Source organism: Spermophilus citellus (genome assembly GCF_964194105.1).
Source record: "Spermophilus citellus genome assembly, chromosome: 3".
Classification (NCBI taxonomy): domain Eukaryota; kingdom Metazoa; phylum Chordata; class Mammalia; order Rodentia; family Sciuridae; genus Spermophilus; species Spermophilus citellus.
This window is the reverse complement of record NC_138184.1, coordinates 134,619,122-134,763,300: the sequence shown is the minus strand read 5'-3', so window position 1 is coordinate 134,763,300 and position 144,179 is coordinate 134,619,122. Positions and strand designations below refer to the sequence as shown.

The 144,179-nt window shown below is 36.4% G+C and overlaps 1 protein-coding gene and 1 gene segment (V, D, J or C); one reads left to right on the top strand and one right to left on the bottom strand.

Annotated features, from left to right (window-relative positions):
• Positions 1-37,635: 37,635 nt before the first annotated feature.
• Positions 37,636-89,271, top strand: STARD3NL (STARD3 N-terminal like). 2 transcript variants are annotated; one of them, XM_081283769.1, is made up of 9 exons: positions 37,636-37,847; positions 66,837-67,116; positions 70,836-70,913; positions 71,463-71,540; positions 73,374-73,427; positions 73,541-73,658; positions 75,626-75,721; positions 84,222-84,297; positions 88,908-89,271. In XM_081283769.1, the coding sequence occupies exons 2-8, from the start codon at positions 66,895-66,897 to the stop codon at positions 84,278-84,280; spliced, it is 705 nt and encodes a 234-aa protein (XP_081139895.1). In that variant the 5' UTR covers positions 37,636-37,847; positions 66,837-66,894; the 3' UTR covers positions 84,281-84,297; positions 88,908-89,271. The 2 variants fall into 2 exon arrangements, with proteins under 2 accessions (XP_081139895.1, XP_081139894.1); XM_081283768.1 differs by lacking the exon at positions 88,908-89,271 and adding an exon at positions 85,291-85,950.
• Positions 89,272-92,819: 3,548 nt separating this feature from the next.
• On the bottom strand, positions 92,820-134,374 carry LOC308645491 (T-cell receptor gamma chain C region C10.5-like). The segment is given in 6 exons: positions 134,250-134,374; positions 99,386-99,715; positions 96,945-96,992; positions 95,282-95,329; positions 94,670-94,705; positions 92,820-93,509 (listed from the first exon to the last, which is right to left on the bottom strand).
• Between the last annotated feature and the right edge of the window lie 9,805 nt (positions 134,375-144,179).

The following is a 144,179-nucleotide window of genomic DNA, read 5'->3' as shown; positions in this document are numbered from 1 at the left end:
AATAATTACCTAAGTGAGCAAATACAGGCAAAAATTTGATCACTCCAACAATGAGACAAGAGCAAATACAGGTAGCAAAAGATTACTTCAAGAGAGAGAGAGTCTGAAAAAAAACAGAAATCCTTGAAATGAAGGATACAATAAATCAATTAAAAACTCAATAGAAACCATAACCAGTAGACTAGATCACTTGGAAGAAAGAATGTCAGATAATGAAGACAAAGTCTACAATCTAGAAAATAAAGTGGATCATACAGTGAAGATAGTAAGAAACCATGAACAGAACATCCAAGAATTACGGGACAGCATCAAAAGACCAAATCTAAGAGTTATTGGGATAGAGGAAGGCACAGAGTTTCAAACCAAAGGAATGCACAATCTCTTCAATGAGATAATATCAGAAAATTTCCCAAGCATGAAGAATGAATTGGAAAAACAAATACAAGAGGCTTACAGGACACAAAATGTACAAAATTACAACAGATCTACACCAATGCACATTATAATGAAAATGCCTATCATACAGAATAAGGTAGAATCTTAAAAGCTGCAAGAGAAAGGAATAAGATCACATATAGGGGGAGACCAATTCGTATCTCAGCAAATTTTTCAACCCAGACCCTCAAAGCCAGGAGATCGTGGAACAACAATACCAAGCTCTGAAAGAAAATGGATGCCAACCAATAATCTTATATCCAGCAAAACTAAGTTTTAAATTTGATGATGAAATAAAAACCTTCCATGAAAAACAAAAGTTAAACGAATTTACAACTAGAAAGCTTGCACTACGGAACATCCTCAGCAAAATATTCCAAGAAAAGGAAATGAAAAACAATGATGAAAATCAGCAGAAGGAGGAATTACACTGAAGAAAAATCTAATCAAAGGAGAAACCAAGTCACATTAAATACCAAAAATAAACAAAAATGGCTGGGAATGCAAATCATGTCTCAATAATAACCCTGAATGTTATTGGCTTAAACTCACCAATCAAAATACATAGACTAACAGATTGGATTAAAAAAGAGAGAGACCCAACAATATGCTGCCTCCAAGAGACTCATCTCATAGGAAAGACATTCACCATGAAGGTGAAGGGTTGGGAAAAAACAATACCACTCACATGGACTGCAGAAGCAAGCAGGGGTTTCCATCCTCATATCAAATAAAGTAAACTTCAAACTAAAGTCAATCAAAAAGGATAAAGAAGGACACTACATACTGTTCAAGGGAACCATATACTAACAAGACTTAACAATTATAAATATATATGCCACAAACAATAGAGCATCTACGTTCATCAAATGAACTCTTCTCAAGTTCGAGAGTCAAATAGACAAGAACACAATAATTTTGGGTGATTTAATGCACCTCTTTCATCACTAGATAGATCTTCCAAACAAAAGCTCAACAAAGAAACTATAGAAATCAGTAATACAATCAATAATTTAGACTTAACTGACAGATACAGAATATTTCATCCTTCAATGAGAGAATACACTTTCTTCTCAGCAGCACATGGATCCTTCTCTGAAATAGACCATATATTATGCCACAAAGCAACTCTTAGCAAATATAAAAAAGTAGAGATATTACCCTGCATTCTATCAGATCATAATGGAATGAAATTAGAAATCAATGATAAAATAAAAAAATAAATTCACTCCAACACCGGAGACTAAATAATATTCTACTGAATGAACAATGGGTTGCAGAAGACATCAAGGAGGGGATTAAAAAATGTTTAGAGGTGAATGAGAACACAGATACAACATATTTAAATCTCTGGGACACTATAAAAGCTTTCTAAGAGGAAAGTTCATTGCATAGAGTTCATTCCTTAAAAGAAGAAAAAGTAAAAAAATAAATGACTTAATATTATACCACAAAGCCCTAGAAAAACAAGAACAAATCAACACCAAAAGCAGCAGAAGACAGGAAATAATTAAAATCAGAGCTGAAATGAATGAAATTGAAACAAAAGAAAAAACTGAAAAAATTGACAGAACAAAAAGTTGGTTATTTAAAAAATTAATAAAATTGACAGACTGTTAGCCATGCTAACAGAGACAAGATGAGAGAAAACTCAAATCACTAATATACATAATGAAAAAGGAAATATCACAACAGACACTACAGAAATACAGAAGATAAATGGAAATTATTTTGAGAACTTGTATTCCAATAAAATAGAAAATATTGAAGGCATCAACACATTTCAGAGTCATATAATTTTCCCAAATTGAATTAGGATAATATACACAATTTAAAGAGATCAATTTCAAATGATGAAATAGAAGACACCATCAAAATCTACCAACCAAGAAAAGCCCAGGTCTGGATGGATACACAGCTGAGTTCTACAAAACCTTTAAAGAAGAACTAATACCAGTATTCAATTTATTTCAGGAAATAGAAAAAGAGACAGCACTTCCAAACTCATTCTATCATGCCAATATCACTCTGATTCCAAAACCAGGCAAAGACACATAAAAAAAGAAAAAGAAAACTTCAGACCAATATCTCTATGAACATAGATGCAAAAATTCTCAACAAAATTCTGTCTAATCAAATACAAAACATATCAAAAAGATCGTGCACCACAATCAAGTGGAATTCATCCCAGGGATGCAAGGTTGGTCTAACATACAGAAATCAATAAATGTACTTCATCACATCAATAGACTTAAAGATAAGAATCATACGATCATCTCAACAGATGCAGAAAAAGCATTTGACAAAATACAGCACCCCTTTATGTTCAAAACACTACAAAAATTAGGGATAACAGGAACATATCTCAACATCATTAAGGCTATCTATGCTAAGCCTCAGGCCAACATCATTCTAAATGGAGAAAAATTGAAGGAATTCCCTCTAAAAAATAGAACAAGACAGGGATGCCCTCTTTCACCACTTCTACTTAACATAGTTCTTGAAACACTGGCCAGAGCAATTAGACAGATGAAAGAAATTAAAAAGGGATACATATAGGAAAAGAAGAACTCAAATTGGCACTATTTGCTGATGATATATTCTATACCTAGAAGACCCTAAAAGTTCCACTAGAGAATTTCTAGAACTAGTAAATAAATTCAGCAAAGTAGCAGGATATAAAATCAACACCCATTAATCAAAGGCATTTCTGTATATCAGTGTAAATCCACAGAAAGGAAAACCACCCCGTTTTCAATAGCCTCAAAAAAAAAAACCCAAACAAACAACAAAAAAAAAAAACCTTGGGAATCAAATTAACGAAACAGGTGAAAGGTCTATATAATGAAAATTACAGAACCCTAAAGAAAGAAATCAAAGACCTTAGAAAATGGATAGGCAGAATTAATATTATCAAAATGACCATACTCTAAAAGCACTATACAGATTTAATGCAATTCCGATCAAAATTCCAATGACATTCCTCATAGAAATAGAAAAAGCAATCATGAAATTCATCTGGAAAAATAAGAGACCCAGAAGAGCTAAAGCAATCCTTAGCAAGAAGAGGGAAGCATGTGGCATCACTATACCAGACCTCAAGCTATAGTACACAGGAATAGTAACAAAAAAAGCATGGTATTGGCACCAAAACAGACTGGTATACAAATGGTACAGAATAGAGGACACAGAGACTAACCCACAAAATTAAAATTATTTTATATTAGACAAAGGTGCCAAAAACATGCATTGGAGAAAAGATAGCTACTTCAACAAATGGTCCTGGGAAAACTGGAAATCCAAATGCAACAAAATGAGATTAAACCCCTATCTCTCACCAAGCATAAAACTCAACTCAAAATGGATCAAGGACTTAGGAATACAACCAGAGACCCTGCATCTAATAGAAAAAAAAGTAGGCCCTAATTTTCATCATGTGGGATTAGGCCCCAACTTCATTCATAAGACTCCTGTGGCACAAGAATTAAAATCAAGAATTAATAAATGGGATGGACTCAAGATAAAAATTTCTTTTCAGCAAAAAAAAAAAAAAAATTGTGAGGTGAATAGAGAGCCTACATATTGGGAGCAAATTTTTACCCCTCACACATCAAAACTACTCTAAGATTTCATCTCATCCCAGTCAGAATGACAGCTATTATGAAGACAAAGAACAATAAGTGTTGGCAAGGATGTGGGGACAAAGGTACATTCATACACTGCTGGTGGGACTGAACATTGGTGCAGCCAATATGGAAAGCAGTATGGAGAGTTCTTGGAAAATTGGGAATGGAACCATCATTTGACCCAGCTATCCATCTCCTTCGTATATACCCAAAGGACTTAAAAACAGCATACTTCAGGAACACAGCCACATGAATGTTTATAGCAGCACAATTCACAATAGCTAAACTGTGGAACCAACCTAGATGCCCTTCAATAGATGAATGGATAAAAAAATGTGGCATATATACAAAATGGAATATTACTCAGCATTAAAAAAGAACAAAATCATGGCATTTTCAGGTAAATGGATGGCATTGGAGAAGATAATGCAAAGTGAAGTTAACCAATCCCAAAAAACCAAGTGCTGAATGTTTTCTTTGATATTAGGAGGCTGATTCATAGTGGGATAGGGAGAGGAAGCATGGAAGGAATAGATGAACTCTAGGGGGGCAGAGAGGTTGCAGGGGAAGGGAGGGGGAATAGGGTTATAAATGATGGTGGAATCTGATGATCATTATTATCCAAAGTACATGTATGAAGACATGAATTCGTGTGAATATACTTTGTAAACAACCAGAGATATGAAAAATTGTGCTCTATATTGTGTAATAAGAATTGTAATGCATTCCGCTGTCATATATGAATAAAAAAGAAAGTTAAGAAATAAAGCCAAAAATAACCCCAACTTCCATATATGGGTGAGAATGGGTAGACAATTTTTAATTATATTCATTCTGTTTTAAGTATACTCAGCAATAAAAAGGAATGAGTTACTGATCCGTGTAGGAAGAACACAGATGAGTCTCAATTATCCTGAATGAGATAGACAAATTATTTTAAAACATCATTTTGTAAAATGTTTAAAAATTGTCAGTATCAAAAGTTTACAAGGATATGAAACAACTAAACTCCCAGACATCACTGGGGGGAATGCAAAATGGCACATCCACTTTGTATGAATTGCATTAAAACCATTTTGTAGTTTTTAATAAACACATAGTTACTACATACAAAAAAAAATAGCAAGTGAAAAGTTAGTCTTTTTCTGAGATGTCTGGTAAGGTCCATATCTGTCGGTACTTATGGGAAGGTGCTAGAAGCCACAAGGAGCAAAGAGCTAAAAGATTTCTGAGAAACTTCTGAAGAAAAACACCCCTTCCAAGGATAAGTGATGGAGATTAAGACAGTAGCACTTCCTGTTACTTTCTGTTTTCTGATGGCCCACTTCCTTGTGGCCACATTGTGAATTACTAGCATTGGACAGATTAGGAAATTAGGAGCCAATTCAGAAAGTGGCAATGAGAAGAGGTTGGGTGGTGTCTGTATGTGTTTCTTTGAATTGGGTCTAAAATGTTATGGGAAGCTGGTGTCACCTGAGGTGGGGCTCATTTGGACATGTTATTTATTGTGCTTGTGAAGTCAGGTAACTGCCAAAAAGGATTTGCTTTAAGCTTCTCTTGTGTCTAATTGGGACCATGACTCCAAAAGTGTAACATCTTTTTCCTGACATTTTCTATCTCCTGTGCTATATCAGATGCTACTTGACCTCTATCTCACCTCTGATTTCAGCCACAGCTATGAGAAACAGTTCTATGAGGGCTGCCTCATGTCATACTGACCTAACTACACTTTAAATGCCTCTGCTTGGTGTTTCTCATTTCTGCAGCATAAGACAGAAAACACCCCTCCATATGAATGCATCTGTAGCCCAGAAGCTAAGGAGCTTTAGCAAGCTGAAAGAAAACCCTCAATCTATGGGGAGTCAGGAATTGATGAATAGTTGCTTCTTTCTGTTGATCCTCAGAAAGTTAATTCTGGGAGACAATACTCCACTTTCCTTAGGGAGCTAGCCCTAGTAACTCATGGGTGTGACATGCCATTTGATTAGGAAGCAGTACTTTCTGTAGTACAGAAAGAGTAGGTGAGGACTGCTGCTAAGAATAAGATTGGTACTTTGTTACCACAACACAAGAAGAATGGGGGGAATCTCACATATAAGAAACTAGTCACTAGCCACTCCATCTGTTAGCATCCCTTCCACATAAGTGAAAGAGGAAGATTTCAGTAAAAACACACTGTTTCCACAGGGAGCCGGCAGGGAGATGCACAGAAAGATGAGCACGCAACCAGTAACTCCAACACACTTTAGAAAAAAAAAATCATAAGGGAACAGAGGCTCCATTTCTTTTTAAGTGGAAGAACTAGCTATGGAGTAAATGGAACTAATAGAATTAAAGGAAATTTTAGAAAATGTATAAATGGAGAACTTTCCTCCCTACCCACAAAAAAGTTCAGGAAAATTTTATATATTGATAAAAGACTCAAATAAAGGTCTCAAAATTTTAAAATTAATGGCTAAATTAGGAAATTGAGGTGAGATAAACAGCAGAATGAACAAAACTGAAAACCAAATAGTGAGCTGAAAGATTAAGATAAGGAATTCTTCCTAAATGAAGCCCAAAGAAATCAAGTGGCAGAACATATGGAAGAAAGAAACAAGAGAAGCAGCCATAGATCTTCAGAAGTTTCAAAGGCAGTCCCAGAGGAAGACAGGGAATAAGGAGAGTAGGAAGGAAACAAAAAAGAAGGAAATGTCCTAGAACTGAAAAGGCTGTGCATACGATTATGAGGCTCTGCTTACTTGCTAAACAGTGTAAATTAAAAAGAAATGACAAAGAGAGCTCCAAGTTTAGTACACATAGGAGCAAAACATTGGAACACAAGACCAAAATATATAATGTTACTTATAATAAGTTGTAACTTTCCTTGTGGCTAATAGGAGATTGACTTTATTCTTTGGAAATGAATCCCATGGGTAGAATCTAAAAGAAGGATTATCAAGCAAAAATGGCTAAATTCTTATCTAGGTGGCAGTTCTGAGGGTGTTTCCTGGACCATTCATTCAACTTTCATATTTGAACACTTTCCTACTGTAAACTTGTAGGGGAAATTCTCAGGCTCTCGTAGACCATTAATTATTAATCCTAAATTACCTATAAACTAAAAAGTTATCTGCTAAGTGTTGAGAAAAGTATTTTTATTTTTCCCCCTTCTCTCATGGCCCACCTTCTTTAAGTGCTCCCTCTCCTCTCCTCCCCTCCCCTCCCCTCCCCTCCCCTCCCCTCTCCTCTCCTCTCCTCTCCTCTCCTCTCCTCTCCTCTCCTCTCCTCTCCTCTCCTCTCCTCTCCTCTTGACATGTAAATGTAAAGACAAACTAAAGTACTTGGTGAAAAAGGGAGACAGTGTATGAAAAGTGATATTTCCCTTGTCAGGATGGGAAGGTATTCGGAATAGGAAACACAGGAACAGAAGATAGTGAGGCTGAGGCACAAGGAAAATAGTAGTTTCATGTACTGTCTCCCTTTTTGACCTTTATATAAAGGAAAGGTATTAACTGAATTTAAAAAAGCCAATGGAATCACTCTAGGTAACAAATATGTTTGTTTCTGAAATTTGAGAGTTGTAGCATTCAAGTTCTCAAACATAAAAAAAAAAAAGGCAGGAAAGGAAATGTTAGCAAACTGCAACTCATATGCCAAATTCAACTTACAAACATGTTTTCATACAGTCTAAGAAATAGGGAGGTTTCTTTTTTGGGGGGGGGTATTGGTTTTCTGGGCTTTAAACAAAATAAAACAAAAGAATATGACAGAAGCGACATACAGCCAGCAAAGCCCAGAATATCTACTGAGCTTGCTGACCACTCATACTGAGCATCACGATGAAAATTATAAGTTATCCTTTACTAATACTCTCTTCCAGAGCAGTAAGGGATCAAAAGATCATAACCTGAGAAATGGAGGTATCTCAAACACATGGAAAAGTTGGACAAATTTTGCCAAGTGAGATATTATAAACACAGAGTTCTAGTTCAAGTAATTTTGGGCTTGAGCCACTTACATTAATCTTAGGAATTCACCCAGAGTTGTAAGATACCAAGGAGCAATGTTAAGGGCTGGAACTGTGAAACACATGCTTAATTAGGCATTCACACTCTAGACACCAAGTATGCTGTGCAGACAAACCAGCACATCCCTTTTGTACAAATGTGTATGATTTATACCAAAATCATTGCATATTGAAAAATATCTTGCTCTAGAATTCACTACTTCCTTGACTTGATTTTATAATTTCTTTTTTTTAAACCTGAGCACCTCAATTTTGCCTTTGTTGAGACAATCTCCTCTGTCTGCTCATGTTTGTGATTTCTTGGTTTAGTAGATTTCAGGCTAAGTAACTTTATGAAATGTGATAGAAAACATTAATTTTAAGATGAAAGGAAAAGGTGCTTACTGGCTGAAGACTATAAAGGCCAATTTCCAAGATGTTCCCCCATGAATCCACACCTCCCAATATTGATAGCCTTTACCTTGGTGAAGGCTGGACCTAAGGACTTTCTTCTAATGAGGAGAAAATCTCCACTCATTATGTTACCAAAAATAAACAGATATATAGATAGATAAAAGACTTCTATCTTGCCAGATTTGAAAACATAGCTGAGAATACCTACAGGAAAAAAAAAACTGGGCAAACAGAGGAACTGATGTTTCAGCACAAAAGGCAGTGAGAAACTGAGTCCTCCAACATCTGCTGAATAGGCTGATAAGCAGGCCCTGCCTAAAGTTTCCTGGAAATGTACAGTCAATAATTTGGTTGTCGCCTTGTGAAAAATTCCAAAACAGCTAAGCTGGGCCAAAACTTTCTGAAGCACCCAAACTGCAAGATATAAACGTGTGCTGTTTGAAAACTTTATTTCTGAACCAAGTTCTTAGGTTCAGTTCAGCTATATGTGGTGCTAATGTACCCAGATGACTATATTTCTCATTACTATAACAAAGTATCTAATTTTTTTAAAAAGTCAATTCTAGTTTTAGTGAATATTCATTTGCCTTTCTGAGACATATGTTTAGTATCTTGCCAGACACTAATAATAATTACCAGATTCCTGCCGGATAATACAAGATTTAGCAATAACTGTAAAAAAAGTCATTTTAGAACATTTTATAACTTTTTGAATGAAAAAGGAGTATTACTGAATAATGTTTACAGAAAATACTTTAAGATTGGGGGTATTCAGTAGTAGAGAACCGGCTTAGCATGCATGAGACTCTGGATTTGAATCCCAGTACTACAAAAATTAATATTGAAAAATATTAATAATCTTTATTATTTTTGCAATAATAATTGGGTGCTTGATAAGAAATACTTGACAACACTTTGAGCTTTTCTGCAAAAAATTTACATCATTCTCTTTCTTTTCTTTTGAAGATTAAAATTTACAATGAGATTTCTCATGTAATTTGCTCTTAGATCATACTTATGCCAGATTAGGGCCTCCTAAAATGGATTAAATTATTGATACTGTATTATTTAATAGGATCAAAGTTGATTATTTTGTGACATAAAATCTTCAATTTGCATTAAAATAATGTGTGTGGGTACAGGAAAGAAAAGAATGGATTAAGGGAACACAGTTAAAAAGATTGACCATGAGTTGATGGTTGTTCAACTTGATGATGAGTTCATTATACTACTCCTTCTACTTACATATACATTATAATTTTTCACATGTTCCTATGGTGATGTTCTTGTATATAAATATTTCATCTCTTCTAAGGATCTTACTACAGTATTATAATTTTTAAATGAAATCACATACTACTCTCATGTTACTTGCTACACCAGTCAGCAAAACAAATATATTTAATATTTCCTATCCTCAGTAAGACTGCACATTTTGTAGAAATACTATAGAGACAATTATAATGACTTTCAGTAATGACTACATTTTATTGGAGAATTACAGTGGAGCAGACATTATACAGTGTGCTTTGTACGCATTATCTCAATCTAATCCCTACAGGGTTAGTTTTATGACAGGGGTGAAAGATCACCTGTATAATTTGCCTCAATGTTAACTGTATAACTTACACATGATACACTATGAGTATGAGTCAGACTCTCTAGGAAAGTGAAGCATAAATTCCATAGCACTATATAATTCACTGTGACATTATTTCCTCATATTGTGATGCTTCTTTAGAAAGTTTTCTGACATGTATGCATCTTCTTTATAATTATGTGATATATTGTCTGTAACAAAATACTTCCTGACACAGATGCTTTTAGATGCTTTTTATCTTTGTGGGACAAATAACATATACAAGTTAGTAACTATGTTTAATCGAATGATCTTGCTTAGAATGGTATTAGAAAATTGCAAAACTGAGAGATGCTAACATGGCGGCCGGCGAGGAGGCAGCATTTTCAATGCCTCCGCAGTAACGGGATCAGAGAGACCCATTAATACACCTACATGCGAAACTTCTAGCAAAATTCCGCTGAAAGGAGACCTGCCGAGAAATAGTAAGTCTATTGGAGGGGTCAGTTTGTCCCAGAGGAGTGAATCTCCCCATCACGGAGCAGGGGCACAATCCCGCCGGCCGCCGACGAACTGCCGCTGCCCAAGGGGCGCAGGGAATGTGCGGACGGGCTGCTGCCTGCCTGGCTCCGCCGACCTGGCTCTGTGAACTGCCTCTGGCGGATTGGCACTGCAAACAACCACCCCCCCACCCACCCACCGGTTCGGTGCTGCAAATGACGACCCCCGCGCTCCTGTGAATAACTCCCGCCTGCCGTGCTCTGCGAAAGGCCCTGCCCACAAGGCAAACGGCCCTGACCACAGGGCTCTTCCAACGGTCCTGCCTGCACGGGGAATCAGGAGTGGCACGGAACTCCCGGCCACCGCTCCCACCAGTGCTGACAACTGAGGTCTCTTGCACCAGCTTCCAGGGGCGTGGCTACCAGAGGGCAAACAAATTCGCTGGGAGTTCTTAGCCCCAAGCTCTACAAACTTAGGGTCCGAGGGAATGGCAAACAGGGAGAGTGTGCCCAGACGTTCATGAATACAGGGCTCACAGGAGCAGCAGAACTGGCGTGTAGCCAGTATTGTGGTGAGCGTCACCAGTAAGCTGGGCCTGGCTAGAGGAAAAGTGGGGAAGTGACTAGACACAAGAGGAGGCCCTAGGCACTCAGGATTGGAGACCCGCCCAGTCCGGGAGGAAGAGCTGCTGCACAGTGACAGGCTCCCGCCTACTGAGAGTAGAAGCTTAGCCCGGTGGGCACAGCTCCACCTACTGGAAGAATAGTGAATCAAACTCTAAGCCTGCATTTATTAATTTTTGTTTGTTTGTTTGTTGTTGTTGTTGTTGTTGTTCTTAAAAAATTTTTTTTAAAATTCATTTTATTTTATTTTATTTTTTAATTTTAATTCTCATTTTTATTATTACCATTATTATTTTTTAAAATCTTTTTAATTTTCTATTTTTTTCTCTTTCTTCTTTTCTTCTGTCTTTTCATTTCTTTTCAAATCTCTTATTCCCCCTTCCTTGAATTCTACCTGCTTACTCTCATTCTCTTTGGTGACTTCTTCCCTTCCCTGATAACACCTTTCCTCCCAAGCATCAAATAAATTTATAGGAGTAAACAGTAACTCAGCAGTCAAACAGAACAAGAAGCAACATGAGCAGTATGAAAAAACAAGGAAGAAAAGGAGTACAAACAATGGAGGACAGCCTAAATATTCAGGAGGACCTAGAGTCATCAGAAAAATGGTCATTTAAAGAACTCAAGGAACACCTTAGACAGATGGAATGGAACCTTAAAGAGGATACGAGACAGCAAATTCAAGCAGCGAAAGAACACATTGAGAATGAATTACATAGACAGATAAAAGAAGAAGTTAAGCATCTTTATCAGGAGATAGCAATTATAAAAAAGAATCAAACAATAATCTTAGAAATGAAGGAAATTATAAACCAGATTAAAATCTCAAATGAGAGTATCACTAATAGAGAGGAGCAAGTAGAAGCCAGAACATCAGATAATGAAGACAAAATATATCATCTTGAAAAGAGTCTAGCCAACTCAGATAGGCTGGTTAAAAATCACGAGAGAAACATCCAAGAGATATGTGATAACATACAAAAAACAAATTTAAGAGTCATCGGGATAGAGGAAGGGATAGAGATTCAAGCCAAGAGAATGAGTAACCTACTAAATGAAATAAATACAGAAAACTTTTCAGAAATAAAAAAAGGAAACAGATATACAAATTGTAGATGCATACAGGACACCGAGCATACAAAATCACAGTAGACCAACGCCAAGACACATTGTTATGAAGTTATCCAATATACAGAACAAAGAGAAAATATTAAAAGCTACAAGAGAAAAGAGGCAGATTACATTCAGGGGTAAACCAATAAGGTTAACAACGTATTTTTTATCACAGACACTGAAAGCGAGAAGATCCTGGAACAACGTATTTCAAACACTGAAAGACAATGGATGCCAACCAAGAATTCTGTATCCAGCAAAATTAAGCTTCAGGTACGACAACGAAATAAAAATATTTTATGATAAACAAAAGCTAAAAGAATTTGTAGCCAGAAAACCAGCATTGCAAAGCATCTTGAGCAAAACACTACACGAGGACGAAATGAGGAACAATAACCAAAGCCAACAGTGGGAAGTACCTCAGTAAAGACAGACGGAGGAGGGAAAAGCTAATCATGGAGAAGCAAACTAAATTAAAAAAAAAAGAGATAAATAATCAAACATGGATGGAAGTGCAAACCATATATCAATAGTAACTCTAAACGTTAATGGTTTAAACACTCCAATAAAGCGACATAGGCTGGTAACATGGATTAAAAAAACAAATCCAACAATATGCTGCCTCCAGGAGACACATCTAACTGGAAAAGACATACACAGGCTGAAGGTGAAAGGTTGGGAAAAAATATAACACGCACACGGTCCTCGCAAGCAAGCAGGGGTGGCCATCCTCATATCGAATAAAATCGACTTCAAGACTAAGTTAATCCAAAGGGATAAGGAAGGACATTATATACTGTTAAAAGGAACCATTCAACAACAAGACATAACAATTATCAATATTTATGCACCAAATAATGGTGCTGCGAAGTTCATAAAACAAATTCTCCTCAAGTTCAAGAATCAAATAGACCACAACACAATAATCATGGGTGACTTCAACACACCTCTCTCACCAATGGACAGATCCTCCAAACAAAAGTTGAATAAAGAAACTATAGAACTCAATATCACAATCAATAACCTAGACTTAACTGACATATATAGAATATATCAACCAACATCAAGTGGCTATACTTTTTTCTCAGCAGCACATGGATTCTTCTCAAAAATAGACCATATATTATGCCATAGGGCAACCCTCAGTAAATATAAAGGGGTGGAGATAATACCATGCATTTTATCTGATCATAATGGAATGAAACTAGAAATCAATGATAAAAGAAGGAAGGGAAAATCCAATATCACATGGAAAATGAACAATATGTTACTGAATGATCAAGGGGTTACAGAAGACATAAAGGAGGAAATCAAAAAATTCTTAGAGATAAATGAAAATACAGACACAACTTATCGGAATCTATGGGACACAATGAAAGCAGTTTTAAGAGGGAAATTCATCGCCTGGAGGTCATTCCTCAAAAAAAGGAAAAACCAGCAAATAAATGAGCTCACACTTCATCTCAAAGCCCTAGAAAAGGAAGAGCAAAACAACAGCAAATGCAGCAGAAGGCAAGAAAATATTAAAATCAGAGTGGAAATCAACGAAATTGAAACAAAAGAAACTATTGAAAAAATCAACAAAACTAAAAGTTGGTTCTTCGAAAAAATAAACAAGATTGACAGACCCTTAGCCATGCTAACGAAGAGAAGAAGAGAGAGAACTCAAATTACTAACATACGGGATGAAAAAGGCAATATCACAGCAGATGCTACAGAAATACAGAAGACAATTAGAAATTATTTTGAAAACCTATATTCCAATAAAATAGAAGATAGTGAAGATATCGATAAATTTCTTAAGACATATGATTTGCCCAGACTGAGTCAGGAGGATACACACAATCTGAACAGACCAATATCAATGGATGAAATTGAAGAAGCAATCAAAAGACTACCAACCAAGAAAAGCCCAGGACCGGATGGGTATACAGTGGAGTTTTACAAACCATTTAAAGAAGAATTAATACCAATACTTTTCAAGTTATTTCAGGAAATAGAAAAAGAGGGAGCGCTTCCAAATTCATTCTATGAGGCCAACATCACATTGATTCTGAAATCAGACAAACACACCTCAAAGAAAGAAAACTACAGACCAGTATCTCTGATGAACCTAGATGCAAAAATCCTCAATAAAATTCTGGCGAATCGGATACAAAAGCACATCAAAAAAATTGTGCACCATGATCAAGTAGGATTCATCCCTGGGATGCAAGGATGGTTCAATATATGTAAATCAATAAATGTTATTCACCACATCAATAGACTTAAAGATAAGAACCATATGATCATCTCGATAGACGCAGAAAAAGCATTCGACAAAGTACAGCATCCCTTTATGTTCAAAACATTAGAAAAACTAGGGATAACAGGAACTTACCTTGACATTGTGAAAGCTATCTATGCTATACCTCAGGCTAGCATCATTCTGAATGGAGAAAAATTGAAGGCATTCCCTCTAAAATCTGGAACAAGACAGGGATGCCCTCTATCACCACTTCTATTCAATATAGTTCTCAAAACACTGGCCAGAGCAATCAGACAGACGAAAGAAATTAAAGGCATAAAAATAGGAAAAGAAGAACTTAAATTATCACTATTTACGGATGACATGATTCTATACCTAGAAGACCCAAAAGGGTCTACAAAAAAACTACTAGAACTAATAAATGAATTCAGCAAAGTGGCAGGATATAAAATCAACACACATAAATCAAAGGCATTTCTGTATATAAGCGACAAAACTTCTGAATCGGAAATGAGTAAAAACACCCCATTCACAATATCCTCAAAAAAAATAAAATACTTGGGAATCAACCTAACAAAAGAGGTGAAAGATTTATACAATGAAAACTACAGAACCCTAAAGAGAGAAATAGAAGAAGATCTTAAAAGATGGAAAAATATACCCTGTTCATGGATAGGCAGAACTAACATCATTAAAATGGCGATATTACCAAAAGTTCTCTATAGGTTTAATGCAATGCCAATCAAAATCCCAATGGCATTGCTTGTAGAAATAGATAAAGCAATCATGAAATTCATATGGAAAAATAAAAGACCTAGAATAGCAAAAGCAATTCTAAGCAGGAAGTGTGAATCAGGCGGTATAGCGATACCAGATTTCAAACTATATTACAGAGCAATAGTAACAAAAACAGCATGGTACTGGTACCAAATCAGGCGGGTGGACCAATGGTACAGAATAGAGGATACAGAGACTAATCCACAAAGCTACAACTATCTTATATTTGATAAAGGGGCTAAAAGCATGCAATGGAGGAAGGATAGCATCTTCAACAAATGGTGTTGGGAAAACTGGAAATCCACATGCAACAAAATGAAACTGAATCCCCTCCTCTCACCATGCACAAAGGTTAACTCAAAATGGATCAAGGACCTTGATATCAAATCAGAGATTCTGCGTCTGATAGAAGAAAAAGTTGGCTCTGATCTACATATTGTGTGGTCTGGCTCCAAATTCCTTAATAGGACACCCATAGCACAAGAGTTAATAGCAAGAATCAACAAATGGGACTTACTTAAACTAAAAAGTTTTTTCACAGCAAGAGAAACAATAAGAGAGGTAAATAGGGAGCCTACATCATGGGAACAAATTTTTACTCCTCACACTTCAGATAGAGCCCTAATATCCAGAGTATACAAAGATCTCAAAAAATTAGACAATAAGACAACAAATAACCCAATCAACAAATGGGCCAAGGACCTGAACAGACACTTCTCAGAGGAGGACATACAATCAATCAACAAGTACATGAAAAAATTCTCACCATCTCTAGCAGTCAGAGAAATGCAAATCAAAACCACCCTAAGATACCATCTCACTCCAGTAAGATTGGCAGCCATTATGAAGTCAAACAACAACAAGTGCTGGCGAGGATGTGGGGAAAAGGGTACTCTTCTACATTGCTGGTGGGACTGCAAATTGGTTTGGCCAATTTGGAAAGCAGTATGGAGATTCCTGGGAAAGCTGGGAATGGAACCACCATTTGACCCAGCTATTGCCCTTCTCGGACTATTCCCTGAAGACCTTAAAAGAGCGTACTACAGGGATACTGCCACATCAATGTTCACAGCAGCACAATTCACAATAGCTAGACTGTGGAACCAACCCAGATGCCCTTCAATGGATGAATGGATTAAAAAAATGTGGCAACTATACACCATGGAGTATTATGCAGCACTAAAAAATGACAAAATCATGGAATTCACAGGGAAATGGATGGCACTAGAGCAGATTATGCTTAGTGAAGCTAGCCAATCCCTAAAAAAACAAATACCAAATGTCTTCTTTGATATAATGAGAGCAACTAAGAATAGAGAAGGGAGGAAGAGCAAGAAGAAAAGATTAACATTAAGCAGAGACATGAGGTGGGAGGCGAAGGGAGAGAAAAGGGTAATTGCATGGAAATGGAGAGAGACCCTTACTGTTATACAAAATTACATATAAGAGGTTGTGAGGGGAATTGGAAAATAAACAAGGAGAGAAATGAATTACAGTAGATGGGATAGAAAGAGAAGATGGGAGGGGAGGGGAGGGGGGATAGTAGAGGATAGGAAAGGTAGCAGAATACAACAGTTACTAATATCGCATTATGTAAAAATGTGGATGTGTAACCGATGTGATTTTGCAATCTGTATTTGGGGTAATAATGGGAGTTCATAACTTACTTGTAGCTAATGCATGAAATATGATGTGTCAAGAGCTTTGTAAGGTTTTGAACAACCAATAAAAAATATAAAAAAAAAGAAAATTGCAAAACTGAGTAAATTACATTGGTTGAAATCTTAGTCAAACAAGAGGATCTAAATTTCAAAACAGTCAAAAATTGAATGAGAATTGATAGGAGAATCTGAAGAGTTAGAAACAAATTCTAGGGAGCTAGCTACTGAGAAAAGGTAAAGAATAGAGTTCTATTATACTCATTCTATATTATAACATTAAAATGGGTTTGTTTTTCAAGACATTTATGGTTTGCTTTTGCATAACTGAAGACATTGTCATTTGTTTTACTTGCTTTTGTGGGAAGTGGTGTGGATTCATTATTTGTTTGCTACAGTTAATTACATTTACTCATCACCCTTGTAGAATTCAATCCATTGTCTTTAACTGCACGGATCTTGATATAATCAACACAATTACCAAAATAAGAACAATATAGTATCTCTTGGAGTCAAAATAAACACTTGTGAGATTTTTCCTTCTTGCAGAGATTACAGCAGATTTTATTTTAAAAACACAAAATGAATTCTCAACCTTTTCATCTTCACTTTAGTACTTGATTTCATCATCCTAGGACATTATCTGGGTTTGGATCCTGGCCACAATCTATTCCAAGGCCGTGGGTAGCCTTGATTTCCAAGTCTGTTCTGTGACCAGTACAATGCTAAGCTTTTCTCTGCTTTCAAGATAGTCACAGGATATAGTGGCATAAGATGCACAATTATTCAAAAATAGATTTATTCCCTTTATATAAAGAGTCAGGTTAGTTTTCCTTTTCTTTCTATATCCCACCTTTTTTCTTACCCAAATAAAAGTGTTTTACAAGTAATTACTTATTCTTGTTAAATTAAAGATGCTATTATTGCAGAAACTGAGGCAAGAGGAAAGTTCAGGCATGTGAATATGAAAACTCATTATCCTCAAACTCAGGAAAAGATTCAAGAAATCAGTTGGGTACCTCTTAATTTTAGAAATGTGTTCAGCTAATTGGAGAGCTATTTTGAAATACACATTACATCATTTATAAATTGAGTGCTTTATCATAATATTCCCTCTCAGAAATATTTCCCCATGTTTTCTCAAACTTGTCTGATTTTGAGGTTCTTCTAAGGAATTCTTAAAGATGTCCAGGCCCCTTCCTTGCAGAAGCTAATGCATTAGTACTGGGGCAGACATCTGTACTTCAATTGCTGCCCCAGGTGGTTCTTATGATCTGGCAAGTATAGGAAAGAGTGCATCAGCTGATCTGCCCATTTTGCTGATTGGGGGAAAGTGCATATATGCAAGTCAACCACTAAAATTACATTTTTCTTAAGTCACAGCATGCCTAAATTCAATAATTGTTCCCTCAGAGTTAGCAGTGGGTTGGAGCCTGCACGGCTGAAAAGTTAATTACAGTGAAGGTAATTTGGCCACACAGCCATCTGTGGAAGGATTATATTTCTGGGTTAATCTGTGTGTTTTCCAAGTAATTGCTTCCCTCACTATTTCTCACTAGTGCACTGAGTGCCTCTTCTCCCGGCCTTCCACCCCTTCCCAACACTCCATCCAGCCAACACCAAAGCAGACACAAAAGAAAGACGTCTCTGACTTTAAAGTCAGACAATAAGGTTGAAAGACATGCTTGCCAAGCTCAGACTGGCAGAGAGGGAAGAGAGAAGACAAAACCCAAAAGGGGTACAGGAGGAAGAAGTGGCAGGTTGGGGGCCACTGAATAAGAAGGCAGAAGGCAGGTGGGGCTTCTATCTCAGGACTAGGAAGTAGAGGAAAAGAAACAGCACAGACTTGAAGCACAGACTATCTCACTGATCAGCTGTCCAATAGTTCTGACACTTAGAAGGAGAGATGACATCAACATCTTGTGCAGAGATGAAGCTGTGGAAAAAAGGCTATCACTCCTTGATTTTCATGGGCTGTAAAAAAATGTGAACTGAAGAATACAGGTGAAATATAAGTTTGGGAAAATGAACTCTTACCTTTTGACAGGACCTTTTCCTTTAGGTGTTTGATAGTACCTTCCTAGTCATTGGGATATGTAGCCTTTTCTCTTCTTTCTAAGGTCTGACACTAAACACACACACACACACACACATACACACATAATTCTAAAAGTTTTGAATCTTTTGATTTTCATTTCTAGAGAAAAATGATGGATATTACAGTTGCATTAATGAAAACAGGCAAAATGCCAAGAAACAATCTTAATGTCTCTGTGATTTACCTCAGTACAGGTTTATGTCTTGCTTGTAAGGCTCTGGCTACTAGATTTGCAGTTTTTCTTGTTGCATGTATAATATTTTTGGAAAGTGTCCCAGTATTTCGTTCTTAGGGTCCTTATGATCAATAGGCCACTGCCAAATATCTCATGTCAAAATGTCTCATTAGCACTTTATTCCAGTGGCCCGTCATGGTCTTTGACAGCTAAGCATGTCCATGTGACTTTTGCCTCTCTTAGCATTATCTCCACTGAAATTAGGAAGTCTGTTGAGCTGTGACTCCTGGGAAATGGATTCAGGATCCCTACAGGTGGAAGAAGATGTGAGGCATAGTTGAGATAGTAGACATGCTTTATTTGGAGGTGGCAGCAGCCTCCAGCCCTTCCCCCTGAGTCTTTCCATAGGCCATTTTTTAGATACAGACCAAACAAAGAAGGCACAGTTCCAACAGGCTCCATAAGTGAGCACATGCTCACAGGCAGGTATTTATGACCTTGAGTACATATGTTGAATCAAGATGTCTATGACCTTGGTTACATATTAAAAACTTAGTGTACCAGAAACCTTTGCAGGGGAGCCTAATTATAGCCATGTTGGGCCTGCCCTACAAAGCCCATCTTGGTGGTGGTATATCTTGCTGTTGTATCCAGACACAATGAAGAGTTCTAAGGAAAAGACTGGTGTTCATCTCACCAGTGAAAGTATAATGCCTAAGAGGAGACAGCATCCTCCGGAGAACTGTTAAAAGGGAAAATATCTCAGGCCAACTATGTTACATAGAGTTTACTTGAGCCAAGAATAAGATAAAGCAAAAAAAAAAAAAAAGACACGATTCATGAATCAAGTCTGTTGTGAGACTGAAGGCCAACATGCGCAACAGTATGAGTAGAACAGAGGTATTCCAAGAAAACACCTTAATTGGCCCTTCTGCAACCAACCAAAGTCAGTTACTGTCATTAAACTCTTCATTAGTTTGGGTCCAAATTCATGACCTCCCACAAATTTTATGCAACAGAGTACACATTTCACACACATGGAATCCACCCTAACATTCTCATATTGCTGAACTTTTAGAATAATTCCTCTTACTAGGGTAGATATGGCATCACAGCCTGTTGAAGTCAGTCACAGCTGAGTCTGAGGTTCATGAACACTTTTGAAAGCACTCTGCCTGCACAAGCTCTTGCATTCAATTCAGAATCTTCAGCAAATATACATATTTTAATAAATTCAATTACAGTATTCTATATCACATTTCTCTATAGTCTCAGATGTATACCAAAATTTATGCTAAATTACTAAAATTTTACTTATCTTTAGAATATAAGCTACTCTTTTTTTCCCAACATATTCATAGAATTGACCCTTGAAATATGGTGAAATATAATCCAAGTTATGGGTTTACAGGGTACCAATTGTGGTTGGGGTGGGATTTGAGGAAAATAATTCTCTATTTATAAGGCAACTGCCCCAGGTTAAACTATTAAATGGCTTAACAAGGAGCCTTTGAGAAGCAGAAAATTATGGTGTGTAGAGGGTCAGTCTTAGTATCAGAAAGGAGAGTAGAAAGAGCAGGTTTGTACCTGGAGACTATAACAGTTTATTAACCAGTCAATGGTTGGGAGAGTGAACCTCTCTTCCCTAGCTTCTAGATACCTCCTGAAAACAGTAATGCATCTTGCTCTACTATTTTGAAAAGTGAGCACAAATAAACAACAACAACAAAAAAAAAAACATGTAATGAACTTACATTGGTAACAGTTCTATGTTTTAAAAATTGAAGTACTTCTTTCGTGAAGGAATCATTTTGGCAGAGACAAGATCATGTCTGGATGAAGAATGTAACGTCAGGCATATTTGTGGAATGAATAGGTTAGATTTTTACTTTGGGACAATGGGAAACCCATCTGCATCTGACAGAGGTGTGAATTAGGTAAAGAACCCAACTACAATCTCTAGGCACTGTGGATAAGCCTAATCCTTCCTTAAGTCTGTTTCATTTTTTCAGTGAGACTTTCTCATATTCTCCATGTCAAATTCAACTTATCATTCTTCTCCATTCAGTGGCATGTTTATGTAATATTTGTTGTCCTGTGTCAGTTACACTGGTATTTAAATGCTATAGGTGTGTCTTAACAAAGTACTAGAAAGTCCTAACGGGCACTGCATCTGTCATCATTGTATCTATCTTCTCAGCAAAGGATTTGACATGTAAAAGATGATTTTATACTTGGGTAAACTTGAAAGGGCTATACAAAGAGATTCACATAATCTAATGTGAGATAAAGATATCATTGGCTAACTGTGCCTCTCTAACTTCCAGTTTCTACAATCCCAACTCTCCACTTGACCCCAATATTATTGCTGTAAAAGAAATGCCAACTTGACCACAGTTTTCTTTCCCTTTTGTTTATAGTCTCCTTGGTCATTGTGGTCCTTGAAATCACTTTAGTTCTGACCTTTGGCCCTAATTTTAATAGCTTGATTTCTGTCTCATTCTTTGTTCTCTGGAACACTTCTATGTAACCCGATCTCTCTCCAGTACCTCTAGAAACCAGGTTTAGCTTTTTTACAAATGATACTGGTACAATTGCATATTCATAGGCAAAAGCAGAAAGCAAAACATCAAATTTCACACCTTGTACAAAAGAAAGTTGAAATAGATCATGGGCTTAAATATAAATAGAAAACTATAAAATTGTAGAAAAAAGTCATAAAAGAAAAGCTTCAGGATCTAGAGATAACAAAGAATTCTTAACTTGACTACAATGAGCACATTTCATCAGAAGACAAATTGACAAATTGGAGCTCATTAAGATGAAAAGCATTTGCTCTAAGTCCTGTTAAAAGATAAAACCATAAGCTTAGAGTAGAAAAACAATACTTGAAAACTATATATATTAAAGTGACTAGTTTCTAGACTATATAAAGGATTCTTTCAACAGTTAGAACATTAAGCCAAACAATCCAATTAGAAAATGGGCAAAAGAGATAAACAGATATTTCACTGGAAAGAATATACAAGAAAATACTAACATAAAAAATAAAATATGTTCAACTTTGTTAGCCATTAGGGATATGAAAGTTAAAACCACAGGAAGATTTCACTACGTACCTATTAGAATAAATAAAATAAGGGCTGGGGATGTAGCTTAGTGGCACAGTGCTTTTCCAGTATGTGCCAAGCCCTGGGTTTAATCCCCAGTATCAATCAATCAATCATGTAATAAACCCTGAAAGAATAAGTAAAATAAAATAATGACAACATCAAATGCAGGTGAGGAAGTAGAGAAACCAGATCAGTCATACATTACAGGTGGTGATGCAAAATAGGATATAGCCTATCTGGACAATTCGACAGTTACTTTAAAAAATAATTAGTCACATAAATACCCTACAACCTAGCAATTGCACTCCTGGGCATTTATTATTTCAAAGAAATGAATATATTTTTACACAAAAACCTGTATGCCAATCTGCATGTCAATATTACTCACAATAACTTTTAATTGGAAACAACTTAGATGTCCTTCATAGGTCAGTGGTCAAACATAGTGAAGTACATTCCCATCATGGAATACTATTTTGCAATATAAAGAACGAGACTATGGACACAGTTGATAACTTGAATGAATCTCCAGAGATTGAGAGAAAACATAATATTTTATGTAGTATGTGAGTATTGCTGTGCCTGCTTATATTCATGGAGACAGTACCCTGAGTGATCATGGAACAGAAAAGTCAATGTTGTTAAGGTATCGTGTTCCATGTGTACAGATTCACATGTGTAGATTCAAATGAGATTCTAAACATAAGTCTAGTAAGCTTGTTTATTTTGAAATTTTTGATAAGCTGATTATGCTGCCTATGTAGAAATACCAGGAGGGTAGACTAAACAAAACAATTTTGAAAATGAGTAGTAAATTTAAAGTATGTTATTTCCAAATACAACTTCTAGTTTCAAGCTGTTATATAAGTTATAAACTAAAGAAGTTGGACAGTGTTATTTGTATAAAAATAGACATGGATCAACAGAGTAGAATGTAGTTTTCAAAAATAGTTCCAAATATGTTACAGGCAATTAATTTTCAACATGGAACAAAAAAATTCAATGTGAAGAGAATAATATTTTCACTGGATGGTGTTGGGTACTTTTATATTTTTATACAAAAATATAAAAACCTTCATCTATATAATTTTTTGAGGAAGAATTAGGAGAAAATCATGATCTAGGGTTAGGCAAAGATTTCTTAAATAGGAATACAAAATGTAAAAACTGTAAAAGAAATATAGATAAAGTGAACTTCATGAAATTAAAAAAGTTGATTTTCGGGCTGGGGATGTGGCTCAAGTGGTAGGGCGTTCGCCTGGCATGCGTGCGGCCCGGGTTTGATCCTCAGCACCACATACCAACAAAGATGTTGTGTCCACCGAGAACTAAAAAATAAATATTAAAAATTCTCTCTCTCTCTCTCTCTCTCTCTCTCTCTCTCTCTCCTCTCTCACTCTCTCTTTAAAAAAAAAAAGTTGATTTTCAAGTATATCATAAGAAATGAAAAGATAAACCACAAAAGAGGAGAAATTATTTACAAAACTTATATTTGACAAAGGATTTATATCTAGAATATATGTAGGACACTTAAAACTCACTAACATTTCCTAAGTTTGTCAGATGAGCAGCTTAATATCATGACAATATCAGCTCTCCCAAAGAGATATACAGATTCACTTAATTCTACACAGAATTCCACCAGCGTTTTTAAAAAATATATTTTGATAAGCTGAATCTAGGATAGTTATGGAAATGCAAATTGACAAGAATAGACAAACTCTAGATAGAGCAGAGGGGCTGGAGGGGAAGGAAGGGGGCATAGGGTTAGAAATGATGGTGAAATGTGATGGTCATTATTATCCAAAATACATGTATGAAGACATGAATTGGTGTGAATATACTTTGTATACAACTAGAGATATGAAAAATTGTACTCTATATGTGTAATAAGAATTGTAATGCATTCTGCTGTCATATATAAATAAATAAATAAGAAAAAAGGAAACTCTCTGCTTCTTATAATAAGAAAAGGTATAATTTCTAGGTGACACACAGACTAGAAGAACAGAACACAGAGTTCAAAACAAACATACATATATGCAGAATCTATACTTATGACAGATATTACTGCAGATCAGTAGGAAAAGAATTGGGTTTTTAGTAAATAGTGCCAGGCTGATTGCTTATCTACATAAAAATGGATCTCTGCCTGTGCCTTAATTCAAAATTGATTTAATTCTAAGTCAATTCAAAATGATGTGTAAAAGGAGTAACCTGACACCTATTAAATTCAGCACAGAAAGATAACTTTATAGGCTGAGGTAGGAAAGGATTTTCTGAAACAAGAAACAAAAAGCATAAATCATAAAGGAAAGAATCAATAAATTTGACCACATTAAAATGAGTGATAGTGAAACAATCACAGAAAAAATGAATAAAAGAAATGCATCAATCTGTAAGAAAATTGGGAAACATGTAACCAGAGTTGTGTCCAACATATATAACAACTGAAAATGAGCAACAATAAACAAGCTGTTGGGCAGGAAAACTTGCCCCAAAATAAATTATTCAAAAAATATGAATAAAAATTTCACAAAAGTAATACAGGTGCTCATCAGTTATCAGAGAAATGCAAAACAGGACCACAACAATACTAATTTCCATCCATAAAATTATAAAAAATAAAAGTTGCATAATAGAATGTGAAGCAACTTGAGCCCTTGTCCACAACTGATGAAGGAACGTATTATAACAACTATTTTGAAGATCAGTTTGACCTAGCCTAAAATGTTGCCCTATAATCCAGCATTGTGTACTTTACAAAAATTCCTGCCTGTGTGCACTGGGAGACATATATACCAGCTTCTATAGCAGACATGTTCATAATATCAGACCCTAATGAGCAACAATAAAATGAATAAAAAATGTCTAGTAATTAAATAAAGTAAGGGTATATTCATAAAATGGACACCTATAAAGGATCAATGAAATAGTGTTACATTCCTCAATAAGAATGAATCTTAAGCATCATCTTGAGTAAAAAATAGCAAACCAGAGAGGAAAAAGCAGTTCATTGACATTGTACTATATTCAAAAACACATAAAACATAGAGTTTTGTTAATAGACCCAAAGTAAGTAGAAATAACACAATAAAGGAAAGAAATAAAGGGTTGTAAGATGATTACAAAGAGGGAGAATTACCGATGAGGGCCCATAAGTAAATCCTGGGGTGGAATGATCTTCTTGTTGGTCTTGAGTTGGTAGAAGTGTACATCTCATGGTTAGTTGTTCTTTAAATGGAGAGAATATATTCTAATAAACTACATTATAAAAATGCTATATTTCTCCATACTTTAGAAAGGTTAATGATAGCCACTAAAATAACTGAAAGACAATCTATAGATTTGAAAGTAAGAAAGTGGGGAATACACTATACAAATTTTATTAACCCAATGCAAGGGAAGATAAATTACAAAAAGACATAATTTGAAAATGCAGTAATTGTTTTCTGAACCAGAAACTAAAAGAAAATGTAACGTGGCCTGCAGATTTAAACCCACAGGCCTGCTGAGCTCTGTGACTGGAATCCAGGTCAGGGGTTTGCAATTAAGTGAGGTCAAGAGGTCATAAAGATATCCATTCAAGACAAGGAATCAGAGAGCCAGACTCATGACTTCATGCCAAGGAATTAGGTTGAGTTGCTTTGGTCATTAAAGGACAATAGAGGGAGAAAATACCCAACAAACAGTGACTGACCAAAAAAGCATGTGGCTACAGCTTTTAAGAAGCTATGGGTGAAAGGAAATGGGAAGCCATAGAAACAGCATTATAAACAAGAATGGAAATCAGCTGCCTGCAGTCTCAGGTCTGAATCTGCAGTGTGTTTCTCTTACAGAAGAACTTGAGCACTAATCCCCATCATATTATGCAAATCTAATTTTGGATTGGGAGGTTATGTGGCCCCATTGGAGGGAATCTCAAACCTGAGTCTAAGAGAGGGGACTGACAGAGAGAGAGAGATGGAGAGAACAAGAGGACAATTTCACCCCCAAAGCGTCTGCAAAGTAAGTTCAATACCTAGGAAATATCCAAAAAAATCAACAAGCAGAATTTTTTGACAAAAGTTTTAAAATCAGTGGAATCAAATCTATAAGAAAAACATAATTACATCTATAGAAACAAATAAAAATGATGAAACAAAAGAAGTCACAAGAAACTGAAAAGGTGATTTTTCAATACATCTGAAGATTTTAGAAGAGCAAAGTAATGTCAATGAGAATAATGGTGGCCATATAAATGAGAAAAATGAAAGATGGTACTGAGATGTCCCACAGTGCAATATAGAAATAAATAATATTTTCAAATGAAAAAGTAATAAGATATAGGAGGGAAAGAGAAATTTCAAAACATATATGACAGGTATTACAAAAGAGAAGATGGAAGGGAATGACAGAGACAATTTACATATTTAAAAACATGCAATGTTTAATAGAAGTGAGTGCATAAGAAATAATAATACAACTCTGCTTGTTTTCTCATTGTTGAGTTGTAAAGTTTCTTTTAAGATATTATCCTTTATCAGATAAACAAGTTGAGGAGATTCATCACCCTTAGAACTACCACAAAAGAAATGCTAAAGGAGTCCCTTCAAGATGAAATGAAAGGTGCTATACAACAACAAGGAAGCACATGACAATGTAAAGTTCATTTGTAAGGGGAAATATATAGGAATACAGAATACCCTCATATTGCAATCACTTTTAATTATGGCATAGAATTTAAATGACAAAAATATAAAACTAATTATAAACATATGTTAATGGATACAAGGTATAAAAAAGGTATTTATGACAGAAAGTCAAACAGGAACAGCGATGTAAAGAAATAGTCTTTGGTCCAGCATAGTGGGACATGATGAGGCATGCCTGTAATCCCAGCAACTCAGGAGGCTGAGATGGGAGGATCACAATTTCAAGACCAGCTTCAGTAATTTAGTGAGGCCCTATCTCAATATTTTTTAAAAAAAAAAAAAAAAGGCTGAGGATGTGGCACAGTGGTAAAGCACCCCTGGGTTCAATTCCCCAGTACCAAAAAAACAAAAACAAAGAAATTGGGTTTTATATGCTATTGAAGCTAAATAGATAGCAGTTTATAATAAATTGTTAGAACTTTAAAATGTTTTAGGTGATCCTATGTCAATAACAGGAAAGTTTCTATTGATGATACACAAAAAGAAATGAGAGAATAATCAAGTTATATCAATTAAAAAATTAACAAAACACAAAAGTGGCAGCAAGAGAGGGAAAAAAGCCAAACACAGCTACAGAACTGTTTAGTCAGCTTTTGTTGCCCCTGTGACCAAAAGACCTGACAAGAGCAATTTTAGAGGAGGAAAAGATTATTTGGAGCTCATGGTTTCAGAGGTCCCAGTCCATAGATGGCCAATTCCATTGCTCTGGGACCAAGGTGAGGCAGTACAACATAGTAGAAGTGTGTGGAGGACAAAAGCAGCTCAGGACAAGGCAATCAGGAAGCTGAGAGAGCTCCTCTCACTAGGGACAAAATACAAACCCCAAAGGCACACCCCTCGTGACCTATCTCATCCAGCCACACTCTACCCTCCTGAAGTTACCACCCAATTCATCCTTTTGCAAGCTTAATTCATAAAATTCCAGAAGAAATTATAAGCAAAAACTTCATATAGCTCTCATAATCTAATAATTTCATCTCTGAACTTTCTTGCATTGTCTTACCTGTGAGCTTCTGGTGGAACACCTCATATTTAAATCACAACAAATACATAGAGAAAACTGTTACCAAAAGGCCAGAGTAAGCCTTTTACCTCAGTATTTTTTTTTAAATTTAAATGAATTATAACACCAATCAAGAGACATTGAGTACCTGAGTGAACAACCACAAAATATCGCCACTATGTGCTGTCTATAAGAGACTCTCTCTAGACTCAAGAACACTTACAGATTGAAAATGAAAGCATAAAAGAGGATATTCCATGCAAATAGTAACCATTAGAGATCAGAAGTGGCTGTACTTATGTTAGACAAAATAGACTTTAAGTAAAAAACCTGCCTGAGTGACAAACAAAAGGACATTTTATAACAATAAGAGTCAATTCACCAGAAAACTATCAAAATGACAAATAAATGTACACTCAAAATCAGAGTTCCAACATAAACAAGGCAAACACTGACATAATTGAGAAACAGAAATAATATAAGAGTCTTCAAAACTCTGCTTTCAATAGTGTATAGAACAACCAGACACAAGGTCAATAAGGAAACAGAGGACTTGAAGAGCACTGCAGCCACTAGACCTAATGGACACATAGATAATGCTCTTCCCAATGACAGCAGTATACATATTCTACTCAAATGCACATGGAACATTCTTCGGGACAAGCCATATGTTAGGCCAGAAGACAAGTCTTAACAAATTTACAAAGATTGAATCATACCACGTATCAGTTACAACCACAGTGGAATGAAATTAAAAAACAATAGCAAAAGGAAAGTTGGAAACTTTACAAATACGCAGAAATTAAACAACACACTCCTAAACAAGTAAGGTCAAAGAAGAAATCAGAAGGGAATTTAGAAAGTATCTTGAGAAAAATGAAAATGAAAAGACAAAGTTAAAAAATGTATGAGATACTGAGATAGGAGTACTCAGAGGAATGTCTCTCATTAAAAAGAAAAAATGAATCTCAAATCAACAACTGAAGTTTACAACTCAAAGAACTAGAAAAGAATAAACTAAATCAAAGAGAGAGGAAAGTAAAAACATCAGATAAGAAATAAACAAAATAGGTAATAGAAAACAAATGAATGAAATTGACAAGCCTTTACCAAGACCAAGAATAAAAGAAAGCAAATAAGAGAGAAAATATTACAACTACTTATAAAGAAATAAACAGAACTATTAGAGACTACTTATAAACAACTATACAAAAATTGCATTACCTAGAATTGGATAAATTCCTAGAAACATTCTACCTACAAAGACTGAATCATGAAGGAATAAACACAGATCTATAACCAGTAAAAAGATTGAGTCAGTAATAAAAAATATCTTCCTTCCAAATTCTGTAACCAGAGGATTTCAGTACGGAATTCTATAATACACTTAAAGGAGAATTAACACTAAAACTTCTTAAACTCTTCCAGAATATTGAAGAAGAGGGAGCATTTGCAAGCTCAATTCATGAAGTTAATGCTACGCTGATAAATATGCTGTGTATGAAAACAGATTAAAGCTAGAATAAAGAACAAAATGTAAGACCCCAAACTGTAAAATTCCCCAAGAAATTATAAGCAAAAACTTCATGACACTGAATTTTCCGATGATTTCAACAGAGTGAATAGGTACCTACAGAGTAGAATAAAATATTTGCAAATCAAATACCTGATAAGGATTTATTATCAAAATATATGATGAACTACAACTTGACAACAACCAAATAAACCTTAACCTGATTACAAATGGGCAAGCATGAAAGCTGTAGAAAGCTGTAGCAGGAGAATAACAAGTTCTAGGCAAGCCTCTGCAAAACAAAAACAAAAAGTGGGGGGGGGGGGCTTGGATGTAGCTTAGTGGTAGGGTGTTACTGGGTTCCATCCCTGTAAAACACACATGTGCACACACACATACACACACGAATAAAGAAAGAAAAGGGGAAAAAGCAAAGAACTTTAATAGACATTTATACAATTAAAATATATAAAGGGCTAACAAGCATATGGAAAAGTTACTAATGTCATTAATCATTAGAGAAATGCAAATCGAAACCACAACGAGATAAAAAAAATGTAGATATTGGTAAGAGCTGGAGAACGAGAATCTTTGTGCACTGTTGGTATGAATATAAAATTGTGCAACTGTTATGGGAAAAAGTATAGAGGTTTCTTTTAAAATTTAAAATAAAATACTATATGATCCATATACCCACAAAAAGATTGAAAGCAGGATGTTAAAGAAATATTTGCATACCCACGTTCATTGCAGCATAATTCATAACACTAAGAGGTGGAAACAACCCAAAATATCCATTAAAGGATGAAAGAATATATGTATATGTGTGGGTGTATACACACACACTATATATATATATATATATATATATATATATATACACACACAAACATACACACATACACATTGTATGCATATGTGTGTATATATACATACATTATATGCATATATGTGTATGTGTATGTATATTTATATATATACAAGGAACATTATTCAATCTCAGAAAAGAAAGAAGTCCTGCTACATGATACAATGTAGATGAGCCATGGCATCATGACATAAGTGAAATAAGCCAATAAAAAATAGAAAAATAATATATGACTCCATTTATAAATGGTATTTAAAGTCATGGAAGAGAAACTAGAATGGTGATTGCCTGGGGTTGGGGGAAATGGGAAAATTGGAGTTGTTCAGTAGGTAGAGTTTGAATTTACAAGAGGAAAAAAGTCTAGAGATCAGCTTACCACAATGTGAATACAGTTAACACTGCTTAGTTATAAAACTTAACAGTGGTAAAGATGATAGCTTTTATGTTTTCTTATAAAATTAAAACTAAACAAAACAAACATACTGAACAAGAGACCACAGAGCCTTCGTATAAAATTATATTCAGGTTGACACTTTTCCTACCTGCCTTCCATTCCATTGCTCTTTTTTCTACATTCTCTCCCCTTGAGCTCTATATCCAGGAGTCAAAAATCACTGCCAGAGTTGGGAAGGGGGCTACAAGGGGGCTATGTAGAAAGAAGAAAGAAAGAAATAGCACCATTCATCTGGCAGTAAATTTTCCACATGCAATGGGCCCTGCACTGAGAAGGAGGGTGGCTTTCTCTTGAGAGAAGATTCAAGTGCTGATCAGTACACACGACTAGTCTTTCTAATTTCTAGTACAGGACTGTAGTACTAGAAATTAGATAAGTTGTTTATATAATTTAGAATTAAGTAGCAATGAACAGAAGAATCAATAGACATGACCACTTTTAATCCAGTAGCCAAGAAAGAATTTCATAATGATTATGTTTAAGGAGATAATGGGAAACAAAGAGGTTTTCAAATGTGTTTTAATCTGTCAAGTGTACTGGTTTCAAATTTTAATGGATATACTTCAAAATGGAAAAAAAATGGAAAGGCTGTACACTTAATGGTCAGCAGTAATCATCTTTGGGGAGGGATAAAAAAGAGAACATTTGAAAAGATCTTTATACTCTACATTCATTATACATCTATATTATTTGAATTCATATATCATTTATGTAAGTAATGTGATTTTTAAGTTAAAAGTTAAAATTAATATGCCATGCTATTATGTCTTATAGGTAATGGGTATGCCTAAGTGCTGTCTTCTTGGTTATTATCAGATATTAGTGAATCTCTCCAGAAAGACAAATTTTCTTTGAAATTGTTGGGACCTAGCATTGATGATAGCATCAGATATGAATACTGTGTTTTCTAGATTTTTCTTTTTTTTTTAGTAGCAAAATGAGAAGAAAGGAATGGAGGAATAGAGAGAAAGAGGAAGATGGGTTCAATCTTTTTTCCTAAAATTTTAAACAGACTAATTTTGTAAACACAAATATTTCAATAACTTATCATTTCCTCCTTATAATGAATGAGTTCAGCAAAAACAAATGCTGAGCACAAAAGTGTTGTTTACTTATTTTTTAAAAACAACTTTTATTTTTAAAACAACTTTATGGATAGTATAATTTTATAGAAAAACTTTCACATCAGCACAATGCCATCAGAAGTTAAGAGTTACTAACAATGGTTTTACTTGAATTCTTTTTTTAATACAGCAAGAACCTCAGTTTACAGATGCCTACAAAAAAACTAAGAAAACCCCCAATAAGTTAAAAAAGCAATGTGGATAATTTTCTTTGAAAATAATTCATGATAATGGTAAACATTGCTTTCCTGGATATTCTGCCATTATTTTAGCCCGTCCTCAATCATTGCCACTAGAATCTTTAGGAGCTCCCTACTGCCAACATAAACATTGTGTGAAAACTTTACAAACATAGCTGGGAAGAACAGACCAATGACCTCTGTATGACTTGTTGGTAGCTTTGCAAGAAAAAAGGCCTAATTTGACATGTGGAATTGGTGGTTTGACCAGCCTTGGTTAACGCTGGGTCCACATGTAAGGGAGATGAAGTGGCTTCTTCCCAGGGTCACCAGCTCAGTCTCATGCGTGATGAGTCACAGTGGCAGAAGGGTGCCTTCTTCCTGGCTGTCTTGACTCACTCAGTGTGAAGCAGGAGAGGATTCTCATCGGAGCTGTGGTCCTGAGTTACATGAGAGACCGCAGTGAGCTAAATGGCTTCACCAAAATGCAACCAAATCCCTCAAGTAAGGAGAGAACAGGATGGAAATGACCAAATTCACTGATGATTTGGGTTGGCAAAATTTTATGGAGTTCTAACATTAGCTGTGGGCTCATAAATCATATTTTATTTTGTGTTTTCTACTTCTGATAGTTAATTTCCTACAGCTGAGGCTGCCTTTTCAATAAGTTCTATAGGAATCTGCATTCTATTCCTAAAAAGAATGAACTAGCATTGAAATCTACATATCAGACCTTGTTTCCACTTGCCTCAGAACCCATGCTACTCAATAGACATCCACTATTGCATTCTCCTCTAGGACTAGTGTGTTTTTCTTTTAAAATTGAAACTAGCTATCCCAGGTTTTAAACTTTATTGTAATGTGGTCTAGTGATTTGTTTAATTACTAAGATATTAAAAGGATTGTTCTAGACAAACTCCTTAAAGTATTTTAGTTGCAAATTAATAAATAACAAAAAGACTGCATGGAAAATGGTGGAATAAAATGTGTTCCCCGCTCCTTTCCTTATATGACCAACTGCAGATCCTCTCAGAATCCAAGTGATTTATCTGTTTAGAATATTCAGAGACTTGTAGTTTCTGTTCAATCAAGGTTATCCTCAAGGGTAAAATATTTTCTCCCATTCTATTGGTTGTTTTTTCACTTTCTTGGTTATGTTCATTGATATATAAAAGTTTTTAAGTTTGATGAATCCAAGTTATCTAATTTTGTGGTTGCTGTTGTGAATGAATCTGTTTTAATATTTGAGAGTCCATTGCCAAATCCAAGGAATGAAGATTAACAAATAGCCCTGGCACAGTGGCACACACCTATAATCCTAGCAGCTCAGGAAAGAGAGTTCAAAGTCAGCTTCGGCAACTTAGTGAGACACTAAGCAACTCAGCAAGACCCTGTCTCTAAATAAAATATAAGAAAGGATTGGGGATGTGGCAGTGGTTAAGCACCTCTGAGTTTAATCCCTAGTACTGCAAAATGCAAAAAGTTGAACTCCACTGGGCACGGTGGTACACGCTTGTAATTCCAGCAGTTCGGGAGCTTAAGGCAGGAGGATCACAAGTTCAAGGCCAGCCTCAGCAAAAGAGAGGTGCTAAGCAATTCAGTGAAACCCTGCTTAAAAATGGAATACAAAATAGGGCTGGAGATGTGGCTCAGTGGTTGAGTGCCTCTGAATTCAATCCCTGATAACCCTCACTCTCCGCCTCCCCCCCCAAAAAAAAATTAACTCCTATGTGTTCTTCTAATATTAGCTCTTATATTTTGACCATTTGCTTATTTTGAGCCCATTTTCATTTATGGAATGAGATAGGGGTCCATTTCATTATTTTGCATGTGTATGTGTAGTGGTCCCAGTACCATTAGTTGAAGAGATTATATTTTTGCCCATTTTGTACCCTTGTCAAAAAATCAGTTGGTCATACTTGGAAGGTTTATTTTTAGGCTGTCAACTCTATTCTATTGATCTGCATGTATCTTTATGCCACAACCATGCATCTTTGGTTAGTGTAGCTTTGTTGCAAGTTTTAAAATTGAAAAGTATGAATTATCCATGTTTGTTACTTTTTTCAAGATTGTTTTAGCTATGTGGGTCCTCTTAAAAGTCTAAGTGAATTTGAAGATCTGCTAGCTATTCCTCTTTTGTAAAGATGCCATTGTAAGAGATTGCACTGAATCTATAAATGATATTAAAATAAAACTTCTTAGGAATTTAACAGTTTTATTGAGAAAGAATGATTCAATTCTGGGTAGCATTCAGACCATAGCTCTGCAGTATAGACAGTAAATATTTATAGACAGAACAAAGAAATGAAGAACAGAAATATCCTGATTCGTTGGAATTGTTTGCCTCAACTGGCTTGCTCTGTTGGCTGCCTGTAATTAGCTGAATCCTAGCCCTCCACGTCAGATTTCAGTTTGCTACATAGAATCTCAGAGTACAGCAAAAAATTTTAAATTATCAACGGTTTTGAGAATTATTGCTAGCTTAAAAACATGTCTCCAACTCATGGATATGTGAAATAATCTTACTTATGTAGAATTTACATTTATTTCAGTGTAATTTGTGGTTTTCAGTGTAATATCTTTCTACTTGTTGAATTTATTCCTGGGTATTTTCTTTTTTTTTGGGGGGGGGTGTTTTTGTAAATGATACTGTGTTCTTAATTTCCTTTTCAGATTCAGAAGCACATGAGTTCTATGTGTTACTACATGCAACTTTGCTAAATTCAGTTGTTCTTTTTTTTTTTTTTTTTCAATTCTTTGGGACTTTATACATGATCATGCTATTTGTGAATAGAGAATTTTACTTCTTTCTTTCTAATTTGTATGCAATTTATTTGCTTTGCCTAACTGCTATGACTAGTATTTCTAATATTTTGTTGTTGATGCTCCATAGTTTCCTTAGGTTTTGTTCATTTTTCATTTATTGCTGTGTTTTTTTCCTGCTATGACTGAATAATTTCCATTTTTCTATTTTTAAGTTCCTGGATTCTTTCTTTGATATGCTAAACTCCTCTATTGAACTTTCTAGTGAATTTTTCACTTTAGGTACTGTACTTTTAAGCTCGAGATTTTCTATTTGGTTTCATTTATAATTTGTATCTCTATTGATATTGTCTGTTCACAACATTCTCCTTGTTTATTTCAGTTTTTCTATTCATAGCTTCCATGAGGTTTTTGAAAAAACTAAACACAATTGATTTAAGTCTCTGTCTAATAAGACCAATGTCTGAGCTTTCCTGGGGATGGTTTCTGTTGATTTCTTTTTTTCCTATGAATGGGCCATACTTTACTTTTTCTTTATTTGTTTTGTAATCCTTTTTTTGTTGAATATTGGACATTTAATTTTATAATGTGATAATTCTGAAAATAAAAAAAATGGATCAACTGGATTTTCATTCATTGCTACTGGGCCTGTAAATTTGTGCAATCAAAAAAATATGTGGCAGTGTCTTTTACTGCTGAATACATACACATATGCTCTGTCACAGTAATACTACTCCTAGAACATACCAAAATTAAATTAGTATTATGTGCATCAAAAGTCAGGTACAAGAATATTTGTAGCAGTATCATTTGTAGCTACAATTACCTCAAAATTTAAATAACCTAATGTCAAGCAATAGTAGAACAGAAAAATAAATTTTGGAATTACATTCAAAAATGAAAATGATTGAAGTACTCCTACATTCTTTAATATAGATCAACCTTACAAATATAATACTAAGAAAGAAGAGCTACAAGAGTACATACTATTTGTGTCTATAAACGTTTGAAAAAAAGACAAAACTAATTTTGGTGGTAGTATTCAGAAGAGTGGCTATTTGTGTGTACAGTTGAGTAAGACTGAGCATGAAAAAACTTCTACATTGCTAATACACATTTAAAATCTTGAAATGGGAGGTGGTTACACATGTTGGTTCCTTTTGTCACCAAGCTATATACTTAAGATTATTGTTTTTCTTTTTCATATGTTATCCTTAAAACAATTTTCATACCTATTTATAACAACAATATAATTGCATTTTTATCAGTTTTCCTAAGGATGCAGGAAAGGAATGTTAAGTATATAAGTCATAAAAACTACTTAGGGGAGCAAATCTAACAAATTGGGGCAAATTGAGGAACTCTATTACTAGGATTCAAAATGTGCATATTCTCTGATGCAGTATATTCACTTATTGGTTTCTCTATCCTAGAAAATACTTGTACATAAGTACAAGACATTACAGAAAGATACCTACACACATTTAATGAATTATTATTTTAGTAATAATAATAAAATGAAGCAAACTATATGTCTGAGGGTGGGGAAATGTAAATTGAATTGTACATATATTGGTCCTGAGAAGTAACATACAGCAATTCATTCATTCATTCACTCATGCATTCATTCATAAATTTTTGCAGTGGTTGTGCTTGAATCCAGGACCTTTTACATGCTAGGCAAGTGCTTTACTACCAAGCCATAACCCCAGCCCTAGAGCATTTGTTAAAAGTCAGGTAGATTTATATATAAACATGGGAAGATCTCAATGTTGAGAACAGAAAACAAAAGCTTCTACACAAGAACTAGGAGTCATCATCTAAGGGATGGGTTTGTAATTAGTGCCTGAAAAGGTTATTCAGTAATTCGTAACGGTAAAAAAAAAAAAAATGAACTGATATTATTTCACTTGTGTAATTTAAAATCAACAATAGCACTCAGAATGACTTTGGAAGAATATCCAAAAAATCAGCAATACCGGTTGACTCCAGTGGCAACTGAAAACCCGAGGAACTGAGATGTGAAGAATATTCACTGTCTACCCATTGTAACTGTAAAAATTTGAATGATGTAACTGTAGCATCTATTAGGGGTAAAAGCAAAGTTAGTCTAAATAAAACAATAAGTGATGCCCAATCTCGTGGAAAAGAAACATACACATATAGTTAGATATAACTATAAGTAAGAGATGTTAGTTACGCAATAGACTCACAGAGAAAATGTCTCATAAATAGGTCTGGAGGTCTTCAGAATTCAAAGTGGATCGAACACAGTACTGGCATAGAAGTGGGACGCCCTATTTCAGTACAGAAGAGGATCCATGGGAGGTGCCCAGAGGATCCGAAATCCTCCCTGTGATTGTTTTCCACGAGCCCAGGGGCTATATCCCTACCAAGTAACTGAAAAAAAGTGGCAAAGGCATAATCGTAAAAAAAAGAAAAAGCAAACACTAATTAAAACGATGTAGTACAAATTGCGGGAAAGCCCAACCAGCTCAAGATTTTCAAAGTCACAGTCCCAGATTCCCACCCGTTCCTCAGGGCAGTCCAGCTCCCCGTCTCCGGTCTTCCCCCGTCGCTTATTGGTCAGTAGATGACTGTCATATTTTCTGTCCAATCGAGTAGTTTCTCTAGAGCTTGCCAAGCACTCAGTCTTTGGACCCTGGAGCGAGATGCGGCTTCTGTGCGTGAACGTCAGCGTGTTGACGTCACGGCCGGGTACTCGAGGAGCTCCTAGGGCGGCTGGCTGCGGGCGGTGGGCTGCGCTTCGCTTGCTGGGCTGGGTGCCTGGTCCCGCCCCACCGAGCCCCACCCCGCCGCCCCGGATCCCTGGAGGGCGCGACCGCTGAGCCACTGTCTCCGGGCCAGTCTGGGGCGGCCGGCCCGGAACCACCCGATGAGGTAGGCTGGGTTTCGCGTCACCCTGTTTGACAGGTTCGAAAACTGAGTCCCCGAGGTCAGGCCACCTAACTGGGTTCCTGGAGAGTCCAGCAGACGGAGGCCATAACCCTGTAGTTCCCTTCTGTTTACGGAGTCCTTGCGAGATCCACCCGGGAAGGAGGAGGGGCAAGGCATGTGTATATAATGGATACAAAAGTGAAGTTGCAGATTTCCAAGACCCACTGCTCCCAGGGCAGGGATTTAGGGACGGATTCGGGTAGTGAGGTCTCCATTTCTTCACCTCGCGGGCCCTAGCGAGGCCCTTGTGGGGTCCATCCCCATATTGGGCCATGGGCCCTGAAGAATGACCAAGGATGGTGACTAGGGGGTGAAGCGTGGGTTGTCCAGACACAGTCGTTTATGGGCCTCTTGTATTCATCAAGAAAGGCCATGTACAAAACAAAACAAAATAAAGATTGAAGTCTGAGTCATGATTGTTCTGAAGATGGTTTCAGTTCACTGCTTTGCCCACTCATTTTGCAATTTTTTTTTTTTTTTAAATATAAGTAGCATGCTTTCTTTTGGTTTAGAGTTAGGAAGGGATTTTTTTTCCCTATTATTTCAAACATGGGTTAACACTGTGGCATTTTTCTTATCATTCTCTTAATATAACAGTTGTTCATTATTCATTTATCTTCTATTTCACAGATGGAATTACTTGAATAAATCTCTTGACTCATAAATAGTTTGGATACCTTCAGTGAGGTTGCAAAGTAACAGGTCTAATTTCTAAATACACTGGAGTTAGTTCAGTGTGTTATATCAGATTTCTTTGTGTGGAAGGTTTCTGAAAGGTAGTTACCATCTATAGTCCATCTGCCCATCTCTCTATCTAGAAGCAAGATTTGATGAAACAAAACAACTTACCATATCTATGCTTTATTTATGGATTCTGATAATAAAGTAGTGGGTAATTAATGTACATGAAATGAAAATATGTAATGTATAATATATAGAATATAATATATACAAACTGTATAATATAATATATAATATTTTGTATTGTTAGGAAGCATTTATTCTCTTTAAGATCTTACCATCTCTAACATGGACCTTTTAAAGTTGCATTATTGCATTATAGAAAACTGCATTAAAGAAATGAACTTTATGACTTCTGATGACAACTTATTTTCATAGAAGGAATGGTGATTGGTGTAATTTTGTGAATTTATTCATTGGACAGTTTCATCTGATGAATATCTGTCTGGGCTACCCATTGTTTCAGGTATTTGGGATTGAGTAATGAACAGTTTAGATGAGGTCCCTCACCTCAAAGATCTTATCTTTTGATGGAGATACAATGTACATGCAAACCAAAAAATGACTTTAGGCAGTAATAAATGTTAGAGAATATATTACAGGGGAAGGAATTCTGGTGTGCTGGGGGGTGTGGGCAAATTTACCTGTGGGGAAGATTTTCCTGAGGAGGTGATGGTTGGGGTGGTAACTGAATGTTTAGAGTGAGTCAGCCATGAGAAGATCTGGAAGTTTCTCTAATAGTGCAAAAACAAAAACAAAAGCAAAAAAACAAAACTAAAGAAAGAATGAGTTTGGCATGTTCTGAGGATGAAGGGAAGCTAGTATGGCTAGAGCAGAATAAACTTACTGGAGAGTGATGTGGGGGGACAGTGATAGGAGGGGATACTGGAGAGGTGGGCAGGAGCTGTATCATCTGTATCTGCTGTGAGAGTTGCAGACAGACATGTTAAGGAAAGATGATGTGTATATCTATCTGTCTATCTATATCTATATCTATATATCTATCTCAGAGTCCTTGTTCTTGTTTAGAGGCATTCATAAGTTCTGACCAACTTTCTGTCTTTTGGTTATGAAGTTGTTATATTATATATGTAATATATATTTTATATTGCATAATATACTATGAATTATTGTTTATTATATGTGTGTATGTATAGACATATTTGTGTGTATCTGTGTGTGTGTGTATATATACACACGCACATATACATATGTATATGTATGCATATATTTCTTCCTTCTTCCAGGGGTCTTTTTAATGAAAAGAATGTCCATGCAGTTGTTTTTTCATTGTTATTATGTATAGGACTCAAAGCCTTTGTTTATCTTCAAGGGCTACTTTTGTCTCCTAACCATGAATCTTCTTCCTTTTTATCTTTACCTTCTTTCTATTAGGAAAGCACTGTCAGTCTGCTCTATCCCAGCCAAGCTCTAGGAAACTGCGTTAATTGGTTAAGTAGATATTACTGACCAGGGATGCTCTGTCTGCTTTTATTTAATGCATACAGTGTGCCAAGTACATTGCATACATTCTGATCCTTCCACCATCTTGCAAAGGTAAATATTAGACCTTTTCAAGAGTACAGGAAAGTTACTCTTAAGGCCACTCAGCTGGTTACAATGGAGCTCATTAGCCTTACTCTGAAATCTTAACTTCCTTCTGCTTCACCCCTTGCTTCTTTGAAAATGTAATAGCAACTGCATATCTCTGTTATTTAAACTTTGTTTCATGTTGTGGCATTTTAGAGATTATGTGATTTAACCTTTAGTTTAAAGGTGGAGCTGTGAAGGCCCAGAGAAGTTCATTGATTTCCAGAACAAAACATAGTGTACAAACTGATTGCAGTTATAACCCTGCTGATTTTCAGCCCAATTTTTTTTCTTCTCTACCTTCTTGACTATCCCACAATATTTCTGAATATATAAATATAAAAATATAATATTTTAACATCTAGAATGTACTGCCCATAAACTCTTAAAAGGTAATTTTTAAAAAAGATGAGACAGTGCTTTTTCTTGGGCTAAAATAACCTTTTGCTTTGTTTTTCTTCCCTTTTCTGAGTAATGAGTAGGTGTAAACTCTCTGGATGAATCCTCAGTTTTTGTTAGAAGAGCATGATTTAAAAATGACTTTTTAAAGTTATAATTTCAGAAATTTTTGAAAGATAATTTAAAATTTGTTACTATTTTCCCAGCTTTAACCTTATGCTTAGAAGTGTGGGAATAATGCTTAGAATTTGGTGGCTCATAGTTTCTGGTGGCAACTAGAGTTTGTTCTTATAATTAAGGAAGTCCTTGGGTCAGCTCAGTGGTGTAATTTCTCTTTTTTAGAAATATATTTTTAAAAAGTAGAAATTAGCTTGCAAAATAAGAAAATTTAAAAATAACTATTATTTATTTCTAAACTTTGCTTATTTTAATAATTATGATTAGAATATATGAAATAAAACAGACTGACAAATAGATTAATTTGCTTTCTGGGTGATTTTTTGACCAATCTTCTTAATGAAGATTATTTTTTTTTATTAGCCAAACTAGAATACTATTAAAGAAATTAATCTTATTTATTAAATGTTGGAAGATATTTAAATTTAGACAAAAGACAGCTTTTGCTCTTTAAGCTACAATAGTAAAACAATGTTTTGATGGAGTGTCTCTGTCTCTTAAGATTGTTCATGAAGCTGATATCCAAGTTCAAATAATCCAGGATGTTGTGATTTGATCCCACATTTTAGTAGTAGCATCCATGTGAACCAGCACACTAAATTGTAATCCTGGCTTTTATTTTTGGTGTCATTACTTGTGTTCTGCCTGTAATGCTCTTTGAATGTACAACTCCAGCTGGTCAAAGTTCTACCTGTACTACTCAGTCCACTCAAATGCCAAACTTACAAGAAAAAAAAAAAATCTCCTGTGTTTTTTTAGTGGTAGCCTTTTCTTTTCACATAACTTTTGGGAGTTTTTCTTTACAACCTGGTATACCAATCTTGATATCTGTGGTAATGTCCAGTAGTAGACATGGATCTTCCAATCTTTGTTGACTTTAGGTTAAAGGACAGCAATCTGTGGTATTAATGCAAATGTTTTTACAGATCCTAGAGCCCTCTAGTTTTATTTACCCATTTATCACTCTGTCTTTGAGAGAGGCCCTGTTAGTCTTTTCTTGGTTTTGGTTCTAGAAGGTCTTTCCTGTTTCAGTTAAGGTTCTGACTTCTACAGTTGACCAGGGGTCCCTTTAGAGGACCTCACATCTTTGGGCTGTAAATGTTGAGGATACACTTTTACAAAATAAATGAATAAAATCAGTGAACTCTATGTTAATGGGATTGAGAAATAGTAACAGCGATTTCTACTTCTCAGTATTATGGATGAGAAGACAGGCTCACAGAGAAATTAGCTCAGGGCCCCTTAGATTCTTCCAGTGCTGGTCTATGAAGCCTACTCACTACTCATGACTCCTTGAAGCAGGAACTTGTTACAGGCCATCACTGAATCTGAAGTCCTGCGTCAGAACTCCTGGCAGCCTCTTAAATGATGTATCATCACAGCTAGGGCCTTTATCATTGCTTCCCTTGTTTTGTTTGGAGTCAACATCGATCTGGAGTTGCTATGAATCAAAATCAAAGCCTGAACACTCACCTCAGTCTAACTCTGAGCTATTTAAACCTGGAGGGTCTTTCTGGTCAGGCATTGGGGTAGTATTAGATTCAGTACTCTTTATTTTAAAACTCTTCTTTTTTTTATTTCCTCTGTGTTGTAACTTTCCAAGAAATATATTGGGACTAGTTAGTGTGAATGTCCTCATTGTATTGAATCTGGAGATTAGAAGGATTTGGCCTACTGTCTTCTAAATTGTGGTAATCACGGGCTTCTATGTCATGTATTTTCAGGATAATATATATTCTTTAAATATTTTTTTATTTATTTAAACATTAATGGTTATACATAGTTGTTGGGTTCATTATGACAAATTTATGCATGCATGGAAATTGAAGGACAATATATTTTTCAAATCTTATGCATTATTGCCCACCATAGTGTATTCTTTTTTGATTTTTGTTTCAGGAAAAATATATTTCATAATTATTTGTGAATTAACCAATTGCTTATTGAATTCATGATGTGAAACCATGTTATTTGAAGTACTCTTTCCTATTTGTGTGGTATGTTAAATTTATAAAAGGTAACACAAAGAGCTCTTGAGATGCTAACAGTTTCTCCAGGTGAGGTGGGGGCACCAGCTAGGAGTTGCTTTAGTCATTACTGATGATACCTAACAGTTTCAGAGGGCTCCCTCCACCCCAAGGGATGTTCTAAAAACTTTGTGTCAGTGTTTCTCATCCTCAGCACCAGTGACATTTCAGCTGGAAAGTTCTGTATTTTTGGTGGCTGTCTTGTGCATTGTAGAATGTTAAGGACCCTCTCTGGCCTCCTGATGTCAGTGGCATCTCATCTAGTCCTGACAACTAACAATATCCTCATTATTGCCAAATGCTCTAGGGCTCTGGGGTTGGAGGGCACAGTCCTTTGCCCTCCTCTTACCATCCCATTGAAAACCACTGTTTTATATAAACTAATTCATTCCCCAAACAGTCCTCAAAGTTAAGAGTTTTATTGTCATGTTATAGAAGAAGAAACTTAGAGAGGTTAGGTAATTTGTCCAAATTATACAGCTAGTCAGTGGCAGTACTAGGCTGTGAAACCAAGCAGTGTAGTTGGTGAACTCTGACTCAGCAAAGCCCACTCTAGATAATTACTATTTATTAGGGATCCAAAAACCCAGTAAGGCGGAAGGAAAAGTAAATGCTTACAGGGACCAGGAAGGCCTAGCATCAAATAAGGTGTCTGGGTAGCAAACTGGTAAACTGGGAATATTGCCCAAATTGCCTATTTTTCAAAAGAAGCTAGAAATCTAGATTTTATTTATATGAAAAACTCCTTTTCATGTTGTCAATTTAGTGTTTACAAAACATTGTACAAGCCAGCAGACACACCCTGTCACCTATGTATGGGCAAGATTTGGCCACAACATCATTTTGAAGTCTTTTGTGTAGATTTTGCAGTACTTTGGCAGGGAAAAGTATTTGATAGGGAAAATAAGGTCTGTTCTCTATGGGGAGCAGAAGGTTGGTATAAGGATAGTAGGGTAGGTCTTCTAGACTAGCAATGGTTGTCTTATGTTCTTTTAAGGCTAAAAAAAGAGCATGGCATAAAGCTGGTCATTCAGCACACTTTGAAATGTTAATGCTTGATGCTTAGTTTAAAAATTATGGACTTCTCACAGCTTTGGAAAGCACTGTTCATAACTTTTTTATTTTATGACCTCCACTTGTCTATATGACCTCCACTTGTCTAAGAATTAACATAAATATCTCAGAGGACACTGAGGACCCTGAGAAAACGTAAGTTCTAGAATTGAATCACCGCATCCTTGAGAAATGAAGTACAGTCATACCTCATTTTCATGACAACCCATAAACATGGAGTCCATGTTTAACTCCCTGCCTGACACGGCTCTGTGCTAAGTTTTTAGAAGCCATAAACTCTTTCCATCCTTGGTGTTTTCCTTGTCCTCAGGACTGTGGCATCCTCAGTCAAGAACAGTCTCATGCTTGCTTTTCATATCCCTTCATGATCTGTCCATGCACTTCTGTTCTAGCCTTCCAGTCACATCTTTTCTGTTTCTCTCATGTGGGCTTCTCTTCAGACCCAGGGTAACTGTTGTGGTGTAGATATTAGGTATCCCCAAAAAGCTCAAGTGTGAGACAATACAAGAAAGTTTAGAGGTCAGATGATTGAATGATGAGAGCCTTAATCTAATCAGTGCATTAATCACCTTATGGGGTTAACTGGGTGGTAACTGCTGGCAGATAAGTTGTGGCTGGAGACACTGGGTCAATGGGAGCATGCCCTTGGGGTTTGCATTTTTTTCCCCAGTGAGTGGAGCTCATTCTTGCTGCTTCCTGGTGGCTATATTCTGAGCCACTTTCTTCTGCCACACTCTTCTGCCATTTGTTCTCCCTCTCCTCTATCCCAAAGTAATAGAGTCAACCATGTATGGATTGAGACCTCTCAAACCATGAGCACCAAAATAAAATTTTCCTCCTCTAAAATTGTTCTTGTCAGGCCTTTTGGTCACAGTTGCAGAAAAGCTAACTAAAATAGTAACTCATTGTTCACTGACATGCTTCTTGAACATTCCTCTGTTTTTGGTTTGCTCTAGTCTGCCTCTTTCTTGGAATAGAACAGCTTTTCATTTCTTCCAGATTCATATATTTTTTCTAAGGTCAACTTTTTCATGAAGCCTTTTCTGGTCACAAAAGGTGATATTCAATCTTCTTTATATTATAATTATCTTAGACTGTTTTCTAATTATTTATATAATTGTGTTACTTCTTTAGGAAAGGGTACTTTAGGATGGAGACCAAGTCTTTTCCATCTTCATTTTCCTGTGGGGTGACTAACATATGTTTTACATGTTTACATGTTTTACATGATAACAAATATATCTATTTGTTTCAGGCAGGTATTTTCCCACTTGTGTAGTGACTTATTGCATTTTTTTCATATTTATGATATATTTGTTTCCATTTTAGTGTGTTATTAGAATTATTTCACAAACTAGTATTCAAAGTATATTGGAAAGAGGGATGACCAATTTAGATAATTTTGGAAGATTGGACATCTTTTGTTAATTTCATCATCAAGTTCAGTAACTGGAGATTGTTCTTGATTTATTTAATATGTTGAAACCTCAGTCATGTGTAAACTTGTCTAATTTTAGATATTAAATATTCAGAGTCTCTACTTTTATAAAATGATATTTGTAACTCATTACTTCAACAAACAAATCAAATGCCTAACATGTGCCAAGTATTTCTCAGTGTGCTAAGGATATGGAAGCATTCTCTAGGAGCTTTTGGTGTAATCCTAAGAGAAAGAGCTGTTAATGATATCTGAATATGAATGATTAGAATGATATGTGGAATATACATTAAATAAATATGTGTATATGGAATACAATAAGGATATATGGAATATACATTATTCCTAGGTTTATTATTCTGCTTCCTGTTGCTATAACAATGTACCTGAGGTTGTGTAAAGAGGTTTATTTAGCTCAATTTTTGAGGCTTAAAATCCAAGATCAAGTGTCTCATTGGTTTGGTCTTGGGGAGGGTCCTCTTGACTGCTTCACAAAATGGTGGAGGAGCAGAAAAGGAAATACTGTGTGTAGAAGTGAGTGGTCAGATGGTGAGACAGGAGAGTCAGGAGTTAGGCTTGATCTTTTTTTTTTTTTTTTTTTTTTTCAGAGAGAGAGAGAGAGAGAGAGAATTTTTAAATATTTATTTATTTTTCGGTGGACACAACATCTTTGTTTGTATGTGGTGCTGAGGATTGAACCCGGGCTGCACGCATGGCAGGCAAGCGCGCTACCACTTGAGCCACATCCCCAGCCCAGGCTTGATCTTTTATAACAGCTTTTCTGAGAACTAACTGGGGTCCCATAAAAATGACATTAACTTCTTCCAAGAGTGATAACCCTTAATGACCTAATTACCTCCTACCAGGTCTCATCTCTTAAAGGTTCCACATTTCCTTATACCACCACACTGGGGAACATGCTTATGGCACACAAAACTTGCAGGGAGGAACTCAAATCAAAAGTTCTAGGGATGTCCAAAACACAGCATTAGGGGATCAGAGGAAGTTTGAGGAAGTGATACTTAAGCTTCCTTAAACAATTAATAGTCTTTTACTGCTGTTAATAGTGTGGTGGAAGAAAAGGCATTCTATGCAAGGGACAAATACAATAAAGGTATCCATAGTGCAAGAGAGCAGCTGGAGCATTGGCTGAGGGAAATGATGTTTTAAGCAGAGAAATGAGTGTTCTGGAGGTGAGACATAATTGATGGAGTAATATATAAGAGAGATTTGAGAAAACAGTGAAGTTGACTGGTGAGAATTAATAAGGGGATTAAATTAGCTACCAATAAGGAATGTTTTGAGGGTGAAACTAGCAGAAGAATAAAACTTAAGCACATTTTTTTTAAAAAGCTATAAACAAGATATTACCAGTTATTATTGGTAATTATTCTGATCATAAACATTTTAAATCATTTGCAGGCTGTGTGTCTATATCAATGCCTATAGTTTTAGACATAAGTTTTTTATTTTATAATTGCTTATCTTTTTAAAAACCTGTAATAGGGCTGGGGATGTGGCTCAAGCGGTAGCGCGCTCGCCTGGCATGCGTGCGGCCCGGGTTCGATCCTCAGCACCACATACCAACAAAGATGTTGTGTCCGCCGAGAACTAAGAAATAAATATTAAAAATTCTCTCTCTCTCTCTCTCTCTCTCTCTCTCTCTCTCTCTCTCTCTCTCCTCTCTCACTCTCTTAAAAAAAAACGTGTAATATCAAAATTTTCAAGAATGGTGCTAATTTCAGCTTTATTGAGAACCTGTGACTTTAAGAAGATCCTACTGCCTTGTTATATTCTCTGCCTTTGTTACCTGTGCTCTAAACCTGCTCTCCTTATCAGTACAGCACACAATATTTTGGAGGTATATTAGCCCATTGTTTGACTGAGTTTTATAGATACTGGCCTTTGATATTTTTTATGTGATTCTGTTTTCTGAAACATAAGCTAGGTTGATATAGGTGATCCAGAACCCATATCTGTTGCTCATCTTTTGAAGGTTTAGTTTCCTGTTTTATTGCCAGTTGGAAAGAGAAAAGAATACTAAATCTAGGTTATCAAGATTTTTTTGATTGTCTTTCCCTATCTTTCACATGCACTAAGCTTTCAACGGCAAACCTTGGGCTACAGTAGAGATTAGGAATTTCTTTTTGGACCTGTGTGCCATCCTGAAGTTGGTGTCATATCTTCCCCAATGTTGCTACTGGACCACCACTCCAGCTAACACAGGGGCAATGAGTAGAAGATGGCCTTGTCACCTAAAGTGACATTTTCAGTAAGCATTATCTCCTGTCTTTCAGAGAAGGAGTCTTGTGATATTGAATCAAAACAACAAAAACACACACAAAAAAAACTTGCCTCTGCATAGCTCTGCTGACTGCTTACCGGTCAGCTTAAAATTCAGCTTCTGTTTTTTTCTGTATTGAAAAGATAGGTCTTGGAAGGCCTATGAAGAATATGTGATGAGCACAGTCTTAAATCAGTCTTTGGAATGAAAGATAGTTATTAAAACAGGTGTATACTTTCTGTGATTCCTAGGAGAGAAGTGAGCTGACCACCATTGATGCTGTTGATTTTCAGATATAGCTCAATAAAATGTCCAGGTCTGTGGTGAGAGATAACAAGATTTGTTTGAAAGTTGCTTGCAAAAAGAGAAAAATAGAAAAAAAAAAGTTGCTTGTAGTGATAAGTGTTGAAGAAGTGGCTTTGTGTGGTACAGAGATGTTCTCATATTGAATGGAAGATATTATAAGTTTTTTAATGGAGGGGCTTTGATCTGTCTGAAAAATAATTCAACTAAGACAACACATCTCAAAGAGAAAGCTTAAGCTTAAAGTATTCGTAGTTATGTGTGTGTGTATGTATATGTATGTATGTATGTGTGTGTATATATATATATATATATATATATATATATATATATATATGCAAGGAGGGGCACCAAGGCTCCTTTGAATACTTACCTGCTGATGGCTGACAGAGTTAATGAGTCCAAATTGGCAAAGAGAGTGATAATTTCTTGCTAGCCTTCAGGTATTTTATAATACATTTATTATGAGTTTTAGGAAAGTTAATTGTAGATTTTGCTCTGTGGGAACAAGAAAAAGTTCTGGAAAATGATGGGCAGTCGGCAAAAAGAAAATCAGCAGTCTTTTGTAGAAGTGACCTTATTTGTCTCCTGAAGGGAAATGGGATTATAAATAGCTTCTTCGACTTGGAAGATTAAGTCAAAGGAATTTCTAGGTGAGCTGTGGAGAAAATATTTGAGTGTAGGAGTTAGAAATGACACAAGTAAGGGAAACAACCACAAAATCCATCTGAGTACCAGAGAGATTAACAAAGAGGGGAATGAGGTTGGAGCAAGAAAGTAGAAATTGAGGAAGTTACCAGTGGAGACCATGTTGTTCCACTTCCTCTGGGCAGCCTGAGAGCTGCATCTGAAAAAGGTGATACACAAGTCAAAGAACATTTTTGTTCCTCAGAGCTTATCTTGAAAAAGACTTTCATCAAACCAGTGATGAGGTGCAGCTATAACATGCCACCACCCCTTTGACTTGCTGTGCTAGGGAGATAATTAGCTACCAACTTGTTGACCCCTGTGGGATTGGTGAGCTAACAGGTCTTATATACCACCCCACATGACTTTGGCCACTCTGTGACATTTGCTATTTTGTTAACTTGTAATTCGTAGAAGAATAAATACATATTAGCAGATGTCTTTCTTCTACCTGGCTTCTTCTTCCTCTGGACCATACAACATCCCCAGTGTGGCATATTATTGTTCAGAGTATACACTTCATTTTTTTCCTTCTTTATGATCATTCACTTGTATTTTTTATATATCTTCCTTTTGAGTAGATACAAATTCTGCTGAGAACAGGAGAACTCTTGTATTACCTTTTAAATCCATTTAAATATCTGTGTGGTATTATATTTTATTGGTGTTCAAAGTCCATGGTTTACCAAAATGGGAACACTTATGGGCTCATATAGGGCCCATCTCATAATAATTTTCAGTTTTACAAATAAAAGTATGCTTCAATAGTTTTTGCTTTTTTCTCTAATGGCATGAAAGGAGAAACTTGTTATTAGTATACCTTTGTAATTTAAATTCCATGTATATGCGGTTGACTCAGAAATACACATCTCTGGCCAAGACTGTCCCTGAACTTTCGATTCATATCTGTTTATTTCATCAGTTTGAATATCACTTACTTCATATAAACAGAATGGATATTCTCTCTTAAAATTGCCCCTCCTCTATCCCTGTTTCAGTAAATAGCAATCCCTTTCTCTTATTTTTTGGTCCTCATTTTCTCCTATGAATCACAACCAATCTATCACCAACTGCTTTAGGCTGTCTTTAGAACCAATGAATTGGTTACTCAGGAGAAACTAATGTGACTCCATTTTTAAAAATAAATAAGTAACAGCAGCTTCTACCTCAAGGCCTGTCCTAAGGAAGGTCTGCAGCGCCAAGTGTCCCTGACTCAGTTAGGCTAGGTGAGGACCCCTAGCAATCCCCCTAGCAACCTCCAATCAGCATAAGACAGGGAAAATACCTGGAATGCCAGATGACCCCCACGTAGTTTATGGTGGTTGAGAACATGTTAGGAAACCATGTAGTTTAGCACGTACACCCCTTGTGGCCTAAACCAATCAGTTCAAATGAACCCCCCTCTTGTACTAACCAATCACTCCTACCCAACTTGTTCCCACCAGTGAATGTGCTAATCAATGTTAAGAGTTGTTGTTTGATTTTCCCGCGGTATGGAATGATTTGCAGTGTGATGTTGTGAGGCATAGAGTATCCCCTCAAAACTTATAAAATCTCACTGAATAAAGGACCGGGACTCACTCTCTGGGACAACTGCGTCGGGAATGGTTGTGAGTCCAGGCTCAAGCTTAGAATAAAGACTCTTGTGTGATTGCATTGGATTCGGCTCCTGGAGGTCTATTGGGGTCCCACGAATCTGGCATAACACTCCACTGCCATCACCCTGTTCTACTGTCAGTACATCTTCTCTCTCAATTATTTCAGTGGTCTGCTGACCATTCTTCCTACTTCTGTGCATCTTTCAACAGAGCAGCCAGAGAACCTCTTAGAGCTTAAGTTGGTCATGTTTTTCTTCTGCTGAAAACCATCTCATTCAGAGTAGAAGCCTTTGTAGTGGTATATACAGTCTGACAGGCCCAGCCCCTGTTAACTTCTCTGTCCTCATCTCCTGTTGCCCTTCCACTCATATGATTCAGCCCCTCTGTCCTACTGGCCAGCTTCACCCCTCAAGACCTTTGTCCTCTGTCTTCCTTCTATCTGCAGTGCTCTTTCTTCTGATGTTTCCCTGGCATTTTCCCCTTATCTCTTAGTTTTTGTTCAGATAGCACCTTCTCAATGAGATTAAATTGATTACCCAGTTTACAGTTACTGTGTTCCCAGTACTTCTTTGTTCATAAACATCTCTGATTTCTAAAAGGTAAACTCTGGGAGAATAGGATACTATTTTGGTTTGGTTAATAACCGCATGCCCAGAGCTCAGAGAATGACCTGCCACAACATTGGTGCACAAATATACTTGCAGATAGATACCACTCAGATAGTTACTACTGTCTAAGTAGATGTGGTAGGTTCTTGGCAGCCTTTGACATTCCAGGCATTATCCAGTGCAATTCTTAATCTTATATTACATGTTCAGATTCAGCTTCTCAGTATTTGATGTTTGTCTCATAAATTATGAAAATACATGGGATTAACATTTACCTAGCCATCTTTAAATCTTAATATTTTTTCCTGTAATCCATGTCAAATAAATGTTTAGTAATATGTTTAATATTACTATAGGAAATTGATCACTTAGAAATCAAGTCATTATAAGAACAGGTTTGGGTTTTGTCTGCCAGGGGAATGACTTAGAATCACCATAACTTTTATTTTTTCTCCTCAATTTTCCTAAGTCATTAATTTCTAAATTAATTGTCAAAAGGTTTAGTTCATTAATGCACACAGTGTTACTTTTATCTGCTAATATTAAAATAAGTAATTGAATGAGAAAACTACTGAAAATGACAGAGCTTTCATAGGCAGCCTTTACTGTTGTATATATGTGTTTGCAGCATGGATGAGGGAAGAACCCAAGCAGCAAAGAGTTAGCACATTTGCCAGGATGAAATAAAAGCATTAATTATATCCTAAAGGAATGTAAACTGCACTGGAAAAAATGAGGCCTAGAAAATAAACACACAGAAGAAATCCAGGGAAACAATATGGAGAGATATTACCATAGAGTTGGTCTGTAAATTCTTAAAAGAAAGGAGGAACAGAAGAAAGTGCACTTTAAATGTAGTTATAAGTGCTCCAAGTCAGCTGTATGCAGCAAGTTACACCTGGTATACCTGAGCTTGGTAGGTGATGCTTTGTAAAACATCTGCCTGGGGAGAGTTTGAGTTTTAATGTAGGGAACAAATGAAGGAGAAACATGGCTTTTAAATGCTCATAGTAAAATGACAATTTGTGCGCATTTCCACTAAAAATCCTAGCAAACTATAGACCTCAAATCATTGTGTGATATGACTTCACTCTTTCTTTTAAAGAAGCCTGATAACAGCAATTAAGATTACTAGGTATTTAAGTGACACTAGCTCAAAATTTAAACAGAATGACTCCTATCTGCAGTTACAAGCACTTTAGAAGTCAACTGTTCCCTGTTTATGTTAGGTAATTTTATAGTTGTAGTAAGGGCTAAATAATTTGAATGCTCAGCAATATTATATTGCTATTCCTTTTTGTTTATCACTGCATCATAAACTTTCATGTGCATAAGAACTTTTTTTGCAAAGGTATGTGTACAAAATCCACATATATTCTTTTTATAGAATGACTTAAGAGATTTTTGAGGATAATTCCAGTTTCTCACTCCACATTTTTAAAGGTAGCACATACTTTAAGCAAAATTAATGATGTTTTTGCAGCAAAAATTTGCATTTACTTTCTTTGCTGTATAGACATACTTTACATGTGTATGTGTATATTATAAATATTGTGTTCAATTATATTTATCATATATAGATAGATAGATAAAACAACTCTATCCCAAAACATCCTTATGTTTTTCTGAACTAATCAGAAGTGAGTCACATACTTCAGCATGTGTCTCCTAAGAATAAGGGCATTCTTTTGTATTACCAGTACAAAACTATAATCAATTCCTCCATTGTCTTTTGTAGTCTTTTGTTTTTAAATTTAAGATTCAATCTAGGCTTATTCATTGCATTTGATATTTGTCTCTTTTGGCTCTTTCAGGTTGAAGAGTATTCCTACCACTATTCTTTTTTTTTTCTGTTTTCTTTTTATTTTTTACCATGTTGAATTCTCTGGAGTTTAGTATAGTTACATTGTAGAATGCCCTATATACTGATTTTTTCTGATTGTTTTTTAAACTAAATTCAAGTTAAACATTTCTGGCTGGGATATATCATAATTAATGTTATATATTTATTACAACACAATAAAAGACACATCATGCCAGCTTCTGCATTGGTGATGCAGTTCAATTACTTGGTTCAGGTGTTGCCTGCCAGACCTCCCCACTATAAAGGTATATTATTCCCAATGAAATTAAATAATTCAAAAAGTGATATTTTGAAAGTATGAATATCATATTCCCCAGCAACTTTTAAATAATTGTTATCATGTGATAATGATGCTTGCCTGAATCAGTTACTATTACTGGAAGTGACAATTATTGGTTTTTCTAATTTTATTTCTTTCTACATTTTTTTTACCTAATTTTTTTCTGTAAAGGAGAACGCTTACCACCCCTCTCTATTTTTACATTATGACCCTGCTGTCTTGGGGTATTTTAATTTTTTCTAACAAAAATTCTAACATTGCTGTCTTTATTCATTTTTACATTCAATTTTTCCCAAACAAGCCAGTGGGAACTCCTTTAAGACAGCTACACACACATACACAAATTTTAAATAGTTATGGCATTTTTTTGTCTTTAGGAAATTGTTAAAGTATCCTCCTGTATATTCTTCTAAAAGTGTTTAGTTTTAAACTTTTTATATTTAGAATATGATCCATCTTAAGTTTTTTTTACATGCTGTAAGTTAGGGCTTATTTATTTTTCCAAATTTGATGTGATTGTTTCAGTACCCTCTGAAAAGAAACTTTATATTTGCTATTTTGATCACTTAATTTTTTTGTCAAAAGTCAAATTGCCATATAGATGTTGTTTGATTTCTGGGCTCCATTAATGTCCCATTGATCATTTATTGATCCTTAAGCTAGTACTACACTGTTTTGATTACTCAATTTTTAAAAAAAGTTTTTAAGTTAGGTAGAGCTAACCCAGTTTTGTTATTCTTTTTTAAAACTGCTTTGGATATGCACATTTCTTTGCATTTCTACATATATTTTAGAATTAGCTTTTCAATTTATGTTAAAAATTTTTGAGTTAAATCTCTTGATCAGTTTGGAGAAAGCTGATATTTTAATAATATGAAGTCTTCTAATTCATGAACATATTATATCTGAACACTTATTTTTATCTTTAGTTTCAGCAGTATCTTGCAACTTTCACTGTTGAAATTTTGCATATTTTTAATTGAATTTCTAACTTAGTGTTTTGATTTTAATGCTATTTCAAATACCCACTACTGTCCCCTTTCTCTCTCTTATCTAATTCCTTTCCATTTCCATCCCCCAGAATGAAGGATCTGGGAAACCAGTAAATCACAAAATCTGAAGTGAGCTCTTGTTAAAAATATATATTTTTTACGGGGTAAAAATGGGAGTTCATAACCCACTTGAATCAATCTGTGAAATATGGTATAATAAGAACTATGTAATGTTTTGAACAACCAACAATAAAATAATTAAAAAATATATATATATTTTTAAAATTAAGCAAAAGATCTATTGATGGATCATGGTGTATGTCATCATGAAGACCTGGGTGCAGTATTCTCTGATGAAGGAAAGAGATGTAGAAAAGTGGAAGGAAGGAAAAGCAAAAACTTCACTGAGAAAGTGGCCTTTGAGTTAAGTTTTGTCCCATGAGTCAGAGCCATAGAGATAAGGAGAGTAGCATTCCAGGTGGAGAGACCAGTACAGTCATGAGTCAATGGTTTATGAACATGTGATGCTTTCAGGGAACTGCTGGTGCTTTTTTGCATGGTGCAGTGGTTCTGGAGACAGAGGCAGAAGTACACCATGTGTTGGGTAAGGAGAGGATAAGTTATTTGAGCTGTACTTAAAACCATTTAATAAATGATGTCATAAGTTTAATTTCTTTCTCTAAAAAAGTTACTAGTGTTGGCTCAGTGCTGCTTTTTCTTTTTGTTTATTATTGTATTAAATGTTTATCCATTTTCATTAGCACACCTATTTTATTTATTTTTATTTAGTGCTTAGGATCGAACCCAGCGCCTTGCACATGCTAGGTGAGCATTCTACTGTTGAGCAACAACCCCGGCCTCTGCTTTTTCTTTTTAATTGAACTAATGCCCTATTATTAGGAAATTTCCTAGTATAATTCAGATTTCTTATTTCTACTTACAAATGAAAAAATTTTCCCCATATTTCTAAAATGTCCTCCAAAGATTGGGTACACACCTCTCTCCTGCTTACCTCTTACTCCTGACTCTAGCTGTCAGTTGTCAGTTTCTTTGAGTTTGCCCTGTTGTTATTCTTACATAGTGATGTAATTCTCTTTACAACCCTGGAGACTGAGAAACTTGAAGTGCCATATGTTAAGAAAAGTGTGAATTAGTTACTTATGTGTAAATGAAGAGTTGTCTCACAAGTTCAAAACATACATGATTCCCAAGTCCAAATGAATTATAAGTTGTGTTCAGACATGCCTTTGGAATGCCGTGAAGCATTTTAATAGGTAAACAAATATCTGGCTTCCTATTAAGTTGAATTTTATTTATGTGAGTTTTTAGTTTCATTCATATATGAATTATGTGATGTTTTAGTGATATATTCTAATATGTTGGTCATACCTATGGGAGCTTTTGTGAGGTTTAAATGACATACATATCTTAAGTACTCAGCACTGTGGCAGACACAATGAGCCTCAGTGTGAAGAAGCTATTCTCTTGTTATAATGTTAATCTATGGTATACAATGCTATATTAACAATATTATGTTAGTGTGTTGTGTTAGTTTATACTATTTCTTTGTTGTGATATATGATGTTGATGTTTTGTGCTTTGTGTTTTTGTTCAGATAATGTCATATTATTATATGCTAACTTTATTTAATGATAAGTTAGCTTTCCTTTCTCTTAAATGTTTTGTATCTGTATATACAGTCTGACTATGGTCTCTTTGCCAGTAATTCTTTGTTAGCTTTCTCAATTTTTATTTCTTGTGTAGTACATTCTTTTCAGGCTATTTAGTTCTTCTTAAAATAATTTATTATTTGCAGAGTGTTGACTTTGTTAATTATATTTGTTTTACACAAATATAATTAGTGTAAAATATAATTTACACTTTTAAAATATCCTGTTGTATAGAGCACTTATATTTTTATTAACATCTCCCTCCCCAAATTAGGTTAATATTTGCCCTTTTAAAAGACTAATTCTTGGGTTTATTTGTTTGTTTGTTTATTTATTTATTTTAATGGAAATGTTCTTCAGTATACAGAAGTAGAAATTTTAACATAATGAATCACACCCATTCCTTAGTGTCCATCAGGTTTTTATCTTTCTCATTTTGGATTTATTATTTGTATTCTGTCTTTGATTTTTTGTTTTTATAGATTTTCTCATAGGATAGCTGTAGTTTTTCTAACTTTATTATTTGTGCCCAATTTTTATTTAAAAAGTAAACTATTTTAAGGCAGTGGATTTTATAACAAGCCCAACTTAGCTTTCTACCACTTTCACTACCATTAATTTTTAATAGTTTGTTGTTTGGGTTTTAACTTAGTAAGACCAAAGTTTTCAATTCTGCAAATATTTCAGTAAAATTGACCCACATGCATTAAAAGTGGTTGGGAATCATAAATTTGTTAAATGTGGTCCACTAAATAATTCTAGTTGAGGAAAATTATTGATAATTATATGTAAAATCATAGTAACATTGATTGATATTATGGTTTAGTTATATTCTTATTGTTATTTTATAATTATGTTGTATAGTAGGTATTCTACATTTGATATGATGGGACAAAATGGGTTAAATATTTTTTTCTCAATAATTATTTTAGACAATATTGCTGTTATATATTCCTGTTCTATGCACAGTTTCCCCCTTTTTCACATACTTATTGCAAGATTTATTGAATTTGAATTTTTTGGTAGTCTATGTTATGGTCAGTTTGTAAACATGATTTATTATCTCAATAGCTTATAGTTTATCTCTGTAAGGTTAAAAATAATTATATTTTAAGAATTTCATAGTAATAGTCAACTAATATATGAGTTGTAGTCGGACACAATTAATTTATATATTTATTTTTATGTGGTGCTGAGGATTGAACCCAGGGCCTTGTACGTGCTAGGCGAGCGCTTTACTGCTGAGCCACAATCTCAGCCCCTTATATTTTTTAAATATAAAAAAAGATTAAAAGAAGAGTAAACTAGCAGACCTTCCCATTGTATTATATAGCCTGTCATTTACTTAGCATTTGTCTTTCTTAGTTTGCAAAGATGTGTTTTATATGTCTGTTCTTTCTTGGAAGATAGGTATTGAGACTGAATGATGGATATTAAATCTGAATTAAAATTTATTGTACTTGTCACTTTGGGGGAATCTAAATGTTAGCTATCCTAGCCTAGTTAAAAAGATATAGTCAGAATTTTTAGAGCTCAATTATGCATCCTGAGTGTTTGCATACTCTATATTAAAGATCTTTAGCTAAACTAGATACTTCCCCCCCCTTTCTTTTATTGGTATCCATTAATAGTCATACCCAAGTACTTGCAAGTCAGGTTTATAATAGGCAAATGTTTCATTACCATCGCACAGTCAAGTTTAGAGAGTATATCTTTGGTTTGAGTCTGTTAACTGTGGTCCACTAAGTAATTTCAGTTTAGGAATATTACTGATAATTACATGTAATTTTATAAAGATATTGGGGGAATATCGGAGTGATGATTCATTATTCTGAAATCCTCTTTGGAATGTATTACTGCATATTATATATAGAATGTGCTAACATTTCATGACAGCTAAGGTTAGTGTCTGAATGATACCTCTAGTAGTTTCCAGAGAGCAGTTTTGTGCCTGATAATGCCTTTGAGGGGCATCATAATACATCTAGACATCCTCCTCTTAAAAAGCTGCTCAGTGATACTACACTGGGGACCATTAGGAAGGCTCCCCCTCCCCCTTTTTTTTTTTGGGTGGTCACATCCCCAGGCCCACTGGTGACTATTAGGGTTTCAGTCCAGCTCCTCCTTGTTGACTGGGAATCCCGATTTGCTAGCAGTCATGTGCATAACTCAGTGGAGAGCAGTTCTATTCATATTGACAGACATGTCTCAGTATCTGCAGGGAATACCTTGACTGCCATATGGACTAGATGTTTATTTAACCTGACCAGCATGTAGAATATATCAGTTTATAGAATTAGAAAAATGTTGTGGGAAGTATGCAGGGAATTATTGAATTAAATTGTACAGATTTTAGAAATTTTTTTTTTAACATTGTATTTAACTTGGGGCATGTATTAGCTTTTTATTACTGTGAAAAATAATTCAGGAAAACAACTTAGAGGAGGAATGATTTATTTGGGCTTATGGTTTTAGTCCACGGTTGGTTAGCTTCATTGCTTTGGGCCTGAAGTGAGGCAGAACATCATGGCAGAAGAGCATGGCAGAGGAAAGCTGTTAGTTCAGGGCAATCAGGAAACAGGAGTGGGAGTGTGGGGACTGAGGATAAAATGTACCTTTCTAGGGCACACCTACAGTGATCCACTTTCTCCCTCTGTTCCCACTCCTACAGTTTTTTCAACCTCCCAATATTCATTCAAATGATTAATACATCAAATGGCCTAATCCATTGATAAGGTTAGAGCCTTCATAATCTAGTTAGTTCCTAGAAGCTCCACCTCTGCACAGTGTTGCCTTGGGACAAAGCCTTCAGTACATTAGACTTTGGGGAACATACATGGTGTAAAGGAAAATAAGACTGTTTTAAAATATCAGCATGATGGTTATATACAATTTGCTAAAGGTTTGTTTGGTCATGATTTATTTAAGCTTCCTCTAGTGTTTCCTAGTATGATGGTTCTTCAGCTTGAGAAGCTGTATTGTCATACAGATGCATCAACTCTCTAACCTTGCCCATGACCACAGCCTTTCTTTCCTCAGTGGTTACCTTTGAATAACCTTTTGTAAAGCAACTTTCTATCAACTCTTTATATTCCAGGGTAGACTGAACATGCTTCATGGCATCAATTATGTGAAGAAGTTCAGGACATGAACCACACATTTTTATTTCTTCAGAACATCTTGCCTACAAACTACCTTTTGTGTGTTTTCAAAGTAGTGACAGCCTCCTATAAGCAAATGTTAATGGAAGTAGGAATCACTGGTTGAATTTGACCTGTTGGTTTTCCAGGTCTTCTTAAGCCTGGCATGACATTCCTTATCTCATATTGGTACCCTCAGGAGACATTTCTGTCTCAGTGGGGTTTTTACTTGATTGGTGGTCCCCCTCTCCCCACCATGTGCTTACTTTTCAAAGCATCTGATGTTTTTTCGGCTGTCATACCTCTCATCCTGGCAATGTGTGTTTGTAATCCCTCATTATTCACATCCCCCACATTTATATGCTTTATCTTAGAAACTGAGGACTTGAAACAGGACTTTTACCATCATAAACCAGATTTCATAACATGTGATGGTCCTTGCAAGAGGTAGCCAGCCCAGGCTGTTTTGTGCCTCCATTAAAACCCAGACCCAGAATAGAGGGGGCACAGCTGAGTCAACCCATGTTTTTAGGAACTCTCAAATCCCATGACTGCATCCCAGGGGCCATTTGAATACCTTTTACTATGTTGTCTATATCCTCATAGGGTCTAAGGTGAAACGGGATGATAGAGACGAAAGAGTCAAGTTTTAATCCTAAAATATATCTTAGTATATATTAGGTAGATACATTCTTACAGTCCAGATAGGCCTCAATTGCTTTGCCTATAAAACAAGAATCAGAATAGATCAGGATGATAGGACTTAGACTGAGTCCAAGTTGGAGGCCAAGTGGAGAGTATAAGCCCCATCTAAAGGCATCAGCAACTTGGTTTTATCATCATGGCCAGGGAATGCAGGCCTGGTGATTTTATATATTTCGACTTTTCAGGAGAACCTGGGAATATGGAAAATATAATTATTTAAAATGTTAGCAATTAATTTAGGGTATAAGACTAAGCAAGACATGTCTCTAAGCCAAATATTCTGTATAGACTATTCTGATTTAAATATTTTCAATGCTTGTTGTCTGACATTCTCTCTTGTAGCCCTATAGTGTTCTGGCTACTGCCAGAAGTAATACAGAGAAGACTGGACATTTGGGTTGACAGATTTGGCTGCCATTCAGTAGGAGCCCGCATTCCCTCTCCACTCTTCTAGGAAGGCATGAGAGATTGTGGGACTTCTGTAAAATGGGAGTAAGTGGCACCTGCTGCACTGTAACTGCAGCTCTTTGCCAACTGGATATTTTCACTTCTGTGTGGAAACAGATGAAACTGAAGTTTGGCTCAGCTTTGCACCCAGCAGAGGGACAAATGCAAGAAAAGATTTCATTTCGTTTGCTTGCATTTTCACACATGGGAAAGATATTATTGAAGAAGCCACCAGTACAGGTGGGATAGTTTTTCTCCAGTTACTAATAGTGTGGAATTAATGAACGAGAACATAATAAAGAGTGGTGTGTCCATTCTCTAAGTCCTGCTCAAGTGGCCCGGATAAGCCAATATTAGATAAGATCACCTGTGCCTATGTGTGGTGTGTCAGAAGAGCAAACTATGAAAAAGTAAAAATGAATTACATTTTTTGCTAATCAGAGTATTCATTGTGAAAAATATAATATTCATAAATTAAGCATACACCTTTTTAAGGCTGGCTTTAGCTAAATAACTGCAAGTCTTATTTAGGACCCCTTTCGGGAAGCTGATAAAAGCAGTATTCCTTCTTTCTAGGAGAGTCAAGATAGTAAAGTCAATGTTTTAGACTTTGTGGGCCATGTACCCTTTGTTTCAACTATTCAGTCCTGCTGTCTTAGTGTGAAAGCATCTGTAGACGGGTATGGCATTTTGGGGGGTGGGAGAGTACTGGGAATTGAACTCAAGGATGCTCAACCACCGAGCCACGTCCCTAGCCCTATTTTGTGTTTTATGAGTTGCTTAGCCCTTCACTTTTGCTGAAGCTGGCTTTGAACTCTTGATCCTCCTGCCTCAGCCTTCTGAGCCATTGGGATTTGTACAGGCCCATAGAGATGGATGTGGCAGTGTTCTAATAAAATTTGATGTTCGAAAACAGACAGTTTTTAATATTTGACCTGCAACCTACTGTTTGCTGATCACTGGTTTAGAACATTGATAGCTATGTAGGATTGGAGTAGTAATCAGCAAATACATATTCACTTTCCCTCTTCTTTTATGGAACATACATCCCAGCTCTGCTCCCTTTGGATTTGGCCTTGGGAAAAACTTGGGAAAAACTATTGTGAGCAAGCACAGTGTGTTCAGAGACTAAATGTGCTTTCATAGCCTAGCTTTTTCTTGAGCTTTTGCCATCTTTCATGATAAGAACTTGCTCCGGATCTTCCTAGTCTAAGGAAATTGACAAATCAATTAAGAGTACAGGGACCTGACCCAACACAGTTTGAAACCAAGCTCTGCTTCCTAGAGCTTGAAGCCCAGAGCTGCCTTATATGAGCTCAGTGTAGATCAGGTGAACTTCAGGCCACTTGTAGACTTAAGAGCTGAGAATAAATGTGGATTGTTTTAAATTGTTGAGCTTTGAATAGTGGGTTAATGCAATATAATTACAGAAATAACTGGCTGATAATTGTAACACAGAGGAGGATAGTTGTTATCCTTTGATGTTCAACAATTAAGACATAAGTCCCTTTTTCAAAAACCAAAACAACAAGAGGATTCTATTTCCTCACACAAAGCCCTTGACTTGCTGTGTCCCTTTTAGGCTCATTGAGAAACTAACTAGTGCTTTTTTATTTTATAATTCTCCACCCTACTCTCTACTCTTAGTACTTCTCCATAGTTGGAATAAATCCTGAATTGTAGATATAACATCCTATGTGTACAGCTAAATGGATGTGTAATACCGTTTTTAGAGAGGCAAAGCTTTCCTAAGCCAACACCAGCAAGATCTCAATACCAAGGACTGAATATTTAACACTTCTGGAATGACATCTGGGAAAACATCCAAGCTCTTCCTCAGAAAGAAAGAGTTGTAGTCTCCTAACTTCAACAGATTTTGAGGTCCTACTCTGTGCTGGGCTCTGAATTACATGCTAGATAGAATTTATTCAGTTTTACCTGTTTTGTTCCTGCTGTCTCTCATGTACTGGGCTGCTCCCTGGTCAGATGTAGGACCTTCAAGAGTATGGCATTTAGCAGGAAAAGCAGCCCAGTAAATGGATAATTAAGGCCCACTGTGATAAGAAATACCACAAGTGGCACATCCATTGTTTTGAAGGAGCAAAGAAGAGATGTACTTTATATTGGGGGATTAGAATTTGAGGAGAATTCCAGAAGGAACTGAATTCCAGAAAGATACTCATACTGTGTCTTTATGAAGGAAATGGGTAGGATGAAGTCCAGTAATCATGGAATAGAAATGGGCTTCAGCAATGATCGTTCCCTTTACATATTAAAAGAAAGCTCTCACAGCAGTGGGTGTTAGAATCACCTGTTTCAGCTGGCTGGGAGTTCACCAGAATCCACAGGTGATACTGATAACAGGTGCACCCCAAAAGCACATCATTTTGTTGCATTTAAAAATAATCTGAACTAAAGGAATTCCAAGGCACATTTTATGAACTTTTCTCAGATTTCCTTGATTTTGCCTCAAGAACCTTCAAATATTGGCTTTGTTGGACAGGTAGCTATACTCCAGTAGATGGGTTTCCACCATCTGGACTAGCCAGTATCATATCCAGAGTTTTTGCACCTTCCTGCAGGCTTGAGGGAAAGGCCATACCCAGGAATGTGTGCACTGGTTTTTGAGAAGAACCAGATGAAGCAATCAGAAATGCAGTGTAGGTAACTTCCTTTAAGGAGAAATATGACTAAGGAAATAGGTCCCTGGAAGGAGCTCCCTTTCTCATAGACTGCTTAAGGCATCGTTTCTCCATTTGGCTTCTCCGGAGATTCACCATCTTTTTCCCTAGACAGCCTGCCCTTGACTTGCTGTGTCCCTTCCAAGCTTATTGAGAAACTAGTGCTTCTCCTCCTTCCTTGTTTCACTAATTTTTATACTCACTTATTTACCCTACTGTAAAAAAAATTTAAAGAATTTAGGCTAAGACATTCAATGTATATACATTTAAGAAGAAATTTAAGTTGAGATATACTTGTAGTTACAGGTGTTCTAATTCAAGTCTATCAAAATGAAATAAGTCAGTAAAAAATCAAATCCAGTCTTATAAAGGACAATAACACAAAAACCAAGAGTTTCATATAGAACACAGATTAGCTGATATTTTCTTAGGTATTTTTTTATATTATATAAAAATATATTTTTAGAAGTTTTTAAACCTATTTCATTTGATCCGTTAAAAATCTTTTTGTATCCTTTTTTTATTGGTTGTTCAAAACATTACATAGTTCTTGATATATCATATTTCACACTTTGATTCAAGTGGGTTATGAACTCCCATTTTTACCCCGTATACAGATTCTTAGGTATTTTTGACCAATACTCCCTGTAGTTCTGAGTTCACAGTCTGATTTATGAGAATAAAGAAGATTGTTAAGCTTTTTCTTTGCTCCCATTTGCCCACAAGTCCCTACCAATTCCTCCAAGAAACTATCACTAGGAACCATTTTTATGGGGGTGGGAAGGAGAGGGAGCAGTTGGAGGTTGTTGATTTTGCTTACCTGCTATTGTGAACTTCAAGACACTCTGATAGGTGGCTTATAGTCAGTTCACCAACAGTGCCAGAGATAGAGGTCAAAGATGGTCAAATGTTTCTAACTTTGATTAGTATGTTTGTAGCATGGGTCTATCAAACTAAGGACCCTTTTTTCTTATTTTCTCTTTTTAGTAGAAGTTTCTCTAAAACAAATTTATTTTTGAAATCTGCTCCATATTTTTTCATGACCTAGAACATCTACATATGAAGACCAATTTGCTGCATTAAGTATAGTTAAATAAAAAAAGCAAAGGAAGCTTTCTTCCCCTTTTTCAATTTTCCTTTTTGTCAGAGAAAGATCAATTTGATGAGCCAGGTTGTGCAGAGCAATTTGTGCTTTGGGAAACTTTGTTATTGAAGCTACTGCGAGTATCTGTAGCATTTATACACATACACATGAAAAATAATGCAATAATTTTGCTTACCTGCTATTGTGAACTCCAAGACACTCTGATACATGGCTTTTAGTCAGTTCACCAGCAGTGTCAGAGACAGAGGTCAAAGATGGCCAGATGATTTTAACTTTGGTTAGTATGTTTGTAGCAATTTATTTAATTACTTCAAACATGATTTATCTAATTACTTCCCTATTACTCATTTCCCAAGTCATGTGTATGCCATTGTGATGTTCTGCTTTGTTGGATTTTATATTCATGCGTAATGGGTTTTTGAAACAAGGAAGGACTGAGACTAATAAAATAATCTTGAAAATGACTTTAAAAGGAGCCCTTAATTTGGATTGCAAATTTGTTAATGTTTTTACAAAATAGTGAACTTAAGAATTTAAATTTTTAAAATATGTTGCTAATAGATTATTAGATTGATTTAAGAATTATCTGGGTTGCTTTATCTTATTAAAGAATATGTTGTTGCAGAAATATGCCTATTTTCATACAGGTTCAGTTCTAGAGGGCATATCAGCTATCCTTTTAAACTTCAAGTATGTGTTTCATCACAGAAAACACTATTTACACTCATTCATTTTGACTTACTATTACAGAGTTAACTCACTAGAAGTCTGACAGGCAAGGTTTTCTTTTCTTTTTAAGTTAGCTGCTTTATGGGGAATATGCCATAGGCCATTGATAGTCCTTTTACTAGGATGCTTTTCATAGTATCCAGACAAATCATGTAGAAGTACTTAACATTTTTGGAACTTTATATTTTCTTTATACAAGGTGCAAAAGTAAACTCCCACTGAGCTTTTCAAAATGCTTTGCTGATTTGCTGATTCTGAGGAGGCAAAGTGAATAAATAAGATACTGTTATCTTGTTTATTAATGTTGGCTAGATTAGGGGAAATTAAAGAGAAGGACTCCATAGTATCCTGGAGATTTCTGTTCAAGAGCCTAACAAAATGACAATTGAATTTATTCCTGCTGTTATAAATGTAGTATGTTCAAATTAAGAAATTTGAAGAATGTAGAAACAGTAAAAAGAAGAGGAAAATACAGTATCATCAGGCAGAGGTAATCATTACTAACATCGTATATATTTTGTATGTACATTCTTTAAAGAATTTGGTTTAGGTATATTTTACAGTCATAAACATACTACATGTTTGTATTCCATTTAGTGTTAGATTTTTATTAAGTTATCACCCAAACATTTTTCTAAGTCCTTACAAATGCTTCATAACCATTCATTTTAATCTGTCTACTATGGCTACACCATGATTTATCTAATTACTTCCCTATTATTAGATATTTAGATCATTTTCTAATTTATACTACTATAGATATAAAGTATTTTAATAGAGATTTTTGTTGAAATATAATACAGTTTATGTACTTATGCATAAGTGTAAAGCATTTTGAAATTTTCACCAGTCAACATGTCACTGAAACTGTCTGTATCAGTGAATTATCTCTTAACTGAACACACCCATGTTACCACTACTAAATCAAGAGATAGAACTTTACCAAGTCCCCTAAATGCACTCCTGCATTGTGCCCCGCAATCATCATTCCCTTCCTCTTGTTCCAAGGTAACTAACTACTAACTTGACTCATAATATATCAATTTTGCTTTGAATGTCTTTAGTTTAAATAATTTCCTTTAAAATTTCCAGAAGTAAAGTATGAATATTTAAAAATATTAGTTAATATAATCAATAATTTTTATAAAAATATCAAATCATTTTTCCACCATATTATATACATAATGCAAAGGATTATTTTTTCCTGCATGTGGGAAGGAAGAAAGATTAGGCTCAATGTTAAAGAGACAACATTCTAGACAGGGAATAAGATCAAATGAGACCATATTGCTTTGGAGAAATCTCAGCAGTCTGCTTCCAACTTCTGTTACCCAGCTAGAAAATGCTTCTCTTTTTCTGGACATAGCTAATCATGGCACATTTAAAAAGATGAGCATGGTAAGCTATACTGGTTCTTAATGCTTCTGGACAAAAATAACATATGAACATCTACCCACATTCATGGCCAAAGAAAAGCACATGAGTTCAGTAGGTCATAGAGTCCATATATCCTCATACAAGGAAAGGTATTATAGGAAGAGAAACGGAAATATTTGGCAAACAATCATACTGTCCAAACAATCATACTATCTACTATATCTTTCATTGAGGAAGTTAGATTGTTTAGATTACTCATCTTTTTATAATGAGATTTTTATCTTATTATCGAAATACTTCCTGGTCTTGGGGAACCTGCATTTCTACATAGGGCTATACCTTCTGTAATCATTAATTGGGTGGTTACATATTGTTGAACTTTTGAGGGTTGAACTTTTGGGGGCACAAACAGCTCTTCCAAGAAGAGGCCCAGAAACACACGTTCATTAAGAGGTAATGGGGAAATGCTATGTTTATTAAGCACTTCAGGTTAAAAAAAAATCTTCATTAGGAAACAAGGTTTTTCTTTGTTTTTTTCTTTTTTAGTAGCTGAAAGCTTATATGTTCTGCTTATGTGTGCAAGCAAATGTTCAGTAAATGGTTTCCTAGTTCGTAGGCAATGATACTTGCAGGACAGTGGAGGTCTTCTCCCTGGCACAGCAAAAGAGCTGGCTTGTTGCTTTCAGCTTTCACAAGACATTTGCTTCAGGTTATCAGGATTGACTTTTTGTTATGGTTAACATCCTTTCCTATCATAAATTTGTGTTCTTCTTTATTGCATTCTTCTTGATTTTTTCTATAGCAGATATTTTGTGGTGTTGAGAACATTAAGTGTTGCTAATTTCATGTTCTCTTTGTCTTTATTAAAACATGAATACCTTCTATCAGGACCCTCTGCTGCTCAGTTACACAGTCTCACAGTCATGAGGGTAGCGTGCTTGTACTAGGTAAAATATAATACAGTTTATGTACTTATACATTGATTTAACATGATGTCTCTCTTTCATTTCCCAAAGGTCTCTTCTCTCTAGGGATGGTGAAGTTGGGAAAAGGTTCCTTTAACCCTTCTCCGGGATGAACCACCTGCCAGACATGGAGAATACACTCACTGGGAGCCAGAGCTCCCATGCTTCTCTGCGCGAAGTCCACTCCATCAACCCCACACAACTCATGGCCAGGATCGAGTCCTATGAAGGAAGGGAAAAGAAAGGCATATCCGATGTCAGGAGGACTTTCTGTTTGTTTGTCACCTTTGACCTCTTATTTGTAACATTATTGTGGATAATAGAGTTAAATGTAAGTTGATTTTTTTTTCATGACTTTTATAAGAAATGACTCCAGAAACAAAAATGTATTCTTCAAATAAACTTTTATGTATCATTTAGTGAATTTCATCTTTTTCCAGATGATGCAGCATTGTTCTTCTCCATCAGATTGAGATCTTATTCTTTAGTATCATTGTTTGACACAAATGAGTAAATTTAAAGCTCACTTTGGCTTTTTGAAATTTGAATTCCTAGTGTTTTGCTCAATAATAAGAGTTGACAAACTTTAGGGTGTGGGATAAATTCAGTTGGCATGTCTTAGCAAAGTTTTGTTGGAACACAGCTATGCCCATTTGTTTATATATGCCTATGGTTTGACTTTGTGTGTAAGTAATTGGGTTAAGTAGTTAAGCCAGAGACCTTCTGGTCTAAGAGGCAAAAATAATTATTTCCTAGACCTTTTTATAATGAATTCACCAACTTCTCCTAAAAAAATACACAAAATTCTTCTGAAATGTTTTAGCTATTACATCTACTTTTCTAGTGCCATTGCTGCAGATTTTGTGTATTTTTTTTTTTCAGAGATCACTTTTTCATATTATATCAAGTAAGTTTTCTTAGAGGCATTTGGACATATGCATTTATATTACCAAATAATTGCCTCCATCAGTGTTGCCTGTTACAAATGTAATGCACAATTTAAAGCATATAATTTAAGATTCTATAGTTGTTATAGTAATAAAAGTTAAAATAAACAAGAGAAATTCATTATAATTACATATTTTATTTAACCTGATGTACCTACTTTCTCCCAAAGCTCTGGGTCAGTTGATTACGTTTTTCCCCAACTAACAGCGGGTTCTTCCTGAAGGCTTCCCTCTCAGCAACACTCTTGCCTTCATCAACAGAACTTATTGATTACATTCATCAGCCACTCTTGCTTCTTTTTGCTCTCAGAATGTAACAACAGGCTCCTTTTTGTCTTGGGTCCTCTATACTAGTAGTTTCCTCTGTATGAGGAATAAATAAATTCCTTTATTCTTTTGTAGATTCTGATATCCTATCATTCTGAAGTCAGTTTAAATGTCACCATCATTCTGTCAGACTGTCCTGCTTCTGTTTTCTGTATAGTACTTATTTTCTTACTTGTCCTCTCTCCTGCCTTGCTAGGATGCATGCTAATGAAGACAGAGATATTGTTTTGTTTTCAGAAGTTTCTTTAATTAAAACAGTGAGTGTCTGGTACTCCATGGGTGCCCAGCAAATATTTAACAAATGGACAAAGATCATTGTGGTAGTGGTGTGTAGCTTGATTACATTAGTGGCAGGTTAGCACTATAAGAATACTAACTCAGGAGCTGTTGAAAGAATGCCATTTGAGGTTGTGTGAGTAGGAGGGAAGAGCTAACCTGAGAAGCAGAAGACTTGCTGACAGTCTGATTTTATCCTACCTAGTAACCAAAGATGACTCTCAACTTTTTAATGATGGACTTAGAAATTGTCCCTATGCCAAAGTGCTTGGGACCAGAAGTTTCAGATTTTGTATTTAAAATTTCTCAGTATTTTCTTATATATAATGAGATATCTTGGGGTTGAGACAAATTCTAAACACAAAATTTATTCATATGTACTTTATATACATCCTGAAGGTAATTTTGTACTGTTTTTCGAGGGCCTGCATTTGGGATGAGAGATCAAATGTGGAATTTTCAACTTGTGATGAGAATGCCAGTGCTCAAAATGTTTCACATTTTGTAGCATTTCAGATTTTATATCTTTGAATGAAGAATGGTCAGTTTGAACCAGAAAGAATTTGATTTGGTGTGCAACTATAGTCAGTCAATTTGACATACCTAGAGCTAGACAAAGATTGTGAAATAAGGATTTAGAGTGTAAGTTTTTAGGTAATAAATCCTAAATATCTTATTGAAAAACACAAAGTCAGGGTCTTTTTTAAAGTGAGAAGATACCAGAGGAAAACCTTTTCTACTGGCAAAACCATGCTGACAGCTTTGATTCCTGCTGTCTTGGGAACAGAAGCGGAGTGAGGGGTTGGTCACAGTGGTAGAGAACCCTCTTTGCCATGGACTACTCAGAATAATTACTCTCTTAATATTCTGGATATTGGAATGTTTCCTTAGTTTGGAGAGACAAAGCAATGTAAATAGATGGTCGGTTGGTCTTTAGTGATTTTTCCTTGTGACCAGGCTTTCAGTTCTATTTATTTATAGAAATTTATAGCCAAGCAGGTACAAAATCAATTTGTACTAATTTTAGAAACCTAAAACTCCTTCAGGTATTTTAAGGTACAGAATAGTATTTATGGTTTGTTTTCACTTGGATAACAAATACAAATCCATGAAAAGGTAGTTAAGCTAAGACCACCCTTTCCTTGTGACTTTTTAATTTGACAGATTAGGGAATCTTGCAAAGGTATTTCTTGTTCTTTCCCTCTTATCCAATTGCCTGGTCAATTGCACTTTGTTTTGTCCTTTTTCAGTGCATCTCTATTTGTTTGCCAGGACTTTGTTCAGAATTAGAAACTTGAAGTTAATGTTTCATATCACATTCCTTCTGACTAGGCTGGTCCATGGGCTCTCACCATTAAGAGAGAGTCTGTCTGGTACTCTGTCCATGGCCTGTCATATGTTCCTTTACTTGATTTTCTTAAAAGAAAAAAATATATATGTGTGTGTGTGTGTGTGTGTGTGTGTGTGTGTGTGTGTATCCATAGTTTAATTTGTAAAATTTTAAACTTGATAATTTAAAATTCATTTTCATGGTAGAATTAGGGGGGGACAGAAAGTTTATCTTGTTGGGTTTGATTTTCACCATTTACTGTAACTGTCACATGTTTCCAATTTTGTTATCCAAGTTATACATGTAAATTGATAAGAGTAGAGAATTTTATTTTTTATTGTTTTTTTTTTAGTTACACATGACACTAGAATCCACTTTGATATAATTGTATAAACATGGAATATATCTTATTTTAGTTAGGATCCCATTCTTGTGCATGTACATCATTATGGGATTCACTGTGGCGTTCCCATATAGGTACATGGGAAAATTATGTCAGATTCTCCACTGTCTTTCCTTTTCCTATCCCCTGGCTTCCCTCCATTTCCCTTTGTCTAATCTATTGAACTTCTGTTATTCCTCCCCTCATCCCCGACTTAATTGTGAGTTACCCTCCACACATCAGCAGAAACATTTGACCTTTAGTTTTTGACTTATTTCACTTAGCATGAAGAGTTTAGAATTTTAAAATGCCAGGAGCAAAATAAAAAGATGAAAAAAATAAAGAGAATTTTTATACTTCTCTTATGTGTCTTGCTAATTGTCCTCATTTATGTTTGCTGTAAGATCATGGGAGCCTGAGCCTTCCAGAACCTAAAACTATTGGTCTTCAAGTGAAGAAGGCTTGAATAAATGTGCCTTCTTTAAAAGCATGTATGTATATATATGCTTGAAGACTTTATTTTAAAAGAGAAAATATGATTTTTAATATTTTAGTATTTAAAATATGAATTGCAAAGTCATTGCTCCTTATTATACATTTATATCTTTTGCATGAATGAACTGTGAAGAAGTGGGAAGTGCTGTTCAGCCTTTTAAAATTATGAGGCTTCTTTTCTTCCAAACATTTCTGGGTTCAAGACTGGTAGGAAAGTATATAGGAAACCTCACTCTTGTTTCATTTTCTCAAGTAAATCACTCCTTGTTTTTGCTTTTTACTCTTTTTCCTAGGTGAACGGAGGCATTGAGAACACGTTAGAGAAGGAGGTGGTGCAATATGACTACTACTCATCTTATTTTGATATATTTGTGAGTATTTTCTTTTGTAACTCCTTACAAATAGAATGACAACAAAAGGCAATTTTTCTTAAATAGGCCTAAAATTTGATGCCATTTTTTCCTACCTTGCATGTAAACTGTATTTATTTTCTCTGAATTACTCACTAAGGAAGTGTCTAATCATTGCAAGGAAAGAAAAGAAGAGTGACAGATAAAGAGAGGGCAGAAGGAATCATTCCCATGTTCTAGATGAGAGCACACAGCTCAAGTAGAACCTTTTGACATGTCCTACCCACTGAAAGGCAAATTCACCTGCTTTCATGGTAGCCTGATAAAAATGCTATTTCTTTTTTAGATTGCTCCTTTTTGTTAAGGAGAAATTAATCTGACACCTTACTTTGGTTACTTTACTTGAGGATCTGGGGTAGGCAGTCCCACATGCTGGCCTAGGAGTCAGCGCCCATTGGGGGCAATCTGCAGTTGCACTAGAATGGTGTATTTAAAATATGTATTTTGAAATATATTTTATTCTATGTATTTTAAATTACTTGTCTTCTTTACCTTTGTTTTTTGGTCCAGCTTTTGGCAGTTTTTCGATTTAAAGTGCTGATACTCGCATATGCTGTATGCAGACTGCGCCATTGGTGGGCAATAGCGGTGAGTGTGCCATGATGAGCTGGTCATCTTCTCTGGGGTTCTGACCAGGGCCTGTGCACAACAAGCCCGAGTTGGGAGAAGAGATGTGGTTTTAACCAGACAGAATTTCACTAGCAAATTTCACTAATTCTTCCTGAGTCCCTTTCCTCCCTGGCTTTAGTAGGTTTAATTCTCCAGGTCTTCTTTCTAATGTTAAAGAGTAATCAGGTTCATTTCTAAGATGCTGAGTCAAATGAGGACTCTGGAGGTCCAAGAATGATGATTGGCCAAAAATCCATCTACCCTGTGTTTCATGTTGCTGAAGAGATAAGAACAGGATCCTCTGTCCCAGAAATATTTAGAAAATTCTTTTGTTAAAACTGCCTAGATTTTTAAAGATTTGATCTCTGTTTATTTTGATAATCACTTTCCCCCTCCTTTACCCACTTCCCCCATTCTGGAAGAAGAAGCTTCTAAGCTCATTCCTGTTCCCCCTAGCTTCATGAGCATAGTGATATTTTTACTTATCTCTTTCCTAGCTTTTAGCACAAAGCTTGGACACATGGTATTCATCATCAGTAAACATTAAAGGATTAAAAGAATTAGAAGCAATTCTGCCTGGATGTTTTTTGCCATTTCCACAGATGTTCTGAATACATTGGGGGTGAGGGGCAAGAGAATGTTGAATCTTCGAAGCTGGAGAGAACTGCATAGGAATATCCCCAAACCCTGCTGTTTGAGAGCTCTGGCTTGTCCTCGTGGGAATAGGAGCTATGCTGCCTTCTGCAGACTAAGTACCAGGGCCATATCTGCCTGGGTCATTTCCTCTTAACATTCCCATCATCACATGATGGAGGTCAGAACCTACATTAATCCAGAAGTTCTCATTTGAGGGATGTAGAGGACAGTCTAGTCACACTTGATTCCCAAATACTCTAGCTCATATCACACTACCTGTGATGATCGCATATTCCAATTTTCTTTAACAGCCCCATGGAAACGTTCTATTCCAGAGTTTCCATGATGGAGAATACTGTGCCAGACCATTTGTCTTAGTATTTATTTTAGAAAAGTGATTGACGTGCAGACATGCAGTGATAAAGCATCTTTAACAGATACTTTCAAATGATCTTTTAAGAATAGATTTGATTTAGCAAATCCATTTTACTGTTTCTGATTCATGTTTAAAACATTTACAGAGAGAGTCCTAAAAGGTGGAGAAGTCAGCTGGTACCTAAAGAGCACTTAGTGCCAGCCTGTAAAGTAAACCAGCATTAGGGCGTGAAATGTCTCCTCTCCCAGACAGCTCACTCTGGGGTATGTGTATGTGTGTGTGCACGCCCGCGCCTGCAAGCAACTTGTTAACACTTACTAAGCAAGATCCTTGATATTCCCTGGCCTCCATTCTCTCATACTGCTGTTAGCATTGACTGTGGTCAGGTTTCATCATGCTAAAAATATTAATTGGAAGTGAAAGTGACAAGGCTGTGGTATGGTAGAATTGCTCTGGGCTTCATAACCTCTATGGAAAGCCTTGTCTGTACATTTTCACAAATTTGTTGTATGTGACTGAATATTGTAACTTCTGATAGATAAAGTGTAGTTTTCTAACACATCAATCTGCTAAAACTTGGGAGAAGAAATACCATAAGCAGCCAATTGGCAATTATGTGCCACATATAAGCCCATTTTGCCCTGGTCTGGGTGTAGGGGACCCATACAGAGTAATATGGGAAGGAATCAGGCCAAGAATAGGTGTTGCCTGCTCTTGGCTTAAATGGGTCTCTTATATGAGGGAGGTGCCTTCACAGCGAGAAATGTCTAATTTGAGCACTGCTGCATTGTGTCTTTCAGTTAACAACAGCAGTGACCAGTGCCTTTTTACTAGCGAAAGTGATCCTTTCAAAGGTATGGCCTCCCCCTTTTCCTGTACCATTGTCCTCTGCACTGATGAAGCCTCATTTCCCAGTGTGAGCTGATAGTGACTGCCTCCCTTCTCCTGGTCACACCTGTTCTTCCAGCTTTTCTCCCAAGGGGCGTTTGGCTATGTACTGCCCATCATTTCATTCATCCTCGCCTGGATTGAGACATGGTTCCTGGATTTCAAAGTGTTACCTCAAGAAGCAGAAGAAGAAAACAGTAAGTTTCTGTGAAAGTCAGCCTCCAGAGACTACTAGTTCACTACCAAGTAGCAAGAAGAGATGTGGCTTCTGGATGTGAGGGGAGCCTCGAGGGGGTAGAGTGAGTGAGTCAGTCACAGCATCTCTATTCTTCATTGGCTATACCAAAATGTAGAGAAGGGTTGGGTAGGTGAGTGGATGGCAACAGGAAGTGATTCTTCTTTCTGGCTGACAGGCCAGGCTTCCCCAAGAGAAAATATGGACACTGGCTAAAAAGTCGTTCAAGAAACAGCTACTTTGCGTATGGTTTCATTTTGGAAAATCTCATTAACAAAATCTCAAAAAAATTGGTACCACCTCATTCCGCTTGGGAGGTTGACCTTTTCTCATTGTTGATAATCATCATACAACACTAAACATTTTGTGCATATAAATGGAACTATCCTGTTTAGGGGTAGAAATTTTTAAACAATTTTAAGTGAACGAATCAGTAATTTTCAACAAAGTCTGTGGTTCTCTAAAGTGTCATATTGATATGTATACAGTAGGCGGTGGCCTACTATGGGTTGGGTATAATTAATACAATGAAGGCTTAGAGCTGGGACCATAATGATGCAGGTGAAGTTGAGAGGGGAAAAACTACAGTCCTATAGCCCGAGCAGTGCTCAGCCCTCTCACATGACAGCTAGCATGGTGTACTCCTGAGCCCTGCTGAAACTGTTGTTATCCCATTGCTTGGTTTTCGGTGTACCAGGATGTTGAGTAGGAAGGACAGATGAACTGTTGAGCTGTACAGTTAATTATTGGGCTGGGATCTTTTTCACATGGTGCCTTAGTGGAGGCTCATGTGTCCTGCCTACCCCTCTCTGAGTTGAAATAGCCAAGATCAATTCAGATTCCCTTGCAGTTTCCAGATCTCCTACCTCGTTGAACTTATCCATCATCTGGCTCAACATGCTGTGCCTCATAGAGAAAAAAATCTTGTATCTTACAGAATCTTAGTCATAATTATAGTTTCAAAAATGACAGGATGAACAATAGCTTTGCACAGTTTGATTTTGGAAAATCTCTTCAGTAGGAAAAAAAACCTATAAGAAAAGAGTTATAGTTCAAGAGTAGATTAAAAAAAATATAAATCAGTGGTCCAAGGTGTATTTTCTATCCTGTGCCCCCTTTTCCTTTATGAAAGCATAGTTTGGAGAAAAAATAGGTAAAGCTAAAGAATATATGGAAGTTTATTTTAATTGTATATAAACATCATATTGAACTTAATTGAATCGTGAACTTTTAATATGACTAAAGTTTGGACTGAATCAATTCCACAGTGTCCAATAAAGCTGAACACAGAATTATTAGATTTTGAAAACAGCATTTGCTTCTATTGTCAGTAGCAGAGAGGACACATGTACCTGGCATCTGCTGTCTGGGTGCTTCCTCCCACTGTCTCCTAACATTTGCTCAGTCCTCAGCCAAAGTAGTCAATTGTTAATGTTCTTCATCATGTGTTAGTGTTCTGGAGTTTCATTGTCTTCCCCTTGCTTTTTAATGTTCTTCTTTTGTTTGCAGATCTTTTTTTGCATAGGTGTTTCTTAATCAACTTTACTTCTTTTTACATACTTATAAAAGGCCAGCTCTATATTATGCTTGATACCTGGCATTTCTCTAAACACATGCAGATGGTGTACCATTTGTAAAGGGTGACTGGGTTTTGATTTCACTTTGTGGTTGTTTTGATTTTGTGGGAATACGGGATTAATAAGGGAAAGATGCTCTAAATATTGAGTTGAAGGAGTAACACGAAACAGTTTTTTTGAACTACTTTATTTTCTATTTTTACAGTATTGGTTCATAGTTTATTAATGAAAGCTTTATTTTTTGTTGAAAGATTTTGAGAATATCTCTTTTTACCATTTATAATATTTAATTTTTGCCAAGAACCTACCAGGAATGTGATACATTCACAGATCTGAATTTCTTCTTTTCCAGGACTCCTGATAGTTCAGGATGCATCAGAGAGGGCAGCCCTCATACCTGCTGGTCTTTCTGATGGTCAGTTTTATTCCCCTCCTGAATCTGAAGCAGGTAAAAATTTGATTACCATTTTTGTTTTTATCTATCAATTAAAAGTTCTTCCCTCCAACCCTCTCACCACCCTCTCTGTTTCTCAATATAGTTAGCAAACATTTAGCACACCAGGATATGTAAGACATGACCTTACATGTTACCAGTGGTGAGATAAAGAGATCTAAAAATGAATGCCCTGGAGGGACACAAACACTGTGACTTGCTATCTCCATCTCAGAAGACAAGTAGACTAGGGAAGGTTCTTGAACTCTCTTTCATTGCCTTTCATCCTTAAGTCAACCTTCCTGGGTAATTGCCCGTGGCAGCTCGTTCCACCAGATATCCAAGTCAAAAACTGAGCCTTGAGTACTCCCTACTTTCTTCTGGCTGATATCTTCTTGTTCATAAGGATGTGTGATCCTTTTTTTTTTTTTCTGCCTCTGTCATAACACTCCCTGGCAGCTCCAACCCCAGTTCAGCATTCCTTACTTCAACTTCCGTCACAGCTTCTCTCTCCATACCTCCCTTTCCCCCTCACTAACTAACCACCACTGTTCTCAATACAGTGGCTATCAAAAACCAAAAAAATCCTGACTAAATGTGGAAAGGTCTTAAACAGACATTTCCCTATGAAGATAAACAGATGGCTAATAAGCACATGAAAAGATGCTTAATACCACTAATCACTAGAAAAATGAAAATCAAAACCATAATGAGATACTATACCTTGTAGGATGACTGTTAATATATATTAGAAAAGAAGTATTGGTGTGTACATAAAGAAATTGGACCTCTTATGCACTGCATTTGAGAATGTAAAATGGTATATATAGTTTCTACAGGAGGCAAGATGATATTTCCTCAAAAAATTGAACATAGAATTAGCTCAACTGTTATACCTCTGGATCTATATCCAGAAGAAATGAAAGCAGGAACACAATCATGTATTTGTCCTCCTATTTACAGAGTAGCATTATTTATTATTCATAGTAACCAAAGGTAGAAACAACTCGAACGGCCACCAGCAGATAAATGAATAAACAAAAATGATGTATACATCCAATGAAATATTGCTCAGTCATAAAAAGGAAAAAAAAATTCTGACACATGCTCTAACATATATGAACCTTGAACATATTATCCTAAATAAAGTAAGTGAGGCACATAAGGACAACTAGCACATAAAGAATTTAATGAAGTACCTGGAGTAGTCAAGTTCACAGAAACAAAGAACAGTGGTTCCCAGGGACTAAGAACTTTGGAATGCATGGTAGTAATGATTGCACAACAAGGTGGACGTATTTAAAGCAAGGAGTGGTGCACTTACAAAGAGCTAAAATGTCAAATTTTATTTTAATTGTATTTTGCCACAATTAAAAATATTTTCAAAGTTACTAATACTCTATAGGTGCTTAGTGCTGTTCTCAGGTCTTTAGAACTGAAATTCACTCATTTTCTCCTCTTAATCATACTAAGATATAAGACTTGATTATTTCCAACGTGGAGATAAGAAAATTGAGGCACAGAGAATGGAAGCAGTTACTTAGCATCACACAAATAAGGCTCCACTGCTAGGGTCTATGGTCATAACTGCTAAAGTCTGCAGCCTTTTGGTATTTGTGAAAATGCAGAATTGATCCTGTCAGTCGCCTGTCCAAAAGCCTTTAGTGGCATAAAGGATTCATAATTGAATAGTCTCGGAGTCTGGCAGAAAGCACCTCTGTTCCCACTCTTACTCAGTTGTCCAACTTCTTACCTCCTTTACTGCCTTCTTGTGTTTGTAGCTTTTCTGAAAATGCTGTGTTGCATCTTCTCTTGATATTCTCCATATCATGTCTCCACCACATATTCCAAAGACATCTGCACAACGTTTTCTACCCATCCCATCACTCCTGGAAGTCTTGGTCAGGTGGCCTTTGCCTGGTCTTTGGTACCTCTATTCTAGCCCTGTCATCTTGTGCTGCCTGCACTATCTTCATCTGTGACCTGGTTTGTTTCTACTATGGGATGTAAGCTTGATTTAGAGTCTACTTATTATATGTCCAACATCCAACACGAGGAGTGTTTTACACACTATAATAAAACAGACTCCTGGCAGAAAGAGCTGTGTGAATGATGGTAGACTATTGGTATGGGATCTACAAGTAGTATAAAATGCAAAACTATAAATCCACAAGAGATACAGATGTGGATTAGCAGAAAATCTGTTCCTGAGACAATAGTAATTAAAATTAAGTATTAATGTTTTTACTACCAAATTATAAGTGCTGTTTCTTTCTAATACTTTATGTCATAGGATTAATACTTTAAAAAAAAAGAGGTGGGGCAGTTCATAATGTATTTCATGCCATTCTACTTTTTCTAAGACTATTCCAACTTGTTAGCTAATTCTTTTTCTAAGACTAATGCGGTTTCCCAGTTGTACTGTTTTTTCTTAAAAACATGAGGAATTTCACCTCAGGCATTCCCTCCCCTTCAAGCTTTGCACTGGTAGATCCCATGGCTTCTGCCTGTGACATTTGCCACCACCTAGTGGTCCTCTGGGGCATTACTGTTTCACTGAATCATAAATCTGCACAAGAACCAAAACATTTTCATAGTATTCCACTAGGTGGCTGTTTTGTTTAGACAAAAGGCAGATTAGTAGTGATGGGTGAAGAGAAGTGCCCCTAAGGCCTTGCTATATTTTTTTTTTTTTTTTTTTTGCATTGCCTGTTCAATTCAGGAAAGAATTAGAAGTGAAAATTATTATTTGAGGTAATGTGCCTAAAGAAAGAACACTCTATTCTTATTATGCCTGTAGCTAAAAAAATCAGTCTTTTAGTAGCTGATTTTTACTAGAAATGGGGGCATCTGAAAGGTTTGGCTTCCTTTCTTGTCTTTTTTTTTTTAAATCCAGCATCTAATGCAGTACCTGGCACATAGATTTATAAGTGTTGAAGGGTTAGATAAAAATAAGAGAGAAATTGAGGCATCACACATAAAAGTGTCAGCATTTTTCCTGTCACTGATCAACTTGAATTTTAGACCTGTAAATTAGGATACTAGCACATTTTAGAAGATGTACACTTAAGGGCTAGAAAAGTAATTTGTGTGCAGGCTTGCTAACCACATCCTAAAACCCATGAATTAAATGGAAAGAACAAGGAAACAAAGTCCTCTTTGGATGACTAGAAGCTGTCATCTGTGGTCAGAGAGCTAGAATGAACCAAGCATGATGCTAAGGACAGAATAATTCACCTCTTGACCAATTTAAAATGTAGAGTAGCTCAATTACATGATGTCATCTGTTCTAAACAGGTTTAGATAAAGGCATTAAAATACCAGTTTAATACCAACCAAGAATGACTATCCATTCTGAATTGCCTCGCCTTTCCTGTCTCCTTGTGTGATTATTAGAATCCCTTTCATTTCTCAGAAGTGTTCTTATTCAGATGATCAATCCCATGATTACATTATGTATAGTGAACAGATTTAAAACACAATTCTTTCCTACCTTTGAATTAAAATTTTGAAATTTTAAAATATTGAAAACTCATTGTGATGAATATTCAAAAACATTGATTTTTTAAGAAACTCTATGGAGGTATAATTTTCATACTATAAAATCCATTGTTTGTGAATGTATAATTGCATGATTTTTAGCAAATGTATAGTTTTTTTCATCAGCATCACAAGATAATTTTAGAAAATTTTATCATTAGAAAAACTTCTTTCATGTTCATTAACCCCTGCCTTTGTATCTCATTCTGAGTAACACAGATCTGCTTTCTGTCTTGACAGATTTCTATTTTCAGGGCAGTTCATATAACATGTAGTTTTTGCATTCTCCTTCTTTTGCTTAGTGTAAAGTTTTTGAGGACCAGTTATGTTGTAGAACATATCAGTAGTTCTCTTTTATAGCTGAATACTGTTCCATGGTGTATCTGTACAACATTTTTGCTTACTTTCCAGCTAATGGATGTCTAGGTTATTTCCAGTTTGGAGCTGTTATGAGTAACTCAGCTATGAACATTCACATATATGTGTTTGTGGAGACATTTATTGTTATTTTTCTTGAATGGATTTCTAAGGATTTGCTGGCTCATATGATAAATTTAACTTTTTAAGAAATTGCTGAACTATTCTTACGTGGTTGCACTATTGTACATTCTTTCCAGCAACATATATGGGTTTCAGTTTCTCCATATCATCACTAACACTTTGGTATCATCTGTCTTTTTTATTGTAGCCAGTCTAACAGAGGTAAAGTAGTTTCCATGTGGTTAAGCTTAATGTCCCTAATGACAGAGATCTTTTCCATTATATATTAATCATGTATCTTCTTTGGAGAAATCTGTATTTCAAGATTTTTTGACTTATTTTCTTACTATTAAGCTGTATCTACATTGTAGATAAAAGTCCTTTATCAAATATAAATGATTTGCAAATGTTTGTCTACTGTTTGTCTTTTCACATTTTCATATGGTATTTTGAAGCACAAGTTTTTAATGTTTTTTTTTTATTAGTTGTCCAAGACAATACAATGATCTTGACATGTCATATATTTGATTCAAATAGGGTATGAATTCTCATTCCACGTGTACAGATTGCAGGATCACATTGGTTATACACCCATGTGTACACATACAGCAATCCTAGTGTCAGTTGTATTCTGCTGCCCTCCTTATCCCACCCCTCTCCCCTCCCATCCTATTGTCTACCCATTCTACTATGACACTTATCTCTCTATCTCTCTCTCTCTTTTTTTCCCCTTACCTTCCAATGGATACTATATTTGAGACCTCAAATATAATGAAGATTTTCCTCTTGTGTTTCCGTCTAGAAGATTTTGTAGTGTGTCTTCTTTTAATTAAAGTTATGATACATTTTGAATTAATTTTCATATATTTAGGCACATTTTTCAAAAATCTGTTGGTTATAAATGTGCCAAGTCAATTTTTTTTTTATTTCCTTGAATCTTCTTGGATTAAATTTAGCTTATTCTTCTTTTTCTACCTTTTAAAGTAGATTATTTTTTGATTGACTTAAAAACTTTCTTTTCTTATATAGTCAATTAAAGCCATACATTTTTCCTGTATACATTGCTTTATTGGTATCTCATAAACTTTGACATACCATATGTTCATTTTCATGTAGTCCTTGGTTTTCAGCAAGTTTAGAGTGATATTTTTGTGGATCTCTGTATATGTCCTGATTCCTGTTCCTTTAGCTTATTAAATGTATAGATTATTATGTCTCAGAAATGTAGGAAATTTTTGCCATTATCTTTAAATATTTTCTAGACTTTTTTTCTTTTTTCTTCTTCTGGAACTCCCCAATGCCCATATATTGGTATGCTTGATGTTATTTCAAAGGTCTCTAAACTGTATTTAATTTTTCTTCAGTATTTTGCTCTCTCTGTCTCAGAATGGATCATTTCTGCCAGCCCTGTCTTCATGTATACCAGTTCCTCTGCTGTCTTGAATATTTTCTTGATTCACAAATATATCATTGCACTTAATTTTTTTTTCACTTCAGAGTTTTTATAAATAATAATGGGATTCATTACACCATATTTATACATGCAAGCAGCATAATTTGATCATTCTTATTCCCCTGTACCTTCTCTTTCCCTTGCCACTGCCCCTGAACCACTTGCTCTACTAATTCTTCTGTTTATTATTATTATTTCAATTAGTATATTATAATTACACATAAAAGCTATATTTATTGTAGTATATTTGTACATAGACATAGCATAGTTTTGTAGATGTTTTTCCCTGCTACCTCCCCATTCCCTCTCCCCTCTCCCCATCTAAATCCCCCTCCTCTACTTTGTTGGTCTACTTCTGTTAGTTATTTAAATTGATTCTCTATTGTTCTTTGAACATATTTGTTAATATTGCTTTGATTTTTTTTTTTTTTTTTTTTTTTTTTTTTTTTTTTTTTTGCTAAGTACAGTATTTAGAGACACTCAGAGATGGTTTGCTTTGGTGTTTTTGTATTTTTTTTAGAATGTTCATACTTGCCTAATTCTCTACATGTCTTATATTTTCTATTGAAAAGTAATTTGTTGAAAATATATTGTAGCAACTCAGGATTCTCATTCTTCTCCCAAAAGGTTGTTGTTGCTATTTGTTCATTTGCTTAGTAAATTATTCGTGAAATTGTATTCCCTGGGGAATGTGGTTACATCTATCTTTTCTCATTTTTTTTTAATTTACTTCCTTTTTTTTTTTGTTTTTTTTTTTTTTTTGTTTTTTAAGTCTTGGTTTGTTTTTAAAACCAAGCTTCCTATGGGTTCCCTGTGTCTACAGAGTACCTGGCTGGATTAAGTATCTGTCTCAAGTACCTGAATTAATGCTTCCATCCTGCCAGAAGAAAATACACATGGTTTGAGTGTCACATTCAAAGTTCAGGCCATTTTCAGGTCTTGCATAGGTTTTTGTTTTTGCTGAGACTTTGTGTGTTCTTTGAGGATGCTCATAGTTCAAGGTATCTGGCTAGTTTGAGCTCTCTTGGGTTTTCCTTGTGCATGTGAAAAGACCCAACCAAGCATATGCTTGCTCCAACCATGACCACAACCTCTGACTAGCAGAGCAGCTGCCCTGCCTGCTTCCTGGGATTTTCCATCCATATTGCTGGCCACTAGCATGGCTCTCCCCCCAAACTAAGTGAGCTTCTTTCACCTGGATGGCTTTGCTGCCAGTCCCCAGAACCTCCATGCCATTGAACTGGGTGTTGGGCATAAGAGGAGGAACAGGAGAAGCTCAGGAAGGAGCAGCACTGTTGTTCCTGAATTCTGCTGTTTTCACACATAAACCAGTCTCCATTTGTATATACCTTTGATCATTTGCAGAGGGTGAAATGCTTTCAGTTTTGTCCATTTTTCCAACTTTTATAGGTGCTTCTCATATGGAAAGGTTGTATTGAACCCCCTCACTAGGCCATAGCTAGAGGGTCTTTTAAAATATGTAAAGAATATATGTAGTTAAATTTTAATTAAGGATGGAGCTTTATTTAGGATTCCCAGGTAATACCACGACAGGACCACTCATTGTGGTTTACATACTTTTGGCGTGGCAGTTGGAAAATGAGCCTGGGAACAGGAAGGCTTGATCTGATCCTCTTCCTGAGACTCCTTTCAACATGAGAAGGCAGTTAAACCACCCTGTGTTGCCATGATATACAGCAGTTTAATGGGCTGGAATGCAAAGCCTTTTACCACTCCACCTTTATCTATTGCTTTTACCCCAGTTTCCACTTGAACTATATGACATTTATGAGGTTAAGATGTAAGACACAGTCACATTTGTTCTTTGGTATAATCCAGCCAGATTTTCTCATAAGAACAAAAATAATGTCTTCTTTACAGTGTACCCTCTTACAGATTAAAGCCCAGCCTAGGCAGGGCACCACCTCTATATGGGAATAGATTGCATCCCTAACTTAATGAATTGGTTTTCCACACCTCAGTTTTCTATTTCTTTTTTCTGTTCATAAAAGAAATACATGCTTTTATACAGAGGTTGAAAACAACTACTAGAACTCACTGATCCTTCAAACAGCAGTATCACTACTCACAGTTTAACTTGTTTCTAGTTGTGTGTGTAGTTTCACATCTTTTTCTCACAATGCCTCTGTTATTTATACCCTGCTTTTAAAATTAGAATGTAAAATTTATTAAATCCCTTTAAATTTTATCACAGACATTTTGGAATATTCATTAAAATGTGCAAAGGTCATGTGGTTATCTTCTACTTGTTCTCATTTGTACATTTATATTTGCCTTTGTTAATTTTATCAAACGTAATTGTATAGCATACAAAGTTTTATTTATGTTTTTTCATATTTGCATTTGCCTAATGCACATACTTTTTACATGTTGTCATAAACTATAAAGAACCATAATTTTACATGGATATAAGGTATTCCATGTAAATATAATTATTTAACCATTCTGACATTCTCAGCCAGTTAGGTTTGTTTTCTAGTTATTAGAGAAAAAAAATCCACATAATGAATAGTAAGTATTATTTCCCCAGGGATCAATCCTAAAGAAAGAGTTGCAGAGTGGAATGACAAGGTCAATTGTATGAGAAATTGAGGCTCATGAGATATTGATTCTGACCAGGTAGCTAGTAGTGATCACTGACAGCAGCAGCGGCACTTCCCTCATCCTCAGGAGCCCACACTGTTCTCTCACTCACCTGGTACAGTGATCAAATTTTTTGTACCAAAGCTCAGCGTAGTGTGCAAACAGGTGGAAGAACAATGGCAATTGATAACAATTCTTGGCATATGAGTATTTCACTAGCACATAAGTGAAATCTGTTTTTGCCAATTTAGTGCAAGTCATAAATTATATTTTCGTTTTCCTCCTGGAAGAAATAAAGTAAAATTTGAAGAAAGCAGTTTGTTAACCTAAATCTCTGTAGAGTTAAACAAATGAGTCTTTCATTTAAGAATTTGTCTTTTTTACAATAAAACTGTTCTTTGATGGAATGAGACAGTTTTTTCCTTCTGTACCAAATAGGATCTGAAGAAGAAGCTGAGGAAAAACAGGACAGTGAAAAACCGCTTCTAGAACTCTGAGTTCTACTTTATAAAAAGTAAGTGTTTGAAAATGAAACTTTAAGAGCAGAGTGGTTCACAAAATGCATTTTCTTTGAGTGGATTCAGAGTAAACTTCAGGGAATATGAGTACAAGTATATAGCCAGATTCATTATATTTACATGAAATCAGTAATCACATTTCCTTATGTAAAATTTTTGAATGTTTTCTGCATAGGGGTAAATTTGTAAAGTGGAAAATACCTCAGAGTCCTGAATCTCCAAAGAAAAAGGAGAGATTCACATCTCCTTACTTAGAGTGTCTTTTTGTTTCAAACATTGTTTTAATTTCAAGCATTAACCTTTTTGTGTTCCAAGGAGAGCAACCTGTGATATGTAGGGACTGTTATTACCACTGTGTCACATGTAAGGGAACAGTGGGTGAGGAATTTCCCCAAAATCATATAGCTAGAAGGAGATAGTCAAGCTCAGACTTGGGCAGTGGGATGTCTCTCAAAAGTTTTGGACTTCTGAGATAAAAACTGCTGGAAATTGAAAGCTCTGAGGCAGAACGCATTGTTAAACCCTTTTAGCTCCTCAAAAAAAAAAAAAAAATCAGCCTCACAAATAGAAGGCCAATAAATAGCAAGTGAGTTGTATCAGCGCCTCCTCCTAAATATTTCACCACAAAAGGAAAAAGTAGTAGACAGAATACGAGTCCCTGTAAAGACAGACAGAGGCAGTCTGGGCAACAGAGGCAGCCAGGTTCCTGGTGGAAGAGACCAGTGCTTGCATTGGTGGCACCTGACACACAACAGACGCTTCTCTCCACACAGCAGGGTAGAGAGGAGGCAAATACGTGGATACTGGAATAGTTGAACATTTTCTGAAATGCTTTAAAATAACTTCAGGTATGGCCACAGCCATGTCCTTTATGTGCCTTTATCACAGTTTGTCTTCGATATAGACCCTGTTAGGAAGATAAGAGGCAGTGCAGAATTTTGCCTCTTAACACCATACCTCAACCTGTTTGTCTTCACTCTTTTCCTAAGTGTGAAGAACCCTCACTGAAGTCATCCGAGGGAAGAAGATGGAGATGGGGTCTCCCTATTGATAGTTGAAATGGCGACATCCACTGCTGACTTTGTTGAACAGCTAGTAAACTTTTATTTATGGTGATACCTCACGGACATTTTCCCACATTCACACACATTCAGTCTCCTGCCTCTGGCTGGCCAGGTCATGTCATGATTATTCCTCTGTTCAGTGAGACTGAGTCTGACCTGTCAATGAATAATTGAAGGAATGTTGTGTGTGTGCTGTATCCTAATCAAAAGACTTCTTAATATGTTGAAATAACACTTTTCTAATAAGTGAAATACCTTTTATTTCAATTCACAGGATGAAATTTTTTGTTTGTTTCATGTCTCAGATTTCTTTTGTATTTCATTTATTAACACCCTACATTTCCCTTGTTTTTTTTTTTAACTCATGCATATGTGCTCTTTGTACAATTTTTAAAAGTAATAAAATCCAGCATATCAAAATGATTAGTTGTATTTTCTTGGTTTACTAATGTCTTTACCCTAAAGTGTTGGAATAAAGAAAGAGGACAAGGAGGGATTGTGAATACATGTAAAATGGTACCATATATTTTATTATTTTTATTATAAATTTATATCTTTCTCTGAGATTTAATTCTGAAGTGTCCATAAAAGGACTAAGAAACCATTGTTATCATTTTTCCTTTGTGTTTTATGCTATTTTGAATTAAAATGAACGAAATTATATCGTGAGTTATTTTTCAAACATGAATATTCCCCTAACTGCTTCAAGAGAGTTAGCATACCTGTTAGTTTTCCATCCTTCATGGTGCCATTCAAGAAATTGTATATAATGGTGATGATGTTGATTTAGGTGGAACCTTATGATTTGTGCAGCTCCAAGCCTCCCTGCTGTGGTGCTTGTTCTAAGTGTGGGTCACATCTCAGCAGTGTGAATTGGAGGTTGACTCAAAGGCTGGCATCTGACCACAAGGAGCTTCTTATGGTGGAGAAGAGCCAGGAAAGTCCCCAGGGTCTGTTCTAGAGACTGATACATAAGGAACTCAATAAAGTTATCTCAGTGTCAGTTTCCTTTCTCAGAAGTGGAGTTGTATATATACCAAACCCAGAGATAAGGCCCAAGCAGGACATCAGGTATTTAAATTTATCTACAGGAAGAATACTTCCCCAAATGAGATCATTTGAAGAAGTAGGGTGCTAGGCTGCCAATCATTTTAGGAAAATAATTCTCACTCATAATATGGTTTGAGCATAGAACAAGAATGATGGAATAATTGCAATATGGCATGAAGTCAGACTGAGAGCTTAAAGCAATTATCTCAGAAATAGTTATATTTCCCCTTGGGAGTGGACAGATGAAACTAGGGTCCTGGGGAGCCATTTTGGTATGTAGAGTGCGGGTGGAAGCGTTTTCTTTTTATGCTCACATTGCTGAACAACACTCTTCTGTCTGACCTCAATCACCTTTTCATCTCAGGTTAAATATCCTCTGTTGAGCCTTGCTTAGGTTGACTCTGAAGTCATCCTGTCCTTGTAAATGGGCTTCACATTGTTCAGCATATGACTTTCAGTTATACAATTGAACTCCGTGGTTCTGTATCTCTGAGTTCTTGAAGCATATTGCCACTGCCCTCATCTTTGTGTATCTCTGCCAACAGCTTCATGTACACTGGTCTTGTGTCACTCTCTACACCAAGAAAGTAAACTGAAAGGTACCAACCAGCATCCATAAATCAAGTACCTGGGAAAAGCACAGACACTAGGTGGAATGTTGGGAGTTACCCTGGGGCTGCACATGACCTTTTCTCCATTCTTCAGGACAGTGACAGAATGGACAGTGTCTGAGAAATCCTGCCATCAGATTCCCAGTGCTCCGGCAGCTGAGGCACTTCCTTCGTCCCTGGATCACAGCAGGGAGAGCAGGTCCCATCTTAGTCTCACCATGTGAACTTAGATACCTCTTCCGACTAGCTGTAGGCTTCTGAAACAGAGCAAAGTTGGTTGTGGTTTAACTGCCCCCAACTTCTCTTCCAACACCTCAGCCACCTCTTGATACACAAACAAGTAGGGTCGGTTTGACTTTAAGCCTTTTCCCTGAATCAACCACATTTGACAGAGCATAGAAACAAAAGAAACCTCAGAAACTAAAAACTACATCAGCCACACCAGCACCCATCCCCCACCCACTCTGTGTCCCCACCACCAGAGCTCTCCCTTTCTGTACTGCTCAAATTCAGGACTGCATGGGGGAGGAAAGGGTCAGGTTGGAAACCACAGAGGGGGCTGCTTATTGCCCAGCCAGTTATGTCAGCCCACAAAGCTCTCAGTGATCTCAAATATTCCTGCCTTTGTGTCTGCTTTCCCAGGGCAGGGAGGGTTCTGCATCTCTGAACAGGGGGAGGAGTATTTGGCTGAAGGAGCCATGGTCAAAGCAGGTGCATCAAGGAATTGATCTAAATCTTTTTGAGTCTGGTTACTCTTATTTTGTTTCATAATGGGAATCTCTGCTTATTTTCCAAAGAATGTGCCTCACAGAAAGTAAAGGTGATTGTAAATGAGCAAAACATTTCCAATATTAAAAAATAAGATATTTTTTAAATTCAAACTTTTAAACTTTTCTAACTTTAAAAGGTTTCATTAATATAGAAAAATATACATTATTTTTTAATCACCTACCATACATTTAATATTTGTATCATTTCCTACAGAAATGCAGACACACAGAGCAACAAGTATCATATTTCTTAGTATTATTACTCAGTAGTAAAAATGATCAGAGTACCAGAACTTTGCAAAGTTACATAAATAGATGTTAAATGAAAAGATGTTTATCCTTACTCATAATGAGAAAGAAAACAGTAATTAAAACCTCAGTGAGATTCTATTTTTCACCTATCAGGTTAACAAAGTCCTGATGTTTCACAACATACTCACAAATTCATATACATGGGGATAGGCAAGGCATGTGGGGCTGTCTGTGGAGGGCAGGTTGGCAGGGGACACAATCAGATGGACATAAAACTGGTGATTCATAGTAGCAATAAATAAACCAAGGGCCTATAAGAGGAAACTGATGTTATGTAATTTACGTTCACCAGGGAAATACCTCTGGCTCTCTAAATATATATACATAAAATGAGATCTCAAATTTATAAATGAAAAAGTGCAGAATAATATATACTATATGTAGGAAAGCATAATGGGAATATACACCCATATATATGTTTATATATATTCCTATTCACAGGAATTTAAAGTAAAATATTTGGGGGTTTGAACCATGTGAATGTATTATATAATGATTTCAGTAAGTTTATCCTATTACAATATTATATTGTAATATCTAACATCCTGATTATTTTCCATTGCTTTAAAGGAATTTGCATTTGTGAAGATGCGTATTTGTCTGTCATTTGATATCCTTGATTAATTTCTTATTGAACATATGTGTTAATTTGAGGCTAATGTAGTGCTATACTGAAGGAACATCCTTGCGTATAATTTTAGCATATATATTTTGTTTCCTTTGATAACTGATGAATCAAATAGTGTAAACAATTTCCAGATGAATCATGTTCCTTATATGGGTGCTGTGCTCTCTCTAGGATGATGACCATTTGTGGCTTGCATCCGCAACAGCCATGTTGGAGTTCTGGAGTTGTTTAAGTCACTTGCTGGTCTCAACCCAGGCTGTACATTAGGATCACCAAACAATTGTTTATAAGTTCCTATACCCGGCCTGTGATAAGGTCTATGTCTCAGTGACTCTCAAGGGCTCCTACGAAGACAGAGAGACCCATAGGTAGAATGGACAGAGCAACAGATGTCCAGTAAGATATGGAATCATGTGGACTCTGGGGCTTATTAAGTGTTCAACACGGGCATATTTAATGCTGTGGCTTACCGGTTATCTCTGCGCATATTTAATTTTAGGGTTACTGTGTGATTAACCTGGGGTCTCTGAAATCTGGCTTGATGTAGTGAAATGGACATAATTGTGGGGAGCCATTCTGACACGTGATTGGGTGACTCCCGTTAAGGGCCTGAGGCGCTCTGGCTGTGTCGGAGCTTTCCCGACCCTTTCCTGATGAGAGAGCCCATCCGTGTGGGGGTGTGCGTGACCACTGACCCCGGAGACCCAATCACTGACCCTGACCTTGGAGTGCAGCCCCCCCTCAACCTTCATTGGATGGAATTCTCCCCTGAATCTCTTGTTCCCCAAATAAAAGGCTACTCCCAGGCGTGTTCGCTCTCTCTCTCTCCTGCTAGCCCAGAGTAATCCTCGCTGCCCTGCTGGGCGGCTAGAGGCGGGAACCAGGGAGGTGAGCCATCTCGGACCTAGCAATATTAATAAGGTAACTGGTTTGTGTGTTTTATTTCGATCTCTTCTAACTAACTTTATGCCTAGAACCTCATTAATGAAACCACTGCGCAGGCCGCGTGGTAGACATGATGTCTATATGGTGGTGCAGTTGAGACATTGGAGAGAAGGCGGACCTCCCTGCAGAATTCCTGATGCTCACTACATGGTAGGTATTTCCTATTAATTCAAAGAAATCAAACAGCAAACAAATAGCCTAACAGAAGATGATGGAAATCATGCATTCAGTTATGTAAGTGTTCATGGTTCATAAGAATGTTGAGTTTATAGCCTTTCAGGTGAATTATGTATCATCTTGCTTTTTATCAGTTTATGTCTTAGTCCTCTAATTTTCTGGTTGGCAATTATATAGGACTTTGAGGAACAGAATGGAGAAATTCAGCTATTGTTAATTTGGCCCATTTTCTAGACAAAAATACTTCAAACAATGAAGTCTATGAAGAAAATAATTCCAGATCATCAAAGAGAATACATAACAGGGGCCAAGTGCAGTGGCGCATGTCTGTGATCCCAGTGGTTCTGGAGGCTGATGCAGGAGGATTGCAAGTTCAAAGCCAACCTCAGCAACTTAGTGAGGTGCTAAGCAAATCAGTGAGGCCTTGTCTCTAAATAAAAAATACAAAAGGACTGGGAATGTGGCTCAGTGGTTAAGTGCCCCTGAGTTTATTTCTTGGTTAAAAAAAAAAAAAAAAAACACATAACAGGGGCAAGTCTTAAAGTTTTGAGAATTGTTGCCTGGAAAATTTCTCTTTTGTAAAATAATTAAGAACATATGAGGGGCTGGGGTTGTGACTCAGTGGTAGAGGGCTCGCGTAGCATGTGCAAGGTTCTGGGTTCAATCCTTGGCACCACATAAAAAAATAAACAAATAAAATAAAGGTATTGTGTCCACTACAACTAAAAAATAATTATTAAAAAAGAACATATGACCTTTTATTCATCATTTTTTCTTATACTTGGGAAATGTATGGATTACTCTAGCCCTACAGTGACTATTGAGACATGACTGTCTTCATTTGGAATTGTATAAACCTTTGCCTCAAGTTTTCATCAAACACCTGTGGATGCAACCTGCTGTTCTAGTCTGTATTTCATCCAGCTATGTGCCATGGACTTACATCATAGAAGGCCTATTGATGGATGAGAGATCAGTGTGTAAAAAGCCTTCTCAGCATGAAAAATTACATGGCAGTTGGCCTCTAGCCCTTTAATAAAAATAATAGCACAGCAGCCTGGAGAGGAAATACAGGAAGGTAATGAGGATACAGAATTTTCTAAAGGGTAACTTGAGGGCAGGGCTCCTGAAGCCAGGTTGCTTAGCTTCAAGTGCCAGCCTTTTTGATTATTCCCTCTATAGCTATGGGAAGTTCCTCAGCCATTGCCACCTCAGTTACCCTTTGTGTAAAACAGTTAGTTGTACATATCTCCTAAGCTGTTTGTGAAAATTAAATGAGGGGACATGTAGTTAATCCAGCACCTGGTACATAGTAAGCATTATAAAGCAGTTGTTATTATTACTTCATTGGGATGTCAATCACTGAATTTGAAACTGTAATCTTCAATCTTAACACATTCTTCTAAGGATGGATTAAACATAGTGTGAGAATAAACTATAATAATAATGTGCTATATATTTCACAGAGTAAAGAAAAATTATTTTGAATGTTTTTATGACTAAAAATGATACATGTACAAGGGGATAGATATGCTTATCCTTATTTGAACTTACACAATGTATACATGCATTAAACCATCATGTATTTCCATAAATATGTTTTATGTGTCATTTTAAATAAAAAGAGCAAATGGTATAGTTAGTTAGAGCCACACTGAGTAGCCAGGGCTCTAACTGGCTATGAAATGTGATTTTTGGTCCAGGATTCCTTCCATCATGCCATGGGACTTCTCTATAAGGGGCAGTTGTGCTGTGGGGGAAAAGATTGGACCAAGAAGGTTGCATAACCTACCTCCTTCTTCGATTCCTTAGAATGTTCCTCAAGGTGATTGTGAGGACATTAGGGCCCAGTAATTCTACTGAAGGAGCTAGGATATCACAATACTATCCATGTCCAGAGAGAACCATTAAGGGTCCTCTTGTACATGAAGCTCAGCCTACTTCCCAACAAGAGGACACACACTCTCAAAAAGGAAGGCAGAGCTTCTATCTATGGCTAGCGGACAAATTATGGTGATTACAGAGTAGGTCACAATTTTATCTAAAGAGGAAAGACAAATTGGAAATTCGTATGTATATGAAGAGAAAACAGATGTACTCACAAACCTTTAAAAAAATTCTCTGACTCATTGTAGGATGCCTTTAGTAAAGCAGCAATGCATGTGTTTGATTTTGTTTTGTTTCTCCAAATTGATAGTGGATAAAAGGAAGACATGATATTGGGGCAATTATACACACACACAAACTAGGTTCCACTGGACCTGACTTTAAATCAATACTATTACTTAAAAAACTAGTGACTTTATAGACTGTAGGCCATAATTATGCCTACATTGAAGGAATCTTACAGGATTCATGGATTGCCTGGTGCACGGTAGTAGCTAAGTCCCTGCTCTATTCCACCCATCCTCTGCAGAAAATTGAGAACAGATCATCCTTGGTGCTTTGCTGGTATATAAATGTGTTATAAACTATTTCTGGAGTTCAACACATACAAATGCTATGGATGACTTGCCTGAACCAAGCATTACTAACTCATGTGACTGACCCATACAATTCTATGACACAGGATTTTCTAACTTCATTTTATAGGAAGAAATTATGGCACAGAGATTGCGAGTCTCTGAGGTCACCCAGACACTAAATTCCAGACCCAGGATTGAAACCCAAGCTATCTGGGCCCTTCATCCATATCCTCAACTCCTCTGTCTCACTGCCTCTTGGGGTTTAGTGCAATATTTACATTGGTATTGTGAGGACCAGGAAACAGTGCTTGTGAAATGCTGGTACAGAGCTGGGCACACACAGTGCAAGTCATGTTTTCCTATTTTCATGGGAATGTCTAAACAAAATGAATGTCAATCTGTTACCTTTAAAAGAGCAGTAATGTGACTCTCCATTTGGTTCTGACTCCTGTTGGAGCCAGTGCCCCTAGGAAAGCCCTAAAATTCCCATCTCAGGGATAGAAGTGAAAATTGGTGTTGGATCCTCGTTAATAACCATGGCTTGAAGTCATGATTCAGTTGTCATGCTGCTTGTCACTTTGAACTTTCAATTTATTTCCATCAAATTAAAGTCCACATGGCCCAAAGTAGACTGTTGTGTTTATTATGAAAAATAAAGAACAGAATTCAAGTAGCAAAGAAGGCAATTTCAGGATGTGTGGAATGGAAGGCTTTAAGGTGGTCTCTGGTTAAAGGGCACTAAGGGTTGTGTCTAGAAGCTGTCCATGGGCCCCACGAAGGTTGAGATGATTTGGGCTGGCTGGAGGGGCTGATGGGGACTAGAAACACAGGGACTAGGTGCCACTAAGTGCTACTCATTGTTACAAAGTGCAGTTGCTCCATTTGCCCACTGGTTAGAGAAACCCTTACTGTAATAGTGACAGAATTATATTGGTGAGAACCCAAGGAGCTGTAACCCAGCAAGCAAACTTAGCCAGGTCCTCGGCAGACACTCTTCGACAATAAACCAAGAACACAACACAACTCCGTTGTGCCACCATTTGTTAGGTACTCTTCCCATTTCTACCGACAGCTGTTTTTCTTAGCAGACTGAAGGTGACGAAGGCCAAGTAGACCACACTCTTGAGGAGTAAGAGGAGGTAGGTCCAGTAGACAGAGGTGTTTGTGAGCTGCAGCCTCAGTGCATCTAAGAGAAGTCAGGTAATTAGTTTCACTTGTTCTTTTGACATGATAGAACCCTTCATGGGGGAAGTTTCCACAGATGTTTATTTTTGGTGACCTACACTGAAGTGACACCACCCGCACCAAACCCCAAAGGTCAACATCTACCACTCCCACCCAAACCACCAAGAGCAAGGTTCAGCTTGTAAGTCAAGTTGATTACCAATATTTGCCTTACTTACTTAGAACTTTCCTAATATTTAAAAGAATCCATGTTTAATGGATGTGTCTATGGGGAACAAAAGTATGTGTGATAACTAGATGTTAGAATTTCTTTGCCCCAACCTGTCTCTAAGTACAAATAATATATAATATTCATTAACCAGAGTATGACACAGAGTATGTTAAGAATTAATTTACATGTAAAATTTTAGTCTTATTTAATCTGTATAGTAGCCTATACAAAATGGGAATAGAGTCTAGTCTGTGGTACTCCAAAGCCCATGCATCTTCCCACCCAAACATATATGTCCATGGTGTCTCAGAGTCTTGACTTTGGAATTTCTTGCTTTGTGACTCTCTTAGAGGAAGAATGGGGAAGGGTATAAGGGTATGAACATTATTCGATGGAGCGAGTTGAACACTTGATGTAGCTGTGTGGCATGTGCAAGGGACTTAATTTATTGCCCTCATCTGTAAAATGATAGAAAAATATGTACCACATTATTGGAATTTTATGAGGATTAATCAAGGGAATACATACTGAACACATCCTATGGCCTTCTGTATGAACTGGACTTCATAAATCCCAGTTCATGTTATATATGACTAACAAAATACTAAAAATCAATTAATAATTAAAAAATCTAAAAGTCGCTGTCTACCATGCTTTCCCTAATTTCTAGGAGAAAAAAACATGAATGAATGAAGTCTGCTAAAATAGTTCAGCACATACCACTGCATGTTCTCATTTATAGTTGTCTCATATGAAAACACATTGTTTACTATGATAGTATAATGCCTAGGAAGTGATAGATTAAATAAATACCCAGTCTTTTCTGCAAAATCCAGCCATTCTGATTTTTCTACATTAAATGAAGGAAGTTCAAAAGTTAGAATGATCAGGAGTGGGAAAAGCTATAGCATGAGATAAAGGAAAACACACACTAAAAATTATGATTTTACCTTTTGAATAAGCTTCAGATTCAGTAGTATTGACAACTAGAAGAAATAAGAGCAAGTAGAAGTCAGTTATCCATGTCCAATTATCCAATGTCCATTATCAACACTGGAGAGAGAGTCAACCAAAACTTAATATCTATGAGCGACCATTGCTGTGCCAAGCACTGTTAAATGTTCTACACTGTTTACATCTCCAGTGACACATAAGTGAGTTCAATTATGGATGGTAACCATTTTATGAATGAGGAATTAATTATAAATGGTTAGCAGAAAATCATCAGGTATCTTAATTATTCTTAGCACATATCCTTTTCTCTTTTTTTTCTCTCTCTCTTTTTTTAACCATAGACTCAGAATTTCAGTGCAAGTCTTTCTAATGACACAAGATAGGAATTTTTACATTCCTAATTCTCTGAACAAACCTAAGGTGAGAGCTGCATTTATCTATCATGACTCCTAGGAAATGATGGATTAATTAAAATGTCACTTGGTCTATTCTGACACATATAATCATTCTGATTTCTCTAACTTACACGAGAGGAATTTAAAAAGTAAGATGCTCAGGAGGAGGAATATTGTATAACAAGATACGAAGGCAAACATGCTAAAACCTACCATTTTCACATTTCAGATCAGCTTTTCTCACATTAATAGTGGTGACAGCTAGAAGAAAAGAGCAAGAATGAATCAAGTATTCTTGTCTATTATTTGAAAGTTTATGTATGTATACACATACACGTATTTATTTGAAAGTTTATGTATGTGTACACATGCACATATTTATATGCACGTAAATAAATATACACACATCTCTGGAAGCATAGAAGACATAATCATTAAAACTGAGTCCCACAGTTCCAAAAATAGTCTGATTCCAGATAATTGAGCAGCTATCACTCGTATAATATTTTTCTGCACACAAAGATATTGAAATTCATGAAAGAATCTTTTTTCCTTTTTATCATAACTGGATTGTAATATCCAAGACTGTCTGATTTTCCTCCTTACTCACAGCTCCTCACAAGTAGGCACAAATATGTCAGTGGGAAAATAAACAGAATTAGCTGCTTTTCAGGTTTCTGCTCACACTCCTAATATGATGTTACACCTAAAATGAATCTGTCCAATCTTAGAGTCAATGACAGAATCATGCACATTTGAAGGAGTCTCATTTAGAGAAATTTCCTCTGCTTAGTACTTTTCTAAATCATGCATATCCCCAATATTCCTGGTTCATGCACACAATTTCCTGAAGGTTTGGTGTTTGTAGGCATGAGGATATCAATATTAATTAAAGTTCATATACATTGAGTGATCCCTGTTTGCCAGCACTGTGTTAAATGCTTCACATGAATTATCTTGTTTAAATCCTCAGTCACACTTAAGTGAGTTGTACTGTGGCAGGGGCGGTTACTGGGGATTAAACTCAGGGTTGCCTTATCACTGAGCTTTATCCTTAGTACTTTTAAAATTTTATTCTAAGTCAAGTTTCACTAAGTTGCTGAGGCTGGTCTTGATTTTCAATTATCTTTCCTCAGCCTTACGAGTCACTAGGATTGCAAGCACACACTACTACACATGGCTGAGTTGCATTATTGAGAGTCTCATGTCATGAATGAGGAGATAAGATTTGAAGAGTTTACATAACTAACCAAGAGTCCTATCAGTGAATTGCTGAGTAAATATCTGAAGATATCGAGGGGAATTTAAAAAAAATGTGGAAATTACTTTGCATATAAATACAGAGAAAATAATTTATATAGAAACAATACAATTCCACCACTCTGGACACTAAGAAAATCCTCTAGAACCTTGGTTATTCTTAGAAAATGCCTTTTAAAAAATAGGTGCTGAGCATTTCAGTGCCATTCTCTCTGGGGATAGATAGAAACATAGGCCAAATCACATTTTTAGTTCTTGGAATAAAACTCAGAGTGACAGTTGTATTTATCCACAGTTAGGAAACAAAACTAGAGTTATCTGCTATTACTCTTTCCCCAGTCATTACACACAGTAGACGAATGAATGAAGTCCCTTTGTTGAAATGCTTCAGAGCCTATGGCTCTTATTTACAGTCATCTCATCCCAACATCAGTAGTTTACTGTGTTAATATGATGCCAAGGAAACAAAGGACAACTTAAGTGACACTCAGTCCATTCTGGAACAACCAGATATCCTGATTTCTCTGTCATAAGTGAGGAAGTTCAGAAGTTAAGATTATCAGATGAGGGAAAATGATATCAAATGAGGTGAAGGCAAACACACACTAAAACTCACCAGTTGTAACTTTCAAATCGGCTTCTCTGGGATTCATAGTGGTGACAACTAAAAGCAATAAGAACAAATATCACTCAATTATTCATGCCCATTATTTTAAAGCATGTGAGTGTGTGTGTGTATGTAGACAATGGTTGTTTTGATTGGTTCTTTTTCTAATAGACATGTTCTTGTCTATATGAATATACTTACACTCTACAATATTATTGAACATTGACTTATTTTTGTGTGTATCTTAAAAATGGAGTCGAGGTATAGGCCTTAGGGATAAGTCCCTAGAAATAAAATATCAGTATGGTAATATTTGAATTGAAAATATCATTAAAAACTGACTTTAATAGAGCAAAACAGTGTCTCTCTTAGGGGCTGTGGTTGTGACTCAATGGTAGAGTGCTTGCCTAGTATGTGTGAAGTACTGGGTTTAACCCTCACCACTGCATAAAAATAACTAATAGAATAAAGGTATTGTGTCTATCTACAATAACAAAAAAATTGAAAAAAAAAGGTGTATCTCTTTTCTTAGAGTGATATATTCACTAAAAGATAAATGAAAATCATTATTACCAGGAATCATTTGAGGTAAAGAGAAGAAAGTACAGTCCCTAAGTAATAAAATCTATGTGCTTTCTAAGTTCTGTCAAAGTTTGTTGTAAACATGGAAATACCATTTTATCTCCCTTCAAAATAATCACTTCATTAATTCATTTCCATGTGCTATTTTTCAGGTTTTACCAAATGAAACCAAAACAAACAAGACAAACCAATGAAACCAAAAAACAAACAAACAAACAAACAAACGAACCTTCAAAAAGCAGCTTTGGAAAAGATGACATTGACAAAAGCTTCCTCCTCAGCTCTGGGGCCAGAGAAGGCCATGAGAAACATTTGTTTTAGAAATCAGTGTCTATTAAACTATTATTAAACTGGAACCTCTCTCCTACACGAGATTCATCACCATGGAACTTAATATTCTTTTTAATTTTCTCTGATCAATAGAAAAGCCTGAACCTAATTGGACACTTATGCACAGTGGTTAAGTTAACCTTGTGTTTGCCTATTTGCCTCCCCTCTGTTTCTCATCATGGAAAACAGAAAATTGGGGTTGGTTTTGTATTCTTGTTTAGTTGGTTTTAGGAAAGGATGTAAGTACAATAAATATAGAAATATCTGAATCCATGCTCTATCTTTTTAAGAAAACATTTTTTTTTTCCTAACAGCATTTCATTTGATCTTTGTCATATCTCCAGGGAAAACCAGGCAACTCTTCAGACTTCAGTAGTGACTGCAGAAAGTTAGGGTCCCAGCGACTGAAGGCTTACTTGGGAAACTGGGATGGACTATGGCAAAGCTCTTCACCCGTTTGCCACGTGCCAGTTTCTCACTGGCACAATAGGGGCTCGAAGCCACAGGGAAAATTACAAAGAGATTGCTTCCCATGCCCACTAGGCCATTTGGACTGCTGTTTAACACTCAGGACTGTGAATATGCAGTGAGTCACTGGACTACTGCAAGGCCTCTGCACATTCAGGCTTCTGCCTATCTGTGATGGATACCTACCTCACTGCACCCAAAGGATTCCTTTGGGACATTGTGCCTGAGTCCTATGTGGTCCTAAGTGACAGGGAAAAAGGATTCTCTCTTGACTGCAATACGTCCTACTGGCAGCACTAATTCTAGAATATTCATCCACATTCCAACTCAGGCCTGGCATATGCGAATAGAACAGGAAATGTTTATGTAGCTACATTTACCAATGGAAGGAGAAATTCGTCATGGAAAAATGGAGTATCTTCATACACATTAGGCTCATTGAAGCATAAATTATGAAATTCTTTCTAACAGTGATATATAAAATAAAAATCAGAAATATTTAAAGCTAACATAAAACTTCAGTGGCCAAGATTATTCCAAATCTTTGGGTGTTGTTGGGCCATGCTCCTGCTTTTTTGTTTGAGCATAAGTTTTTCAATTAAGAACTCATTGTAAGTTAACCTGTGCATAGCAAGATTGAAGTGGGCAACTTTACTTGCTTCATAGAACATTCCTGAAATATACATAATCATTTTGATTTCTAAATCAGGTAAAATCATCAAAAGTAGAAACTTCTTTTTAATATTTTACAAGTATTGAGCTGCTAGATACTTTAATGTGTCTTATTTCATATAGTCCACATAAAAATTATAAAATACATCCTGTAGTTTTAATACTATAAATATTGAACTGAGGCTGAGAAAGCTGAAATAAATTTTTTAGAGTTTTCTCCAAATTATGTACCATTTCATTTCTATGGGGAAAATCACAGGATATATATTCTGCCATTAAACATTATTATATTTAAGAAAGATTTAGACTTGATTTCATTAATGCTTGGTAGGAAAGATGTGGTATTCCCTTTCAATTTTTTTTTCTGGAAATTTATGTTTACATTTAAATGCACATACCTTTCCTTATTGCAGGAAAGAGAATCTCTTCATCAACTCCTCTTTTATTATTCTCGTGTTTGACGATACACATGTGCTCTTTATCCATTGACTCTCCAGTCACGGTTAGCCAGCTCATCTTCATGTATGTGTTGTTAGTCTTCATGGTATTTCCCTGATGGGATTCCAAAATCCTATAACCTCCTTTTTCTTTCCAATATACCTTAATAACATCAGGGAAAAAGTTCTCCAGAAGACAGAGATATGTCCCAGCATTATGGAGATTTGTTTCAGCAACCGAAGGAAGAAAAATCGTGGGCTTGGGGTAAATGTCTGCATTAAAGCTTTTATCTGTGGAGGAAATGGAAAATAGATTTTAAAAGATTATTAGAGAGTTACAAACATTGCTTGTTTGGAATAACCTAACACATATCAATAGGAAGACAAGTTGCCATTGAATTAGTGCCCACCATGGCCTTTTATTCCCCATAGGTTGCAAGGAGCTTACCATAGTCCTTATTTTACAGATGTGCAAAAAGGTTCAAGAGGTTAAGTAACTAGCCCAAAGACACAGCTATGAAGTGGAAGGTCTAGAAGGAATCTTGACTTTTGTTCTTTTTTCCACATGCTAAGAGAGGTGTGACTTTTAATCATTCCTGAAGGAGGCTTCCAACATTCTTGAACCCATTAACTTTTTGTTTACATCTCCTTAGTTTTCTCCTAGTAGAGTATGTGTTGTCAAGATGGATGAAGAGGAGTAGATGACAACCAGACCTTTTTAGTGATCTTTCTAGATGAGGCTCTGTGGTCCCTTCTAAAGTACTTCCCTTGTCCATCCTTTGTCACTTCTGCTCTCTGGACATGTAACTCACTGTCTCATGCTCTGCAACTCTGCAAACCAGTCTTCATTTAGCTAATTCTAGAATGCATCCTATTTATCTTATTTCTCATAAAAATAAATGCCAGGAGGCATCTTTTCATTTTTCTTTGTAACAACATGCTGTTACTTGTTTCAATAGGCCTCTACTTCCATGTGTACCTGTAATCTGTCAGGTTGGTCACTTGGCTTCAAATGTAGATGCATACCTACTTGTGAAGCTCCTGAAGTTTCTAACTTTATCTAACATTTTGCTTTAAAATCTGTCCTACTATACGATTTTGGGTTGGGCAGTATTTAAAGCTGCACCTCCAAATTATTCAGTGTTTTGAATTTAGACAGAAAATATCAACATTTCCTCAGCAAACTATTTGAAATTTGTATTATTTTCAGAAATGTTCTTGTATTAATTTTACCAAACAATGTGCTTATCAATAGAAAATGTTCATCAAAAACATTTTATTTGGGAATATCATTTGAAGTTCAAGTGTCACTAAGATACACCAAGGGTGTATTTTTTTGTCCTTATTTCATTAGGGTGAGGGAATATACCTATCAGTATATTTGTGTTTGACTCTCAGTGACTCTCCCAAAATTTGCATTAGCACAGTCTCCTACATCTCTCCTTTGGAATTCAATCCGTCTCTTCATCTTAACCTACTAAATAAAATGTATATATAATTGATGTAATGTTAAAAGTTATAATTTCAAGAATTTCTTTCAGACATAATGTAAAAATATACAACAAATCGTGATTTATTTACAACCCCATAATTTGTGTATGTTGAATGTTAACTGGTTTTACATTTATTTTTTAACACAATTCCTTGTTATAAATGATGGAATTATTTCAATTTGATTGCAAGTTGAAACTCAGATGCCTTACAAATATTCTCTTAGGACTAATTTGAATTTAGTATAATAATTCAACACGTGATTTATTAAGGAAAAAAAGAATCAGGTTTCACACTTGAGAAGAAAAGAACAAAAGTTCTTGATGATTTCTGTCTGGGTAATAGCAAAGTTCCTAACTTGTATACAAAATCAGTAAGCATATAATGTTAATATTCCTTCATGTTATAAATATATTAGAGGCATAATGTGTTTATTTTAATTTTGTGCACTTTATTTTAGTGTAAATAGTAAACATACTGCATATTTATCCAACTGTATACTTTATTTGTAGTTTCAAAGGTATGTTATAAAAGGTGATTAATTTTTCAATTGTAAATTTTGTAATTTTAGTAAAATAATGTATTAATAAATCTAATTTTCATCTTAGAAGCTGTGTTTCTTGATGGAATATTTCTGATTCATCATAATAAAGCAATTAAAAATCAAATGATGAATTGGAAAAATTCCTGTACAATACCCCATCTGTATTACCTGTTGTATATTTTCCTTAGGTAGTTTAAGTTTCATACTTTTGAGTACAGAATGTGTCTTGAACTGCCTCAAGGTAATAATGAACTAAGTATTACAAAGTATACTTGATTATATAGAGTTAGAACTTATATTCTGAATGCTACATGGTTTTGAAAGCATTACTTTAAAAAATTATATATTAAGATTTTTGGGGAGTATGGGTACCAGGGATTGAACTCAGGGGCACTCAAGCAGTGAGCCACATCCCCAGTCCAATTTTTTGTGTTTTATTTAGAGACAGGGTTTTACTAAGTTGCTTAGCACCACACTTTTGCTGAGGCGGCTTTGAACTCATGAGCCTCCTGTCTCAGCCTTCCAAGCCAGTGGGATTATACCACTGCCCCCCGGCAAGATATTTATCATGATCAAAATTTTTATAATATGGCAAATTGTAACAACTCTGTTTTATTTGAATAATAAATAAGATGGCTATCAATACATCTTATTTAAATAAATAAATAAAGCTGTTTGATTAATTTATGTATGTTCATTTGCCTCTTAAATGAGTGCATTTTGAATTAAATACCTAAGCTTGTATTTTAAGATGCACTCATACAAATTTCATATAAATTTTCCAAATATCAACTGATTATCTATTAAAAGTATTTTCCAAATCTACATATGAGAACTTATTAAAGGTTGCCTATTTTTCCTTGATCAAATAATACTACTTACTTCATATTTAAATACTTATTTCAGATTTCTGACAATTTTCCAACTATATTTCAATGATTTATTGTGTTGCCATTTTCTGTATGAAACCAAAGTTCTTTTCTGATAAATATTGGTGGGATAATAATAATAATATTATTGTTTGTCTAAAATTTTGAGACCATTAATATTGATGTTAGAGATGTTACTAATTAAGATAAAGAAATAAGATTCAAAGTATGTAAAATCATTTTTTAAAAATGCACATTTTGGGCTGGGATTGTGGCTCAGGGTAGTGTCCTTGACTGGCATATGTGAGGCACTGGGTTCAATTCTCAGCACTGCATATAAATAAAGGTCTATCAATAATTAAAAATTTTTAAATCTTTTTAAAACATGCTCATTTCAGTTATTCTTATTATTCTTGCCAAGTGATGGAAAATTCAGATTCAATTTTTTATGAGTGAATGTTAAGGTAAACTATATTTGAGCCATTAGAAATATTGCTGAACCTTCTGGAAAATTTCTGCTCTGTTGTAAGTGTTATTATTTGAAAGCAATGCTCTGTAGTGAAGATGATTCTCTCTTTACATTTAAGTTGGAAGAATAGTAATGGGGGTTCTATTTTGTATTGAGTACTGTGCCAAGAATTTTATTTACATCATCTCATTTGATTATCACATAACTTTGCTAGGTTCATATTATTATCCTATCTTATGAATCGGGAAATTAACGCCAAAGAATAATTGTCCAAATTTACTAAACTGTAAGCAAGGGAGCTGGAGGTTCAAGTCTGCTTGCCTTCAAAGCTCAGACTTCCAGAACACATTTCACCAGAGAATAGGGAATGTGTGCCCCCATTGAGTCTATCACCATCTTATCTACAAGAAGGAACTTTGTTCCAGTGTCAAACACATTCATATCATTATACAGTTTTATATGAGCACTTTGTAGAAGTTCACATGTACACAAAGTCAAATGCTGTTATTACATTATCTAGACAATATTGTCTCTTTTCCTTTAGTATAGCATTTGGTTAAAATGTCTCCTAAGATTGCTACATCGATTTCCCCTCACATTCCTCTTTTTTTCTAAACATTCTTACTATTTTTTTCCAAGAGGATCATTTCTTGCCTTCCTTCTATCTCCCTGGAAATGGACTCTTAGGATACTCACCTGTGACAACAAGTTTGGTTCCACTACCGAAGACTTTCTCAAAGTTGTTCCACAGTGACAGAACCCTCATCAAAAACATTAGATGAATTTGGCTTCTCTGAGTTCTTCAAATTCTAGTGGCAACATGATGTCCTAGAGTTTTTAAGAGAATAGGGTTCTGGTTCTGATTAATTTCACTCAGCAAGTTCTATGGCTAAGCAAATCAACTAACTTTAAGGGTTTTGATGGTACATTTATCTTAAAACGATGACAGTGGTGTCAGTCAATTTAAACCAGAAATGAAGTGAGTCTAAAATGAACAATTTGATTAAAATATTATAGAAATATTATAGAAACACAGCATATTGTTATCATCATTATCATTGTTATAATTAGAAACTTGCTGCTACGTCTATGGGCTTCAACATGACAATTAATTTCACAGGACTAAGCTTTGGCCTTACCCATCAAAGTTGGGGGTTGCAATTAGATCCATGGTGATTAAGGAGGAAGAGTTGTTCCTCTGTCTTCTGTTCAAATATGTCAGGAATTATCAAAGCCATCATCATAGGAAATGTTCCTTTTAAACTAGCAAGCTTTATCAGGCTCTTATCTGTCTTATCCTCCCCTTTTCAGCAAACAAAGGGAGCCCCAGCTCAAACCAGCAGGTGCAGTTGGTGAGTGGAAACACTTCCCTTCTGCTGTCCAAAATAATAGCTCTTTTCCCAACCAGCAGCCTCACAGGTGTGAATTCTAAGCTTTGTCTAGAATGTTCAGCCTCAACTTTTTTTGATCATTTTTGTGCCGAAGTATATGTTACAACTGCTGGCTTGGGCTGTTGAGGCAGAATGACCAGAGAAATGACAAGAAGCCTGGTCCTCAAAGCCATCTTAGGTCACTGTGTGCTCTCTGCCTGACCTATGTGCTGAGAGACCCTATGTGTGCATCACATGAAATGTCATGAGACCCACAGCACCAATGCAGGGCTGGGATGCAATGAGTTTAATGATCCTTCCCTCAGTTCCCCAAGTGGAGGTTGAAAGTGATGTCCTCACTACATGTGGCTTGCTTCGGAAGGGGCTTGCCATTTGCAATTCTTTTCTAATTTTATAATGGGAAAAAGCATCATATTTAAAAATTAAGTGTGCTACTTTTATCAGTTATTAAAAAGCATATATTCCACTACATTTTTCTTCTACTTTGACCATAAAGTCTCTGTGCTTGTTGCTAGATAATCACAGGACTTTTTTCTTATCCTTAGTGCTTTTGACCTATTTTTATTGAATGATCTGACTCTACTTGTGTATTTTTTTTTAAAGAGAGAGGGAGAGAGAGAGAGAGAGAGAGAGAGAGAGAGAGAGAGAGAGAGAGAGAATTTTTAATATTTATTTTTTTTTAGTTTTTGGCAGACACAACATCTTTGTTTTTAAGGTGGTTCTGAGGATCGAACCCGGGTCGCACGCATGCCAGGCGAGCGTGATACCACTTGAGCCACATCCCCAGCCCCTCTACTTGTGTATTTTATTTTAGATTTTCTCAAATAGATATTGGTAATAGATTGTTTAAATATATGATCCATGGTTTGTGTATATAGCATGTTTCTCTTTTGTTCCCAGGGTTTTCAAGATTTGTAAAGTCTAGCTCAAATAAGGCACAAAGGATGGAGAAAAGGTTTGCAAATCTTGGCTCTGTTACAGAGATGCCGACATGCTGAATTTAAACATACTGAAGGTGCTGGAACAGAATATGAAGCTTTCTTTTCCCAAATTATTCCATTACAGTGGTTGCCTTTTGGTTAGAAAGGGGAATAAGTCAGGCTATAATAGGGTACTATCTTTGTACCTTTAGGAAGAGGTACCCTTCAAGGTCAAAATATCAGCCTACAATGAACTCAGTTGATGCTATTTTTGGAGATAGCACTGGTAACAGGAAAAGAAAAAGTAAAAAAAAAAAAATTAACATGAATTTGGCTATTATTACTTGGGACTAAGATCTCTGCAGTTTATCCTGACTTCACACCTTTATAAAATAATAATGAATGGAAAAAATGCTTTCTTTTTGTTTTGTGATGTGATAATATCCAGTGATATCATTCAGGGGTTCAGGGGTTTCAAATGGACACTCACACATGAGTTGACTTAGAACTCTCCTGAGTGATAGTTTTTTTTTTTTTTTTTTTTTGGTATTGGGGATTGAACACAGGAATTCTTAACCATAAAGCTACATTCCCATTTTTATTAAAAGTTCTTATTTTGAGACAAGTTCTCACTAAGTTGTTTAGGGCCCCATTGATAAATTGCTGAGGTTTAGGAACTTCTGATATTCCTGCCTCAGGTCCCCCGAATCCTTGGGGTTACAGGCATGTATCACCATGGCTGGTGTGATAGATTTTTTCAACACAGATTAAGCCTGAACAAAATTTTTAACAAAATGTAAGAGTACACAAAGCAATATTTCTCGCCGGCATGATAGAGCTTGTCTGTAAACCCAGTGGCTTGGGAGGCTGAAGCAGAGTATCTCGAGTTCAAAGCCCACCTCAGCAATTCAAGAGGCCCTAAGCAACTTAGTGAGACCCTGTCTCTAATTAAAAAAATAAAAAAGAGCTGGGGATATGGCTCAGTGGCTAAACACCCCTGGGTTAAATTCCTGGTACCAAAAATCAAATAGAAATATATATGCAATATTTCTTAACCTCTATTTTTATCAATGTGTACTTTGTACACATAATAAATCAATTAGGAAAGTAAATTTTATAAGTATAAATCTGTTTATGTTTTCAAGTTGTGGGTGGAAACAAACTTTTTAAAACACCATAGATAGCTACTGAAAAAAAGAGGGAGCACCTTGTATTCAGTTAGATAATATATGAGATTTGAGATCATACATATTCCATTCTAATCACATTTAGAAGTGGTACATTTAGTCTTGTATATAAAAAGCATTTGTTCTAAAGTGAGCAATAGATTAGATGGTGGATAATACATTTATTATTATTTTTGAGTTTATATAGCCCTCCTTTCCTGGGTTTGAATCATAAATAAAGAATCAATATGGCATCATCTGTCACCTGCCAGTCATTGGAATAGATAATTTCTATATTTAATTTCAGTGAAACTTTATAATATCCACCTAAGGTAGATCTCATTATCTTCTTTATACAGATCAACTAGAATGAAAAATTTCAAAATTTGCTCAGTTACTGAATAATTTTAAGTACATATCAGAAGAATGGTCATGAAGTAACATGGAGTATATAAACAGATACATTATTGTGTATCTAGTATGATTCTAATTTCGTAAAATAAAAATGAAATTTGCACAGATAAAACTCTTAGGTGAAACTATAATGAAAGGATAATGACTATTAGTGACAATATACATTTAAAGTTTTTGCTTATTTTTATGTATTTTATAATTTTTCTATAATTAGTAAGAATTTTAATCAGGTAATGACTGTTTAACCAAATTTTACTTGCTGAAGGATGGGTACATAGAAAGTGGTAGTTCCAGAAGTCATATTCTAAAACTGAAGCTGTGTCTTTCCTTGTACTGAAAATCCTTCTCAGAGAACTTATTTATTTAATTCCATTGCTACAATTCACATTGGGTCCTTTGGAAAAAAGAGAACCAGAAAATTGTTTTCAAATTATATATTTCTTCAAATAGAATCAATCACTAAGGGAACCAAGATGTTTCCATTTCATTTTTTCAATGCTTTATCAACTTTATGAAAAATCTCTGAAAACTTCCATCTCAGTGGATCCAATAAGCAAGGATCATCCTTTTGAGATTTTCTCCCTCATTCAGGCAAAAATGAATTTTTAAGTCTAATGAGAGATTGAAAAAAACTTGTTGAACTGAATTTATAAAACAAGAACGAAGGCAAAATATATCTTATATCATTTTTTAATATGGCCATACTGTGACAAAACAAATTTGTTTTCAATACAAGAAATGGGACCCATGGGCACTCTATTACTGAGCCCAGTCCTTTTTATTACTATTTTATTTTGAGACAGGATAAACCATTACATTGTCTAGGCTGGCCTCAAAACTTTTAATCATCTTGCCTCAGCCTCCTGAGTAAAGTGGCTGGGATAACAAAGGCAGGTGCTATCTTAACATTTAGTATTACTTATCCTGTGGGCAAATCACCAAATATTTCATCTTTCCATAACCTAATGACCACTTTAGCAGATGTTAACCCCACTGAGTACTTTTAGAATCAAATAAATCAAGTTTCTAGTCTAAAAAGGCTTAGAAACTTTTCAACAAAGAAATAACACAGGCACCTAATACCTTCCTCCACCAGGGATCCATGGCTACTCCAAATTCCAGGTTAACATCTCACATCAGAGTGCCTCTTAGGACTTGGACCAAGTCACCTGACCTCTTAGGAGATCCCACTATGATGAATAACTAAACCAGGAGCAATTCCAAAATCTCTGAGTCAGCCTAGGCCCTGGAGCCTGTAACACTTGTATTCTTGCTTCCCCTCCCTATCTAACCCTGCAGTATTGAAGAAAAAAGAAAAAAATAAATGACCTGTAATGATGAGCTTTGTTCCAGGACCAAACACTTGGATTATTCTGCTATTTATTAACTAGCTATTTTAATGTCTTTATAAAAAATCTCCTTTTTACATTTACTTTAAAATTTCAGCAATATTTTTCAATATTTATATAAAAACATAAAAGTTAAGTTTGCTGACATTAAACAAAGGCAAAGCTCAAACAAAATCACATTAGAATGTGGAATCAGGAATTTAAGGCCCGAGCACACTGTGCCTGGGCAGCTTGGGTTTTGCTTGTCCTTCCCTATCACATATGTGGGAAACTCTGATTTGATAATTTTTTGTAACTTTGCCAGAAGCATTTAAATCTCCTCCCTTATTAAAGGGTCTCCATGTATAAAATAGTTCTTGGCCTACAATATAATTTATATTATTTAAAATTTCTTCAATTTCTAAGAGAACCAGTAATAGAAATTATATATTTGAGCATTTAATAAATATATATTCAATGTGATTCATAGGTATTTTGCAATTCATATGTATGAATGGGTAGACATCTGGTTTGATAATAAAGTAACTTCTGTTTAGAATCCAATTCCCCTTAATAGGGACTTGATGAATTATGAGAATGTGAATGCTTACTGATGATCCCTTAAGCACTTCATTGATGACTGACTGGTCTCTTTGACTTGAAAATTTCACTTCAGCTCCAGAGCATTGAAACTGCTCATCAAAGGCCCCTAGCCAGTGGCTATTCTTGCAAAGTCCCATCATGAGTGTTGTAACTAAGAATATAATTCAGCACAGCTGCTATAGCTTTTTTTTTAACCAGCTTCAATATTTCTGACACACTTGATGCCAATACATAAATAAAATTGAGGGTAATAATCAAAATGACTTGCCATTTTATAGAAAGAAGTACACTACGATTCATCTCTTGAATATTTAGTAAATTTATATTCATTATGACTTCCATGATCTCTGTTGGAGAAAAAGAGAGTAATTTCAGTACCATGATTAAAACAAGCATTGTGTTCTTGCATGAGTAATATTACAAACTGTTACTAAACTGTACATTAAAAAGTCCCTGTAAAAATTCAAGCTACAAGAAGAGGAGATATTCCTATTATTAAAACATGACTTAATGTTTGTAATATTATAAAATCGTTCATTCCAAGTGTTTTGGAATAGACAAGTGTCCCCTGAATCCCAGACTTTGAAACAGATACTAGTCCTGTGACTAGGAAGTAACTGCGTTTCTCTAAGCCTTACTGTTTTCATCTGTAAAAAGGAAATGAGAGGTTTTCTTATATAGAGCTGTTGAGTGATGAAAGCGAGCACTGAAACTCTAGCATGTTGTCTGCCCTCCCAAAAATTACCTAGAATTTTTCTCTTTAATGAGATAATATTGTGCCATTTCATCAAATTATGCCTCCAAACACAACACTTATTTTTTTTTAAAGAGAGAGTGAGAGAGGAGAGAGAGAGAGAGAGAATTTTTAATATTTATTTTTTAGTTCTCGGCAGACACAACATCTTTGTTGGTATGTGGTACTGAGGATCGAACCCGGGTCGCACGCATGCCAGGCGAGCGCGCTACCGCTTGAGCCACATCCCCAACCCCAACACTTATTGAATATCACTCGTCCAATATATCTAGGACCAGAAGTGTCTCAGAGCTTGGATTTTTACAGTTTCTGATATATGTATTCTAAATGTGGATGTAATAATCAATAAGTAGCAAGTAAATTGAAATAGAAAAAGAGCTCATGAACCCAGTACCTCCTGTATCTATGGAAGTCACAAATGAATAAACGCACCGGGGTCCAATCAAGGCAAAATCTAGAACACAAATTCGTGGGCCTGGAACATTTTAATTGCTGAGAATATGTGTTATCTACCATTTTATCTCCAGCATCGTACATCAAAACCATCTTCAATAAATATGTGTAGAGAGAATGAATGAGCAAATGAGGATGGAAAAACCACAAAGAGTCATTTCATACACCTCGATTGCAGTGGTTTGTGCAAAATGCAAATTCCTGTGAATGAGGCCATCTATCTACAGGCAATTTAACAAGTCACAGTAGCATATTTTTTTCCTAAGGAATTAAAAAAATAGAAAGTGTGGTTTATTAATGTTCTATAATAATTTCCAATAAAAATTGATTTTTGCACAGTTGTTAGGGACAAGATTAAAACCAAGGATATAATTGGAGCAAGTTGTATTCCATGCTTGTATAATTATGTCAAAATGAACCCTAACATTATATATAACTAAAATGAACTAATAAAAAAAGGAAATAGATTTTTCAGGTAATCTGGAGAACAGAACACTATATCAATCATCTCAAAATATAAACATAGCAAGTAATAAATAAATGAGAAATGTGGCATTTTTGAAAGTGGAGAACTTGGTTCCCACAAAAGAGAACCCTCACACAAAAGATCTATCAAAAAGTTTCTTACACCAATAACTTACACCAAAAGATCTACAGAAATGGTCCTCAAAACATTAAAGGCTAGAGCCTTAGGTTTTTGTATGTATGTGTGTTATGCATGTACAGTTACAATCTCCTTTCTGATGGGGAAGACCATTCCATGTGCAAAGCAGTTTTGTTTCTGTATTCAACAGCCCAGACCTGCAGAATGACTGTTCATGTTCTGAGAATAAGAATGTGGCAGGGTCAGATAAGACTGAAAGGACATTATTTTTTTTTTTCTAACAAGTGTGTATCCATTTTAGATTGGTAAGAAAAACATTTAAAAAGTTACTTACCAAGAGGAATTACTATGAGCTTATTTCCTTCTGCAAGTATCTGGATGCAGTCTGCACCATCACACTGGTCAAAACATCTTCAAAAATCTCAGCTTCCTACCAAGCTTCATGACCTGACCAGCAGTTTAGCAACCGTCCCTTGGCAAGTTGATCTTCCAGCTTCCTTTGGAAGGCCTCAACTATAGGTTTTGTGGTATCAGGTTATTTGCAAGTTTTCTCATAAACTGATCTTATATATTCTTTGTTTTCCATTGAGATTACATTACAGGAAAGTGACAAAGAAAAATAGATAGGGTAAGAGAAAGAGAAGAAGAAAACTGAGCCAACATGATAACCAACTAGTTTTATAAATTACCAAGAAAGTAAAAAAGTAAAATTTTCTGAGAACTGTTTTCTTCTTCTTCTTCTTTTTTTTTAAATTTCCAGGTGTTCATTTGTTCATTTGTGTTAAAGCTGCTCAGGACTTTCATCAAAGGAAAGAGCCAAAAAAAAAAAAAAAACCAAACCAAAACAAAACACCAAGGCCTCTTTCTCTGTTAGTGATTTGAAAATAAACATTTCAAGAGAGAAAGCTATTTAGTAACTGAAAATGCAAGTTTGCCAACATACTTGAGAACTGTGAACCCAGGTCTCTATTTTCAAAAAGCTAACTGCTCAGAGCTTCCATTAAAGAAATTGGTCTTCTGTTCTCACAAAAGCCAAGGCCTCTCAGCAATTTTGGAAATATATTTTTGAAAGGAGGAAGCTCTTTAATAACAGAAAATGCAAATGTGCTGACACATTTGAGAGCTGTGAACCAAGTTCTCCATTTTCAAAAATGCCACATTTATCATTTGATATCATGGTTCCTTACTGGGACAATGCAAAGTGAAAAATAAGTTCTGTGATGATTTATTACTTTTTACTAGAATAAGAGAATAATGTTGGGCTGAAGATGTAACTTAGTAGTACAGTTCTTGCCTAGCATACATGAGGCCCTGAGTTCAATGCTTAGCCTCCCCACCCTAAAAGGCAAGGGAGGGGGAATCAGAAAATAAAATTGAAGAATTCTATCTCCCATGAAATTACAGATTGCTCATTTTAACTGGAATGTGAATAAAAAATTTCAGTTCTCTGATAAGCTGAAAGAAGAGTGTTTTAAAGACATTTCTGCACTTTTATGTCACTTGTTTTAGAACAGGAGAAAAAAAAAATTGCAAGAATGAAACAACTCTTTTCCTGGGTAGAGATGAGCTATCCAGCTGCAAGGACTGAGGAAAGTCTGTGATGGCCACCATATCCACTCCAGGTCCATCTATCCTGGCCTAACTTCCATGAGCAGATATGGCCTCAGCCCACAAGGAAGAGGAATTAATAATATGGTCATGGTAGATAACTATTCATTCACAGATGCTCACAATCACCAAACCAGTTGCAAAGAATAGGAGGATTAGATAGAAGGTATTTTTGGAAAGAGCTGTAAATATTATCACTTATTTATTGGAAGATATTTTTTAAACTGAGAATTCCCAGTTATTATTTCTTGTAGATGTAGATTACACTTTGCACATTTAATACATAATACCATCCCTTTTGTCTTCAGTTTTTCTTTCTTCAGGGACCAGGAAGAGAATTATCAGGAACCTTAAGAATTTTATGTATTTGTAGAGCCCTAAAGGATTTAAGAAAGTAAATGCAATAGGATAAGTAATGAATTATAAAATCTCTTATTAAATTTATGAGAATATATAAAAACCATATGAATAACATAATACAAAATTTTACTAAAGGTCTACAATAAAACCTATACACATGGGCAAACATATTTGTGAAAAAAATACTATTATAAAAAATGATACCATTTAAATTCATATATAAATTGACTGCAATTTCAGTTGGAATTACTACAACATTTCATTTTTTTGTACTAGTGTGTGAGGGATGGCAGTTTTATAAGAATGCATAAACATGAGGTAATGGAAAAAGAATTATTTTTTAAAATAGTAGAGTATAAAACATTTGTCATAGTAGATCTTAATACTTATTACAAATGTATTGATATGCCAACCAAATAATAAATAAATAAATAAGTAAAGTAGAAGTACTTCAGAATATGTCCAAGTGTATGCAGATACTTAATATAGGATGCAAACTTTTTAAGTTGTAGGAAAATGATAGCTTAATTTGAAATTGCCATTAGATAATATACTATTGAGAAGATAAAAACATCTGTCTACAAATAAAATATATTTCAGATATATTAAAATTAAAATTGCAATTGCATATCCACAGGTGTGTTAAAAAATAGAAGAGTACTTGCATATACAGGTGAGAGGAGCATTGTGGGAACTAGGTAGGAGGGTCTTCACTCATTACATTAATTTTTAAGAAGCAGGAATGTGGAGAGATTTTACTTTCAAATAAACATTTTAAAATAATAAACAAGAGAACTTACTGAAGGCTTTTGCAGGAAAGTGGAAAAATTAGTTCTGTCCTTTTATTCAAGATAAACATGCTAGTGGAAAGGAAGCTGCTCAGGGTAGCAAGTCCAGCGATGGAGACATGTCTTAGATGTGATTGCTGTCATAAGTCACCAGGCAGCAAACAAGGACCTATGTTGCTGCTTTATGGAGACATACAAAGTGAATGGTGCAATGAACACTGCCAGATTTATTAGAGTTTTAAGAAGATTCTGATGAAAGATTCAAATTGCCATATTAAGAGATTGAAAGTGAAGGAAAAGACCCTTTAAAATCAGAAATATCAGGCTCAAATTCCAGTTCTTCTATGCCTGGTGGTGCAACTCTGACACACTTCTCAAAGCCTTGGTCTCCTTATCTGTAAGATGGAGATGATGAGGTCCATTTCTCAGGGCTTCATGAGGTTCAAATGATGTACTAGAATAGAGACTGGGTATAGCAGGTGTTCAAAAATAGTTCATTTTCTGTTACCATTGGTGCAAAAATTCAGGCACAGAGTGTTCTCTTTTTTAGAAAGAATGAAAAATTTTAGGCTTGTGTATAAATGTCACTAATTTCAATTCTCATCCTGTTTAGGTAACACACACATACCCAATGACCAATGGGAGCAACTTAAATCCTTCTTTAAATAGGGTGATCAAAATAACACAGGTTGAGGACACTGGGGTTGATGGCATGGGATCAGAATCTGTAACTGTGTTTTGGCTACTTATTAGCATCCAAAAAGAGAACTGTTTACCTATCATCTAATGGCACAGATTTTGTTTCTTCTGTTCTTATTTCCATGGTGTGGCTGGTGAGATGGACATAGAGTCCTGGATCACTCTGACACAGCAGAAAACAGGCCAGTGACATCTAATTTGAATCTAGCGCAGGGCTACTCAGTTAAGACTGGCCCCAGGATTCACAGTGAAGTGTGGGGAAATTTGGGCCTTAGGTTAGCAGGGCCTTCGGGAACTCAAAACAATTTATATACATATTCCTGAAGTTGTCAGTCACTGCCACCCACATGCTCTTTTGGTTGGAGACAAGGAAACTGTTCCAGTGTTGAATTTCAGAACAGGGAGAAGTTGACAGAAATAAAGGGCAGTAAGTAGCCATGGGAGAGCACCATAGAGGTTGATGGGGGTGAGGAGTCCATCCTCTGTTGACTTCATACCTTTCTAAAGAATGTGGTAGTCACACACTTGGCCTATACCAGACCTAGTTGGGGTTTGGGGCACCACCTGGTTAGATAAGGCATGTTGTCCGGGCTCCCTTGAGAAAGAAATGCAGTGTTGCTAAAAGAATCTTAGCATTTACCACAAGAGAATCAGAAAGAGGCCCTGGACTGAGAATCTGAAAGGTGGAATGTACCTGCCTCTGAGGTTCACCAGAGAGAAACCAATTGCTCTCTCTGGGACCCAGCTCCTCCTTTGAAATAGAGGCATTGGGCTAAATATGTCCCAAGCACTTTTCTGCTCCAACACCTGTGAACCTGGGAATGACAGTATTGGAGTCTATGAGGTTGCATGAGTATGAACACAGCTGAAGTATCTTAAAAGGAAGGTTCTTATACAGACCCCTTGGAACTCGACATTGTGAGATCCCAGAAGGCACAGTAGTAGTCTCTGGCTTGATACCAAAACATTATTGAATATCAGGTAAAAGATACCATCTTCTCTTTCATTTGTCTCCAAGCAGGGATTGGACATTCCTTGCTTATAATTCTCTGTTGAGCCATAAAGGAGTCACCTCAGTTGGTACCAGTACACAATAGCATTCTAAAATGGGGCCCCAGAGAGCTGGTGACTGATATGCGCTCCTCTGTCTGGTATTCAGGAAAAGGTGATTTGATGCTAAGATATTCTTATTTAGGGGTCTCCATCTTGAAATCACCAAAGAAAAATCAGAAGTATTAAAAACTGTTGATTCTGAACATAAAAATAATGACAAGATAGTTCAACTCAATATCCCATGTCTTGAGACACAAGAGAAATCCAGGGAGTTCAATTTCTAGTGACAAGTTAGAACAGACACCACAAGGAACATGAAATAGGACCTGGATACAGTAGCAGCCCTTGCTCTGTGGAAGTGAAGCCAGAAGGGAAGGGATTGTTTCTGAACCAATGGAGGTTCTGGTCAGTGATGTTTTATCATATTCCTGGTATAAAGGAACTATCAAGTCTTAGAATAGTGTGTTAAGCTAATGCAATGACACCTACCCCAGAGAGATTTTCTCCCTATAGTCCTTCAAGTGCTGCTTCAAAGTCACCTATCTTGGGCCACTTTTTCACTCCCTGAGTTTGATAGTCTTTGCAATATTTTATAAAAGCAGAGTTAGCTATGCAAGGCTATCATGGGCATGGAATACAAATTTCATAATGACATATATTAATGAAGGAGATAATAACTCTATAGCCCTATGAAATAATAAGTGCAATTATAAATCAGATGTTTGCCCAAATTTGTTTGATAACTGTTAATAATTAGTGTAGTTATATATACTTTTATGTTATTATACTGCATTTTGAATGAAGCAAATTGTTGGACAAAATTATTTTGTTTCATTAACATCTATAATTTTTCCATTCATAATTTTTGTTTTTTCTGAATTAAAGATTACTTTTAGATGCTTTGGAAGTCCACATAGATGTAATATATTCTAAGAGTTGTTCAGTATCCCAATTTTGGCTAACATGGCTCAGAAAAGTTACTGAATCATAATGAAAAAAACATTGGGATTTGTTGAATACAATGCTTAGTAACTAAGAACTTTCAGATAAGACTCCATGCAATTCTCAGCAACCCTGGGAGGTTGGTGACACACTTCACACTTAACCTCGGGGAAATCAGAAAGAAAAGCTCTAGTAACTTTCTTAGGTTACTGTGTCCTTGAGTGGCCAGCCGAAATGAGTACCTCATGTAAAAAGAACTTTCATTCATTCATTCCTTCATTCATTTCTTCCATCATTCACTCAAAGTCAAGATATCACCTTGAGCCTGGATTATGTCCTTTTTCCCAAGGAGACTTCCCACAGATGGGGAAGCAGAGACCATTCAGGATACTTACAGAGGCAGCCCAGGCCCAGAGGGTGAGGAAGACCATGCAGAGACGAATGAAGGAAGAATCACAACCTGGCCCCTTAGGCTTCTGCTGTGACTTTGCTCAGAACACATGAGTATAGGAAGGTGCTAAGTAGACCATAGTCACAGGGAAGGTGAAAAGGTGGAGGTGTGTGTTTGTACTGCTGGAACCATCCTTGGGAGGGTTTTAGTGACACTGAAACATTTTGACAAAGTGTATCCCAGTAGGTACAGTAGTACATCCCCATGTCCTTCAGGGCCACTTGGTATATTCTGAGGTGGCAATATCTTTGGCATTCATGAAATGCTGCATTCTCTTTTTTTCTTGGTCATGTATGGTATAAACTGTGTGATGAGAATGTCTCCACTTCTCTGTTTGAAAAACAGAAAAAAATGGCAATTTTGCAAAATTGTAAAATTTGAAGCTCATTAAAATACTATGTATTTACTCTCTACTTTTACAAATCTTGGAGTCTGAGGCTTACATTTTCTTCCTGAAGAATATAAGTTCTTGGTGGGATTTTCCACTGACCATGTGGCTGTCAGAATGTGTCAGAATGTGAGCACTTTCCCTTGCCCCTCTTCCAATGAATGGGATAATATATTTTGCCCAGTGTAACTCAGAAACTTACAGGGTTGCCACTACCAACATCCTGGAACAGCAATAATCTGCCAGCAGCATTCTGCTATCATCTGTCCTGAGAGGGAGCCAAGGAATGGACCAATCACAGTAGAAAACTGTGATGTGATGAATAAAGAGGAAGTGGCTCTCTGGACATAGCAAAGATCCATCAGCTGAAGGTTACTAACTTAATTCATCACTGAGCTTTGGGATCTCTGAGATGCTCCAGTGCTCACTTTCTAGCTGGTTACTAAAACACCATTTCCTGTCTTTCTTCCTTTCCCTGCTTCATCCCCTACACTCCTGCTGATCTTCCTGCACCTGACATAGGAACCACCTGTGCTCTGTACCTGAGGCTCACCTTCTAGGAAACCAAACTTAGACAAGCTGGCTGTGTCCCTTTTCTAAAGGCCACAGGTCCTGGTATGGGACCTCCAACAGATATCCCACCCATTGACATTCAGCTTCATAACCCTTCAGAAGTAAAAATGACCTGGAATTTTTACTGCTGCAGTGGCCACATTGAGCAGTTGGGACAGAGACCATGTGGCCCTCAAAACAGAAGATATTTATTATCTGGACCTTTAAGAAAAAAAAATGTCAACTCCTATTTTAGAACAATTAAAAGTAAGATTTAAAAGATTACATTTTCCTTCTTCACTTATTCTAAGACTCATTATTTTTTCTTTATATTCAAGTTTTTGACCCATAATATTTTTCTGCCTCAATTTTTAAAAATGTTTCTTATAGAGTAGGTCTGCTGACAATGAATTCTGTTTCTTTTTCTTTCTTTCTTTCTTTTTGTTTGTTTTGTTTTCGTCTGAGAAAGTCTCTATATTGGGTTACTTAAAAAAAAACATTTTAAAGATTTCATTCCAATGTAATCCTGCTCTCATGGTTTCTAATGTAAAATTTGCTATTTTCCCCCTATGGCTGCATTCACCATTTTCTCTTTATCTTTTGTTTTCTATAGTTTAAATATAATATGCCAAGGTTGACAAATATATATATATATATATATATATATATATATATATATATATATATATATATATATTAGTATTAACATATATATTTTCTGAACTTCTTGGCTCTGTAGTTTGGTGTTTATCACTAAATTTAGAATATTCTCACCCATTATTTGTTTTCAAATATATTTCTCTGCTCCTTTTTCTCTTTTTTTTTCTGCTTCAGCGTTTCTAATTACAAATATGTTTGAAAATATGATACTGTCTATAGCTCTGGTCTTACATGATGATCTGCTTTCTCTGTCTCATCTTCTTTCATTACCTGTTTTATGGTTTCTAGTGGCCAGTCTTCATGTTAACTAGTTCTTTCCTTCTCTCTATTATGTGTGTTAATCAGCCCTTGAAAGGCATTCTTTATTTCTGTTACTTTGCTTTTTTATTTCTTTCATTTCGATTTACTTTAAAGAATTATCACCCCTCTGCTCAAGTCATCTGTCTGAAATTTCATTTTGTCCACCATTTCCACTAGAGACTTTAACATGTTCATCATAGTTATTTTGAATTCCCTGACAGGTCGTTCAAACACATGAGTTGTACCTGAGTGATTCTATGATTTCTTTGTGGCTATGTTTCTCCTAGCCTGTAGTTTTGTTATATTTTTGGTTAAGAGCTGAACTTGTTGTTTAATACAATAGATATTGAGGTAAATGTATTTTATGATTAAGAATGCACACACATTTCCTTCTGCTGGGCCTTTAGAATGAAGTTTGTGTCACTCTAGGCAGGAGTTCGATTTGGTTTGAAATTTGTTTTACCCAAGTTGTCAAGACTGGAGATTGTTCTTAAGGATCAGAGACTCCAGGTTTTTCTGCTCATACCACATTCTTATCTTCCCTGAGAAAGTCTCTCTCAAGGCTTTTTCTTCCCCCATATGTTCCACTGGTATTTTCCTTGAGGTTTGTTAGCATGATGGTGATAGGTAAAGAAAGGAAATTCTCTGATATTTTCATTAAAATTCTGTCTGAAACAGACAACATGACACAGAATTGAGACTGTAGCCTTCATAAGTGTTGCTGTCCTATTCCCCTACTCAGCCACTGTTGGCTTTCCCTAGTGTCCTGGGGCTTTGGGTTTTATGTCTGTCTCTCTGTAGATCACAACTTGTTATTTTGTGGAGATACGAGAGATGCATCTGGGAAAAGTTATGGTGGCCTCCTTTCCTTCTCTCAACTGAAATTAGATTCCACCTGGTGTCTTCTGCTACACATTGATCACACTATTTTTGTTGTTGTTGTTTAAATGAACAGGGGATGGGGTAGGTCTGAGTTAATTTAAGCAGTGGCTGCTGTCCCATAGTATAGCCAGTACCAAATGGGGGCACCTTGTCTGGATTCTCTATGATCTCCCTGTATGAGCATGTTGGAGTCCTAGAGGCAAAGCCTAAGAAGATGAGGGGAAATTCCTCGTATTTCATGCTCAGGAGTAGAAACTTTGTCCAAATAGTGTAACTCAACCATTATTATTTCATGAATAATTTCTAGTAAAATTTTTGTACCAGATTCTTGTGACTCTACAGACCATGTAATAGATGACAATTTTATTTTGTGTGTTTCAGAGGCAGGAGAGCAGGTGGTTAAAAGGAAAGCCTTAGAAGACTAGAAACCAGCCCCTCCCTATCTATTTAGTTGCTCTGTGACCACAAGTTAAATAACATCTCTATACCTCTGTCATTTATCTATGAAAGTATAATCATGATATTGATAATGTCAAAGAAGTGTCACAAAGATGAGGATTTATATGTAAGGGATTTGGAGGAGTGCCTGGAAGGAGGAAGTGGTAGTACACAAATGGCTTCTGTGATCCTGGGATGTGCACCTACATGGGAAGAAGTCCAAGGGAAATAAAATCCTGATAGATATAGCCTTCCTGGTGTGGGTTCACATAATTCTGACACTTCCTAGGAGAATCTGAGACCTGAGCAAAAAGGAGCTAGCTATATGGGCTGCAACACTTAGTCCCTAAGTGTGGAATGACCAGGAGTTCTCCTTGTGAGAGAAGACTAATGAGTCAGGTGGATTCCATGAGAGTCTTTCTGTAGAGAAAAGAGAACAAAATTCCTAAATGGTTGTCCCTAGCCATCCCCCAACAAAGCCCCTCAGGATCACCTCGTAGCATCAGTGACAATATGTATGGCAGGGAAGAACTCTTTCTAAGTTAAGTTTTGGATGAGTGTGGGTGGTTGTACTACCAATGATCTTCATTTTCTCTTCCTTTCTCTGGTTCCCTGCTAATTCATCTTTTTCAGTAGCAACATTGCCTGAAGGATATGAGGACATTTATTTTGTGCTCAACACTATGAATCTAAAAGTCAAGGCCATGAAAAAAGACCTGTGTTTGTTGGTATAGAATATAATAACTGAAAAATTGCAGTGATTTTGCAAAAAAAAACTTTAAAAATGAGAGTAAAAGTACATATACACACATGGATAATGGAATGTGTTGTTTGTGAATTAAATTGCAAGTTGCCTTGCATTTGGTGGCCTCAGATCACCAAATGTTGACTCACATTTTCTACCAAAACATTAGGACCCTAAACAAAAAATCCAGTAAAAATGAGATCAGTTTCTAATTGTCCTGAGCCATGCACCTATTTCTTGAACAGCCTGGCACTTGGATCCCCCCTACTCAATAAGTAATGTACCTTGGAGTAATGTGGGAATCTTGTGAGATTCAGGTTGAGTAGCACTGGGCTAAGGTTTGAATTTCTGTATGTCTAACAAGGTCATGTGAAGAAGATGTTGTTAGTTTACAAATCAAACTTTGAGCGCAAAGGATTTAGAATATTAGTCTAAATAATTTTATTTTCTAATATGTAATAATAACCCATATGATCAATGTAATGCTTCAGTTATTGGAGATTAGGTGTGGTCCAAGCACTTGTAAGAGATTTATGTGCATTATTTTAATCCTTGCCACAGTTCATGCAGGTTAATATCATTATGTTATTCTTTTTAAATGAAAAAATTAAAAAAAATTTAAAAAATTAAAGTTATGTGAAGTAATTTATGCAAAGTCACATAGTTATTATGGGTATGATGGTCACGTGGCAAAGGGTTTTTGAGTTAACACTGAGGAATAGGGAAACATAAAATAAAGTCATTCATCAGTATATTACCCTAGGACAGTGACTGACAAATATTTTCTATAAAGAGCCAAACAGTAAATATTTCAGGTTTTGTGGGTGTCTATTTCAACTGTGAACTCAATACAAAAGCAGCTGTAGCTTATATGAAACAAATAAGCAAGCTCATGTTTCAATAAATATTTATTTATAAACCAGCTAATCCTGGACATGAACAGAATTTCTGGACCCCCTGATCCATAGTAACCACTGTTACTATGAAGGTGTATGGTTTTTATAAAATCATTTTTTTTTCCTTGAGAGGCATAGAGTAATGACATGATTAGGTGGGAAAATATAAATAAAACGTTTAAGTGTGCCTTATGTATGCAATTATATTTTATATAAATAATTTTGTTATTAAATATATAAATCAATAAAATGTTGACTTTACACATATATATTTCTGTTTGTAGTAAAGGCTTTTTGTTAAAATGCATAAAGTGTTTAAAAGTACAAAAAGGAAGTTAAAATCACCCATCCTTTCAAAGACATCCACTCTTTAAACACTGGAGGATTAATTACCATGTGCTTTTTTGCATACATATGTATTTTGCATAAATATATATTTATGTGCTTGAGAGCATATTATATAAACCTCTTCTGTGTTCAATGTTCTCCTTGCAAATATGTGGTGTATATTTGCCTTTTTACTTATATTTCTTCAAAAACTGTATTAAATGGCTAAAAGGTATTTGGTCACCATAAAGCCACGTAGATAAGGTGTTCCTTTCCCTCCTGTCCATCACTTCACTGTGTAACCAAGTTTCCACCCCCATAAACATGTCAGGGGTTGTTCAGATGTCCAGGTTCCTTCATCTGCTGAGATGTGACTTGTGGGGCTGCTGCAGTGGGACTCTTCATTGCTCTTTTGAGGATTAAAGGAAATAACCTGCAAGAAATATTGAGTATAGTTATTACAAGCAGTTTATTGCATCTTTTCATTCACTTTTTTGCAAAATATGGTTCATGGTCTCACACCACTTTTTTCTTTTCAATGCTCTTCTTTCCTTTGTGCCTCTTCATTAATTAATTGAGAGGCTGTGAAGACTTAGTCCCTCTGGTCAATGCCACCCTGACTCCAGGGTCAGCAAGAATCAACAGAGTCAGGGTTTTGGACAAGAGGTCCCAAGTGTTCCCTAGGAAGGTGCCTTGGAGCCCCCTGGTGTTCCCTCACTGAGCTTCAGCAGCATCTCTGCTGATCCTGGGAAGGGAGAAATGGAGTTTGACTATGCTGCACTTATTTCAAGTCTGTAGGTAAATTGTACACATAGTTACTATGTGGTAAGAAATCCAATTAATAAAGAAACCAATGTGAGAAACATCTGTGAAGGAAGAATTTTTCATTACTATCCACCTTGTTTGAATGAGACTTCAAGAAGGTTGGAGAGCACTTTTCATATTTTAACTTTTAAAATTTTGTCTCAGTATTCCTTCAAAGATTTTAACCATCCAGCTCCTAATCATAGAATAAACATAATAATTGTCAGCAATCATTTTTTATTTTGCTGATTTGTGAGAGAAATTACCTTTGTATTCTCTGTAGATGCAGGGAAGAGATATTTTCTCACTTTAACTGTCAGTTCCTCTTATTCAGGATTTTTGGTTTTCTTTTGCAGAAGTTTGAAGTGCAAGGTCTTCAGGGAACACAGCTGGAGCAGGGTTCATTTTCTCCCAGCCACAAGTGCGGAATGTGGACTGAGAATTTGTACTTTGATCACTCAGATATGACAGATAGCTGATCCTTTACTTATATAATGGTCATTAGATTTCATCAGAATAGCCCTGGAATAATGATAATAATATTATGTCCCACAGATAATTCTATCTATAAAAACACCCAATGCTCAGGCATAATATGAGAAAATGACAAGTCACATAAAATATTTATATTCTAGGTGGACATCCCTCCAGGCATTTAACCCTCTCCTGCCTTCAGTTTGAACTATTCAATTACTGAAATTCTCTGTACAGTCTAGTAAGATGAAACCAAAATGCAAGCAAACAAGCAAACAAACATCAATAACAAAAAACAACTTTATTATGTGGTCAGCCATCCATCCTGTATTTTCAGATTTCCCAGATGGCCTGATTTAATCAGAAATAATGCAGCTTCAGTCCTAATGACACCATTCAGGGCTCTCTAGGAGAGCAGAATCCAAGAGGTTCCCTGGTGCTGCTGGTGGGGAGGCTCAGATTGGGCGCCCAGCTCTGCAGCCACTGTGGCTGCTGATGTGAGGAGGTGGGTGGTTCTTGTGTAAGTTATTCTGGCAACCCTAACACTGTGCTCGTCCAGCAGGCACAGTAGTATGTGGCCTCATCTTCTTTTCCTAGGAAATTTACTGTCAATACTGAAGTGGAAGTTGGAGCATATTTACTTGCCTCAAATTTCTTGTTCTTTCCTCCTAGGGTACGTTGATTGTACTTTGTCCGCACATATATTAGATGCTCTAACCCTTGGTTTGGTTTCTCTCGGTACCAGTGTATGTCTATGCTTTCGAAGCTCTGGAGGATTGCCTTGCAAGACATTTGGGCACTCTTATCTTTTTCTCTGGAAATTGATATTTCAGGTTGCTCCAGTTCCCCAAGTACAACTGCAAGCAAAGAAAAGAGATTCCTATGAACAAATGATATGTTAAGAAGCTACAGAAAAGAATGACTTATTCTCTCCTAGAGACTGAAGTGAGGAAGGGGCAACTCACAAGCCCAGAGGGAGGAGAGGATGACTGCTTTTAGGAGTGGCATCCCGTCTGCCAGCCTGGCTGCCCAGGGAGAAGGTGAGAAAGTGAGGGGTCCAGAGAGATGAGGACTCAGGTCAGTGAAAGAGGGTGTGGTTCTTCTGGTTTCTCAGAGAAGTGGAGGGTCAGGTGATTTCCTGAGTTGTTCATGATCTTCTGCAGTTATGAGCAGAGGCAGTTCATGTGGTGCAGGAAAGTGGGGTTTCCTGCAGCACATGAACTGGGTAGTTTGGGTGAGTATGTTAACATCTGGAAAGATAACCCTGGTATGCATGTCTTTGTCTGTGTTTGGGGGAGGGAATGGTTCTCATTGTCTGTCTTTATGTCATTTGCTATTGTTTTAGGGCTAAGGTAAGGAACCTGATATTTGTTTCTCAACAAAAAAAAGCAAAAATATTAATTGTTAAAATATTTTATTAACAATATTTAACATGCTATTTTCACAAACATTAGAGTATTGTGTGTGTGTGTGTGTGTGTGTGTGTGTGTTTAATTAAGATGTCCCTAACTAGAATATCATTCAGGGAACTCACATTTCATTCATAACCTAGGTGCCTCCAAGGAGGAACTAGATTTCCATTGCTGGCAGGTATGAGACTGAGCAATCTCTGGAAATACACTTGTGCTCTCCCTGGACTATCAAACAGCCTCATGAACATATGTCATGTGGAAGAGTGATCTAAAATCAGTGTTACATATAATATTTAATGAGACCTTTAAGATTAATATAGCATCTAATAGCCATTAAGGAACCGGTACATGTCTGGCATTTATACTTGGTGTTTTCCTACATTAATTATTTCATTTAATCCTCTCTATCCCCCTGTGAGATGGATGCTACAATCATCTCCATTTGACAAATAACTCAATAATGGTAAATATGAGAACACCAGATAATATAAGCAATCATCATTTGTTCATGAAAATATGAGTAAAATGAGATAATAATGTCAAGTGGGGGCTGGGCTCAGCTCAGTTGCAAAGTGGTTGCTTAGCATGTGTGAGACACCAAGTTGGATCCTCAACAATGCATAAAAATAAATAAATAAAATAAAGGTATTTATTTTAACATTTAAATATATAAGAACAGTGACACCTGTCCCAAACTTTCCTTTTAAATTTTTCTCTAGGCATTTATGAATACAAATAGGATTTTCCCACTACTGGATATATATCCAAAGGAATAGAAATCAGCATTTTGAAAAACATTTGCACTCATCTGTTTGTTGCAGCAGTATTAATAATAAGCAAAACATGGACTTATCCTAGGTGACCATCAATGGACAAATGAGTAAAGAAAAGGCAGTACAGGTACACAATGCAATATTATTCAGCCATAAGAGTAAATGAAATTCTGTGCATTGCAGCAACATGAAAGGAACTGGAAACATTGTATTAAGTGAAATAAGTCAAGCAAAAGGAGGCAAATATTTAGTACCTTTTAAAATTCTCCTGTTATTAAAAGGATGTCAGTGTTATCAATTATATGTGGAAACTTAAAAGCTAATCTAAAAGAAGTATAGACTAACAACTGGGTACGGTAGTGCACCCTTGTAATTCCAGTGGCTGGGGAGGCTGAGACAGGACGATTGCAAGTTCAAAGCCAACCTCAGCAACTTAGCAAGGCTCTAAGTAACTTAGCAAGACCCTATCTCTAAATAAAATACACACATACACACACACACACACACAAATAAGGCTGAGGATGTGGCATGGTGGTTAAGAGTCCCTGGGTTGAATACCTGGTACCAAAAGGAAAAAAAAAAAAAGAAAGAAGTAGAGACTAGAATAGTGATTACCAGAGGTTAGGAAAGGTGTAGAGGAGGAGGGAGGGAGGACATGGTTCATGGATACAAGATGCAGTTAGGTAGAAGGACTTACTTTCAATGTTCTTAGCATAGTAGGATAACTATAGTTGGCAATTAATTACATCTTTAAAAATAACAAGTAGAAAGGATTCTGAATGTCCCCAAAATAGTAAATAATGTCTGAGGTATAGATGTGCCAATTGTACTGATCTGATCATTACACATTGTATATATGTATGGAAATGTCTCTATGGATACTCTGTTACTGCTCCATAAAGCTCTTTTGAGCACTAGATGAGACAACTTTGGAGTTTTCACTTGCACACTATCAAAGAGTTGGATTTTGTAAAAGAAAAGTTCACTTTTACTTTTGTAAATCTTTACTATTAGTACTATACCTAATATCCATTGAGGAATGGCTAACACTGTTCTAAATGCTTTTGTGCTTTGTGTCACTTACACTTCCCACTAGGCTTCAGAGGAATAGCCTTCCTCTCATTGCCACTGTGGCAATGAAAACAGTGAGGCCAGTGTCACCTGTCCCAAATCATTTCCGCTTATTGTGGAATCTTGATATCAACAGATGTTCACCGAAGAAAATCTGAGTCAACGAGCTGCAAAATAATAATGGAAAACTTCAGTTTGTTGTCTACTTTAAAGCATTTCTTTGCATATTTGTAGACAGTAACTTGGTAGGATCAGCCACTGAGGCTCTCATATTCTCCATCCCTCTATCTTGTGTTCTGTTGGAGTTTCTGTCCTGGGATGAGACCCCCAGAGGCTAGGGAACAAGGAAGGAACTTTACTTAATTTTCTGTCCCCTAACTGTCCCCATCATCTTATAGTACTGCCCCCTTGTCTCTGGGTGAACATGGACTTCACTGACATCACCTGAAGAATCTTCTGTGACCAGCACCTTTAGTGAAACTGTGTGCTCTTAGTTTGCCTGGTTTGACCTATGAATGGGGATTCAGACTACAGAAAACCGTTAATTCAAACAGTAAATTTATTCTGGTCACATCTATCATCTTCTATGGGTTTTAAAATCTTCTGGCTTAGCTTTAATAGAGAAAGGGGTAGGAGGGGCATAGCTTATATAGGAGAAAAAGAACAGAGGAACTATGTATTTCTCAAGCATGATCGTTGTTATACATTTTAATCATTGACCTACGTCTAGGCTAAAGGGTTTTGACACCTCTCTATGTACTCCACTTGTGACATTTCCTGTTAGGGCAAGTTCTCAAGAATAGAGATCGTATGTGGTTTCTTAGCCCCTTTCCCACCAGTAAGGAGAAAGGTCCTGGGTCAGAATTTGCAGAAAGAATCAACTCCCTGTTTTGTGCCCAAGGTGGCCATGGCTTCTTGATTAGTGTTCATTCTGTCCTGATCAGACTCTGCTGGGCAGGCAGAAGGTTTGGGGCACCCAACATTTGCCCTCAAATGACACAGTATATTCTTACAAAGTTAATAAACTCTAAAGGTACTTAAAGTGGCCTAAGAGTAGAATTAAAATCTCATAAACTCCATTTCAGTAGGTCACCAACCACCTCTAAACACCAGTTCTTTCTTCTATATACAAGTTTATTTGTAGGATTTTATGATGATCCTTTGAGATTCTGAACATGGTAGCACATTATGTGGCAGTCAATGGGAGCTGAGGGGATAGGAATTCCATCCTTTTTTCTCCCAGCACATTTACCATTACTATACATCTTGGAAATAAAAGAGTGACCATTACCTTCTCTGTGAGATAATCAGGAAGTTTCAAATTGAGTAGACCAGGTCAATAGAAAACAATGTGAAATAAGAAATCTGGCTATCATTGGAAGAGAATTGCTAGTAGAGATGTTATTGGAATAAAAGTTGTTAAAGTAAAACCATGATTGTGTACTTTTTAAAAATTTTTCTAATTAATTATATTTGAAAGCAGAATGCATTTTGGTTCATTGTATACAAATGGAGCACAGCTTTTCATTTCTCTGGTTATATACAGTGTAGAGTTGTACTTTGATAAGGTGTTTAAAATTTCCAAAATACTTTTACATACACAGGCTTCTTCTATCCAGGAAATGATACTTTGAGTCCAGGAGGAGTACCAGGGACTTTGCCTTATGCTGATCAGCAGGAGTGATGATAAGTTTTGTTTAACATAAAAATCACCACTCCAAAGCATGCATAAGATATGTTTGTCACTGTAGTCTGCCTTGGCTGTGGTAAGATTAGGCCATGTGTTTTAAAATTCAGCCTCTAGAACAATGAATGCTATGCTATCTAATATCCATCTTCTAATCAATGGAGATAAGGAGATCCTAGATACTTAAGGTAATGCAAGTTGATCAGCACAAAGTTACAAAAATTTGTATAAAAGGCTGGGGACATAGCTCAGCTGGTAGAGTGTTTGCCTCCCATGTATAATGCCCTGTGTTCTTTCCCCAGCATCACAAAGAGAGGGAGGGAGGGAGGGAGGGAAGGAGGTAGGGAGAGAGAGAGAGAGAGAGAGAGAGAGAGAGAGAATGTGTGCTTTGGGGGCTGGATCTGTGGCTCAGTGGTGGAGGGCCTGACTTGCATGTGTGAGGCAGTGGGTTCAATCTTCAGCACCACATAAAAATAAATAAATAAAGACATTGTGTCCATCTAAAACTAAATAAAATATTTAAAATGTATATAAATATTAACAATAACAACAACAATAGTGAGTGGGGAGGTTATCTCCAGATGAATAAACATTCATGATCTAGAAGGTCTGTGTGAGAAAACAATTTCCTGAAGAGATGAGGCTGAGCATTGGCACATTCTTATGTAGAAGCCTCCTCTTTGAGAATATATAGAAGTTGGAAACTTCATGCAAAATCACCATGTGAAAGACCACTTAGGAGACTGTATGAAGGTTTGCTGGTGGAAACTGTCATTGTCCAATTCCTAATAATGAATGAAGAATCAAAGATTGCTTTTGACTGAGATGGCTCTGATGGTCTGCTACTGTGCACCTCCCAGAAGGCACAATAGTATGGAGCTGAGTCTTGTTTCTCTGCATTGTGAATGGTGAGGGCAGACACAGAAGTTGCAGGTATCTTGTCCACCTCAAGTTTGCCTAATGTAGTGCTTGGTTTCGGATTGACAGTGTTGTCAGGTGACAACAGTGATGTCAGGAGCGGCACTGCATGAGCTGGTCTTTTCCAGATGCTAGTGTGTGGACATGGCAGAAATGGTTATTCCAGACACCACACATTCCAGTTGTGCTACTTTGGACAGCATTTTAGTACCAAAGGTTGAATTTGCCTGGGTCACCTGCATTGTATACAAACACTGGAGGAAAGAGGGGCAGGGGATAGTTTGCAAAAATAGAATGAAAACATTGAATTAAAAAAAATACAAATGCCGCGGTCCGGCTGCTGCAAAATAAACAGGGGTGGGGTGGGGTGACAAACCACTTGTGTCGATCAATATAGCAGGAGTGGGAGCCCTTTATTGTAGGACAGGTGGGGTATATATACTTTCCACACAGCTTATCTTAATTAACATAAACTAGATACAGCAGTCAACCAATAAGGAATCTCCACACTTAATGGCTTTCTGGAGTTACTTCACAAACCACTCCCTCTGGCAAAATGCCAGGCGCCATCCAGACTTGTTTACAGACTCTAACATTTGCCAGGCGCCATCCTGACTTGTTTCCAGACCCTAACATACAAAGTTAAAGAAAATCAGTGAAAAGTATTTAGAGGATCTGTGGGAGAGAGTAAAGATTTCTGAAAAGATGAAGCTGAGAATTTGGACATTCTTAGGCAAAACTTCCTTTTGAGAAAATATGGAAGTTAGAAACTCCACTGTAAAATCACCACATGAGTGATTTACCTAGGAGACTGTATAAAAGCATGCTGGTGGTAAAGGGTGGTCCTCAGCACCTATTAGCACTTGCACCCTGCAGGTGGGAAGACAAGGTTCACCATCTTACATCTGATCATGGAGAGCAGATGGCCACCTCAGAACTACAAGACTACCTATTCACACAGTCAGTGTCATTCAACACCCACCATTTGTCATGGGGCCTAGTTATTGGGATACAGATGTAGGGAGCTGTCTAACAGAGATACATGAGTCATAGCCATGATCTTGGTCTTTTCTGTTTTTAAACACTATCTTTCACAGTATAAACACACAATAACCCCACTGAGCTGTCAGGCCAGAGTGGTGGGTGGTCAGGCTGTGCTGTCTTCACAGAGAGCTTGTCTTCACCCAGGTGGAGACTTTGATTGGTTAGTGAACTGAGCCCTGTTCAGTTATTCTCACATCCTGTGGCATGCGGAATCTGGCCACATTTCTGGGTCTGAATACTCCATTCCTGGTGGCTTGCCCCTGTTTAAGTTTTATCTTTCTGTCCTCTCCCAGCTACCAGAGCTATACATCTGTGCTAAACCCCAGTCTCTACTCTAGGAAGCAGTGTTCCCTCTTTCTGAATTAGTGCTTTTGTTTTTGTCTGTTTTTCTTTCTCTAATCCAAGATATATTATCTGTGCTAGAGTATTTTTTAAAACCGCTCTTTCCCAATCAGCCCATTAAAATTTATGGTTGTCTAGATTTCTGTTTTTACTTTACCTACTCTGCCTCAGATAAGATAATTACTTATCTTTAATTATCTTAGAATGGAGAAAAGAAGGCACCCATCTTCACCCCACCTGCCTCCAGAGCTCCATGTACACTTGTCTAACTGACCACTAGATGACTTCAAGTTTGGCTCACATAAGACATCAGGAGACTGCATATGTACAGAGCCAGAGTAGATTGATCATTCCTCTTGGCCACTCATCTTTTCCTACTGTATCAGGGAACATCACTGCTACTCACTTTGCACAAGCCAGACTATGCATGTCAGTCAGCCCCAACTCCCCAACTCTCTCCTCTAATTTTTCACAGTTCAGTTTTTGTGGATTCTACCCCCTAAACAAGTTTTGGCTCTCACCTGTCTCCATTCCATCTTTCACATTCTGCAAACACTGGCCCTTACCACTTTCTTACCCACCACCTGGGTACTAATCTTATCTAGTTCGTTTTCTGCTTAGAATTCTTAACCGTGCTCTACTCTGCTTCTGAGTATCAAGTCCAGAGCTGCTAGAACATGAGGCCACTATAAAATGGCATCTCCTCCCTTCCTTTCTGTCTTAAGCTCAAGTTCCACATCTGTTCTTCTCTGAATATACCACATCTATGAATATTACTACTTCAATCCACAGATGTTCTCCTGTATGTCACACTTTACTTGGTGAACTCCTGTTCATTTCTGGACTCGGCTCAGGCACTGTCTCCTCCAGGAATCTTCTCAGCCAGGAAGTCTGGGGTAGATGTGCCTCCAATTGCTTTCTAGTGGTGCCTTTAGTGTCTCTGTCTCTCAAAAGCTTTCTTCCCAATTTTTGGGTTATCTGCTTATTATTTTCTCTTCTTAGACTCATCTGGGAACCATTAGGAGGGTTATGAGACTATGCTTTACTTAATTTTACTTCCAGTTATTTGTAGAATAGAAAAACAGTGAAGGAATGTGTGGAATAGTGGTCTTTGAAGTATTTCTTTTCATTCAGTGAAAGATCATTATTTAAAATATAACCTGTAAAATTAACAAACAAAAATACCAGATACCAAGTGATGACATGTCCCAAGCACTCTGTATCCTTTCTCATGTTGAACTATGTAAAATAGTGTAATTTCCATGAGGCCCAGTTGGAAGAAAGTGAGACTCAACTTATCACAACTTGTCACTGACAGATTTGAGATTGGTTCTTTCTGCCTACAAAGCCTGTGCCATTTGAATACCTCCCTCTGCTTTTTCTCATCTATCTGTTAAGAATAAAAACAGGACCCACCTAATTGAACATTTGTGAAGCATAAATAAGTTAGCTCAGGTAGAGGGTTTGCTACAGTGCCTTAACTACTGTTAGGACAAACTTGGGAAGAAAGGTTTTGAGAGCAAACCCTGAGAGTTGTTTCTGTCAGAATCTGTCATGTTGCCTTCACTGAATATGCCCAGGCGAGCATTAGAAATATACTAGTCCTGCTTTTGTCACACTAATCTCTCATGAAGAGACAGGCTAGCAGCAAGGCTCCCAAAAAGAAAGTGACGATGGGAATGAAATAACTTGGTACCCCTACTTAGAAATAAACGCTTTCAAGTCTAGCGATAATTACCATAAAGATGGAGTCATTATTAAAAAAATACTTGGTATCTAAATATTTCCCTGAGATTTTCACACAAATAATAGCTAATTTTTCACTCTGGTCATTGAAACTGAAATCATGGGGTAGAGTTCAAGGAGAGATCCAATTTTTCACTGTTATCTTCTTTTTGGACTAATACATTAATGTCTATAGGAGCTAGGACCTGCTTAAGGTCACAGAATCCACTAAGGTTAGAGCAGCATCAATGAGGAATGAGGGTTCATAGTTTGGTGTCTTGGGCAAAAGGAAGTATGTTGTTCTGTAGAGAGCTCCTTGAGGAACTTGTGCCTCCTTTGGCCACATGTAGTCACCAGCAATTCACAGAATTCACTCCTATCTGGAGCCAAGCCTGAAAGAGGTGTAGGAAGTGTATAAGGCCTCTGTTTTCTGTACCCATCTGGCATTATTAGCACATTGAGGAATAATAAATGAAGGAGCAATCTGAAAACAAAACAACAAAAAAAGTAAGTTTCAGCCCCTCTCCTTCCATCCATTCTCATACATGCTGGGAGGACTTAGCTTTGACTTAGGACTTTGTGTGCAGGAAGGATCATGGGGCTCTTTTAGAAATCAGGCATGTGGTAGTTATACATCTCTACAGAAGTTGAGAGAGAGAGACAATGAGTTGAGAACCTGAAGGATCACTTTTCTTAGAAATCATTTGCCCCTTCTACTCATAATCTCTTTTTATTTTATTGATATTTTCATAAATTCCTGTATAAATATCAGATCTTCAATGAAAAAAGTGTTTACCTTCAACTAAACCTTCAAAACTCTTTTCGTTTCTTTGTTGTTTTTCTTCACACACATCAGCAGAGGAGTTTCCTCTTAGGTGCTGGAGGATTGGGAACACAGGTTTATTTATTTTTTTTCCATTCATTTTTCTATTAAAGAAGTTGGTTATTTGTATGAAGACAGACACAACAATATGTTATTTGTATGACTTGGCTTTATTACAGAAATTGTAGTCACATGGTTTAGCAGCCATTTGTGTAAAGTGGAAACAGCACGAAGAACTTGACTCTGGAGAAGCCTGGGTGCTTCCATGTCCCATGCTGGGCGATGCTCAAGGAGCAGTGGAGGGCAAAGGACCCAGCTACTCCCCTAGGGTTTCGCACATCACCCTGCCATGAGGATTAGCTCCTAACATCAGATCCTGCACTATTTCTCCAATGGATGGGGGTGCTGGACTTGGGCAATATTGTTACCTAAGCTTCCTACTGACTAATGTCATGTGAGAAGGGTCTATGGGACAAGAACTTAGAAGCTGGAAATTAAGAGTAAGCTCCCTGTCTCAGTGTTTTCAACCATTTGGTGGTAAATACAGAAGGTCTTTCATTCAAGAAATCTCATGTCAAATATTTTATTTGTGCATTCTTTGGGTGAGATGTTTAGACCCTTAAATTATCCATAGATAAAAACATCACCAACATGAGCCACAAATTAAAAATTTTCTAGTTAGTGCATTAAAAAGTAAAGAGAACTAGCTAAATTAGTTTTACTACTATTAATATTTAATCCAAGGTGTCTAAAATATAATCATATAACATTCAATCAATATAAATGTTTTTGAATTATTTCACTTTTGTTACACTTAGTCTTCAAAGTTTGGTTTATATTTTACCCCTAGAGTCCATCTCAGCTTGGACCTTTTTACTAGTTCCTTTTCAAGTGTTTCAAGTGCTCAAAAACCACTTGGAACCAGTGGCACTGGTATGGATCGGCACTGCTTATCCTCCACATGTTTCAGAACCTTTGAAGAGGAGGCCCTTTGAGAGGGTCCCTTTGACTGGATTGCACATAGAGTCTGTGGCAGCCTGAGAACTCACCTCTCTTTGGCCTCATCTCCTTATCTGTGGTGGGAGCATTGAGGGGCTCACCAGTAGAGCCAGGGGGCTGAAGGCCAGGAGTGGGTTTCTTCTACTTTCATGCCACAAGGAAACCGAAGGGACCAAAAGTTAGTGAACATGTCCAAGGCCTGGCAGGAAGGACAAATAAGAGGCCTTTTTGTTTGGGGTGTGGGTTGGTCCCCAGGGCTGTGCTGCTCCAGGTCGCCTAGTAGTACATACCTTCATCACCCTTTTCCACCTTCCACTCCAACAGGAAACAGCTACTGCCATTCCTGGTGTTCACAGTTGTGATTCTACCTGATTTCAAGATTTTGAATCCCATTGCACAACCCTGCTGAACATACCCGTCCAGAAAAGTCTCTGGGGGCGCTGGTCCCCCTCCTGATGGTACCAGTGGAGGTAGCTGACCTGGCTGTGGACCAAGCACTGAAGAAATACAGAGTTTTCCTTGTGTGCCAGGACCTGGGTCGCTTGCTCCAGCATGATGAGTGGCTGCCCCGCTTTGAAGGAGAAAACCTTGAGGCAGAGGCAACCCCAAGCCTGGAAACCTCTGCAGATTTCACTCTGCAAGAAGGTGGGAGACTTACCTGGAAACAAGAGGACCCAGAGGAGGGTGAGGAGGCCTGACATGACTCTTGTTCCTGACAGAATATCAGGGTGACCTCTGGTCTCAAAGTGCTGCCAAAAGCCACAGCTTGGTGACTGGTTGGGGCCAGGTGGGGCCTGAGCCAATTCCTGTCTTGTGCAAGGATATAATTGATAAGAGAAGTAGGAGAGGGAGGAAGAGGCACTAGAGAGAGGATATACACAAATCTAATTGCAAGGTGAAGGGAAAGAGGATGAATAGTTTGAGTTCTGAGAAATCAACTTTAAAAATGTTGCTGGAGTCATACTCGCCCGAAGAGGAAATGTGGTGGGACACTTCCTGTACTCTCAAACCCCCTTGATGTGCAAGGGGCTGGAGTAGTGGCATGATTGACTTGTTACCTCAGTTATATTAGATCCTAAAAGTAACCTAATGAAATAAGCAGTATTATCCTCAGCTTCTGAAATGTGGAAATCAAGGCTTTTAAATACTAAGTAATTCATCAAAGTCTGAACAGCTCTGGAGAACCAGGATGGGCACATGGTGCCAGGTATGGCAGTAGACCCATCTCAGGCCTCATTTAGAAACTCTATAGTAATGGAGACATAAGTATGCTGTTTGCTTTGAGGAAAGGACAAGCACTGGAAAGTAATTTCTGCCCAAATTGCCTGCTCCCTATGTGGGCTATCATTGAAATTTGTCACTCACAGGTCCTGTTGAAGATATTCAGTGCTCCGAAATACAGCGGGAATGTTCTGTGGTCTTGGGCAAGTTATTTTGCTTCCTTTCCACTCTCTTCTAAGTGTCACCTGTAACTGATCAACCCAGGTGATCCTAGTGTCCCTAGTCAGCACATTGAATGTGCTTCCACCAGGCCCTAGGAGAGCTGAGAGAATGATGCTGTCAGCCAGGATGCTTGGCCAAGGATGAGAGATAGCAGTTTGGGAGTTTGGTCTTAGGAGTCAGTTGAAGGCAATGCATAGCTGTTAAGGGGATAGATAGAGGATGGGAGTTGGGCTTCAGGCTCATGATTTCTCTTTGTTTAGTGTACAGTGGAGTTTATGGCAGGAAGTGAGATGAGGGTTGGTCTAGGTGGAATACCAGAAACAGAGCACAATTTTTAGTGTACACAAGGACCAATCTAAATCACTGTGCTAGTCCAATAGGCACAGGAATACACAGCAGAGTCAGTTTCTTCCAGATTTCTTACTGTAAATTTACATCTCCCATCTGCACCTTTATAAACAACATATTTCCCTGATGGGATTCCAGAGTCCACCACAACCTTGCAACTTAAAAAATTATAGTAGAGAAGGCGTTGTGGGGCCTTTGCCTCCTTGAATTGGTACCAGTGGATGTAGTTATCTGTGATTTGTAAGTTACAAGTGATTGCCACAAGTGACCCAGGTAAACGTGTGACTGACATCATTCTTCTTTCCAAACTGGAAGATGTTTGACTGCCTGGAATGGTAACAACAATAATAATTAACAGCAAGGATGTAATGGAATTCTTCGTTATGGCCTTTTTTGGAGAAAACAACATCCTATGAGCATCTGTGCCATATACTTACCAGGAGGCAGGGTGGCTAGAAGTAGGGCTAGAGCCCACAGCATGCCTTCTTCCCTGGAGCTTACAAAGAAAAGGACCAGATGATAAGAAGAGAAGAAACACCTCTCAAAACTCAAATCCTGCTCGAAATGGAAGGGATCCCTCCAACAGTGACTGAGAGCTGATCCTCCTGACTGCATCAGAGGCAGGGAGAAGTAACTGAGGAAGTGCCTGAGAAGACTACCCAGCTGTTTACCCACAGAGTGGTGCTGGGAGGAGCCTCTGCCTCTCTGCTTCTGCCCACTTCTTTAGTGCCCCCATATGGCCACTGAGAGCAGGTCCTCTGCAGAGAAGGAGAAGCCAGGAGCCTAGAGAACTCAGAGCTGAAGCAGGTTGAACACAAATGTGGGAGGCAGAGCCCTGGATGAAATTTGTCTGCCTTGTGGAAACATGAAAATCCCCCAGAAATTCATTTTTCAGGTTGATGATACTGCCTTGGTCTTGTCCTGAGATGAAACTTCTTCATCATGTTCCTGAACCACCTTCACTTACATTTGTAAATAGATGTTGGGAAAAATCATCAACTGTAAATCTGATAAGCCTTGAGTCCATTTTATTAAAAAAAAAACTTGGATCAATTATATTGGTTGCAAATTTTATTCCCCCATGGTAAATCGGGTTGTGTGTGTGTATGTGCTTGTGTGTGTGGTGGGGCGGGGGTGTACAAATTAATTTCTTAATAAATTTCTCTTTATATTCAAGTCAAATAGTTCCTTCAGTTAGGGCTGTGAGCTTTATTTAAAAGAAAAAAAATCACATAGAGTGCCTTGCCATGCAATAGTTGGGACATATTTGCTTCTTGTTTGAAATTCAAACATGCATCCTTGTCATTCTGTATTTTATTTGGCAATTCTACCCTCAGAAAGTGTAGTGATGTCTACATGATTTGAATGGACAAAAGATAAATGATTAAATTAGTTCAGTAAAAGATTAATAGAAGTTAAGCTGCACTATGTATATTTTATTTCATTGCTGTTATAATACTATTAGGATATATATTTTAAATATTTATAATTAAATGTAGGACAACACGCCTATCAGTCATCGTTTTGGCCTCTCTGGATAATTCATTTTGTATTGCTGGTAAATCAGACATGTAGGAGACTCTGGCCTCTAGGGCCACGAGGGCAGTGATATGATGCTGCCACAGGAGCAACTCTGAAAGGAAAAGACTGGAGAGCACATGCAGGATGACCTTGCAGGTCCCAGCAGGCTGTAACTCAGAGCCTGGAGGGTCCTTGCTGGGATAGCAGGCACAAAGTTAAAAATGAGGAAAGTAAAGATGCTATCACATTAGAGTGGAAAGATTCTTAAAACAAGAAAGTCATAAAGGAAACTTGTTCTTTCAGCATATAAAACCCCACAGTAATGAAAGGAGTTCTGTTCCTGTATTAGATTAAAAAGTTCCTTGGGACACAATGGAAAATCCAAACAGACCCACATGTATGTAAGTTTTTATCAAATGATGAAATTTTACATTGAGATCAACAAGGGAATAATTGCTTGCTCAATAAATTTTCCTTTGGAGATTGGATCACCATATGGGAACAAATACTGTTTAACTGCTACCCTACCACTTATGAATAGAGATTTAGGTGCAATAAAACTAAAAGCAGAAAGCATTAAATTTAAGATGAATAAACTGAATACAAATTGCACATGATATAGCTCTCTTCTAAACCTTTCATCAAAAGCAGAGGCTGTGAGAAAGAATTAATAGATTTTATTAAGTATAACGTTCAAATTTCTATTCACCAACAAGTGAATGATACAAACAAATCAATGAGGGGAAGTCTTTCAAATGTCTTTGATAAAGAGTTGACATCTCTAAAATACTGTATGAGACCTTTTACAAACAAATAAAAAAAATGAATATTACAAAGAAGAATGAGCATGAAGTTTAAAATAGCAATTCATTTAGAAGAAAGGTTAAGTAGTCAATAAACTTGTAAAATGGTGCTAGACCTTAAAAATAAGAAAACGTAAATCAAATCAACAAACAAAATTTTATCAACCATACAGTTGGGGGTAAAATCTCTACAACTTCAAATTCTATAATCTGGGAAAATTAGTTGACCTGTCATCTCACAGTTTCTCATGGAAAGCTCAGTGGTGTCTGAACCCTCAAACAGATTTTGGTAAAGATCAAAGGAGACCATATATAGAATACTTAGGAGAGTAACAACAGGAGAAGCAGTACCCACAGGTATCTCTCATTCGTATTGCTACTTCTGTCACAGTAATTATTATTCCAAAATTCCAGACGAATCAATGATACAAACACCAAGTAAAACATTTTAAGAAAAGCATTAAAAACATTAAAAAAGAATAATATAAATTTCTTTATGTATAATCATGAAATGTGGGCATCTTAGATAAAGTATCAAACCCAGATGCCAGAAAATAAAAAACAAACAAAAACCTGATTAAAATGTATAAAAACTGAATATTTTAGAACAACAAAAAAAAAATAAATATCAGATAGAAGTAATTCAGATAGAAGTAATATGAATTGCACATATGGTGAACACAAGATTGATTTATTTTAAGATGACAGACTTCTTTTGAATAATTAAGAGAAAGTGAAAATATCCAAAAAAACTAAAACATACATTGTTAATAGAGGGTGAGGAAAAGAGAAGAAAACACTAAGAGGACAGTTAAAAAGTCTAAATAAATCTTATAATTTTGACTTTAGTTCTATGTCAATGATCAAACAGAAATTAAAAAAAATCATTTCCAAAAATTTTAAAATATAATATGAAAGAAATTAAGGTACTTTTGTATCAAAGGTGAAGTCAACATACAGAATAGAATTATTTAAAAACTAGTATTTTATTCTATTACCCTAAGGTGAGAGAAATCCAGACCAGGAGAAAACAAGATAGAAAAAAAAATAAAGAGGAAAGAATTTTAAATTACATCCTCTGTGCTGATTATATTTAGTGTAATTATGTCATTAATATTTATTTTTGTTTGCACTTAGATTGATACAGTCAGGAATAAAGATTTCAATGTAAGCAAAAATGCAAATGCACAATTTGAAAACTTTAGTACAAATGTTATTATTTATAATTTAAATCAGTTTTCTCTAGGAAATGCTTATTTATTAATAGGTATCCCTTGGGGGAACAAACGTACAAAGCAATAAATATCCAGATATTTAAATGAGTGCTTCTATATCACTATTGAGGTTTCTAAAAGTTATTTCTCATTGAAAGCACTACAGCTGACTTGAGAACTGGCTGAGTCCAGGACTGGAGCACAATTATACAAGATAAACCTGTGTCATGTTCTTTTGGCCCTGATAGCTGCTTTAAATAAGTCTGATATTCCAAAAGCTGTATCCCTTCAACTTGGTGCCTATGGGTAGCTTTTCCATAGCAAGACATTGAGATTTTTCTGGTTCTCCTTCTGCTGAGTATTTTTGGATTGTGTCTTGAATATTTTGAATCCCTATGTTATAGAGCTGTAGGCATGGTCTGAATGCTATGCTTGATATTGATTTTTAATTGTTATTGTTGTTGTTGTTGTAGCAGAATGCTGACCCAACAAGGGGTTGAAGGTTCTTACCTGCTTCTGTTGGGCAGTTCCAATCAGTTCCCTTTTCAAGCCCTTGCAGTGTTATTCAGGTCTTTCCTGTATATGTGACACCTGGTGGCCACTTCAGAACCCGAGCAGTGGTCCACTCCTACTTCTGTTCCACATTGCCTGAGATTTCTTTCTTATTTTCCTCCTCTACACAATTTCTACCAAACTTTCCACTCCACAGTGGTCCTCCATCCCACCCTGTGACCTGATAGGTATGGTTCATACACTGCTGATCTGTGCCTTTCCCTCAATAGCGTTGGTCCCCAGGGCCAAGCAGGTAGAGGACAGAGAGAAAAAAAAGCCACCTGTCCTCTGTTCTATCATTTGAAAGCAGCAACAATTATTTTTCTTTTACCTTTTGGTCATTGTTGACTCCTTCACCCAGTTTTCTAGGAATTGTACTGAGAACTTGATACAACTCTCTCCCTAAGTCAGTTCTTCTGGAGATACTACTTTGCTAAGGTGCACTGATCTGTATGTTACCAGAAAACTCTGCCCAAAGGATTTCACAAAGAACTTTCAAGATGATTATTCTACAGAATCCATGCATTTTTTTAAGGAAAAGAGTTTGATTAAAATTATAATAAAAATCTATAAGTAAAAACCTATTTGAAAATTTGGAATTCAATTTCCCCAAGCTCTGTCCTTTCAGTATTAAAAAATTAAACTACTCGGGTAATCCTTTTTCCTGTTTCAACAAGGTTGTGGACCAAAGCAGTCTTTCTCCATTTTTCACTTGGAAACTACTTTTACATGAATAGGGTCTTGCTAAGTTGCTTAGGGCCTTGCTAAGTTGCTGAGGCTGGGCTCGAATTTGTGATCCTCCTGGGACTACAGATGTGTATCACAAACCCCAGCAAAAAGGCTAAGTTTTAATGAAGAGCCTAAGGGTTCTTTTTTGTTTTGTTTTTTTTTTTTTTTGAGAGAGAGAGAGAGAGAGGAGAAAGAGAGAGAGAGAGAAAGAGAGAGAGAGAGAGAGAGAGAGAGAATTTAATATTTATTTTTTAGTTTTCGGTGGACACAACATCTTTATTTGTATGTGGTGCTGAGGATGGAACCCTGCGCACATGCCAGGCGAGCGCACTACCACTTGAGCCACATCCCCAGCCCAAAAAAGAGCCTAAGTTTTAAGGACAGTTGTGCTCCAGCTTTAAATCCGTTCTCTGCTACTAAAAATGCCTGCATGATCTTGGATGCTGCTATCTCCAATTCTATTAAAGGGTTGATAATAGCTAAATAAGATGAAACATGAAAACATAGGATCTGACACCTGTGTGGTCCTCAGCCCCTGTCAGGTGCTCTCTAGGCAACCATGCAGGAAGTAGAGCAGGACATGGCTGTCTCAGACAAGACTGATTTTTATCTAGTCCAACATTGTATTTCCCATCCACCTTGGGTATTTCTGTGCTCTTCTGCTGGTGAGTAGTTGGGAATGCAGTGCCAAAGTTAATAATCAGAGAGCATCTTTGTGCACCATTTTGATGACCTTCTGCTGCTAATAAACAAAGTTTTTGCTATGCCCCTATTTCCTTTTCTGAATCCAGTTGTAAAAACACAATTGATTGCATAATAAAATTCTCTGCAGGTTGTATCTACATAAACAACCAACTTAGACAATAAAATTTAAATAACTCCACATGGCCCTGGGTTATAGAGCCTAATACTAAAGAAAAAATCATATAATCATAAATTAGATGACAGAATTCTCTATTTCTCACGGAAATATCTCTATTTAAAAGGAGATATAAAAGTTTTATTTTGTTGAGCTCATCTCTCTGTGATCAAAGCAGTGTTCCTAATCATACAGAATTGTGATCAAACCATACCTATGAGGTCATTAAGCTTATCAAAGTTTCAAATTTGTACCTGTAAAATATCTATAAAACAAAGATAATAATAACAACTATGTATGTCTCAGTATTAGTATTAGGATGACATAAATTAAAGTATGTAATATGCTTACTATAATACCTGGTAAATACTCAGTAAACTGCAGCTATTATTACTATGCTGATATGAGAACATTTACTACATTGCTTATGTTCATATAGAATTGAGCTCCTTGAAAGATTATTCTGTAAATTCAATTGTACATATAAGCTAATAAAATTTTCTGGGTTTCATTTTGTTTTATTCTGGCAAAACAAAGAAAATAAGGAGAATCAAAGAAAATTATTGACTCAAGCACTGCAGATTTTGATTCTGTGAATTTCAGAATATAACTGGATTTTTGTTAGTTGTATTCTGACTTTATAAGTTTAAAAAATTAAGCCAACAGGCCTACAGATGGAGATGAGGTCTCCCCATTGATAGTTGGAATGATGACATCCACTGCATTTTGTTGAGCAGCCAGTAAAAAACTATTTACAGTGATATCTCAAGGACATTGTCCCACATCCAGACACATTCAGTCTCCTGCTTGTGGTCATCCAGGTCATGATTCTTTCTTTATTCAGTGAGACTGAGTCTGACCTGCTAATGAATAATTGAAGAAAAACCATGTGCTTGATATGTTGAAATAACAATTTTGTAGTAAATGAAATACCTTTTTAATTCACAGAATGGAGTTTTTGTTTCGTGTTTCAGATTTCTTTTGTATTTATTTTCTAATACCCTATATTTCCTTTGTGTTGTTTTTCTTTTTAAAAACAGGCACATGAGGTCTTTGTATAATTTTAAAAAGTAATAAGACCCAGCCTATCCAAATGATTAGTTGTATTTTCTTGTTTTCCATTATGTATTTGTCCTGAAGTTTTCTGTAGTCAAAAAAGGGGAAGGAGGAGGAAATGTAAATGTATGTAAAATGTCACTATGTATGTTGCATGATTTTTGCCATGAAATCGTGCCTTTCTCTAACATCCAGATCTGAAGTGCTATAAGTATTCGTCCTTGGAAGTCGTTGTTATCACTTTCCTTCATACTTACCTACTTTGAATAAACATGATCTAAATTAAATCATGAGCTATTTGAATAAATATGAATATTGGCCTCTGCTCCTCCAAGGGGCAGCATGCCTATTACTTTCCCTCATGTGACTTGTGCCATTCAGGAGAAACCTGACTGTAGTGGTGATGATGCTAGATTTGAGTGGGAGCTGAGCCTCTGTGCAGATCTACTCACCATTGTGCTTGTTCTGAGAGTGGGCCCCATCTCAACATTCTAACCAGGAAGCTCTGGGGAGGCTGGGGCCTCACCAGGAAGAGCTTCTACAGGTGGAGATGGGATCAGAAAACTCTCAGGGTCCTGGGGAATGGGACATGAGCAACTGAGTGGTGATATCTCAGTGATAGTCTCCTCCCTCAGGAATGGAGTTGCATGTACACTAAACCCAAAGCCAAGACACATAAGCCAGATGTCAAGTTATTTATTTACCATGAAAAGGAATGTTCTTCCATTCAGATCAGGTTAAAGCATCAGGATGAAGCCAATCCTCTTAGGAAGAATCCAAGACTGTCAAAAGCTGAGGGTTGACTTGAGCACAGATCAAGGAGATTGATGCATATGATTCCAAGGTGTCATGAACTCAGAGTGTGGAAGACTAAAACTATTATCTTAGCAGTAGTTAGCAGCAGAGTTAAAAGACCACACAGGATTAGACAGATTGAGCCCAGAGTCCAGGAACCCATTCTGCACCATGACTAGCATGGTGGGGTAGAGATATTTCTTTTGATACATTGAGGAGCAGCCTCTCCTGACTGACCCCAGTCACCTGTTTATCTGATGATAATGTTGTCTATAAAGCCTTACCTGCATTGACTTTGAAGCCATTTTGTCCCTACAGAGAGAATAGTTGACTCATTCTATGACATTCAATCACATGGATGAACTTAGGGCTTCTGTGTCTCTGTTCCTGAAACACATTGCTGTTGAGTACATCTACATGTACCTATGCTAATAGACTCATGGACACTGGTCATGTATCACTCTGTCTATACTGAGAAAATGGAACCAAAGATACTAGCATCCATAAATCGAAAACCTAAGAAATGCACAGAATCTTGGTGGAATATTATATCAAATATTATAATGGGGCTTCAGAAAACCTTCTCTTCTTCTTCCTTCAGAACAGTGTCAGGAGTAGGTGGGGTTTTACCTCAGTGATAGAGAGCTTGCCTGTTTGCTACAGGTCCTGTATTTAATCCCTAAATACACACACACACACACATACACACATACAATTAAAACAAACAAGCAAATAAAAAAACCCCAAAACATAAAACAAACAAACAAAAAAACAATGTCAGGAGCTTTGACAGAAGGTACATTGTCTGAACACTCCTAGCATCAGATTCCTAGTGCCCAGGGCATCTGAGGCTCTTCCTTTGTCCCTCTGTCACTGCAGGGAGAGCAGGTCCCATCCCGGTCTCACCTGTGTGAACATGATGCTTCCTTCCATTAGCTGTAGAAACTGAGTGGAGTTGACAGTGGTTTAACTGCCCTCAACTTCTCTTCTAACACCCCAGCCAACCCGGCAGTGCCTTTGTAGGTGCTGGTTTGACTTTGAGCCTTTTCCATGAATCAACCACATCTGACAGAGCACAGAAACAAAAGAAGCCTGAGAAAATAAAACACCATCATCCACACAAGCACCCACCTGCACCCACTCTATGTCCCCTACCAGAGCTCTACCTCTCTGCATTGCCCAAGTTCAAGGTCACCCAGGTGCACTAGGGGAAGGAAAGCGTTCAGGTTTAAAACCACAAAAGAGGCTGCTGGTGTCCAGACAGTGAT

Bases quoted from the DNA above. Each gene is read 5' to 3' on its own strand.
- STARD3NL (XM_081283769.1), top strand. From the start codon at position 66,895: ATGAACCACCTGCCAGACATGGAGAATACACTCACTGGGAGCCAGAGC. The intron at 73,428-73,540 runs GTATGGCCTCCC...CTGTTCTTCCAG, and splicing joins CGAAAGTGATCCTTTCAAAG to CTTTTCTCCCAAGGGGCGTT. The intron at 73,659-75,625 runs GTAAGTTTCTGT...CTTCTTTTCCAG, and splicing joins AGAAGCAGAAGAAGAAAACA to GACTCCTGATAGTTCAGGAT.